This window comes from Leptodactylus fuscus, chromosome 2 (genome assembly GCF_031893055.1).
Source record: "Leptodactylus fuscus isolate aLepFus1 chromosome 2, aLepFus1.hap2, whole genome shotgun sequence".
Lineage (NCBI taxonomy): Eukaryota > Metazoa > Chordata > Amphibia > Anura > Leptodactylidae > Leptodactylus > Leptodactylus fuscus.
The window spans coordinates 171,624,559-171,752,880 of record NC_134266.1 but is presented as its reverse complement, the minus strand read 5'-3'; the positions used below and the strand labels follow the sequence as shown (position 1 = coordinate 171,752,880).

The 128,322-nt window shown below is 41.3% G+C and overlaps 1 protein-coding gene across 1 annotated transcript; it reads left to right on the top strand.

Annotated features, from left to right (window-relative positions):
- Positions 1-34,316: 34,316 nt before the first annotated feature.
- On the top strand, positions 34,317-116,933 carry NPAS2 (neuronal PAS domain protein 2). Its single transcript, XM_075265157.1, has 21 exons — positions 34,317-35,042; positions 73,194-73,247; positions 73,409-73,557; positions 74,860-74,951; positions 79,202-79,291; positions 89,762-89,882; positions 92,311-92,424; positions 95,365-95,483; positions 97,342-97,424; positions 97,933-98,039; positions 98,521-98,668; positions 99,653-99,737; positions 102,242-102,377; positions 103,181-103,284; positions 103,911-103,997; positions 104,768-104,911; positions 105,923-106,144; positions 112,288-112,478; positions 113,290-113,373; positions 116,010-116,187; positions 116,680-116,933. Exons 1-21 carry the CDS (start codon positions 34,798-34,800, stop codon positions 116,812-116,814), a joined length of 2,688 nt encoding a protein of 895 aa, XP_075121258.1. The 5' UTR covers positions 34,317-34,797; the 3' UTR covers positions 116,815-116,933.
- Positions 116,934-128,322: the final 11,389 nt, after the last annotated feature.

Sequence of the window (128,322 nt, the reverse complement as noted above, 5' to 3'; positions counted from 1 at the left end):
ACGTGTATATGTGTCAGCACTCCACTTTCCTCCGTGTGAACTCACCCTAAGGTTGAATGGAATTTGTCCCGACTTCTTGACTGAACTGCAAAGTACATCACTCCGTTCATAATGATTAAAGAGAGTCATACTGAGCCAGGGCCTGGTCTCCCAGCATCAGTAATATATGATGGGAATCCATGCTTCCTTGTGGCTTTGCTGTTTCGTACTGAAAACACAATTCCAGTGTGTGATAGTAGGGCCACGGAAGAGCAGATGAGTACGTCGTTCGAAGTCCTCATCCCGGCTCAGTGTTCCTTCTGGGATTCACTACCAACAACCAGTCTGTATCTCCTGGATCAAATCTATGTGATTCTGGCCTTATCTGGTTCAGCTAATATCAAACAGGGACTTGCCCTTGCCCTTCTAAGTGCTCAACCTCTTATTCATAAGGAAGATGTCAATATTTTGTCAAACAATAATAAAGTGGTTTCATACCTGAACCACTAGAGGGGCACAAAATGAGATACTCCAACTATCTAAGCAGTTTATCAGAAGTACATCTAAGAGATACATGACATCTAAGAGATACATGACATCTAAGAGATACATGACATCTAAGAGATACATGACATCTAAGAGATACATGACATCTAAGAAAGACATGACTCTAGTTTTAAAAACAAATGTACTTTTATTCACATGACCATGAGCAATGTTTCCACCTACCCAGAGAGAGGGCTTTCTGATAAAGCTGGAGCAGTGGTTCCCTTCCCTACTTATCTCTAGATAAGCTATTGATATTTGATCAATGTTTTAACCACTGGACCACTGCTTATTAGCGGAATAAAAGGTTTTCAAGTCAAGTGAATGGAATTGAAATGTACTGAATGAACTTAAGTCCACACATAGGAATTTGGTGTTGATTTTGAGACGGATTCTCTCTCAAAAGCAGGACCAAATTCCACCCTGTAGCAGCTTCCGATTGTTTCCAGTGAGAGGCAGAGATCGCAGAAGCACACTGAGAAAATAAGCATCCTACTCAGTCTTGCCACAGAACCTATGGCATAAGACCCTCAGCTGATCAGCCTCATTCATCTGGAGCTGATTAGTGGGTGAAAAGGGAGGCCAAAGGGATAGAAAATGAAGAGGAATCTGCGGAGAAAGGTTGTCTCAATTCCTAAGCATAAATACTCTTTTAGTAGTAGAATGTTGGGACAAAGCTCCCAGTGCTCTCTTCCCTGGTGGCTGAATCTGGAGTCCCTTGGACCATAAAATATGTTGTTCTCCTGACCACAGGTGCAAAACTGTAGTGTTGGGGGAGGGCCTATTTATGGAAACATTTCTAGTAGGGGAGGTGGGACTTAAAATCAGGAAAAACCTCAACAATCTTCAAGAAACTGATGGGAGTCAGACTTGCCCTTCTAAGGCCGGGCTCACACAATGTAATTTGGCACGTAATGTGGCACATAGACGCCGTGGGAGCTTTTGCGGGCCGTATACGCTCCCATTGTTTTCAATGGGAGCCGGTACTGTAGACGCGGCGCTATTTTGCGTATACAGCCCGCAAAAGCACCCGCGGCGTCTACATACCGCATTACGTGCCATAATACATCATATGAACCCGGCCTAAGTGCTCAACCTCTTATTCATAAGGAAGATGTCAATATTTTGTCAAACAATAATAAAGTGGTTTCATACCTCAACCACCAGAGGGGCACAGAATGAGATACTCCCTAAGCAGTTTATCAGAAGTACATCTAAGAAGAGAAAACAATCAAAAGGTAGATTTCCTCAACAGAACCCAAATAAAACAAGGGGACTGGTGTTTAAACAGGCATATCTTTCTGATTACAGATTTCTGTACGTCAAGACAATCAGCCAGTGCAATTGTTTCATTTCCCCGAACCCCTAAAACCATTCAGTGACAGTAGATGCGCTTAGCCAAGAGTGGAAGAGAGAGGGGCAAATTTTGCATTGTCCCCAAGAGACTTAAAAAAACAAAAAAAACAGAAATTATAATGTTAGCCCCAAACTGGCCCCATCGGCCTGTATTCTTACCTCCAATCAATGTTCATAGCTCCTCCTTGGCCTCTCCCTTTCAGAGTTGATCATCTACATCAGAGTAGACTGCGCATGCCTGAGTGGCCATTGTCCGGTGGTGTGCACATGCGCAAAATTTTACCTATGTACAGGGATAGAAGCCAGAAGTTCTGGTGAAGAGAAGGAGGGCAGTGATCAGAACCATAAAAGGGGTGGTGGAGAGTTATAACGTGGAGGGTACTTGCAGCACTAGGGGAACGCCATCAGTGCTCCGTGATCCTAATTTGCATAAGAGAAGAAAGAAATTTTGAAGAAACAGCGGGGAGAAACAAAGAATGTGCTTTTCTAATGATAGACTCCCTTTAAATTTCCTTCTGGCAGACCTGGACAATAAAAAGCATGTACAAGTGGCCCTTGGCTATTTTTATGATATCTGATTAGCCGAGCATCCCTGGATCTAGAGGTTCTTCATAGCCTCCTCTCGTATCTCTTCTTAACCCTACCTCCATGGGATCTTAATAGGGTTTTAAGGATTCTCACTGGTCCTCCTTGTTTTAGCCATTAGATCAGATATCCATCAAGTATGTAATTCTAAAATTAGTCTTCCTTATGGCCATTACATCTCCTAGGTGGATTTTGGGAATACTGGCTCTTTCCCTTTGCCCTACACTAGGATTCTGGAGGAGACAATTATTCTTAGGCCCCAAGATTAATAATGGAGTTAATTTCTATTGGCATAGAGGAAGGCGGTTAATGTATTATATCTTAATGCATGATCTGAGTATGAAGTCAGTGTTATTCTAGGATCACATCAGCAAAGAAACACAAGGTGGCGCTCCATTCCATTTTTTAATGTAATGTTTATTGTCTTGCAACGTTTTTTGCTTTTCCTAGATTCTTCTCTATTATCCCTTGGTGGTAGGACAAATTCATTGAATATGAAAAAAGGTTCTAAGGTCGGACCTGAATGGAGACTGGTGTGGAGCGATCTTAGACTCCGCCTCCTCCAGCAGAGCCAGCGCTGATTGGCCGAATTCCGTACTCTGGCCAATCAGCACTGGCTAATGCATTGTATTGGCGTGATGAAGCAGTGCTGAATGTGTGTGCTTAGCACACACATTCAGCTCTGCTTCATCGGGCTAATAGAATGCATTGGCCAGCGCTGATTGGCCGAATTCCGTACTCTGGCCAATCAGCACTGGCTAATGCATTGTATTGGCGTGATGAAGCAGTGCTGAATGTGTGTGCTTAGCACACACATTCAGCTCTGCTTCATCGGGCTAATAGAATGCATTGGCCAGCGCTGATTGGCCGAATTCCGTACTCTGGCCAATCAGCACTGGCTAATGCATTGTATTGGCGTGATGAAGCAGTGCTGAATGTGTGTGCTTAGCACACACATTCAGCTCTACTTCATCGGGCTAATAGAATGCATTGGCCAGCGCTGATTGGCCAGAGTACGGAATTTGGCCAATCAGCGCTGGCTCTGCTGGAGGAGGCGGAGTCTAAGATCGCTCCACACCAGTCTCCATTCAGGTCCGACCTTAGACTCCGCCTCCTCCAGCAGAGCCAGCGCTGATTGGCCGAATTCCGTACTCTGGCCAATCAGCACTGGCTAATGCATTGTATTGGCGTGATGAAGCAGTGCTGAATGTGTGTGCTTAGCACACACATTCAGCTCTACTTCATCGGGCTAATAGAATGCATTGGCCAGCGCTGATTGGCCGAATTCCGTACTCTGGCCAATCAGCACTGGCTAATGCATTGTATTGGCGTGATGAAGCAGTGCTGAATGTGTGTGCTTAGCACACACATTCAGCTCTACTTCATCGGGCTAATAGAATGCATTGGCCAGCGCTGATTGGCCGAATTCCGTACTCTGGCCAATCAGCACTGGCTAATGCATTGTATTGGCGTGATGAAGCAGTGCTGAATGTGTGTGCTTAGCACACACATTCAGCTCTACTTCATCGGGCTAATAGAATGCATTGGCCAGCGCTGATTGGCCGAATTCCGTACTCTGGCCAATCAGCACTGGCTAATGCATTGTATTGGCGTGATGAAGCAGTGCTGAATGAGTGTGCTTAGCACACACATTCAGCTCTACTTCATCGGGCTAATAGAATGCATTGGCCAATCAGCGCTGGCCAATGCATTCTATTAGCGTGAACTGAGTTTGCACAGGGGTTCTAGTGCACCCTCGGCTCTGCTACATCAGATTGCTACATCTGATGTAGCAGTGCCGAGTGTGCATCAGATGTGTAGTTGAGCAAAACTGACTCAGCACTGCTAAGTCTCTGCATTCGCATAGGAATGCATTGGCCAGCCTTCGGCCAATCAGCGCTGGCTCTGCCGGAGGAGGCGGAGTCTAAGGTCGGACCTGAATGGAGACTGGTGTGGAGCGATCTTAGACTCCGCCTCCTCCAGCAGAGCCAGCGCTGATTGGTCGAGTTCCGTACTCTGGCCAATCAGCACTGGCCAATGCATTTCTATGGGGAAAAGTTAGCTTGCGAAAATCGCAAACTGACAGGGATTTCCATGAAATAAAGTGACTTTTATGCCCCCAGACATGCTTCCCCTGCTGTCCCAGTGTCATTCCAGGGTGTTGGTATCATTTCCTGGGGTGTCATAGTGGACTTGGTGACCCTCCAGACACGAATTTGGGTTTCCCCCTTAACGAGTTTATGTTCCCCATAGACTATAATGGGGTTCGAAACCCATTCGAACACTCGAACAGTGAGCGGCTGTTCGAATCGAATTTCGAACCTCGAACATTTTAGTGTTCGCTCATCTCTACTCCTTATATCAGTGTTATTTACATGTAGTGAATCTGTGAACATGATTCATCTCCCTGCTCTTACTTTCTGTGCACCCCTCTCTCCTCCACTCTCCCTTGCAATGAAATCACAGGTAATAAATCACTCCCACATCTGAGATCACATGGTGCTGTGATGTTTCGTTTGCATTGCTCTTAGGGAAGGGTAGTGAGCTTGCCAATGGAACGTCACTCAGGTCGGTCACCTGAAAATCAGATACAAAAGTGCCCATATTTTGTAAAAACAGAATAACCCCTTTAACAAGCAGTATGGTTTTAAAAGGTGGACACCAATTGCAGAGACACTGGACAACACGGTGACTCTATGGCTAGCACTTGCAGTGATGGAGTCATTAGGTTTGAGACTTATCAAGGACAACATCTGCAAGAAGTTTGTATGTTGAAGCAGCCAAGCACTGTATTCATAAAAAAGATATTTAAAGGGATGTTAGTTCAGTGATGCTATAACATCATGATAAATGGTATACTTCTGCTGTCATTCCAATCCTGAGAATGATATTTTAGAGATACTCTTAGCATTTCACCTGCACAGCAAAGTTCCATTCCCTACACAGCAGGTGCCAGGGGAACGCTTAAGTGTACCTGTCATTTTATACAATTTTTGACATGAAAGAAATTTTTTCATATTAAAGGGTTATCAGTAAAACATTACTTGCCAATCAGAACTGAAGATATGGAGCAATCAGTTGAGCACTTTTGCCATTTTAGTGATCAGTTTTGTGATCTACAATTTAGTTGTTACACTTAAATCGTACCTAACCTTTCAACAAACTTTGCGTAAATCAATAAAGCAACACTATTTCTGGTCATTTCTCCTTCGCATACTCAATCCGTATGATATCTCCCATAGATAGCACAAACAGAAATGTAGTAAAAAATCTGTTCCCAAACTCACTGTCTCAGCCACAAGGATCAGCAGGACCATTAGAACATTATAGAGAAGTACTGAAACTTCATTTTTAGCTCCAACTGCCCCTGTCTTTGCTGGGTCTCCTCTCTCATTTAATTTCCATTTCCCTTTCCATAGACCTCTATGTAATCTGATACATCTGAGGACTTGCTCTAGCAGAATGGAATCAGCAGAGCTTTTACATTGAGTGTAAGTTATGCCAATGTTTTATTACTATATACTATAATATATATATTACTATATGCTGCACTACATAGGACATTATTACTACAGTATATTCTATACTATATATTACTATATGCTGTACTACATAGGACATTATTACTATATACTCTACTTTATGCAGTACTACAAAGGACATTATTGCTATTTTATTAGAGCAGTGAAAATTGTTAATATACTTATTTTAGGGTGTGTTTCTACATTCAGGTTTTATTACGGTATGTAGTTTGTAAAGCCAAAACCAGATAAGGATCATAAGGTGACAGAACCTATAAAAGATGGATGGTGCTTCTTATTTCAGGCTTTTCCTGATTTTAGCTTCAACATTGCATGAAGTAAACCTGATTCTGTACCATACCCTCAATAAACCTGACGTATCCTGCTCTAACTGAAAAAATCTTTGCATGTAAAACAAACTATACAATTCATATTCGTATCATTATCATCTTATGAGATTGTAAATTTCAATATTCAGCTTATTACTCCATCTGCTCACTGGTATACTTTCCATATAATGTTACTATCATTTCTCCCATTCTCATCTGCTTGGCTGATAACATGATGACTTCCTTCAGCACCATTCACATTAATTGCCATGAGCTGTTTACATCTTTTCCCATCCTCAACAAGCTCCAGACGTCTCATCATTAAGTCACAAATTCTTGGAAGAACATGTCCATTTTTTTGCTTTCAACAGGAATATTTCTTCTAACTTCATCCCTCTAAAATGTCTGAAGTTTTACAACATTGTTTCATTACAATTCTCTCTTCAGATAAATGTATATTCATTAGTTTCTGTTGCTCTATGGGCTGCTTTATATTACTAGTGGTGGGACTGAGGCATTATTGTCCATAGGTCGCCAGTCTCCTCCAGAAACATTACTGTGACGTGGAGATCTTAAACATTAGGCTATGGCCCTTCACTGCGTAAAACATCCGTGTTTTTAGCTGCGGTTCACTACTTGAGGCCTTAGTCTTGGCCACTTTTGATGAAATCACTTACTCATATATAGGGTTTTTCTGGGATTAAGTGAAAGCCCCCTTTAAGAAAGGTACATTATACACTTGTGGTTACAATGGCCTCCTGCTGTGAGCCGATATATAGTAAGGCCTTTTGACATTTCTTTTTTATCCAGTCAGTCAATCGAGTCATCTCCAGACATTGGAAAACCAAAACTTGGAAATACCAAAGCCAAATGAGTAAACATTTTTCTAAAGATTTGCTGTAAGGATAATTTGACGGTCCAAATTATTGCGTTCTTTAGGACATGGTGCCTATAACTTATGTTTAAACACGTAACTCCAGACTACTTTTCTTGGCATTTACTCCTATATGTGACAACCTATAGATTTCACCCACATTTTCTTTTTATTTATCCTTCGCTCCCTCTATACATTTATGATTTTGTATAAACATAAATGTTATTAAGCCATACAGCAGATATTGGGTGACTGTGACTACACAGACCTATATTTGCTTAGATACAGCAATATAATATGAACAGTACCAACACCTTATCCTTGTGTATTATCCTGTTATTAAGTTCTGAATGAACACTATTGTTTCATTATATTTGCAATAGCGCATAAGGTATGTTTCTATTATGCCAAGATAAATATCTTACTAATGTTTACTCCCTGGGGAAAGAGTATTGGATTATAAACTTTATTATCTTATTGCATCCAGCAAATCAGTGTCAATGCGGAATAAGAAAAGGTGTTTTATGTGGTCACATTAGAAGAGATTTACTAGAACTAGTGCAAACAAAAAGAGGAGCCTAATAAGTCCTTTGAAAACTAAAGGAACCCATCTAACTGGTTGCTATGAGAAGGTGCTCTACTTCCTTTTCACTTCTTTCAGTCATTTTGTCTATCATTTAAACAAATATTTTCTCATATTACTCTTTGTCACATTAAGATCTGTGAGAAGGTAATGGTTTTACAAGAGGTTTAGTAAAATATACCTCCTTTCATCATTTTCTTGTCATGCCTTCCTTTCCCTCTTTATTTACAAAGAATAGACTAGTACAATTCAAGGTTCAGGCTCATACAGTATGTAGCCAAAATATGGTACACATACACATTTATTTCTGTATGCCTCTGATTTCATATAGTACCATACAGAGTTTTTTTGGGAATTATAGGGATTCTATAATTAAAATGCTATTTTTTTCTCACTAACACGTAGGAATAGACTTAAGAAAGGCTATTCTTCTCCTACCTTTAGATGTCTTCTCCACGCCACTGTTCGGTAGAAATCCCGGTTTTCCACTGTATGTAAATTAGTTCTCTCGCAGCACTGGGGGAAGGCCCCAGCGCTTAAACAGCCCTGGGGGCGTCCCCAATGCTGTGAGAGAACTCTCCAGCGCCGCCTCTATCTTCTTCTGGAACGGCCTCTCCCTGCGTCTTCTTCCGGCGCTGGCTTCAAATTTCTAGGCATGCAAAATTGGCTCTGCTGTCGGGCCTACTGTGTAAGTGGCCACAAAAAAAGGGCATGTGCAGTTGGCTCTGCCCAAAGCCCGATGGCAGAGCTGACTGTGCATGCGTAGAAGTTTGAACCCAGCGCCCCCAGTGCTAAGAGAGAACTAGTTTCCAAACTGAAGAAAAACTGGATTTCTACCGAATGGCGGCACGGAGAAGACATCTAAATGTAGGAGAAGAATTGCCTTTGTTAAGGCTATTCCTATGTATTAGTGAGAAAAAATAGCATTTTAATGATAGAATCCCTTTAAAGTCCAGAAAATAATGTGTAATTTTTCCATTGGATTTTGTACATACAGCGGTTTTCTCCTCTAAAAACATTGATTGTAGGGGAGAATGTCCCCATTTGTTGAGTAAAAAAAGTACTAGTGGAGAGTTGTGGTCATACCCACTTATAAAGATATACAAAAAGTACTTGTTTTCAACTACTTTTCACAGACCAAATGCCACAGTTTTAAGTGCTTGTGTAGTCACAGTTCTAGGATATCTTCTGAAGGTTTGTTAGTGTTTGTGGTCACAATGTGATCACAAGCTGCTGATGGGTTGTAATGGTAAAGGGGGTTCTATTGAAGGGGTTAACCTATTAGACAGAAGTAGTCTGATACTATTGAGGCTGTCAGAGCCATAAAACACACATAATTATCGTGTATGGTAAAAAAAAATTATATAAAAACAAAGGTGGAGTTTCTCTTTTTTGACCACATTGGCTCCAAAATTTTTTAATAAAAAGTATTCTAAAAGGTGCATATAAGGCACAGTTCACATCTGCTTGTTTTCAGTCTGTTGCTCTGATCCCTCATGTTTGTTTTAGGGGACACCTCCCTTTTCTTACTATTGCTTGAAATTCAGGTGTTCATTTCACCAGTGTTATGATCAGGGCAACGGATAGTAAAACTAATGTAATGACGGATGCAGACAGCACATTTTTTATTCATCCGTCACCATTCACAGTAATGTAAAAAAAAATAATCTTCCATTTGAACAGTAAACAGACTAGATGGGGAAAAAGCTTCAGTCTTGTTTATTAAATTGCAGTGAATGTGAATGGATACGGACAGAATGTGCTCAGTCTGCATCTGTCATTATGTATGAGGGATCTGTAATAAAACATTTGCTAAGATGAAGGATTCATCTAACCCAAAATGGTACCAATAGAAATTCACCTCATCATGATAAAACAAGACCTCACTCTGCTCATTGAACAGAATATAACACTAAAACATGAATATTATTCATGCTGCAGAGTGGAAAATCTGGAGTGTAAAAAATACTGAAATTGCTGTTTTGTCTGCGCAAAAGGAGTTAAGGAAATGTAATAAGCTTTTATGCTACAGACATCACTCACATTATTTTTTTTTGTAAATTCTGATTTTATTAAAGATTTTTACAAATTATAATACAAATTAAGTTCACAGAAATGGTAGTTACAATAAGGTAGTACATATAAGTGATAGAAACAGTGCACCAACAATCAATTCAATTACAACAAGTAAATTGAAAGATCTACTGAAAATAGGTACAAATATACGTATTTAGATAATAATCATAGAGATAAGAAATAAATTGGCATCATATGTAAGATAGGCAAGTATATGAACATTATACAGGGCATTACGGGGAAGGGTCAGGGATTAAAGTACGGTTGATAATACATTACGAAGGTAAAGATTGCAAATGAAGGGGTTAGTTGTAGAACAGATAATTAGGTGAGAGTATCACAGGTGGACCACCAGGTGGACCAGATTTTAAGGTATGAATCTCTGGATCTAAGTTTCCAACTGATTAGCTCCTCATATCTCGCTATTTGATGGACTTTTTCTAGCCATACTGAAATGGGCGGGGATGAGGATTGCAGCCAGTAAAGGGGTATCAATGATTTAGCTGCTTCTAGTAGGTGGGTGGATAGGTCATGTTTGGAAGGAGTGAAGCTTGAGGAAGGTTTTGACAGCAGAACCAATTCGGGTGTGAGCACAATCTTTTTACCGATTATTTTTGAAATTTTTTCACCAATGTCTCTCCAGTAGGGCTCGATTAATTCGCATGTCCACCAAATGTGTAGCATATCTCCTTTATGTTTCTGACATCTCCAGCAAGTGCTGGAATCTGACAAATTAAGGGCATGAAGTCGCTCAGGGGTTCTATACCACCTTGAAATGATTTTGTAATGTGTTTCCTGGAGACGCACACATCTGGAGAATCCATGTGAGTTTCTCAAGATAGAGTTCACCTCCTCATCAGTAAAGGCCATATGAAGGTCCTTTTCCCATGAGGTAACAAAATTCGGTTTATATAGAGGTTGCGAATTAATCATGACCGTCCTCAAATGTGAAATTTTCCGGAAAATCTTGTTACCAGTCTTTAGCTGAGTTTCAAAAGAAGTCAAATGCCTAGAGATAGGGCCTGTTTCCAAAACTGTCGTGAGCCAGTGTTGGAAAGTAGAATAGGACAGAAAGTTCAATTTGGTAGTAGGGATCAGCTGCTGAAGGGCCGAAAAAGAGATCGGTTTCCCATCAGCGACTAAGTCACCGATAGTGAAGGCATCAAGTTTGGACCAGAATTTACCATCAGCTTGGAGTTGTTTTCCCAGCATTTCTGGGATCACCGAAACCGGCATGATAGGAGAAGGTAGGGGTGCCAATAGTCGTCCATACTGTAGCCATACTTCACATGGACCTCGAAGTAATATGTTGAAAGACGGGTGTCGTAGTAATTTGGAATCTGGAGCCCATAACAAAGGGATATGTCTTCCCTCAAAATGAGCATGTTCAAGCGCATTCAGAATTTGATCTCCTGCTGGAAAACTCATACACATCCATCTCGAAAGCTGAACAGCTTTGTAGTAAGTAGGTAAATCCGGTAATGCTATCCCTCCTCTCTCTTTTGGCTTAATAAGAAGCGAATAAGACATCCTAGGAGTTTTATTAAACCAAAGGTATTTGGTGATCAGAGATTTTAAAGAAGCAAAGAAGGATTTGGGGAGGTAAATGGGTAGCATCTGCATAAGGTACAAAATCTTCGGGGTGATATATGTCTGAAAGAGGTTGCGTCTGCCTATCCACGATATCAATGGAATATCATATTTCTTCAGAAGTGTTTTGATGACAGCAAGCAGTGGGGCGTAGTTTTTATCATAAAGGTCCTGTATTTTAGGGGTGATATGAACCCCCAAATATTTTATGCTATCCCTCTTCCATGTATAAGGGGAGTTGGATCTGATTTGCAATGCTAGGTCTTTCGTAAGAGTGATGTTTAAGATCTCTGATTTGCTTTGATTGATCTTAAAGTTTGAAATCTCACCATATCTTTCCAATAGGTGTGTGAGAGTCGGTAGGCCTTCCAATGGGTTGGACAGAAGGAACAAGATGTCATCAGCAAAAGCCAAAGAGTGAATGACATGTTTTGCTACCGAAAAACCGGCAATTTGTGGGTGTTGTCTCACCGCAGTTAAGAGAGGTTCTAAAGATAATATAAATAAAGTTGGGGAAAGGGGGCACCCTTGCCGTGTACCATTTGTTATGGAAAAGTAGTTTGACAGAGAACCATTTATTTTAATACGCGCATGGGGTTGGGAGTAGATAGAAAAAATGGCTTCAATAAATTGAAGGGGAAAACCAAATTCCTGCAACGCTCTCCTCATAAAAGACCAACTAACTCGGTCAAATGCTTTTTCAGCATCAGTGCCAAGCAAAATTAATGGGGAGTTCTCTTTCCTCGCTATAGCTATGGTGTGTAGTAGTCTTATGGCATTGTGTTTCCCCTCCCTCCCTTTGACAAATCCTGCTTGTTCAGAGTCTAGGAGTTCAGGGAGGAAATTGCTAATCCTTAAAGCTATCAATTTTGCCCAAATTTTTATGTCAAGATTGAGTAGCGAAATTGGGCGGTAACTACTACAGAGCGTAGGATTTTTACCTTCTTTGGCTATCAATGTTATGTGAGCCTCTTGTGTCTGCTTTTGCATAGGATCACCCCTGAGGAGAGCATTGCAGAAATCAGTTAGACGCGGGATTAGTTGTGTCTGGAAAGCTCTATAATATAATAAAGGTAGGCCGTCAGGGCCTGGGCTTTTACCCTTCGGGAAGGAAGCAAGGGTGGAAATTACTTCTTCATTTGTAACCGGCTGCAGAAGTTGTGGCTCTGCAGAATCTGGTAATTTTGGGAGCTGTATGGATTGAAAAAAGTCCGTCATGCTTTTTTGGTGAGTCATTATTTCATCTGGAGAGGAGGAAGATGTCAAATTATAAAGTGAAGTATAATACTCTTGGAAGGCTTGGGCGATGTTTACGGTGTCGTGCACCATAGAGCCTGCTGAGTTTTCAATAGCGGCAATGTGTGATCTATCTTTTTCTTTCTTAATAAGGGCTGTCATGACCTTACCGCCCTTATTACCGTGGGCATAAAGTTTGCATCTAGAGTACAATAACTGTTTAGCGGAGGAGAAATTTAATAGGTGCCTGAGTTTCTCCCGCAGGAGTACAAGATCTTTTTGTACAGAGATCAATGTAGATCTCTTATGAATTCTTTCTAAGGAGGAAATTTGGGCCAAGATGGAGTCCATCTCTTTCTGTCTATCTTTTTTAAGCCGGGAGGCTTTGGCGATCAGAAGGCCCCTCATAAAGGATTTGTGGGACTCCCAAATGAGGGTCGGAGACACTTCCGGAGTTTCATTAATTTTGAAGAATGTCTCCAGTTCCGACGCCAAGTCTGACTTGACTTCAGGTTTATCGAGTATAGACTCATTCAGTCTCCAAGTCCAATGTCTTGGAGGTAAATCAGGTAAAGAGAATATGGTGGATACAGGAGCGTGATCTGAAATACAAATATTGCCTATTTGTGATGAAGCTATGTTAGTGACCAAAGACTTAGAGCACAAGACATAATCAAGTCTCTGATAGGTCTGGTGGGGTTTTGAGAAAAAAGTGTAGTCTTTAACAGTTGTGTTCACAACTCTCCAGGAATCTAATAAATGCAATTTCTGTAATGTTGTATGCAACGAGCGCAACATCTTTTGAGAATGTGCTGATTTCCCAGATGAGGTGTCTAATAGCGGATCAAGAGCAACATTAATATCTCCACCCACAATAATTTCCCCCTCTGCGAAGAGAGCGAGGTCATTTAGTGCTTCCTTTAGCCACAAAATTTGGCCATGGTTGGGAGCATAGAAGGTCGCTAGTGTAAGCAGCCTGTTAGATATCCTCCCTTTCAAGAATAAATACCTCCCTTCTGAGTCAATGTGAGTTTGGATACATGTAAAAGGTACATTTGTTCTGACGGCTATGGCAACCCCTTTTGCAGCGGAAGTAGGATGGCATGAGAAATACCATTGATTAAATTGAGATTTAGGCATTTTAGGCAGTTTATCCATTTTAAAATGGGTTTCCTGTAACATTATAATGTCGGTTTTCAACTTTTTCAGCAGTCTCTCCAGCCATTTCCTTTTTTCTGGAGAATTTAGGCCATTTACGTTATAGGATGTAATTACTAATTTGGAGGACATGGTGAAAGGTACAGTTCTGCTAGTCACCCAACAATAAATATCCAGAGAACGGTCCTGTGACCCCTACTTGTATACAACAATTCCCACTGTGGGTCAGAAAGGGATAAAAGGTTTGAGGAGATAGAGGTGGGGGGAGGGAACAGGAATGGAAGGGTGGGAAGGGAAGAAAAGATGATGTGGTTAGAGCAAAAAAGGGGGGTGGGGGGTGGGAAAGGTGCGAAACTAGCCTATCTATACAATTGTCAAAACTAAAGAAGATTGAACAATTAGTGCGCAGTACTTTGCAAGTGCGCCTGTGAATTCAAATTGGAGGTGTATCCAAATAAAGAACTTATATGGGAACGAAATAAATCCTAATCGGTAACAAGCCGACAAGCGGACCGGACTAAAAGGGGGTATGAAAGCTGGTGAGCTTTAACGGTCAAACCCAGAACAGGACATATCTAAGCATAAACTAGTGTTAAGAAACACGGTTCATGTATAAACTGGTACAGGTATAAGGAGAAGGTAACTAAAATAGCTTAAGATACAAACTTAACATTGTAATATGAGATGCGTATATAGCATTTAGCCTGTGGACAGCAAGGAGCAGTTTTCAAACACAATTTAGAACCTTATGTGACTTTATGGGTGAAAAAACTTATCAGAGTGTGAAGCACATCACTCACGGTAGCCGAATGTCCACTTAAAGAAGAGTTCAAATCATGGGGGGATGGGTCGGCTTCTTGAAGCATTCTTCTTAATTTTCGGGGACCGACCTCGGGAAGACCTCACCTCAGTAGATAGGTCTGGTAGATCTTGCAATAGAGGGATGTCTTGCGATGGCAGCCATGAGGGAATCTCAATGGGATCCATATCCAGCATGTTCCACACTGCGTGTAGATCTCTAGGCGTGTGAACAGTAAGTCTCTTCCCGCCACATAAAATAGCCAACCCAAACGGATAAAGCCAAGCATATTGTATGTTGCGTGACCGCAGTTCCTCTAGTAAGGGTCGTAGCATCCTTCTTTTGGCCAAAATGGACGGTGCGACATCTTGATATATTGATAGGTCGCTGCCCTCGTATGCGACTGAATCGGCGGAGCGCGCCGCGCTCAAAATGGCGGCTGTATCTACATAGGAGAGTAGGCCGCATAAAATATCTCTGGGAGGGTCTCCTTGTTTGGGTCTGGGTCTTAGAGCCCTGTGGACCCTCTCAATTACAACTTTTTCCGCTCTTTCGGCGCCCAGTAGATTTGTAAACAGTTTGCTCACAATATTAGTTAGTTCCTCTGGTAGGAATGTCTCTGGTAGACCCTTAATCCTGAGGTTCTTTCTCCTACTTCTGTTTTCTAGGTCTTCCGCCATAGTAAGGGACCTATCTATAAGATCTCTATGGTGTTGTAAAGTATCTGATACGGCTTCTGCATGTGAACGTACTGCAGTGTAGGAGTCTTCTAAGTTTTGGACTCTGTGACCTATCGATTGCATCTCCGACTTTATTTCTGCCAATTCAGCCATTATTGGGTTAACTGCTCTGGTAAGTGCCTTCGTTAATGCCTTCTGTAGGAAGGATTTAGAGATGAGACCCCCCTCAGTTAGCTCACCTTCTGTGATGCTTTCCGTTTCAGAGTCCATTCCCTCCTCCATATCTAGCTTGCGGCCCGGCGCCATCTTGGGAGCCACATGAGGAGAGAGTGAGCTTTTCTTTCTGATGAAACGCTGCAAGTCGCTTTGTGTTTTCTGCATCTTTGGAGTGCCAGGTAAGTCCCCTGTCTTTTCCCTGCTAGGTTTGACCATTTTCGGCTCTGGAAATGTTGTTTTCCCGGTCCCTTGAGAGCTCAATGTGACGGAGCTTTCTAGTGTGCGTCCATCACCTAGCGCGGTTAGGCTCCGCCCCCCAGACATCACTCACATTAGTGACAATCTTTACATAGCTCCATGTTAAGTTTGTCTCTTAGGCTAGGTTAACACCTGCGTTTGGGTTTCAGTTCGGGGAGGAACACTTGGGAACCCCCCAAACGGAAACCTAAAAAGTGTTTACCCATGGAAACCCGCTGACCCCATAGACTATAATGGAGTCCGCCAAGTTTCCACACGGTAATCACCAAGCAGAGAGCAGGCGTAGGTGTGAACTTAGCCTTACTCTAGTCTCTGTTTGCAATATCCATTGTGTTTGTTTTCCTGTCTCTTTCCATGCCCCCCATTTTATTTTTTATCCATGAAGGAGTTCCTCTGTATTTTATAAAGATGTCAATGATTTATCTTGTTCCCAGGTAACTGAACTGATGAATACATTGAATGTTTTTAAATACTGAATATGTATTCCCTGCATGAAACATAGTATATGATATCTGAAAATATCTGTTTTTAAGTAAATGGATATGCTTCCCTGCCTGCTTCACTCTTTAGACAAATCAATATCTCCCCTTTGAATGCTTTGTTATAGGCTTTGAACTTCAGTGTAGAAAATTCACATGCCGCCAATATATCTCTAAGGAGCTTTTGACCTAGTTTACAGCTATCAGCAGTTGCCAGCTAAAATATAGAACCTGCTTGAAGTCCTAGGAATTTATACAATGAACTGTCATGGATTTCTTTTTGGACTGTATAATAGTACAAAAATCCCCGGTGATGTGAATATAGCTAAACATATTTCATTGAGAGTGAATAGCAATATTGGCCACATGCAAATAATTGTCAATGATGATTTTAGTTACCTGCAGGTTGCGTATTTCAGCTTTGTTTTATTTTATTATATATGTCAGGGTTGCTCAGGTTAAAGACACAGGTTCTCTGTTGATTGTTAAGGAAAATTTTCTGTATACAGAATCTTAGAAAATAAAATAAATCAGTAACAGTGAGGAACAGACCACACAGGGCAGTTGAATCTAAAACTGGATTCTAGATCAGTGTAGGCTTCATTTACCCCAGATGTGTCAAAGTCATTTTCACCAAGAGCCACGTCAGTATTACCCCGTCAGCACGCACCTCCACCCAAACTGTAACTGTAACTGGGTAGAGGTGCATGCAGGATTTCAGAATCCAAGATGTTCCTGATCCCTGTGCTGGAGCTACTCCAACAGCCAATGTCTGATGATAGTGGAAAGCTGATCCTTCTGCCACCTCACCTTGCAGACCACATAAAATCCTATGGAGGTCTGGCTTCAGCCAGTGGGCCTTGAATTTGACACATCTGCTTTACACATTGCAGTTTTGATCATTATTTGGCGTTAGTATTTTTAATCCAAAATCAAGACATGATGTAGAAAATGAAAAAGTATGCAAAGTATGAATCTGTCCATTATATTTTCCCTGTTTTTCAAATACTCTCTTGGTTTTGGCTTACAAATGCTAATGTAAAATATGGGACAGAATATGTACATGGGAACTCTAGTAGTCCAACATCTCTGTAATGCTTCTTTTGATCAGCATAGTGTACAGTACAGGAAAACCACAAAGTTACATCTCCTTTCATTCTGCAACATTACTTAGTACGTCTCTATATTTTTCCCTTTAATAAGGAGCTTTGTTTCATATCCCTGAGTGAAGTGCATTGAAAAAACAAACAATTATCAAAATCATGCGGGAGATATTTACAGGTATGGTATGGTATGCCATGCACTGATACATCCCCTTGTTTGCCCCTTGATTTTTTTCCAAACAGGTGGTGATAGAAAACCATCTTTATCCCAGTGCTCAACCCAACGTTACCAAAAATGAACAGGAGCCATTATGTTGGTGCAGTTCCCTCAGGGACAATATTTTTAAAACAAAAAAAAAAAATGCAACATTTTAGATATTACAAAGCTTCACTATAAACAGGAAGCTTTATGCTACACTGGTGGTGATGATGTTTATGAGCTTTTGACACAGAACCCTAATATTCAGTATAAGGCCTGGTTCACATCTGTGTTCCTATTCCATTTGGGGAGTCCACTTGGGGACCCCCCGAACGGAATACCGAATGCATTGACAAGCGGTGAGCAATGAAAGCACACAGACCCCATAGACTGTAATGGGGTCCGTGTGTTCATTATGTGGTGTCTGCACGAGTTATATGGAGAGAAAGGAACTTCAAGAACTACTTTACTTTCCGCATGATTCGTGCGGACACCATGCAGGAAACACACGGACCCAATCATGGTCTATGGGGTCCATGTGCTTGCATTGCTCACCACTTTTTAATGCATTCTGTATTCCGGAATACCAAACGCAGTTGTGAACCAGGCCTCAGGGTCTCTTGAAGTCCTTGCTACGGTGTGTTAAAAAGGATTAATTGTGATAGTTTTGATGCTTCTTCCACTTCAATTCTAGTGTCTTAGCTTTGTAGAAGATCTTGGTACCATTTTGTAGGATGGAATTAGGCCACATGACGTGCGTACAACATAAACACTGCTTTTAACCTCTGGAAGGGTCAACTCTTTCTTTATATTAGAAAGGGAGCTGGAGGGATTTAGAAACCCAGTCAATGCCATAATGGAAAGTATATTTAATATCAGACATCTACGGATTTACTTGTATGTTTCTATTGCCTTTATAGCCTAGGGCATCAGTGCCCACAACAAATGAGTGATATCTGACCTAGAATTCAGTAACTACTTACGGTACATTCTTGCTTATTATCTTTTCTCTTATTAAAATCCTTGAAATGAATGGCATGTGCATTCTTGAAGCTTCCTATCCTTTGAATCTGTCATAAATATATGGCATTATGCACAAAAGGCTTTCTTTTTTGAAGTTTTGTACAGAAATTGATATTGATTTTCCAATAAAAAAAGTACAGTGCAAAAGTTCTAAGTGTAGAAAAATGCTGCAATGTAAGAATGCTTTAAAAATGGAAGTGTTAATTGGAAGTGTTATTGTTGTCATTTAACAAAATGCAAAATGTATGAACAGAAGAGAAATCTAAGTCACATCAATATTTGGTGTGACCACCCTTTGCCTTCAAAGTAGCATCAATGAATCGCTGATGAATATAATGGTGCTATGTAAGTAAGGGCTCGTTCACATCTGCGCCCGGCTGTCCGTTCTGCAGGTTTCCGTTTCCTGCATAAAACAGAGCAGGATACGGAAACCTGCAGGAGTCTCTCACCCATTCATTTGAATGGGTGAGAAAGCTGTCCGGCCGTGAGCAGCGGTGAGCGTTTTATGCTCTCCGCCGCGAACCCGGGTTTAATAATCCAGACACAGAGTCGGACATGCAGTACTCTGTGTCCGGATTAAAAAATCCGGTTTCGCGGCGGAGAGCATAAAACGCTCACCGCCGCTCACGGCCGGACCCGGTCTGTGCTTTCTGTCTTCTGACATGCAGAAGACGGAAACCATAGAACGGAGAGTAGAACACAGGTGTGAACCCAGCGTAAGCTAAATAAATAATATTAACGTATTCTTACTTTGTCTAAAACTTTTACTCACTACTAAAGCTACCCTAAAATAAAGGATACTTTGCATGCAAATATAAAGTTTAATTGTACCAGTTGATGGTTTAATTCAAGAAACATTTTGAAAGCATTTTAAATTTGTAGCATTCCCCCAGGTCTACCTAAAACCTTTGCACAGTGCTGTATATTTTTATGTTATTCCCAGGATGCAAAAGTTTTTGGTTAATCCTCTTTACCGATCACCTTTCCCACTATGTGATTTGGTATTGAGAACTATGTTGAATAACATCCTATACTACTTGATGGGTACCAAGGTGTTTCTTTCTATTTTTTAGGATTTTGGTTGGCAGAATGGTTTCTGGTTTCCTAGCAGAGTCCTCTTCAACCAGTGTCTCCAAGCTCTGTATATGGAGGAATTCCTGGAGCTATTCCAGTAAAGAAGAGGTGGTTACACTTCACCAATGTCTGGGCATGACTGCTCTAGTTACCGTGAGGAAGTAGAGCAGGAGGTTGCCCTTCACCTTAGAGGTTTTTCCAAGAATGACAGAGAGGAAATGAGAAGGTGTGAGAATACGACCTCTATCCTTATTTTAAAGGTCAAATGCAGAGGTCAAAAATGGTCATATCCTTGCGCAGTCCCACCATATATGAAAAAGAGAACCCCTCTCAATGCTACAGTGCCCACAACGATCAGACACGCCAAGATTTATGCAAAGGAGGAGATCTGGACAATGGTACCACCAAAAGTTCTTGTCCTGAGCAGTACACGGCAGGAGTAATTTATGGGCAAACAGAAAGGATCTGGACCAATCACCAGGAGAGAGACCCATCTGCAAGTGGTGCTCCCATAGTCTGGTGTATGAAGGGCACCTGGAGTTGCCCCACCTAGGAGAGTGCCAAAGAGTAAGACTATGACTGGCACAGGAGTGTCAGACTATAGAATCACCTTCTCCAGTGAGGTGGGGTCAGAGGAGAGGACAGATTACAGGGAGAACTAGCAGAGAAACCGTTTAAATTCCAGCTGTGTATTAATCAAGACCTGGAAGTAATGCTGCATTAGAGCGCCGTCCTATTACAACACTGAGCATTACCGATACGCTCAGCTCAATGTAAGGGCACGGTAGGGGAAGGGGTTACATCTTTTTCAATATCAGGTTGCTTTTGTGACCATGCCTGCTTGTAGTATTGCTAAGTTCATAGTTATTAGTAAGCTTGTCTTGTAACTTATGAAGGAACAGCAGACATAATATGCCTTGATTAGAAATGATCAAGAAATGTGTTTTCTCCAGACTCCTAGGGGAGAAAGGACAAGGCGAACAACAGCAGGCCACAGAGTACATCACACAATGTTCTCTAGAGTGAACGCATCTTGCTGTTTCTGCATGAAATTACTGAGTATTAAGTACAGACTGAACTGACTGCAAATGTTCTAGTGATTAAAAGCCTTCTGCTGAGGTGCTGTGAATAGGTCACAATTGAACTGAACTGAAACACTATGTACCTACCTCCAAAATATTAGCAATCGTTCAAAATACTACGTCAACACCATCTTCTTTATTGACTGTGATTCCTCCTGTTTGTTGTGATTGTCATTGTAATGTGATTGTTCAGGTAACCTTGTGGTTAGCAATGTGTTCACTATGTATTACACATGATTTATACTGTATATTACATATCATAAAGGCATTGCAGGCAGGGGTATAATACAAGAAAATAATCACAAAGTTGTATTATAGATTTTACAATGGGCTGTCCTTGCATCACAACTCATGTTCGCACATATGGTATATACTACAGTATAACATAGTAATCACACATACACATGGACAGACTAGAGATCAATGGTGTCATGCGATACCTAGATAGCTATATAATATAGCTTATACAGAGAGATACCTGATAAGTAGTACATACAGTGACTACATAAACAATACACTTTATAATATGTTGCAGACAGGAAAGTCACTGAGCTCAATAGCTAATAGAAATGAGTCATATGACCCTGGAGTGCAGAGAAAAAAAAGAAAATTTTTTTGTGGATAAATGTCACTGTGAATCCACATTAGAATGGGAAAATGGGGGCCACACGGTGGCTCAGTGGTTAGCACTGTAGCCCTGCAGCACTGGGTCCTGGTGTTCAAATCCCGCCAAGGGCAAAAAAACCATCTGCAAGGAGTTTGTATGTTCTCCCTGTGTTTGCATGGATTTCCATCCCATATTCCAAAAAAGACATACTGATAGGGAAAAATGTACATTGTGAGCTCTATGTGGGGCTCACAATCTACATAAAAAAAAAAAAAAGAATGGGAAAATCAAACTATATATGAAGCTTTAAACTATATATGGTCATCGGCGCTAAACTAACCGAGGCCGTTATTTATACAACTGACCCTGATATCCATCGCTGGACATTTGACAGTAGGGTTTGTCTAAGTAGTGTGGCCAACCAAGATCCTCCCTTCATGTCAGCTGTCTAAGCCATGGCAGAAGGACATTTTCAGCAGGACAATACAACATGCCACAAGGTTTGTATAGGCATGGATTGGTTTCCCTGTGTCCTTGGCCTTCACAGTCTCCACATACTTATACTACCAATGTGTGTTTGTAAAAAGTGCTGGGCTACACCAGACAGGTTCTGTCTGGGTCCAATATACTGTTTAAGTTTTCATTTGCGTGTCATGCGGCCAAAATATGAGAGACTCTGTTCCTTATTTTACATGATATAAATTACCTGTGTCATGTTACAATTCACAAACACATGCAAATTTTGGGCATTAGAGGTGCTAAAGGCTAAAGTTCCACATTGCGAAAATGCAGTATTTTTGCTGCTGCTGCTGCTAGATGTCTTGCCTAATTTTAGACCACCTTTTCGTTGGCTTACATTCAGCCAGCATTTTAAAACCCAATTGTAGCACATTTAATCCATGTCTCCTTTGCTGAGAACCACAACCACTTGTCTAGCAACTTGGAAGAATTGTAGCCCAAATATTAGCTGTTCCAAGCAGTGATGGGTGGCTTATGAACTATAAATGAACTAATCTTCATAGTGAACTTATTGTTTCTGACAAAGATTAGTTTATCAGGACCTAAAACAAGTGGAAGGATTAAATGGGAGAAAGGAATAATATATTGCAGAAGTCCTGAAGACTTTGTGATAAAATCACCATCTTGTTACCCTAGATTCACATGACCGAGTTTTACCTATGAAACTTGATCCAGATTTCCCAGCCTGAACAATATATTGGGAGAGGGACTCCTAGTATAATAGATATATGTATGATTCCAGGAGTCCCTGCCTCCCAGCCACATAGTGATCACAGTACGGGGCAGTTTGGAACGGGGATAAAGGAGAAAGTGCACAATTTATTAAAGTGGATTTGTCAGGGCATTAAACCACCTACAGACCTTTATGGACCAGGGACTTAGTGTCCCAAATCGACCTCTTATAAAACCATTCATGTCCACAATAAAGATAAAAAATCTTTATACTCACTGTGCCGCTGTACTCCTTGCACAAGCGTAGTTCTTCACTGAAGCCAGAGGATTACACCTCAACTTCAATGTGCATGCGGTACCTCCAAGACTTGCACAAAGTGTACGTCCTCATCCTGTGCAGGTGCTGGGAGCACCAGAGATGAGTCCGAGCATGGATGGATTTAAAACAGGGTCCTTTGGGTGGTTCAGTGCCCCCAATTGACCGGACAGGTTCACTTTAAGTAATTTCTCCCAAGCACAGAAATCTTCAACATGTAGATGTAAATTGTTGTGTGGGAACACACCAAGGCAGAGAAGGGGAGAGCATCATTCAGTTTTGCAGGGAAGATTTTGCTGGAATCTTTTTCAGATGCCTTGTTGCAGAGTTCCTGATCTGCCAGTACAGTGGAGAATGGTGAAAAATTACCCCGTTATGTAAACTGCACCCCTCATTGATTTCATATAGGGGTGTAGTGAGCTTTTTTATACTACAGGATATTTTTAAAATTTAATGGAGTGGATAATGCGCCATAGAAATAGCTAATTTCAATCATTTTGCCATGTTAGTGCCCAATATGCCGTGTCACAGGAGGAAAACAGCCATTTTATTTGTATGTCAAAATAAAAAGAATCCTGCTGAGACGTTTCTGACATATATTTATATATATATTTTTTTAATTCTTTGAACTATATGATGAACAGGAAACATCACCTAAACTGGATGTATAAGAGCTGTTCACACGCTGTTACATGCATCTGCTTGTAATTTATAAATGTATATATTCCCAATATTAATATATTAGGGAATATATGCTGTATTTAACTGTGTGACAGAGGTAACACAGTCAAGTTAAACTTTGGTAAAAATCTGTATTGGTATATATATATATATATATATATATATATATATATATATATATATATATACAGTCCTATGAAAAAGTTTGGGCACCCCTATTAATCTTAATCATTTTTAGTTCTAAATATTTTGGTGTTTGCAACAGCCATTTCAGTTTGATATATCTAATAACTGATGGACACAGTAATATTTCAGGATTGAAATGAGGTTTATTGTACTAACAGAAAATGCGCAATATGCATTAAACCAAAATTTGACCGGTGCAAAAATATGGGCACCTCAACAGAAAAGTGACATTAATATTTAGTACATCCTCCTTTTGCAAAGATAACAGCCTCTAGTCGCTTCCTGTAGCTTTTAATCAGTTCCTGGATCCTGGATGAAGGTATTTTGGACCATTTCTTTCTACAAAACAATTCAAGTTCAGTTAAGTTTGATGGTCGCCGAACATGGACAGCCCGCTCTCAAATGATCTGAAAACAAAGATTGTTCAACATAGTTGTTCAGAGGAAGGATACAAAACGTTGTCTCAGAGATTTAACCTGTCAGTTTCCACTGTGAGGAACATAGTAAGGAAATGGAAGACCACAGGGACAGTTCTTGTTAAGCCCAGAAGTGGCGGCCAAGAAAAATATCAGAAAGGCAGAGAAGAAGAATGGTGAGAACAGTCAAGGACAATCCACAGACCACCTCCAAAGAGCTGCAGCATCATCTTGCTGCAGATGGTGTCACTGTGCATCGGTCAACTATACAGCGCACTTTGCACAAATAGAAGCTGTATGGGAGAGTGATGAGAAAGAAGCCATTTCTGCACGTACGCCACAAATAGAGTTGCCTGAGGTATGCAAAAGCACATTTGGACAAGCCAGCTTCATTTTGGAAACAAAGATTGAGTTGTTTGGTTATAAAAAAAGGCGTTATGCATGGTGTCCAAAAAGAAACAGCATTCCAAGAAAAACACTTGCTACCCACTGTAAAATTTGGTGGAGGTTCCATCATGCTTTTGGGCTGTGTGGCCAATGCCGGCACCGGGAATCTTGTTAAAGTTGAGGGTCGCATGGATTCCACTCAGTATCAGCAGATTCTTGAGAATAATGTTCAAGAATCAGTGACGAAGTTGAAGTTACGCCGGGGATGGATATTTCAGCAAGACAATGATCCAAAACACTGCTCCAAATCAACTCAGGCATTCATGCAGAGGAACAATTACAATGTTCTGGAATGGCCATCCCAGTCCCCAGACCTGAATATCATTGAACATCTGTGGGATGATTTGAAGCAGGCTGTCCATGCTCGGCGACCATCTAACTTAACTGAACTTGAATTGTTTGTCCAAAATACCTTCATCCAGGATCCAGGAACTGATTAAAAGCTACAGGAAGCGACTAGAGGCTGTTATCTTTGCAAAAGGAGGATCTACTAAATATTAATGTCACTTTTCTGTTGAGGTGCCCATACTTTTGCACCGGTCAAATTTTGGTTTAATGCATATTGCACATTTTCTGTTAGTACAATAAACCTCATTTCAATCCTGAAATATTACTGTGTCCATCAGTTATTAGATATATCAAACTGAAATGGCTGTTGCAAATACCAAAATATTTAGAACTAAAAATGATTAAGATTAATAGGGGTGCCCAAACTTTTTCATAGGACTGTATATATATATATATATATATATATATATATATATATATATATATCACTGAAGGGTCATCACTCTAAAGAATGTGTTCACTGAAAGAGTAACTAGTTTTTGGGGCAAAGTCTATCTATTCTGACATCCATAATGGAAAGAGCATCTAGGAGCCCTTAGCATGCCCGAGCTCCTGGTTAACTTTGCTGCGGTATCAGCAGCCTGAATGGATCATGGGCTTCTGATAATGTGTGTTGCACACACTAGATTATAACTCCTTTAGTAGCATTTAGGGTTTTTTTGTGATGGTGTGATTGTTGGACAGAGGAGCCATAATATGAGAGTGGTTATTATATTACACCACAGACATATCACTAATTGCCCTGTCTACTCATACAATTGTTTTGGACTACTTTTATTTACAAATCATTGCAATTGGATTCATTAAAAGTTATATTTTAGTTACTCCTCCTGTATTGGTATATTCCCCTGAACAACTATGTTGAACAATCTTTGTTTTCAGATCATTTGAGAGCGGGCTGTCCATGTTCGGTGACCATCAAACTTAACTGAACTTGAATTGTTTTGTAAAGAGGACTGGTCCTAAATACCTTCATCCAGGATCCAGGAACTGATTAAAAGCTACAGGAAGCGACTAGAGGCTGTTATCTTTACAAAAGGAGGATCTACTAAATATTAATGTCACTTTTCTGTTGAGGTGCCCATACTTTTGCACCGGTCAAATTTTGGTTTAATGCATATTGCACATTTTCTGTTAGTACAATAAACCTCATTTCAATCCTGAAATATTACTGTGTCCATCAGTTATTAGATATATCAAACTTAAATGGCTGCTGCAAACACCAAAATATTTAGCACTAAAAATGATTAAGATTAATAGGGGTGCCCAAACTTTTTCATAGGACTGTAGTTTTATCCTTCTTCTTTTGTCTTCTGCTTTACTCTGTCTCTGCTTTACTCTGTCTCTGCTTTACAAAAAACACCAGTAAATAAACATGTGAATCTTGCTTGTAAGTAAATGACACACGTAATTTTATAACTACAAAAAAGTTGGGACTTTTTTAGAACACATAACAGATGATCACATATCATCATTATTTCAATCAAAGAATATGTATTCATTTAGACATTGATTGCAGCAACACATCTCAAAAAGTTGCAACAGGGCTATGTCCACCATTGTGTAGCATCCCATCTTCTTTTTATAAGTCTGTAAATATCTGGGAATTGAGGACACTAGTTGCTGGACCCAGTTCCAGGGCCCAGTGTACCCTTTATGTTAATGTTTCTATTGATGAAAGATCTGGACTATAGACAGACCAGTTCAGCCATGATGGATGCAGTATGCGATTTAGTAATTTATTGCTAAAAAATGCAAGGCCTTCCCTAAGGCTAAGGCCCCATGGTGTGTAAATGCAGCTTCTTTTGTTGCAGAATTTGCTGCGTTTTTTTGAGCCAAAGCCAAAAATGACTACAGAGGGAATGGGAAATATATAGGAAGTTCTTATACTCCTCCCTTTTGCTTAGTCCACTCCTGACTTTGGCTCAAAAAACCGCAACAAAATCTGCAACAAAAGAAGCTGCATTTCCACAATGTTATGCCTCAGCCTAAAAGATGTTGTCTGAATGGGAGCATAAGATGATCTAAAACCTCTATATATCGCTCAGCATTTATTATGTCTTTCTAGATGTGTAAGCTGTCCATTCCTTAGGCACTAATGTAGCCCCATACCATCAGAGATGCATGCTTTTCAGTTTTTCACTGATAACAAGCAGCATGGCCCCTCTCCACTTGAGTCCACAGGACATGCTGCCATTAGAGTTGAGCGAGTACTGTTCGGATCAGCCGATCCGAACAGCACGCATGCATTGAAATCAATGCACGCAGCCGGCACGCGGCAGGTTAAGCGGCCGGCTGCCGTCAAACCGGAAGCACCAGGTGCTTCCATTCATTTCAATGCGTGCGTGTTGTTCGGATCGGCTGATCCGAACAGTACTCGCTCAACTCTAGCTGCCATCCATGGTTTCTATAAAGAATTTAAATTTGTTATTAATCTAACCAAAGAACTCTTTTCTATTTTACCTCAGTCCATTTTAAATTAGGTTTGGACCAGAAAAGACAGCAGTGTTTCTGGACTGTGTTGATATATGGCTTTTTCTTTGCAAGATCTAGCTTTAACTTGCATTTGTGGATTGCAAAGGTTTCAGAATGTATTCATGAGCCCATGCCGTTTTTAATATAGTGCCTCCTGAGGGCTTGGCTCTTGTTCATATGGATTTTTCCAGATTCACTGAATCTTTTGATAATTCTATGTACTGTAGACGGTGGCATATTTAAAGTTTTTGCAACTTTACATTGAGGAACAATTCTCTAAAATGTTTAGATACAGTTTATCACAGATTGGTGAACCTCTGGCCATTTTTGCTTCTAAGATACACACTAATATGCTATATTTCTACACTGTCACGTTAAAATGTATTTAGTTATTTATTACTATCACTTACTTTTCCAATACTTTGTTAACCATATCTGAGATTTTTGAGATACGCTGCTGTCATTCATTTTTACAATTTACAAGACGTCCCTTCTTTGGGGTTGTATTTGTAGTAAAGGCTACACTGTTAGGGTCAGTTCACACGTGAAAACCGCCTAGCTTATTTGTGCGAGGTAAAAAACCTCGAGGAGTTTTTTTGACGCTGTTTTTTGCATTCCACGCGGTTTTTGACGAGGTTTTTGACGCGGTTTTCGCTAGCGGTTTTCGCTAGGGTTTTTTTTCCCTATATGTGCTATAGAAACTGCAGGCGAAAACCGCGCGGTTTTTTGCAAAAAAACGCGCGGTTTTGTGTGTAAAAAACCGCGCGGTTTTTTACCGCGCGGTTTTCGCCTCCCATTCACTTCTATGCAATTCTTCAGGCGTTTTCCGCCTGAAGAAAGGTCATGTTGCTTCTTCAGGTGGAAAACGCTAGGAGGAAAAAAAAAGCTAGTGGTCTACATAGACCACCATGTTAAAGGAGAGGTTTTTGAAGCGAATTCCGCTGTCAAAAACCTCCCCTTTGCCCACGTGTGAACTAGCCCTTAGGCAGAACTATGATATTTGCATTATACAGTAACATATATATATATATATATATATATATATATATTATAAATATATCACACTCATGATAGATGACTTCTGACTAGTAATTTATTACTAATTTACAGTAAGTACATTTGGAGCTGGGTGTAAAATAAATAACATATCAGTTTCTCGAATCAGCGATCAAAACTGGGTCACTAGGTCAGGCAGTGAAAGCAAAAAACAGACTGCAAAAGGCATTGTAGAGAATATTAAGAAGAGAAAGCAGAGTCAGCATAGTTTGCTAAATTGCCTTATTTATGGAATTGCTATCATGGCCATGTAGTTATTTTAGTTTTTACCTAAAAGTGCTGTGTTTAACCATATGTTGGAAAAAATTGCTTCAAATGTCAAATTTTAAAAGTTCTACATTCAAAATAGAAAATCTTAAGCCAAAAATGAACATGTTCCAATTATACAAAATGCCACCCCTTGACCACCCTGTTTGTATGAGAGGATATAGCAGATATCTGAGATAGGCTAGCTCCTACCATCCTCAGTCCATTTTTTCTATACCCATCTGTATACTGTCTAGAAGGTATTTTCAACATACAAGGGTATTTTGAGGGGGTGCAGACGGTGCAGTCACACCGGGGCCCAGTAGCCTTAGGGGACCCATAGGCACTGACATCAGTATTGAGATTGCAGCTTCCATCTGGCCAATAAACCAATGAGCCCCACAGATTACCCTAACCACACTAAGGTTGATTAAGTGCCTTAGCGCCTGTAACCATCACTATCAAGAATTTGTTGTAGGGATAAGGTTAGGGGCCCCAGACAAAAGATTGCACCGAGGCCCACAAGACTTTAGTTACGCCACTGCACAAAGGTATGTTTCTACTCCTACTAAAAGCTGACAAATTCCCTTAAAATTATCGGGAGTTCACACTACCATCGGTGTCCGACAGCTAGTGTCCGATGCTAATGTCCGTTCAAAATCTTGCACGGACATTAGCAGTGGACACTAGCTGTGTCCGTGACATTTTTCATTCATTTAAATGGAGATCGGGTGCGTTCTTTTACAGTCCGTGCCTGTCCTTAAGTGTCCGTTCCTAAAGATGTCCGACTTTTCAAGCAGACAGAAAAACCCGACATGTACATTAAGGACAGGCACGGAGTGTAAAACAACGCACCCGATCGCCATTGAAATGAATGAAAAATGTCACGGACACAGCTAGTGTTCGCTACTAATGTCCGTGCAAGATTTTGAACGGACATTAGCAGCAAACACTACCTGTCGGACACCGACGGTAGTGTGAACGCCCCCTTGTTATAAACGCCCTTTTATTTATTAGTACATTATATACAACATTGTAAATAATATATTTTGGAAACAAAATATTGTAAATCTAATTTTATTTTAATAATACATTCTGTTTTGTACAGCAATATGCTGAGTAAATTTTTTATAATAAACTAGTATTACAGAAATGTAATTATTAGGAACGTGCGTGTCAGTAACATTTCTTTAATATTTCTAGATCAGCAATTGAAGCGACTAAATGCACAATAGACACCCTCATTAACGTAAAAATATATCTACCAAATAGTTATTCTCACTTTCTAAACACATGCTCCCAGCCTATATACTCCAGTACAGTGAAAATGACAAGAAGGTTAATTGAAAGAAATGAAAATATGACCCTTTCCGCAAAGCTTGACAACCCGTAAGGCAGTGGAGTTTAATTTTAGTCATTGTGGTCTGGGAAACCATGAGGAGAGTCACAGCAATCACTAGGAGCGATTCTTAACAACTCGGGCTGCACAGAATTGTCCTGGATTTCTTCTGATTAGAATGTGCCCAGAGCTTTCCATTGCCTTAAAGAATGTGTCAGCACTAAAAAACTGTGATTGAATGTATGCAGCAATGGAATATGTAAAACTACCATAGGACTATATTAAGGCATTACTATCCATAGCTTGTAAGCCTTATGAAGCCACATTTCATAGCATGTCAATATAATTTGTAAATTTCAAAGGACTTCATGTGCATGACACTGACTTCTACTTCACATCACTGATTTGTTTGTAACTGAAGGCGCCAATTTCTTGCTATATTAATGTAAGGTTACCACTACCAATGTATTCAGGACATGCAGTACATGTGGCTGAACTTAAACTGGTGCCAATCATCCATTTATATTGTGTATGTTCATTACTAAGGCAATGAAAACCCTGGAACTAGCAAAATATCAATCACATAGTTGTCTTTTAATATTCTTTTGACATATTGGACAAGTAGGAAATAAAACAGATAATCTTCATATTTAATGTTTTGTGACCACTTGGCAAAGTGAACAGCAGCATATCTCCACTATATACAGTATAGTACGTCAGGGCATCTCAAACTGTGAGCTAAAAGATATATAAATACAATATAGACCTATAGCCTATACTTGTACCCTACTAGCCGTTATTACAGTGTATAGACCTAAGCCAGGTCCAGGAGAAGTATTTCTTTACAGTGTAGGTTCCCAACTGGATAAGGTTGCCTTGTTAGGGCAAATGGGCTCTCCTAATTAATCAAATAGTGTGCTATAAACCTCACATATTTATATATACAGGTAAGTACTATAGTAATAATACAGTTTAAACTGCATATACTAATGTTTGCATATGTAGTAGCGCCTTCTATAGTATATATCAGACAGTATAGTATCATACAAAGTGTCTAAGTACTACCCACTGGGTTAGTAGTTGTTCATGTTATAATATCTCCCTGAATATAAGAACCACTGTTAGTGCACAGTGATTTCTCCTCCCGGAGCTTTTCTATTTCTTCAAAATGCTCCCTGTAGCTGTCCGTGGTTTTGAGCTGTGCTCCCTTCAAAAGGCCATTTTCCAGTTTATATGGAAACGTCTTTGCATTCTGTGCTCTGTCTTGTTAGCTGGTAATGCGGAGGGGGGACTTGCAGTACCACATATTCTTCACTATTACTGTGCAGCCCATTTACATTGCATTCTGTTTCTTGCAAAAACCCAGGCTTATATAAAATTGGTTGAAATTGACAAGCTCAGGTTAGCACCAATTCACCCTAATGTCTTTCTGTGATTCCCACCTCTCTCCATTGCCTCCTTTTCCCATTCTAAGACCTATTTGCTTCACTAAAGCTGTCTGGATTTAGTGCTCTAGACGTTTTCTGTTATCTTCCCAGCATTCCTTCAAGGTCTCTTATCTTTATTTTATAATCCTCTCCTGTCGGCTGCTATGGTTCATCCTTGGAGTACGTCGTTGGTCCAAGTTCATTTTGCTTACTTGGTTGATCCAAGGAAAATGTTTGTTTTTGTACCGTGTTAGCCAGTGGTTATGAAATATAAAAAAACAAAAAACTTGCAAGTCTTTAGTAGGTGATACCTACTGAAGAAGAAGCCACAGGAAGCTTCGAAACATCATATTCTGTCATCATTATGAGTTAGCCATTAAAAAAGGTATCACCTACTGAAGACTTGCAAGTTTTTTGTTTTTTTTATATTGGTTGATCCAATGACTTTAGAGCTAAGACATTTTAATTACTTTACCTCTGTCCTGCACTTACCCACTTCAAAATGGTTTCAGAACAAATAGCCTACTTTATGATCACCCTTTTTGGAGCTGAGCGGATTTTCTGTCCCTACCACTTTCGAGAAACTGTGTTGTGCTGGCACCTGCACAAAAGGCCTGATTTCATCTATTTATATGTTCCTTTCATCTCCGGATGGACAGGTTACCCTTCCTCGCAGGTATATGGTTAAGTGATCTAAGGCCCTGGACAGGCAGATGTCATCTGTGTCAGGATCTGAGTTTTATAAAATGGTTGTGTATTTTCTGTTGGAGTTTATCTGGGTATTTGAGCTGGTGTCCTGATGTTCTCTGGTCATTCTCTTTGCCACTGAGCTGTTGGGATAGTGGTTGGGTATCTGCCACAGTATCTACTTGAGCTTACTTTGTGTCTCAGTGGATGCCAGCTTTAGGTGTATGTAATTGTCGTCAACCTATCAGTTCTTTCTGGGGCCTGTAAAAGGCTGACTGCTGGCTTCAGTACTCAATGGTTTTCATGGTTACCAGCTAGGATTCTTGGCCCAGTTTAGTGGGAGTTGTACGGTTTCTGGAGGTGTATTAGAAGTGGTGTGAGTTTTGTTGTGTGAGAGTCTGCTTTTCCCTCATACATTCCTACTCAACCCCTGTCCTGCATTTCTGGCTGCCTGTCACTGTTTGGTTTAGTGTGTTTCTGTTTAGGGTTTCAGGTTTGTTTTGCCCCTGTCCTGTGATACCCTTTCCTCACTACTCCACTCTTCCTCTTTGATAAAGGATAACTGCTAGTGAGTGGAATACTCCTTTAAGATAGAACTATCTGATTTCCCATTTCCTGCCTTACAAACCCCCATAAATAACCTATAACCTAAAGGAACTATGCTCTTGCCACTCAAAGAGTGGATAGGCTGAGGAGTTTGTCATCTACGTCTGGCCAATAAAGAACGTTGAGTCAGCTGTGCCCCGTCCCCCAGAAAAAGCTGTGACACACAGTGAAACATGCTGCAGGACTTGGTCCCTGACTCTTGCTACTGTGTGTCCAGACCGGGCTACAAACAGAGCACAAGCACCAAGCATCTTCCCCTACTGAAGTCAGTGTGTTCTTTAAGACAAAGCAGGCTCATTCTCCTGGCTGCACACGTGGGAGGCAGGGGGGCATCTGTATACAGACGGGCTGGCTCAGCTGCTGGAGCCAATAATGAATATAAGTGCTGGAGCCCTAGTAAAAAGAAACAGAACATATAGAGCATCAAACTGCAGTGAATATAAAATAAGTGCGGACATCTTCTTAACAGCCATAATAGAGGTTGTCATTTTGTACCATTGTGGCCATAACATCTCAGTAGCACAAGTACTTATACTGAGTCTAATACGTATATAGACAACATCAATAAAGACAACTGCTCCCTCACTGTCCTGACTATTCCTATGTACCTACTGTAGTTAGTACTATTAACCATGTGAAGTAATACACAGTAACGAAGGGACGCAGAGTAGATGTTATAGCTGACATATCCATAGGGACTGTAATGAAGTGTAGCTATCCATCTGAATTGCATGTACCCCAACAAAAGGCAACTTGACTAAGCCTAGATTCACAAAACTCACTTTTTCACGGCTGTTTTATACCTAAAGGGTGGCCGTTCTCACAGACACCTCATTCAAAGCAGTGCATGGAGGGATCTGTGAAAACAGAGAAAAGTAGAGCATGACCTATATTCTCATGGTCACTTAGAATGGACCATCAAAATATCAATTGTGAAATGAATGCGTCACCGATTTTCACTGTCGTGAATCTAAACTAAGAGTACAGTAGATTGATCCACATGATGATCTACTGAATCAGTGAAACCTGAACTTGTATCTTTAGCCTGACGTTGGATTATAGTGTTTTTTTATTTACTGAGCCACAGAGATGTAATGACTGTGAGCAGATACGTCACATACATAGTAACATTTGCTAGACATTACTGCAATTAAAAACTACATGCAAAAAAGCGTTGTGTTAACCAAATCTAATAGAAACACCTCCGCCATACGTATAACTGATTTCGCATTCTTAGGGTTAATTGCTTTAACTTTCCTTGTATGTAGAGGAATACACCCAGTTACATAGAGCAGCCATCAGCCAATACTGTTCCTTACACAGTGTGCCAGGAACATCCCTCATGTAGTGTGTACGCCGGCTATCAAGGATAGAGGCTGTGTTGTTGCTGCTGCTCCATAAGCTTCGTCTGAGGAGAGTTTTCCTCTGCTTCCATTTGCTGTGGTGCTGCACTTCTCCTCCAGTCACTGCCTCCTCCTCGCCTTGGATCCTCGCCTGTCTCCTCCTCCTCCCACACAGCAGAAAAAAGGTCACGTATGTTTGGAGAAATATGTAGGTCAGTGGAATATTTCCTGCACTTGTGCTGAAGAGCCGGAGCCTAGCTGACACCACCTACACCAGACTCCCCTCATGCTATTAAATGTATACTTTTATTATTATTCCTGACCCAATTTCGCAGCGAGCAGACACCCACACACTCTGTCTACTACTAGTACCCCTCTCAGCACCCACCTATATTTTCAATGGCAATGGTGCCATATGACAGCTGTAAAGTAATGCTGTCCACCCATTCAGTGGCTGACAGGATTGGGGTAACACTAACATGCCCTTGGCTGGCACAAGGACAATAAGTTTGTGGAAATGCTGTCTGTACCTGAGCTTGGTAATCCTTGTCATGTTGCTACAGTGAGCACAGATCTCATTTTGGGGAGTCCAGGATCGTGCATATCGCTGTCACTGCCTGTGTGCTGTGGAAGCCTCAAGCTGGCACTAAGGCGCCTGGTATGTGGAGTCCCTTCGCATCATGAGATACAGCGGCACAGGAGGCAAAAACAGTAAAACCCAAGGGACCTCCGGCTCCAGTACCACTAAGACTTTATCACCGGACCCTAACAACAGAGAGTGTAATACCCCCGAAGGAGCAAGGAGCTGCTGCTGGTCATCTCTTCCTCAGCTTGCATCTGCGGATAGCAGCACAGTGAGCCGGGAGCAACGTGCAAAGTTTAGCTCCAAAACTGCACAGTGCCAAGAGCACCGCAGTGCTGCCAGGTAAGAGGGCTGGGTCCTATCTGGAACACTGGGATAAAGGAGCTTTAACTATGTCAAACATCAGTGTGTCCCTAACTAAAGAATATCTTCCTCATTCTTTCCATGCTAACGTGTGCTATTCTATTCTGTTCTCTTGTGCTTTTGTATACTTCATTATTTGTGCAGTTACCTGCTGTTGTAGCAGCAGATGATAGAATCCTAGTGCTAATGTAGGTGTAAAATCTATCTATCTATCTATCTATCTATCTATCTATCCATCTATAGCAATCATTTGCAGCATATAAAAAATAAACTTGTTGCATCTTGAAGTTTCTGGGCTTTCCACGTGTCATGTATATTACTGATGTTTTCTTATGTGGGTAAGGGGCATTTGATGCATCTTAGGCATCAGGCCAAGGTTGTGACTGTTTCCTCTGCACCTTCTACTGTTATGTTGCAACATAGACAAACATTTATAATGCACTTTTCTCACCCAGGGACTCAAAGCACAGGGAGTTTTGTAAAGTAAGGCAGTTAAGTGGCTACTGTACAGGACAGGAACTTATCCCTAACACTCACAAGTGTCGGATGGGTTACAGGAAGCCAATTTATTAGTACATTTTTGGCATGTGATAGGAATCCAGAGTTCACATAGGAAACCCATGCAAAAATACAGACTCCATGCATGTTGTCTTTGGTCAGACTCCATGTTGTCTTTGGTCAGTGTCAAACAGTGGACCCAAGTGAGGCAACAGTGCTAACAACTGAGCCACCATGCTGCCATAAGAGAAATAAAGCCTCTGCTCTAAATTTAGTCTTTCCTATTCCACATGCACATGGTAATGGTAGGAACAGGTGGGACATCATGTGTCTGAAAATCCCAGTGACATGCGTCCATTGCAGTTTTTCAGTTGATTGTTAAATGCATGATTTTGCTGGGATACAGCTATTCCATCCACTAATCCATATGGAAGGTGGTGCTGTATTGTGGGTGAAACTACCGTTTTCTGGCAAAATCACTTGGTCACTTTTTCCAGGGTTAACAATTGATGAATTATCTTTAGGGGGTCCCAGGGGATGTGACACCTGGGGTCCTCACCAATATTTAAAGAGGCCACAGAATTCAGGTAAGTACTGCGTCCTCTTCACTACCTACACAATTTAGCCTATATAGCTGCAAACAGGCCATTAATGTGAAATTCAGTGGTAGTGCCACTAAGGAAGCAGCCCTTTCAAACAGTTGATCTGCAGGGTTCCAGGAAATATTTCTTACCCTACCAAACAACAATTACTGTATATACAGTCCTATGAAAAAGTTTGGGCACCCCTATTAATCTTAATCATTTTTAGTTCTAAATATTTTGGTATTTGCAACAGCCATTTCAGTTTGATATATCTAATAACTGATGGACACAGTAATATTTCAGGATTGAAATGAGGTTTATTGTACTAACAGAAAATGCGCAATATGCATTAAACCAAAATTTGACCGGTGCAAAAGTATGGGCACCTCAACAGAAAAGTGACATTAATATTTAGTACATCCTCCTTTTGCAAAGATAACAGCCTCTAGTCGCTTCCTGTAGCTTTTAATCAGTTCCTGGATCCTGGATAAAGGTATTTTGGACAAACAATTCAAGTTCAGTTAAGTTAGATGGTCGCCGAGCATGGACAGCCCGCTTCAAATCATCCCACAGATGTTCAATGATATTCAGGTCTGGGGACTGGGATGGCCATTCCAGAACATTGTAATTGTTCCTCTGCATGAATGCCTGAGGATTTGGAGCGGTGTTTTGGATCATTGTCTTGCTGAAATATCCATCCCCGGCGTAACTTCAACTTCGTCACTGATTCTTGAACATTATTCTCAAGAATCTGCTGATACTGAGTGGAATCCATGCGACCCTCAACTTTAACAAGATTCCCGATGCTGGCATTGGCCACACAGCCCCAAAGCATGATGGAACCTCCACCAAATTTTACAGTGGGTAGCATGTGTTTTTCTTGGAATGCTGTTTCTTTTTGGACGCCATGCATAACGCCTTTTTTTTATAACCAAACAACTCAATTTTTGTTTCCAAAATGAAGCTGCCTTGTCCAAATGTGCTTTTTCATACCTCAGGCAACTCTATTTGTGGCGTACGTGCAGAAACGGCTTCTTTCTCATCACTCTCCCATACAGCTTCTATTTGTGCAAAGTGCGCTGTATAGTTGACCGATGCACAGTGACACCATCTGCAGCAAGATGATGCTGCAGCTCTTTGGAGGTGGTCTGTGGATTGTCCTTGACTGTTCTCACCATTCTTCTTCTCTGCCTTTCTGATATTTTTCTTGGCCTGCCACTTCTGGGCTTAACAAGAACTGTCCCTGTGGTTTTCCATTTCCTTACTATGTTCCTCACAGTGGAAACTGACAGGTTAAATCTCTGAGACAACGTTTTGTATCCTTCCCCTGAACAACTATGTTGAACAATCTTTGTTTTCAGATCATTTGAGAGCGGGCTGTCCATGTTCGGCGACCATCAAACTTAACTGAACTTGAATTGTTTTGTAGAAAGAAATGGTCCAAAATACCTTCATCCAGGATCCAGGAACTGATTAAAAGCTACAGGAAGCGACTAGAGGCTGTTATCTTTGCAAAAGGAGGATGTACTAAATATTAATGTCACTTTTCTGTTGAGGTGCCCATATTTTTGCACCGGTCAAATTTTGGTTTAATGCATATTGCGCATTTTCTGTTAGTACAATAAACCTCATTTCAATCCTGAAATATTACTGTGTCCATCAGTTATTAGATATATCAAACTGAAATGGCTGTTGCAAACACCAAAATATTTAGAACTAAAAATGATTAAGATTAATAGGGGTGCCCAAACTTTTTCATAGGACTGTATACCATACACAGTATTAAACTGAAATCCAAAGATATTCTTACTAATATTATAAATGTGAAAGTTTGTGTGTTTGGAAGTTTGTGTGTTTGAATATTTGGATGTTTGTTCCTCTATCACGCCGCAACGGCCAAACGGGTTTTCATTGAAATTTCACACATACCTAGGCTGTCACCCGGAAAAGAACATAGGTGCCTCGGAATCCACGTATATCGCCGGGTTTGCCGACTGCGGGCACCACATTCGCAGTCCGTGTAAGCTGAAGGACCAGGCCACTGCAGCCACAAGCCAGCCACACACTGACATAAACAACATGGTGTCATGCATGCCGGCAGCCGAGAGCCACACATGCCAGCATCGCTGGAGCCCAGTGTGCAGCGTGGACTGGTGAGTCCGCCGGGGCCACGGGGGTTGGCAGGGGAAGACAGAAGGGTGGGGAGGGTGTGTACATGTAAAAACAGGGTGGCAGAGGTGGTGTGGGAAGAGGGGGGGAAGGGGCATGGAGTTGCAGGTTGTGGGAGGAAGGCGGACGAAAGTGAATGAGATAGTGGGTAGGGAAAAAAGTGGAGAGTCCAGGGGCGAGAGGAGCGGTAGTGGGCAGGCGGGGCACAAGGTCAAGGTGGTGCACGGGCCCGCTGCGCCCACATGGCAAATGCAGGGGTCCGGGGCAGCACTGCAGGTAGGGCACGCAGACAGTCAAGGGCTGTGGACGAAGTCGCAGGTATAGCTAGTATTTATATAAATCACAATATCCTATGTAATTTCCAAACTTGTGTGAGTGAAAAAACTAAATTGTCACATTCTAGATATAATATTATAGAATTATTGTGCCTACCTACTTACGGTGCCAACATTCACAGCATTATAAGGGTTTTCTGGGCAAAACAGTCTTCAACAAGAGTCTGTTAGTGCTATTAATTGGTTAATAAGTGCACCCAAATACCTTTAGCAGTGTTTTGAGTAATTTCTGGGTTTCTCAGTGAGCTCCTGGCATCTTCTGCAATTGATTACACAGGTAGCTTCCTGTTTTGTTTTCCTATATTTACCATGATGTGGCCACTCAGAGCTGACTTACACCACCTTCATCTCTCACTCCCCCTCCCTTACTCATTCCTTCCTCCTCGCTTTTTCACTCACAAGTCCTCCCTGTTTCCCTAGTTAGCCTGCCTACTACTACCCCTTCCTAACTAAATTAACCCCCCTTCCGCATCCCATCACACTTACCTGTCTTCTGGGCAAGACCTTCTGGGCACAAGAAATCACTTCTTCTAGGCAGCTGACACCTCCTCTTCTTGACGTCTGCCTCCACCCACGCCTGCACAATAAAGCCAGAGTGCCAGTAACAGAAAAACGCTGATCACAGACATTAACCATTCAGTTTCCTCAAACAAATGAGACTGAGGCATCTGATCACCTTCATTTACTAAAAACAAACATAATCACATTGGGCATTTATTCCATATTGTTAACACTGTATCACGAAAAAAAAAAATCAAAATTGTGGAACCAACCTTTCTTTTGCCATTTTTTCTCCCCCCAAAAATAGAACAAAAAGTGATCAGAACATTAGACAATCTCCAAAATGCTTTCAATTAGTGATCCTGTTCAGGCTCAGACTGGCCCACTGGAGCACCAGCGAATCCCCCAATAGGCCACGTATCTTTAGGATCCTAGAGTCAGGCTTGGCCATATCGTTAACAGATTCCCCAGAGCCCCTTTCCAATTGAAGCCTACCCAGGGGAGGTCTGTAAAAATAACAGACATTTTTAATCACCTCTCCCGGGAGGCCGGCGATCATGTGTCATCTTCTGGCCATTTCTGGCCTGTAGCTAATGTCATGCGTTCAAGACATCAACGATGAGGCCTGTGATAGGGCCTCTGGAGTTATGTGAGATGCACTGATATCATAATGTCAGTGTGACTCACATGACTGCTGAGGCCCACTCACAGGCCTCAGCAGTGATGTCCGTAACATGTGACGTAAGCCGCATACCTGAAGAAGAAGCTGGTGGGACGAAGTGCAATGTATGGATGGCCAGGAGAGGTAAGGCAAGGTGAGCATAACTGTTTGTTACTGTTACTTATTTCCTCTGGGCCTCCAATTATTATACTCTGGGGTCTGAGGACTTGGCCCCGATACATCTCATTCTGACACTGATCCAGGTTTGTTATGAATTTTCAAAAAAATCAACTGAACCTGATATTTTAACCATCCGTAAATCACTATTCTACTCTGAGGTCTCTTGAGACCTCTTCCTGCCCCATCCACAAACATATGGAGCATCCCCAGGGAACAGTAACATCACAGAATAAGTGGGAAGAAAAGCATGTTGGAGCACTGGAGGCTGCGAGTGAGACCAGAAGAGGTGAGGGAAGGTAAGTAGCAATGTTTATTATTTTACCAAACCTACCCTGGCCCCCCGTTACGTTAGTCTGGGATCTGATAATACGAAACATGACTGTAGCTGAAAGAGGTTAAAACTAAAATTTTTCAATATTTATATTTACAAAATGTTTAACTTTTAATTGTCTACAAACTTAAATCTGATTATTTTATAGGGAAAACCCCTTTAGGCTAAGACTCCACCTTGTGGAAACACAGCTTTTTATGTAGCAGATTTTGTTGTCTTTATTTTGAGTCAAACTCAGGAGTCTATTTAACAGGAGGGAATTGACTTAATACTTCCCTTATATTTTTCTCTCTGCATTATTGAAGTGGAATGGGGAACGGAATCCCCAAATGGCGAGCGAATGCAGATGTGAACCCAGCCTTAGCCTTAGCCACAGCTGAGGTTGCTCTCATTGCCAGATGTAGGGAGGGCATTGTCCCATGCTCAGTAGTACACTGAGTTTTCATGAAAAGTTGAAATATGTGCAGGTTCTTGCAGCCGAGTCTGTTCTATGACTATATAAGCCTTCATACATGGTGTCCTATAATTTTTTTCAACTGCTAATAATCATATTATGGCTGTAACTTATTTTGCACTTGTCTCCCAGATAGTTGGGGTGTACAATAAGGAGCAGCCTGCCCTCTTCCCTATCCATTACTGATACTGTTCTGCCATTCTGCCAGGAGTAACTGTGCAACTGCATACAAATAGCTGAGAAAAGCCCAAAGAGATTTGAGAACACTGGACTGATGTTTGCTTATTGTTTGAAGGATGAAGGATATTTCTTTAAATTAATTACTGTTTGCTTCCTATTATTATATCACGTGGTCACAATAATAGTCTCGGAATCGCGTCACGGATTATTGAATTTTAGTAATGTTTTGTTGATAGTCCCTGTAACAATAAGATTAATATGACATTTTATCTGCGTACCGAATGATATGGCTGGCAGATTTGGGCTGCCAAAGAAGGCTAATTACAGTTGTTTTGTAATCCACCATTGTGTACAATTCTATTGCAAAAAGAGAATTTACTAGTTTTTTTGCTCAATTACAGTACTTAACTAGCTGACAGCTCTGGAGCTGCTACCACTATTCTTTTTCGTGTATGCAATGTGTGCCATGTCTTAGAAGAAGGGCTACAGAAGTAACAATATTATTCCTGTAAAATATATCTACTTAAAAGGGTTGTCCCATCACAAGGATCCTATCTATACGGCTTGTTAATGTGGATGTAAGACTTTTCCTAAATACACTGCTTCAGCAAAACTGCTTTGTTTGTCCACTATATTACTTTATTCATTTCTCTGATGTATCTGCTGCTCTCAGGGGGAGGGGCTAAGTGCACGGGAGCCAGCCTGGAGGGAGGGGGGTAGTTTACACTTTGGGGGGGGAGGGGCCGGCAATACAGACCCGGCATCCGCTGTAATAGAGAGGAGTGTAGACGCCGGCACAGGTGCCTGTGACATCGCTACGCTCCTGCCCTGCATGAAGCCAGAAGCGGCAGGAGCGATGCTGCTATTCCGGAGGGTGGGGACGGAGGAGCGGAATAGCAGCATCCGTGAGTAACTACATATACCCCAAATTAGTAACCGTGAGTAACTACATATACCCCAAATTAGTCACCCGCCAGGAGCCAACCGGTGAAGATCCCTCTTCTGTAGCTATAACCTGGACTGTGTCTCCTCAATACTCTAAACTACCAAATCTGAGGAAAGTTGTGTCAGCATCAGCCATTACCTGTCAGTTTACAAGGGGATCCTGCATCACATCCACCCGCTGTATTGTCCATGGGACTGTATCACTGTGAGGTATGGCGGCACTATATGGTAGTCCTCCTCACATGCACCCGCTGTATTGTACATGGGACTGTATCACTGTGAGGTATGGCGGCACTATATGGTAGTCCTCCTCACATGCACCTGCTGTATTGTACATGAGAGACTGTATCACTGTGAGGTATGGTGAGGTACTTTATCAGAGTCCTCAGTAAAGAAACTTTTGGTTAACAAAGGACTGTGTCTTTTGCTATCCTTCTTTTGAAAATTGACTTGCTGTGTGTACTATGAGAGGTGCCCCACAGTCTGGACCACCACTACAGCTACCGTGACCATTACAACAGCTCATCTATCAGAGGGACTACTACCCCCATTAGGTCCTACTATAACACCTGCTTCCCTTGGGATACCACAATGACTTTTGGGTTTTCCTTGGCTGTAAGCCATAATCATCAACATTAATAGAAATAAACACTTGAAAAAGTTTACTCTATTTGTAAAGACTCAATATAACATGTTTCACTTTTTCAATTGAATTACTAAAAAAATAAAATAACTTTTTGATAATATTCTAATTTATTGAGATGCACCTGTAGATAGACTGAGACAGTTTGACTACAAACGACCTCCTGCCATAAAAAATGAGGTTCTCTCTCTATAACCAAATCGAATGGTTTACATGGGGGAGATTGAGCTGAGCATAGTGAGCCAGAATACCGCTCTGTAGAGCACACACACAGCTTGGATGTTTTGATGCTATCATTGGCTTATCACAATACGGTCCACTAAGTAAATGCCAGGGGTTAGGTTTTCAAGATAAGCTGCTTGTTTTCAGTTTCTAGCTGTAGACCATTATTATCATTCAGCTTGTATAAAAGTAGCAGTGCCACATTACCATTGTGTGCTAGATTCTGGTCGTCATAGTAACATCTATTTTATTGAAATGTGATATAATCAAGTCATTTGGAACGTTCTGTGTTGCTCGTGCTTCCCTTTGTTAATAAGGCACATGTTAAAACTGTAATTTAATATTCTTGCACTGAACACTTTACAATGGGCATTATGGCTTTTAAAAGAACAAATCTATATTTCCCCACTATATTCACATTCATTCAGAAAAAATATACCCAGATGAAAATGTTAGATTGTGGCATGCTGTTAGGTCTCAGACAGGTATGTAAATGATTACTGGTCTGGTCTAATTAGGTACTGGATCTTGCTACACGAGAGCAAAAATATGCTTCCCTTGCTGCCTTATGAAAAAGGGTCTCAGAGGTCTCTTTTGGGTAGTGTACTTCTTGGTGAGAGATCATTGACTGCTAGACATGCCTCTACGACATATTTGAGACATTTTCCCTAGTTGACAGAATTTAGGACTGAGAGAAGCAGGATGGTCATATTAAACTACCGGCCATCCAGGCTGCTCTGACCTATTGGTTAGGAGGTGTTAAGAGCGGTGGTTTCGTTAATGCGCAAATACACAAGGCAAACAGGCTTGGGATGGCTTAGACAGGCCACCAGTAGAGAAGATTATTTATTCTGCCAACAGGCATGAGGAGCTCCTACAGTGTTCTTGTCCACCACCCAGACACAGTTGGCACCTTCATACACACCCCTGTTTCTGCCCAGACTATTTCCAGGCACATAGCAGACAAAAACATTGTCACAGCACCAATTACGTGTCCTGCCATTTATGAAACCATAAATTGACAACCTAAAAGTGCAAGATCTACAGAGCCAGCTGCAAGAAATATGCTGTAGGATAGCTGTGTGCGCTCATGCCCAACCATATCTCATCTTGTATCCATGCTAGAGGGAGCCCAAAAGGGTACTAGAGCCTCCTGTCAATTGTACAGTTACTGTATCCCCAGTAAGCGTATCCTTTCACTCTAGCATTGTAATCACTTGTATATCTCATTATTACATTCACACGTATAAAATTTCATTCCATTCCAGCAACTCCATCTTGGTGCGTTATTTTTTTTGTCAGTGAGTGCATTAGATATTATTATTTATTCCATGGCACTGTGAATATGGAAAAGGATTCAAGTACATAAAAGTTAAAAAAAATATACAAGCACTACTGTGAATAAATAATGGGGTGCATCACCTGTGTACCAAAAATATACAAACAAGAAAAATGTGAATAAATCACTCAGAACCAAGGCGTACAACCAATGTAAAGAATGTATCATATAAATTAAAATACCTATTGAAACATATACAAATGAAAACATAAAACATAAAAACAGTCAAAAGATACAGACAACATTTATTAACCCTTTCCCGATATCTGCCATAATAGTACAGCAGATGCTGGATGTTTAAAGATGGTGGCTGCTCGGGAATCGGGTGACCGCCACAGCCACCAAGCCTCTGCTGTTTGCACTGATCGCGGGCATTAACCCCACTGGCGCCTCGGTTGTATAAATAAAAAACAACACACATGCATGAATACATGAAAGGTCCTCTTTAAGCAATTTATGACCTATCCTCTTGATAGGGTATAAAGGTCCTCTTTAAGCCCTGGTCCCCTGAACAATCCCTTTAATGGCAACCCCCTTTATGAACTGTATGAAGAACTGGAGGGAACTGGAGAAGAGGGAAACAAGTGCCACATTCTGTGTCAGTGAAGAGTGTTCTTCTCATAGTTCTCATTCAAAATAAGAACACTCTTCACAAACGCTCAATGTGGCACTTGTCCCCCTCTTCCACAGGCAGCAAACTTTTTACGATTTTTGGAAATGACTGAACTTGTGGAGAATGCATGGAAGAAATTTTGAATTTTATTGTAAGAGGGGCAGACAAGGGAGAAGCAAAGTAGAATGTCTTGAGTACCAGAGACTAAGCATGGAGGAGTATTAGGAGGTTGGATTAGGATTTCCTTGCAATGGGTAGCCAGGGAAGAAAGAAGGAGCAGACACTGAAGCAGAAGGGGGACATAAATGAACCAGGCAGAAGAATTGAAAGCAGATTAGAGGGGCACAAAAAGTGTTAGATTGGAGCAACAGAGAAGGATATTCTCTAGGGGAGAAATGACAAGGGCAAACATGAATTTCACGTGAGAGAAAAGCAGATTTGAGAATTATTGAATTGGAGGCAACAGAGGATGGTAAAATTATGAATATGTGGTTTGAACAACAGAATATATAAATACCTATATAAATGGCCTAATAAAATGTATTATAGGCATGCAATAGTTGGTTCCCATGGGTAGAATAAACAATGTATGAGGAAGTTTGTTTGAGTTTGTCAGCTTAAATGTTTATGTACTTGGTTATGGTTACTGTGCATGCCTTTCAAACACCAACAACAACGCTATACTGCACAGTGTAAATGCACAGGGGCAATCTAAAAAACAACTACAGATCACATGTCTTTTATCCATAAGGGGTAGGGTCCGGTTGGAAATAATACTTCTGAAATACATTGAGGAATGGACAAATATTGATCATGAACAGCATATATGTCAGTTTTGTACCACTTTTCAACTCATATAGATGCTAATTCCTTGATGAAAGCAGAAGGTGGGAATCCATTCCTAACCTTGTTCTCAAGAACGGAAAGGAGCATTGTCATCCTGGAAGACTGAAACACCCTGAAACACCATCTGAAAGAAACGTCTGGTGTCTGGACCATGAAATGGATTTGGTCATCTAGATACTTCTGGGCTCTTATATTACTTTTGAGGATAGCAACAAAGTGAACCAGCCACACAAAATATATGAATAAAAATTAACTTTTATTGAGTGCTCCTAAAAAGGTGTAGCAACATATATACATACAAAATATATAAACAAACATAAAACAAAATCATATAGGGGTAGACAATGCTACAAATACCAACTTGTCAGCCATGGAATGTACACTGGATGGCAACACTAATATCATAGTACAAAGGGCTCAACCATAGCTAAAACTGAAAGTGTCCAATAATAAAGTGTTGTAAATGAAAACAACAAATAATTAGTGTAATAACCCACAGATAGCTATGAGACTGCCCACATAGGATGATCCAAGATTAGCCTCTATACATACCAACAGTAAAGGGACCCGACGCGCGTTTCACCTGTACTTGACAGGTTTCGTCAGGGGCCCCCTGACGAAACCTGTCAAGTACAGGTGAAACGCGCGTCGGGTCCCTTTACTGTTGGTATGTATGGAGGCTAATCTTGGATCATCCTATGTGGGCAGTCTCATAGCTATCTGTGGGTTATTACACTAATTATTTGTTGTTTTCATTTACAACACTTTATTATTGGACACTTTCAGTTTTAGCTATGGTTGAGCCCTTTGTACTATGATATTAGTGTTGCCATCCAGTGTACATTCCATGGCTGACAAGTTGGTATTTGTAGCATTGTCTACCCCTATATGATTTGTTTTATGTTTGTTTATATATTTTGTATGTATATATGTTGCTACACCTTTTTAGGAGCACTCAATAAAAGTTAATTTTTATTCATATATTTTGTGTGGCTGGTTCACTTTGTTGCTATGGTCATTTACATACACATAATTTGTTATATTTGCCTCTATTGTTTACTATTACTTTTGAGGACTATCGGACCCACAGGATGCCACAATATCACACTACAAACAATTCAAGAAGCTCCTCTATACTGGACAGTACATTTAAACATAGGTGTAACATGAAGCACCTGGGTCCCAATGCAAAATGTGTACCAGGCCCCTCAACTATAATTTATCATTTGTAGTACTCATCTCCTCTTTTTGGGAAGAGACACCTTATGGAACCCCTAAGGGTCTTGGGACTGAGCCCTCAAGTTATGCCAAACCCATGTTTTTATGTGTGCTATATGTTTTTCTCCTTTAAGCATTACAGAAGCAAAATAAAATATCAAGAATGAAAAAAATTCAGCAATGTATCCTTATAAACACAGTTAGAATGGGTTCCTTCCAGATCCGGAATACTCCCTAGTCATCACAGTAATACAAAAAACAGTGTATATTCAGCTCACCCCTATGGGGGCCCCTTTCTCACCATCTGTAGCCAACCTGTTTTAGGTTGGTGGGAGGAAAATAATGTATTTTCTAGTTCAAACCCATTTTTTGATGAGTTGGTGTGGTATGGACGTTATATCGACGATGTCCTGATGATATGGAAGGGGTCGATGACGTCTGTACCGAACCTGATTTCTTATTTTAATTCAAATATAATGGGTTTGAAATTTACATATATGTGTCATTCTACAAGTATATCCTTTTTGGATGTCACTCTGGAAGGTGTCAGTAAAGAGAACAGAATAGAGACAAGTATTTTTCGGAAAAGTTTGGCTGGCAATACCTTATTGTTAGCCAATAGTTGTCACCCAGATCACACTTTAAAGTCGGTCCCTGTTGGGGAACTTATCAGAACCCGTCGTACGTGTTCATCAGATAAAATATATGAAAAACAAAGTGAGATTACATTGGCCAGACTTAGAGACAGGGGGTACCTTGAGTGGTCCCTACAACGAGCAAAGAAAATAGCAGATAATAGGTCACGTAAATCTTTATTGGAAAGTAATAAACAAAAAACAAAACAAAGGGATTTATTAAAAGATAAACAAAAAATAGTTTTCTCTACTTGTTATAGTAGGCAATTTAATAAGATTAAGAAGATTTTTAGACACAATATTCCCATACTATTACAAGATCCCATTACATGTGATTTACTTAGAAACGGAGTCCAATTCACAGCCAGGAAAGGTTGTTCGCTTGGAGACATATTGTCTCCAAGTTTGTTTATAAGTGAAAAACAAAGTCCATCTGGAACATGGCTTAAAGTGAAAGGATTTTTTAGATGTGGCATGCCACGTTGTTACATGTGCCGATACGTTAAAAAAATAAAAAAATTTTTTTGACTCAGAACACAAAAATATGTATAGCGTCAAGGAATTTTTAAACTGCAATAGCAATTACATCATTTATGTTATTGAGTGCACTGAGTGCAAATTATTATATGTCAGATGTTCGATCCGAAAGGTAAAGATCAGAATAGCAGAACATATTTGTGATAGTTCTAAACAAAAAGGTAGTATGTCCAATGTATCTCGTCATTTTTTGGAGGAACATGGAGATAAAACAGAGTCGTTAGTTTTTTACGCCATAGAGCAAGTACCTAAACCCATTAGAGGCGGTAATTGGCGTAAAAAACTGTTAATACGTGAGGCGCATTGGATAATGAAACTCAATACCCGATATCCCTATGATCTAAATATGAGATCTGATCTGTCGTATATCCATTAAATAGTAGTTATATTGATTGGTATATGACAGGTGATATACGTGTTTATGTTAGGTTTCTAAGGTAATTTGAGATGCAGAATATACTATATGACTTCAAAATAATGTTTCATATGTGCAGCTCCTTGTACATTTCATTCATATTCCTATGTATAACTAGGGAAATCTAAAATTTGAACTTACCTGTTTGTTTCTTTTTCTTGTGAGAGAAGTTGGGGTTTATTGGTGTGTGATATCTATGTGGACACATTGTGTATAGCGGTTTTGTCTGTACTTATGTGACTGTGTGATAATGTTACAAGGTAAATAGTTAGAGGTAGGATGAGTTTTGTTGATCATGTGATGGTAGGAGTGATTAGTGCGGTCACATGATCGGAACAAACAGGGAAAATATATGGGTTAATAGGTCGGCGGCTTGGATACATCAGTAAGCCTTATCAGGAAATAGCAATACGGTCATGTGATAGGGGGAGCAGTTAGAGGTGTGTAGAGTCCCTTTGATCACGTGACAGTAGGCGTGGTTAATGAAAACACATGATCAAAATCTAATATGGAGAACTAGTGAACATATTGCGGCCTGAAGTAGGCCGACAATTTCAGGGTAATGTGAATATGGACGTAGAATGGTCTGTGATACAAGATCAGGTAAATAGGTTAACAGGATAAGCAATATGTGATTACACTGATAATATATTTAATACTAGATGTTTGTATATATGAAGAGATTAAAACTAATACTGAGACGAGTGATTATAAAATAAAAGTTTAATACATGACAATGCAAGTTAGAGGTATACTTACCGTATAGAGTTAATATATGTTTTAGGGGAGGGGTTTGTATTACTGATTGTTTTATAAGGAACTTGTGTGTAAGCTAGCAGTAAGCCATGATGAAGGAACCAGCAAGGTTCTGAAACGCGTAGCTAAACAATCTCTGTACGCTAAGTGTACTTACCTGTGATGCTTATATTTTTTAATGCGACAATAAAAGTTAATTTTTACCTACTGGAGACGCTGGATATCCTTTACCTTTTGCTGGCATCACAGTAATACCCTCACTTGGATTTTTTGTTCAGCATGTTAAAGGCATCTACAATACATATTGTGTAGATTCTTTATGCAACGTGAACTTCATAAATCTTCATCTATGATAACTTGTATTATATAAAGTTTTATATAAAGTTCCTCCACAGTGCTGGATTTTTATTGTATAATTCAGCTGATACATTTTTTTTTTTTTTTAATATAAGTAAATTAAAAGTTAGGCGTTTGTTTAATTTAGAGGTTAATATGCATTTTATCTCGGACAACCCCTTTAACTCACATAGACTCCACTGACCAGTTACATTCTGGGCTCCTCTCACTCAGGTTAATCCCCTCTTTCTCCGCTCTTTCTGGAGTGGGCCCCTGGTGAAGGTTGCTCTGCCCTGCTGTCTTTGTCCTCAGCTACAGCAATCACGTGATCTGGACCGTAAATAATATACCCCACTGCCTATTTGAATAACCTATAGTAAGATCAATTCCCCTACTATCTCACTCAGATAGAGGGGGACCGACTGGCCTGTACACAAACACACTTCAGACACAATTACACAAAGTTAACCTTTTAGTCGGGGCAGTATGTAGGGACTTTATATGAAGAGGTTGTGTCTGACTGAAGCACTGAAGGCTGAGGCCAATGGTTAGGCCATTAGGCTGTTTCCCTGACAAGCTGGAAAACAGAGCAGAGTATAGGGGTGTTGCAGCACAGTGTCATGGACATCAGAACAACTCAACAAAAATTTGCAAGCCAAAGGAAACTGTTCCTGGTCTCATAGTAAATGGTCTAACTTAGGCTATATTAAAAGTAGGACCTTAACTGAAAAAATATTGCTGCTACTAAAGTTACTCAATAAATAGAACATGTTTTATTCCACATCTCACGTTTCCTTTTTTGAGACCTAACTTGTTAGAAAATAGCTGCATAATACCCTTTCTTCCTTTACATAATGTGAAAACTGACACATTTACTTTACATGTAATGGCAATACACATGTTGCATTCAACTATATAGCACAATATAATTTCTTTGGGTCACAGCATGATATTTTTGTTTGCCATGTTTACTGAAAAAAACACTTAAAATTGCAAAGATTTCTTAATAGTTGCTTTTGTAAATACTGTGTAAGAGCTCGTAGGCTGTATTAATGTGTCAGCTCTAAAATAAGGCACTTGAAGCCTTTTTACTTCTTTATATACAGTGCCTACAAGTAGTATTCAACCCCCTGCAGATTTAGCAGGTTTACACATTCGGAATTAACTTGGCATTGTGACATTTGGACTGTAGATCAGCCTGGAAGTGTGAAATGCACTGCAGCAAAAAAGAATGTTATTTCTTTGTTTCATCTTTTTTTAAATTGTGAAAAGTTTATTCAGAGGGTCATTTATTATTCAACCCCTCAAACCACCAGAATTCTGTTTGGTTCCCCTAAAGTATTAAGAAGTAGTTCAGGCACAAAGAACAATGAGCTTCACATGTTTGGATTAATTATCTCTTTTTCCAGCCTTTTCTGACTATTTAAGACCCTCCCCAAACTTGTGAACAGCACTCATACATGGTCAACATGGGAAAGACAAAGGAATATTCCAAGGCCATCAGAGACAAGATCGTGGAGGGTCACAAGGCTGGCAACGCGTACAAAACCCTTTCCAAGGAGTTGGGCCTACCTGTCTCCACTGTTGGGAGCATCATCCGGAAGTGGAAGGCTTATGGAACTACTGTTAGCCTTCCACGGCCTGGACAGCCTTTGAAAGTTTCCTCCCGTGCCGAGGCCAGGCTTGTCCAAAGAGTCAAGGCTAACCCAAGGACAACAAGGAAGGAGCTCCGGGAAGATCTCATGGCAGTGGGGACATTGGTTTCAGTCAATACCATAAGTAACGTACTCCACCGCAATGGTCTCCGTTCCAGACGAGCCCGTAAGGTACCTTTACTTTCAAAGCGTCATGTCAAGGCTCGTCTACAGTTTGCTCATGATCACTTGGAGGACTCTGAGACAGACTGGTTCAAGGTTCTCTGGTCTGATGAGACCAAGATCGAGATCTTTGGTGCCAACCACACACGTGACGTTTGGAGACTGGATGGCACTGCATACGACCCCAAGAATACCATCCCTACAGTCAAGCATGGTGGTGGCAGCATCATGCTGTGGGGCTGCTTCTCAGCCAAGGGGCCTGGCCATCTTGTCCGCATCCATGGGAAGACGGATAGCACGGCCTACCTGGAGATTTTGGCCAAGAACCTCCACTCCTCCATCAAGGATCTTAAGATGGGTCGTCATTTGATCTTCCAACAAGACAACGACCCAAAGCACACAGCCAAGAAAACCAAGGCCTGGTTCAAGAGGGAAAAAATCAAGGTGTTGCAGTGGCCTAGTCAGTCTCCTGACCTTAACCCAATTGAAAACTTGTGGAAGGAGCTCAAGATTAAAGACCACATGAGACACCCAAAGAACCTAGATAACTTGGAGAAGATCTGCATGGAGGAGTGGGCCAAGATAACTCCAGAGACCTGTGCCGGCCTGATCAGGTCTTATAAAAGACGATTATTAGCTGTAATTGCAAACAAGGGTTATTCCACAAAATATTAAACCTAGGGGTTGAATAATAATTGACCCACACTTTTATGTTTAAAATTTATTAAAATTTAACTGAGCAACATAACTTTTTGGTTTGTAAGATTTATGCATCTGTTAATAAATCTTGCTCTTGTTTGAAGTTTGAAGGCTCTAACTTATTTGCATCTTATCAAACCTGCTAAATCGGCAGGGGGTTGAATACTACTTGTAGGCACTGTACATTGAAAAGCTAAAACAATAGCAGGTACTCAGCCTTACTTGAAGTCATGTGCTGTTTTGCTCCCTTACCAGACACCTATATATATAGTAAGCCGATGGCTGGTCAGATAATAGAGGGGGTGTACATGTCACCGAGGCAACTCAGGTGGGTGAGATGAGAAAACTCCAGAACGAACATTTCTCAGCAGATAACTATTGTCTGCTGAGGGTTATTTCAGAGTTCCAGTTACTGGGCTGGATTTTTAGGAATATAAGGTAGGTTGGTAGTGGGACCTGCCATTCCACCCTCCTCTAGTCCACACTTTGGGGATGTTCCGGCAGCCACTCAGCTGCAGAGAGTCTCCTCGTCAAGGAGGCTTAAGAAGTCAGCTCCAGCAGCAGACTCTGGGCAGAGCTTGGCTGGAACTGGCTTTTCATTTCTGCTATTATAGGTGAGGTAACTTATTCTATGTTCAGTTAGAGCCTAGCCGGGCAGGTATTTATTTTTGTATTGTTTCCTTTGGTTGCTGCACCGTTTTGTTTTGAGTGAAAATAAACTCTACCTTTGCTTGGACTAAAGAAACTGAACCTCGTGTGTCTATGCCACCCCACCTAGCAACCCCAGACCCTGACAATATATATATATATATATATATATATATATATATTTCCTTGATCCATAGTAGAAGCAGACAGCACTGTGGCACAGGGATCAAGTAAAGTGTCACAGTCTGCTCCTCCCTTGGCTTCTCATATGATGCTAGAGGTAGTGGAAGGAACCACAGAACAAGCATCAATCCAGCCAGCCCAGCCACCCACTGAATGATGCAGACCCATACATAACTGCTACCCACTGGGCTGTAGATGAAACAAAAGCCATGGGCTTGCAGAGGATGAGCACTGAAAAAGAACTCTGGTAGCTCACTTTAATACATGCATGTTAATCTTCTTGCTGCTGACAGTATATATTGTGTCTTCTTGATATATGTATGTTGCACAAAGAGCTATAGGCAAGGATATTCCTGTGCATTATGTATTTGCTAAATCAGTATAAGATTTACAACTTTGTAGCTTTTTTCTATGCTCCTATTTGCGATAAAGTCTCAGTTTTGAATAGTTGTACTCTATCTAGAAGTATACTTGCTGTAGGACAGCCATGCTCTTTTATACAGTCCTATGAAAAAGTTTGGGCACCCCTATTAATCTTAATCATTTTTTGTTCTAAATATTTTGGTGTTTGCAACAGCCATTTCAGTTTGATATATCTAATAACTGATGGACACAGTAATATTTCAGGATTGAAATGAGGTTTATTGTACTAACAGAAAATGTGCAATATGCATTAAACCAAAATTTGACCGGTGCAAAAGTATGGGCACCCTTATCATTTTATTGATTTGAATTCCCCTAACTACTTTTTACTGACTTACTGAAGCACAAAATTGGTTTTGTAACCTCAGTGAGCTTTGAACTTCATAGCCAGATGTATCCAATCATAAGAAAAGGTATTTAAGGTGGCCAATTGCAAGTTGATCTCCTATTTGAATCTCCTCTGAAGAGTGGCATCATGGGCTACTCAAAACAACTCTCAAATGATCTGAAAACAAAGATTGTTCAACATAGTTGTTCAGGGGAAGGATACAAAAAGTTGTCTCAGAGATTTAACCTGTCAGTTTCCACTGTGAGGAACATAGTAAGGAAATGGAAGACCACAGGGACAGTTCTTGTTAAGCCCAGAAGTGGCAGGCCAAGAAAAATATCAGAAAGGCAGAGAAGAAGAATGGTGAGAACAGTCAAGGACAGTCCACAGACCACCTCCAAAGAGCTGCAGCATCATCTTGCTGCAGATGGTGTCACTGTGCATCGGTCAACTATACAGCGCACTTTGCACAAATAGAAGCTGTATGGGAGAGTGATGAGAAAGAAGCCGTTTCTGCACGTACGCCACAAATAGAGTTGCCTGAGGTATGAAAAAGCACATTTGGACAAGGCAGCTTCATTTTGGAAACAAAAATTGAGTTGTTTGGTTATAAAAAAAGGCGTTATGCATGGCGTCCAAAAAGAAACAGCATTCCAAGAAAAACACATGCTACCCACTGTAAAATTTGGTGGAGGTTCCATCATGCTTTGGGGCTGTGTGGCCAATGCCGGCATCGGGAATCTTGTTAAAGTTGAGAGTCGCATGGATTCCACTCAGTATCAGCAGATTCTTGAGAATAATGTTCAAGAATCAGTGACGAAGTTGAAGTTACGCCGGGGATGGATATTTCAGCAAGACAATGATCCAAAACACCGCTCCAAATCAACTCAGGCATTCATGCAGAGGAACAATTACAATGTTCTGGAATGGCCATCCCAGTCCCCAGACCTGAATATCATTGAACATCTGTGGGATGATTTGAAGCGGGCTGTCCATGCTCGGCGACCATCTAACTTAACTGAACTTGAATTGTTTGTCCAAAATACCTTTATCCAGGATCCAGGAACTGATTAAAAGCTACAGGAAGCGACTAGAGGCTGTTATCTTTGCAAAAGGAGGATCTACTAAATATTAATGTCACTTTTCTGTTGAGGTGCCCATACTTTTGCACCGGTCAAATTTTGGTTTAATGCATATTGCACATTTTCTGTTAGTACAATAAACCTCATTTCAATCCTGAAATATTACTGTGTCCATCAGTTATTAGATATATCAAACTGAAATGGCTGTTATAAACACCAAAATATTTAGAACTAAAAATGATTAAGATTAATAGGGGTGCCCAAACTTTTTCATAGGACTGTATACAGTATGCCACCTCCCACAGACTGCTTACCCTGTTAAGGGCTCAGCAATAGTGTTAGTATATACACGTTATCTATATCATCTATATACATGGTAGTAAAGCAGTTTGGCACAGTAGATTACATGTACAGTTATGATGCAGCAGGTAAGTATTGGATAAACCAATAGGGGGAGTAAAACACGCTCACTCGGACAGAATATGAAATGATAGGTATTTATTAAGATGACGCGTTTCGGGGTTTTTTAGCAGTCAACAGGATACTCCACCCCTTCATCAGATCTTCACCTCATGCTTTGGCTAAGATGGCGCCCGACCGCAGGACGGAAATGGAGACCAGAGATGAGTCCGAACCTAGCTGAAATAAAAGCTGAAATGAAGTCTGTAGGACATAGGGTACAGGTCTTAGAGGAAGTATTTATCTTGCATTCATTAGATCGCAGTTTAACTTTTTTCCCTGTACAGTATTTTTGACCAGTCTTTTTGTTATTAGTTTTTTTTGTTTCTGCAATATATGCAATGATCACCTAGTTAATTTGTTTTATTTCCGCTAATAATGGCATTGCTTGCATTTGCACTATTAAACAGCATGGACTTAGGAAGTTGACAGGAGATGGTGACAAGAGGGACTTGGTGATAAGAAGAATATTATATGCAAAATCACATACATCGGGCTTGGTTCTACATGTGCAATTACTATATGTCCATAAATAATTAGCTAAGATCTGATAATATGTATGACCTTAAAGGGGTCGTCCCCTGAAAAGCATCCTATCTATACTGATAGTTTGTGTGGATTTAAGACGTTTCCTAAATACATTGCTTTATCAAAACTGCTTTGTTTGGCTGCTATCTTAATTTATTCACTTCATTGTTAACACTGCGTTTCTATGGCCACTGGGCTTATCTGCTCAGTTCCCAAATGAGGTAGCTGCCTGCTCTCAGGGGGGGGGGGGGGAGGAGCTGAGTGCTGGGAGCAGCCCTGAGCTGTGTATGTCTGACAAGCAACAGAGCTCCTCAAATGGGGGAGGTGAGAGCTCCGGGATTACTGTGCTGTCTATCTTCAGCTTTTCCACTTATAAGCCGGTTTAATTGAATTTGGCTGATAAGGGCTGAGATAAGGAGTCCTTTACCTCTCTATGTAATGCAAGCTGACTCAAATCCAGCTCTGCTGCATCAGTTTCCACATCAGCTTTATACTGTGGTAATGCATTTACAACCAATCCCTCATTACTGACTGCAAACATAGCAGATAGCGGAGCAAGTGAAACCCCGCCAACCAATGTGCCGAGAAATTCAAGAAGTGAAGAGAGCACAGAGCCCTGCAGGCTGCAGAACAAGAATTATGGGAATACCCCTTTAACACAACAGACTTTTTCTAAGTATGTTTCTTGTCTTCTTTTAATTAATTTCCAATGTACTCAATGTAATACCCTAAGTTTGTAGGCATACCAATAAGATGTGTGCTGGACTTAATATACTCAATGCTTCTTCAATGCAGCCACCAAAATAACCTGAGTTAAAAAAAACAACCTTTTTGAATATATAAATATTTAAAATTTTTAAAATGTTTTAAAGATTTTCTCTAACCATCTTAGTGGTGACAGTCTGCTGGCTTCATTGGTTGCCAATATATACGACTATGAATACAGTTATGTGCCATATCTGGGGACTTGTCGGAAACCCATCCATGATTTCTTTATTGTTGAAGGTTGTCTTCTCATATGTGTAGTGTCCCTGTCTGATAACCTGTCTACAATAAAGAAATCAAGGCTGTGTATCTGACACACAGAAAGTTCCTGCATTTGTGGCCATATCCATTGGAAACTGATCAAGACAACAGACTGTCAACACTAAAAGGCTGGATTCACAACTGCACCCGGTTTCCAGTTGAGGATTCCATTCCCCATTGCACTTGAAAATTTCAGAGAGAAAAGACCTGCAAGCAGGACTACTCTCTCCACATTTTTCAGGTGGAAATCTGGTGGCCCCCAGTATAGTCTATGGGGTCCGCAGGTTATTTCAAGTGCCCAAGCAGACTTCAAGAACGGAAACCTGAGTGCGGCTGTTAACTTAGTTTAAGATTAGATTTAAAAAAATCTTTAAAAATTAGCAAAATTAAAGTTTCCAAAATGTTTAACTTTTACTTGTCTTAATTGTTTCCTCCAATATTTAATTTTGAGGAAAAAAATCATTGATGATTTCTTCCTTTTGAACACCTCAAAACAGCGCAGGTTTGTCATGTTTTTTTAGGGCTTCGTGCTGTCGGACAGACTTTTTCTGTTTATGACCTATATGATGCATGTAAACTGCATTGTTGATTCTTCATCAGAAAGCGATGCGGAAATTCCAAAGACTAATCGGTCGCAATAGAAGGAAAAAGGAAATGTTAGTTTGAAAACCAAACATAAAAAAAAAATCAAAAGTATATGTTCAGTATATACAGCATAGATAGACAATAGACATCAGATGTATCCTAAATTGTGATGTGCCTGTTGACAATTTACTGTCTACTGTATAGTAGCCAGTCAATGTTATTTTTTCCAATAGATAGCAGCAGAAAACAACTAAAGTTAGCAGCCAGCAGCAAATTTCTAGCTGCCTTTCATTTCTACGTCCTGTGAATTCTCCAACTCTGTACAAAAGGTTTTATTTTTTATGAACATCTGTTATCAGACAAGGTGATAGATATAATAATGACCTCTATTTATTTGGTGCCAACATTTTCCCCAGCACTTTATAGTCAGAAGAACCAGAAAGCATAAACTGAAAATCCAAAAACAAAAGGGTGCGAAAAAAAGAATACGAGTCTGTAAATGTGATAACATGTTGCACGTGTTGGAAAAACCTCCGTCATATCTTGTGAATATATCCATTGGGCCAAATGTACCTGTTGTATGCCAAAAGTGTGCTTTTGACTCATGGCAGGTCAGTATGCATTAGCATGACCTTTTTATCTACTGCATAGAAAAAGCATAGACTGCTGCATTGTCCTATATAGAGAGAAACAGTAAAAAATATAAACTGTGTGGTATATGTCTGTATGGGTGACTTATGCTACTATAGTGTATACCTGCAAAGTGGTATAGCGCACATCACTGCCTTCCACTGAAGATATACAGTCCTATGAAAAAGTTTGGGCACCCCTATTAATCTTAATCATTTTTTGTTCTAAATATTTTGGTGTTTGCAACAGCCATTTCAGTTTGATATATCTAATAACTGATGGACACAGTAATATTTCAGGATTGAAATGAGCTTTATTGTACTAACAGAAAATGTGCAATATGCATTAAACCAAAATTTGACTGGTGCAAAAGTATGGGCACCCTTATCATTTTATTGATTTGAATTCCCCTAACTACTTTTTACTGACTTACTGAAGCACAAAATTGGTTTTGTAACCTCAGTGAGCTTTGAACTTCATAGCCAGATGTATCCAATCATAAGAAAAGGTATTTAAGGTGGCCAATTGCAAGTTGATCTCCTATTTGAATCTCCTCTGAAGAGTGGCATCATGGGCTACTCAAAACAACTCTCAAATGATCTGAAAACAAAGATTGTTCAACATAGTTGTTCAGGGGAAGGATACAAAAAGTTGTCTCAGAGATTTAACCTGTCAGTTTCCACTGTGAGGAACATAGTAAGGAAATGGAAGACCACAGGGACAGTTCTTGTTAAGTCCAGAAGTGGCAGGCCAAGAAAAATATCAGAAAGGCAGAGAAGAAGAATGGTGAGAACAGTCAAGGACAATCCACAGACCACCTCCAAAGAGCTGCAGCATCATCTTGCTGCAGATGGTGTCACTGTGCATCGGTCAACTATACAGCGCACTTTGCACAAATAGAAGCTGTATGGGAGAGTGATGAGAAAGAAGCCGTTTCTGCACGTACGCCACAAATAGAGTTGCCTGAGGTATGAAAAAGCACATTTGGACAAGGCAGCTTCATTTTGGAAACAAAAATTGAGTTGTTTGGTTATAAAAAAAGGTGTTATGCATGGCGTCCAAAAAGAAACAGCATTCCAAGAAAAACACATGCGACCCACTGTAAAATTTGGTGGAGGTTCCATCATGCTTTGGGGCTGTGTGGCCAATGCCGGCATCGGGAATCTTGTTAAAGTTGAGAGTCGCATGGATTCCACTCAGTATCAGCAGATTCTTGAGAATAATGTTCAAGAATCAGTGACGAAGTTGAAGTTACGCCGGGGATGGATATTTCAGCAAGAAAATGATCCAAAACACCGCTCCAAATCCTCAGGCATTCATGCAGAGGAACAATTACAATGTTCTGGAATGGCCATCCCAGTCCCCAGACCTGAATATCATTGAACATCTGTGGGATGATTTGAAGCGGGCTGTCCATGCTCGGCGACCATCTAACTTAACTGAACTTGAATTGTTTGTCCAAAATACCTTTATCCAGGATCCAGGAACTGATTAAAAGCTACAGGAAGCGACTAGAGGCTGTTATCTTTGCAAAAGGAGGATCTACTAAATATTAATGTCACTTTTCTGTTGAGGTGCCCATACTTTTGCACCGGTCAAATTTTGGTTTAATGCATATTGCACATTTTCTGTTAGTACAATAAACCTCATTTCAATCCTGAAATATTACTGTGTCCATCAGTTATTAGATATATCAAACTGAAATGGCTGTTATAAACACCAAAATATTTAGAACTAAAAATGATTAAGATTAATAGGGGTGCCCAAACTTTTTCATAGGACTGTAGGTCTGGGAATACTCCTGATGTATACCTTAGGCAGAAGCTATAAACAGTAAGTGAAGCCAGCCAAAGACAAAAGAGAAAGAGATTACATACTTAACCCTTTAAGGACACACGGTAGTTTGTAAGTTAATGCTCGAAGACTTTTTCATATTTTCCCTCACTGTCTTCCTAAAATCATAACTTTTTTTTATTATTCTGTCAACATAGTTATGTGAGGCCTTATTCTTTGTGTGATGAGATGTACTTTCATTTGCCATCATTTTGGGGTACACATGTTTTGATAAGCTTTTATTTACCTTTTTGAGGGGTCCAGGTGAAATAAAACACAAATCTGTCATCATTTTTTGCATTTTCTATTTGCGGCATTCATTATGCATTAAAAATGACATGGCAGCTTTGCCCAGCAGGTCATTCCGATTATGGAAACACTATATTTATATTGGTTTTATTACATATTACCGCTTTTTACAAATAAAATGTCACTTTTTGAAAATTAAGGATTTTCCTGGGGTCACTGTATTATGATGATTATAACTTTTTATTTTTACTGTACTATTAAAGGAAATATGTCAGGGCTCTTTATTTGCGGCGCAACTTGTACTTTCTATTGGTGCTAATGTTTGGTATATATGATGTTTTGATCACTTTTTGTTATTTTTCGAGGAAAGCAAAGTGACCAAAATATGTTAATGTGCACATTGTGATATATGTATATATATATATATATATATATATATATATATATATATATATTTATATTTATTAATTTTTACGGCGTTCACCGTATGGGATAAATAACACTATTTTTGGATACTGGGAACTTATACACACTTACCTAACATGTTTGTTTAGTTATTTTTGTTTTCACTATGTATTTTTTAAATGTAAAGTTTTAAAAAAAAAAACTTTTTATTGTTTTGCTTATTTATTAGGGTAAGTTCACAATGAGTAAACGCTAGCTTATTTTGTAGAGTAAAATTACACTTGCAAATTTTGCTATCCCATTGACTTCAATGATATTTTTTTACATGTGTAAAAATACGCCTGTAAAAATAAGCTTGTAAAAATACGCCTGTAAAAATACGTCCGTAAAATGTCATTGAAGTAAATGGGAGTCTTATTTTTACACGTGTATTTTTGCACGTGTATTTTGCAAAAATACACACGCGTTTGTGTGTATTTTACATTATGTGAGATATTTTTTAAAAATTTTTTTTCCATTTTCCACAAGGATACTTGAAGCTGCAATCACAGATCCCCTGTGCAATGTCCTGCAGTACATAGTATTGCAGAACATTGTTGATTAGTTCCTATGGGAATTGAACATAGGCAGTCAGGAGGCTGTTGCCTGGCCCCCTGGCTACCATGGCATCCCCTCAGAACCCACAATCTTATTGTAGGGGTCCAGTGATGAGAGGGACGAACTTTCCCCTGCACCCCCTGGATGTCGTGTTCGTTATTAACAGCATTCAGGTGGTAAATCTGCCAAAGTCGGAAGATATAGCCAAGTACTGGAAGTAATGCTGCAGACACAGCTTCTGTGCCCGTGGCATTACATCGATGTACTACTACAGTGCTGATCATTAAATATATGGGGTTAAATAGGGTTAAAATGATTTCCCTGTTTATCATGGCTTATCACAAATGTAGCACGTTAAAGGGGCTTTTCCATAGTATAAAGTCATGATATATTGCTAGGATATGGCATCAATTGGAGTTAATCCTACAGTGACCCTGGCATTGAAGGGTAGTAATAGTAATACTGTATGCCACTGTGCTGTACAGAATTAGAACAAGTTCCAGCGCTTCTTAGGATCGTATGTGTCCCTGAGGTCATAAAGTAATGGTGTGTCCTAGCAATATCTCTTTTCTTCTTGCAATGGAAAAGTCTCTTTCAAATAGTGTAATATGCCGATCTCATATTTTGTCATCATTTTCAAGGTCTTATAATGCATGAACTTGAAATGAGAATGTTTCCTACTTTGCTCTATACTTTACTTTCACAGCATCTAATATGTCCACATAACGTATGTTGCAGGAAAGTTCACAATGCCTACATCAAATGGACTTATAGACCCACTTAAGTGTTATAGGATGAAGAAGAGTATTTTAACCAGTCTCTGCTTTGTTGCTGCACAGTATCAGACTGCCTTATTCTATGTAGTTGTCTTGTGTCCAAAACAAAGAAAAAACTAAGAGAAAAATCATTTTAAATAATGCTGACATATCATGATGACTGTAGGTGAAGACTCTGAATGTGCATCATGTGTGCCTAGTTGATGTCTTTCTAATGACATTTACCAAGAAAACTAGGGCAGTGTAGCAAGTGTGATGACACTCCAAGGTACAGAACACAAACTCATTTGTCTAGGCGTCTTACTTGATCCTGCTGGAGGAAAAACAAACTCTTTCCCACAGGTCTGAATGAGCGTCACATGCTTGAAACAAAGTTATTTACCCACAACTTGAAAAAGGTGCAAACAATTTTTTTCTGGCCCATTTTTGGAGTTTTGTGTGAAATGATGTCCAATTTGCTTTTTTTCTTAGTTTTTTTGTGTTGTTCCAATACATACAAAGCAAATAAACATGTGTAAAGCAAAACATCTGTAATTGCATTAATTTTCTGGGATAAATACTTAATTTTTTGGAAAAATTTCAGGCTTGCCAACAGTTACGGCCATGACTGTATAAATATGCTTTAACGTGGCATTCAGACTAAATGTGAAAGAGACATAATAATCTTGAATAACCCATGTTCTTTTGTCTTCATTAAGGAGACAATAGACCCTGAAGGTGTTACAGGATTTGTATGTAGATGATCTTAAACCTATTCACTTTTATGGAAAATTGTGTGCTTTGAAACATTATGAGAGTCTCATCTGTTGTGGTGATTTTGTAACAGATCCATTTTCTGCAGCTTCATCAAATGCTAGTTGTGGCCTTCACTAACAGTGTTTGAGTTGCAAAGGGATACACAACCAAGCTCACATACACCCCAATGTGAGGCTGTTGTAATAGCTTGCTTTGCTAGCTTTTGGAATGGATTTGGTCCTTCCAATGGACACTCAGCAAAGAACAAAACTCTGGAACTGGACTCCATGGAAAGGCGTGGGAAAACTCCAAATATAGTGAATTTTTTTTCCAAACAGCATTGCAAAAAAGGACCTTCCACTTTCACTTCAAACGACTATCCCTTACATATGGAGGAAATGTAATTGTACCCTTAGAGGCAAATCCTATTAGACCTTCACCCATCATCACAACACACACAGAATGTATCGTAATGAACAATCTCCTGTATTTACTGGATTTGTTCATTGTGCGTAGTTGGAATACAATATTTTACTAGCTTAGTTAGACCTTGAAAGCTTTAACACCCTTTAAATTGTCAAATAAAATGTAACTTAAAATGTAACGTTTAATAGTCTCATTGTAAAGTATACACATATATAGTAAAGATATATAGTGCCTGAATGCTATGGTTCCTCTGCCACTAAAGTGATAAGATAGGACGTTATCTAGGAGAAATTGGCCCACAAAACGATCACTTGTACTAAATCCAGGGACTACACTACTGTGTAAATATAAGAATGTGTCTCCTGGTTAGACTATGTGATCTGTCATCTTCTGTGGCCAATTTTCAACTTGTGAAAGCTCCACCCCAAATGGAGATTTCGGCAGCTGGTCTGGAGCCAGTCAATGGTCCAGTACCCTGGGGAAGATGTGAACCTATTTTGATGCAATGCTGTTGCCACACATCTAGAAACTTTCACAAGTTGAGAATTGACACCACAGGTGACAACAGTTCACATACACTAAGATATCTTAGAGTTCTCTCTTCAGAGTTCTCCATAACATGGACTTCCTGGGTCATTTACTTCAATTCTTATAAATGTAATACTCCTATTATTTAGCTTATATAAAACTCCTGACTGACCCCACTAACCCATTTATATCCAGCAGGAAGCCTCCTGTCCCCAACATTATTTGTTCATGAAGAAGTTCTGATCAGGAACAACACTGATATTGCAGGGGTTGAAATAAGGTCTAATAAAGTTTTTTCCCTGTGACTTGCTTGTTACCCTAATTTACCTTCTCATCTTATTATCCAAATAATTTCACATTTGTATCAGGTTTTAATATTAACAGTACAAAGTTAGAAGTACTTTATTTTAAAATAATAAGTCTCACTAGACCGATCTCTGGTGCTCCTGGCACCTCTGCAGCTCTTCACTTAATTCAGCTTCACGTTGCAGGTACCTGAGATATGGCACGGTGCAGGTGCCTGAGATATGGCATGGTGCAAGTTCCTGAGATATGGCACGGTGCAGGTGCCTGAGATATGGCACGGTGCAAGTTCCTGAGATATGGCACGGTGCAGGTACCTGAGATATGGCACGGTGCAGGTGCCTGAGATATGGCACATTGCAGGTGCCTGAGATATGGCACGGTGCAGGTGCCTGAGATATGGCACAGTACAGGTGACTGAGATATGGCACGGTGCAGGTTCCTGAGATATGGCACGGTGCAGGTGCCTGAGATAGGCATGGTGCAGGTGCCTGAGATATGGCACGGTGCAGGTACCTGAGATATGGCACGGTGCAGGTACCTGAGATATAGCACAGAGCAGGTGCCTGAGATATGGCACAGTGCAGGTGCCTGAGATATGGCACGGTGCAAGTACCTGAGATATGGCACGGTGCAGGTACCTGAGATATGGCACAGAGCAGGTGCCTGAGATATGGCACAGTGCAGGTGCCTGAGATATGGCACGGAGCAGGTGCCTGAGATATGGCACAGTGCAGGTGACTGAGATATGGCACAGTGCAGGTTCCTGAGATATGGCACGGTGCAGGTGCCTGAGATAGGCATGGTGCAGGTGCCTGAGATATGGCACGGTGCAGGTACCTGAGATATGGCATGGTGCAAGTACCTGAGATATGGCACGGTGCAGGTACCTGAGATATGTCATGGTGCAGGTGCCTGAGATATGGCACGGTGCAAGTACCTGAGATATGGCACGGTGCAGGTACCTGAGATATGTCACATGCTCAGTGGACTCGGGGTGTACTACTCTGGCTTCAGTAAAGAATTGTAGAGGCACAATTGGAATACCAAGATCTGAGTATATATTTGAAATACAACCAAGTACAGCATAAGGATAAGGGAAAAACCCAAATACTAAACTGCTTGCTCATAAGGATCTGTGGGTGGTTTTGTGTCAAAAAGTCTGTGACAGGTTCCCTTGAGCTCTGCTTTACATCCTTTGTTTAGCCTTAAAGGCCCATTAGGCCTTAAGGGTATAGTTAAGGATCTCCTGGAATGCAGTTGACAATTATGTTGATAATCAGAGTTGTAGAAAATCCCTTTGAGGCTAAGGCCCCAAGTAGCGGGCCGCTACTTATACCTCTGCCTTTTGCTCAATCCACTCCTGTCTTTGGCTCATTAAGCTGCAACAAAATTTGCAACAAAAAAAACTGTGTTTCCGCAACGTGGGTCCTTAGCCTTACAAAGTATTGTGATGCAGGGATTTAGCAGTCATCACATCAATAGTTATACATGTCAGCTCATATAAAATATGATTGGAAGCAGACTTCAGCAATCACATTGTCACCGTATAATAATGTTCTTAAACTGACCTACTTTTTAGTGTTTGCAGAGAGCAGGCTAATCCAGTTTAGCGTGGCTAAAAGAGGATGGGCACACAGGAAATATTTCTCATGAAAGGAACTGAAAACATGCTATAAGGTGACATGCAGTGCTCTGCTCACTGGGATGATAAGGGAAAGCACTGAAACATGGTGGCTTTTTTCTTTTGGCCAGGGCATCAGAGGTGCGTGAATTTGTTGGCTGTGTATATTTTCCAGCAGTAAATGTCCTTATAAGTATATAGAATTTGTTTCCTATGTATTAGTTGCATCTCAGGGTTACATATACAGTTAGATTGGTCGTATGTAGAGATGAGCGAACACTGTTCGGATCAGCCGATCCGAACAGCACGCTCCCATAGAAATGAATGGAAGCACCTGTGACGCTGACTTTGACGGCGGCCGGCCGGCGTCACAGGTGCTTCCATTCATTCCTATGGGAGCGTGCTGTTCGGATCGGCTGATCCGAACAGGGTTCACTCATCTCTAGTCGTATGGATAAGAAAGGCTTATGATGGTTTTAAAACCCAATATAAGATTTCATTAAAGTATAACTGTGGAAATATAAAATATGAAGGAATTAAAACTTATGTCCATACTTTTTTTTCTTTAAATTCTCTTTTAAGCATTGCATGTATTTAGTTTTATGTCTGGAAGTAAACCAGTTCTGCCACATCAGAATTGATGTAGAAAATAGCAAGGAAAACATCATTCCCCCTACGCCAAACAGCGGCACAACATGGGGTATTCCTGCCCCTGTGTACTGTTTAGGACAGGTGGAAATAAGTTTAATCAACTAACAAGTCTGACCTCCCCCTCCCCTATATTAGGTCAGAGAGACCTCTCCCCCCCTGTGTTTTTTTCTGTCCTGTGGACAGAGACAGGTGGATGGGGGGGGAGAGATCTCTCTCCTCCCCCTTAGAGTTACTTAGCTTTGGGGGGGATCTTCGGAGCCTCCGTCCTGTGCCTGCGGCCGCGGGTCCCGCTGTGTCGGCTGCAGCGCGCGGCAGCCTTCAGTAGCGTAGGACCCTTGCTTCCAGGGAACCTTTCTCCTGGATTGGGTTCCCGGCGGCCGGAATTAGCTGCGCACTCGGGCGGGCCGCCGCGCATGCGAAGAGGTTCCTGGCGCCGCGGCCCGGCCTATTGTGCCGATAGAGTGTCAGTTATGACTCTATCTGGCTGTGGCTTTCGGGGGTCCCCTCTCCCGCTTCAGGCTACCCCCCGCCCCCCCCTTGAGAGGGGGGGGGTCTTTTAGGGGGGGGTTTTCCTTTGATGGGGTGGGACTTGTAGAAGTTCCCACCCTGGCTCCTCCCTCCGTCCTCCTCTCCTCCTCCTTTCCTCCGCCGGCCTTTATAAGGCCCTTGCTCCTGCTACTGAGTGCTTGACTGCATGCACTCAAGCTGGAACACTGGTATCCTTGTGGTATTAGGATTCTGTTCCCTATTTGCTTAAAGTTAAGGAGTTCTTTGGCGGAGGGGGAGGGGGAGTGAGGTTCCTATACAGGGTTTAACCCTTGCCTTTTTGCCTTCTAGATGTCGTCTTCTTCCTCCACACGGGACATCCCACCAAGGAAGTCCGCCGCTAAGCGCCGGCACCTGGCATGTGTTAAGTGCAACATCCCGCTACCTGATGGGTATGCCTACCAGTGCTGCCGTGGCTGCAGAGGTTCTCCTCCAGAAGAAACCTCTCTGCGCGATGTCGTGGGATGGGTGAAGGAGTTCGTAGGGGACTCTATGAGGAAACTGGAGACCTCCATTGCCCAGTTAGGCAAGAGACCTCGATTGGAGTCTCCACAGCTGTCCCTCCCGTCTTTGGAAGGCCTACAGATAGTTGATCAGGTTTCCTCTGAGGAGGAACCGGAAGAACCGGTAAAGGCTTCCTTCCTAGGCTGCTAAAGATCGTCAGGGCCAGGGAACCAGAGGCTGAGTCCGGTGAGGGCCCTGCTGGATCTCTCAGGTCCTTCAGAGCAAGCCCTGAGGTAATGAAGAGGATGGAGGCGGAGTGGAAGAAGCCAGAGAGGGCGTTTAATACGTCCAGGAGATTCAAGACCCTCTTTCCCATTACCGAAAGCCAGCTGAGTTCCTGGGGACCGCCTCCGAAAGTAGACATGGCGGTTGCTAAACTGTCTAGACGCACAGTTCTTCCAGCAGAGGACGGTTCCAATCTCCAGGACCCCATGGACCGGAGGTCGGAGGGATCCCTAAGGAGAATATATGCCGCCTCTTCAGCTCAGGCCTCCGTAAGCATTGCTGCAGGGGAAGTGGTGACCAAGCTACGGTCTGACCTAGCCACCCTGCACAAGGACACAGACGCAGGAACCCACAGGGACGAGTTACTAGAGTCCATATCGGACATTAGTCTCATGGTGGATTACCTTGCCGAGGCCGTTTTTTATCAATCTAAACTAGCCTCTAGAGCCATGGCATTATCTACGGCCGCAAGACGGCCTCTATGGCTTAAACCTTGGCGGGCGGACAACGCCTCTAAGTTTACCTTGTGCAGTCTCCCCTTTGAGGCCGGAAGATTGTTTGGGAAGGAGCTTGATAGAATAATGGAGGGGTTGGCAGACTCTAAAGGCAAATGCCTTCCGCAGTCATTCGGAAGAGGCCAGCGCTCCTTTCGGTCTTACCGCCCTTCAAGAGGAACAGCAAGAGGTCGCTTCCAGAGGCGCTCGGGAGGTCAATCCAGAGGCGGCGGTCGGGGCTCCTCCCAGGAGGCAAAAAGAGGCATATGACTATCACGCCACCATGCACCGCGCGCTCGCGGTTGTAGGGGGTCGCCTTTCCGCTTTCGCCTCAGAGTGGTCCCGACATATCAAAGACCCATGGGTCCTCGACATCATTCACAGCGGCTACAAGATCAGCTTCGCTACACCACCTCCAGACAGATACATCAGGACCCGCCCTCTTCAGGGCACCAAACAACTTCATTTGGAGGAGTCCATACAGGAGTATGTGGACAAGGCTGCATTGGAACCGGTACCTATAGAGGAACAGGGTCTAGGAGTCTACTCCCCCGTGTTCCTGGTCCCAAAGGCGTCCGGAGGTTGGCGCATGATCATAGATCTCAGGTACCTCAATCAGTATATCTGCAAAGTACGGTTCCGTATGGAGACCATCAAGTTGGTCCTCCCCTTTCTGCAGCCAGGAGATTTTTTCGTCACCCTGGATCTAAGGGACGCTTATCTCCATGTACCTATTTTTGCCCTTCACAGGAGGTACCTAAGAATTGCTGTCCGCTTAGGCGGAAAACTTTGCCATTTTCAGTTCAGAGCTCTCCCATTCGGTATATCATCGGCCCCCCACACCTTCACCAAGGTGGTGGCCCCGGTCGTAGCCGCCCTGCGTCTCCAAGGGATATTTATTGTCCCTTATCTGGACGACTGGCTCCTAAAAGCCCAGTCAAGAGAGACCCTCGCCACACAGTTGAGTATCACAGTGGCTTTCATAACCGAGCTGGGCTGGCTAGTAAACTGGCAGAAGTCAGTATTGGTTCCTTCCACCCGGATTCAATTCCTGGGATTCAAACTAGATTCTCTCAGCATGATGATCTCCCTGCCCTCTCCGCGCAAGGAGAAGATTGGTCGAGCGGCACGACACCTTTCCCGAACCCGGAAGGTTACGATAAGGTCAGCAATGAAGGTCCTAGGGCTAATGTCCGCGACCATCGAGGCAGTTCCCTGGGCGTTATGGCACATGCGCCCTCTTCAAGCCGAGATCCTGAGAGAATGGAACCACAGTCCCAGAGGACTGCAGAAGCCTATCCAGTTAACCATCAGGGCCCGTCGATCACTGAGTTGGTGGTCTCATCTCAAGGACGGGAGGTCCACGGTCCAGACTTCCTGGACCCTGTTGACCACGGATGCCTCCCTTTCGGGCTGGGGAGCGCATCTGGGGGAGACCCTAGCCCAAGGTACCTGGAGTCAACTGGAGAGAACCCGTTCCTCCAACTGGCGCGAGCTGATGGCGATATACCACGCCCTCCTAGCCTTTGCCCCTTACCTAGAGGGAAGGGCGGTGAGAGTAAGATCAGACAACCTGACGGCGGTTCACTATGTCAACAAACAGGGGGGAACCAGGTCCCCCTCACTCATGGAGGTGACAGACCGCATTTTCACCTGGGCTGAAGACAACTTATCCCAATTGTCAGCGGTGCACATCAGAGGGCAGCTCAACATCCTAGCGGATCAACTGAGCAGAGGCCTAGCGACAAGAGGCGAATGGTCGCTGGATCCAGCTATATTTCATCATCTCACGGAGAGATGGGGTCTCCCCGAGGTGGACCTGATGGCCACCCAATACAATGCCAAGGTAGAGGTATTTTGCTCCCTCTACCGGGAGGACAATCCCTTGGCAATAGATGCCCTGTCAATACCATGGAGGTTCAAACTAGTTTATGTTTTTCCTCCAATTCCAATGATTCCGAAGGTATTGGCGAAACTCAGGCAGGACCAGACATCGGCAATTGTGATCATGCCATTCTGGCCAAAAAGGGCATGGTTTACCCACCTCATGTTGATGAGTCGAGGGACCTACTGGGGGCTTCCACGAGTCCACAACCTGGTAACTCTAAACGGTCAGCTCTGCCAGGACCTGGACAGGTTCAACCTCACTGCCTGGAGGTTAACCGCACCATATGTGGAGACAGAGGATTATCCCAGGCCGTCCTGAGGACATTGGCCAGCTCAAGAGCAGACTCTACCAACCGCAGTTACCAAAGGATTGCTCGGATTTATCAAGAGTGGTGCATAGACAGGCAGGCCGACAATTCGTCCATCAAAACAGTTCTGGAATTTCTGCAGGGTGGCCTGGACAAGGGGTTAACCGCGGCCACTTTGAGGGTGCATGTGTCAGCACTGTCTGCTCATCTAGGTACGCGGTTGTCTCAGAATCCTCTGGTTAAACAATTTTTGAAAGGGGCCTCTAGGCTCCGCCCTCCTATGCAACAGCCGGTCCCGCAGTGGGACTTAGCCTCTGTGCTTCAGGGTCTCTGTGTACCACCCTTTGAACCCTTGTCTGAGGTGGACCTAAGATACCTCACACTTAAGGTAACATTTTTATTGGCTATAACATCTGCCAAAAGGGTTGGAGAACTACAGGCTCTATCAGCTTCAGAGCCTTATATTCAATTTTTTCCCGACAGGGTTCAATTGCGGTTTGTCCGCGGGTTCCTACCCAAGGTTCCCACCCCGGATAACATTAACCAGGTAATATCCCTACCCTCCTTCTTTCCTTCCCCTACCTCAGAACAGGAGGAGAAGTTGCATAGCTTGGACCTGGTGAGGGCTTTGCGGATATATTTGGAGCGGACAAGCCCCTTTTGGAAGTTGGAGAACTTACTCATAAATATATTTGGTCACAACAAAGGTAACAAGGCATCCAAAGTTACCCTGTCCAGATGGATAAAGGAGGCCATCATTGGCTCCTTACAAACTCAGGACTTGCCTGTTCCTGAGTGCCTAAGGGCCCATACTACCAGGGCCGTATCTGCTTCCTGCGCAGAAAAGCATTCCCTCTCAGTGGACCAAATATGTAGTGCAGCTTCCTGGAGCTCTCACCTCACGTTCGCTAAGCATTATAGACTTGGCTGGCGCACCTCCGATGCAGTAGCCTTTGGTCAGACCGTCTTAGCTGTGGCCTGCCAGGGTCTCCCTCCCTAGTGGGGTACCTTCTTGCTAGATCCCCATTTTGTGCCGCTGTTTGGCGTAGGGGGAACGAAAGATTATGAAGATAATCTGTTTTCCCTTAGCCCAAACAGCGGCACAAGGCTCCCTCCCTTTATTTTCAGATTTACTGTCTGTAAGGTAGATGGATCATTCTTGTGACTAACACAGGGGGGGAGAGGTCTCTCTGACCTAATATAGGGGAGGGGGAGGTCAGACTTGTTAGTTGATTAAACTTATTTCCACCTGTCCTAAACAGTACACAGGGGCAGGAATACCCCATGTTGTGCCGCTGTTTGGGCTAAGGGAAAACAGATTATCTTCATAATCTTTCGTTATTATTCCATTGTTCTTGAAGGGATTTATGTTGGTTTGTGTTTTTAATACTTTGAAGGTCCATTCACATGCAGGAAAATGGCGCTTTATTTGGCGCTGAATTTTCCACGCTAAAAAAAATGCCTCCCATTGTTTTCAATGAGTTCCGCTACCTTTTTTTCCCACTAGCGCAACTGTTTTTTATGCGGATTAGGTTTCCGTTTAAGGAGTCCCCAAGCAGACCCCCTGAACGGAAACCTGAACGCAGATGTGAACCTAGCCTAAGAATGCAGTCTGGTATTACAGTGCTGCAGAATATGTTGGCACTATAGAAATAAAATGTATTATTGAACATTGTTAAAGTTTTCCCTTTTACCCTGACTGCTTAACGAAAAAAATGTACATGTAAAAGAAAACAAACATGGAGCCCCATTTTAAAGTGAAAAGCTATGGAAATATTTGGTCTCATGGAAATGATTGTATCAAGACCTCTATTGTATAAACAATAAATGGGTTGTCTGTGAGTCTAAAAAATTTGGCCATAGGCAGGGAAGGACACCAAATAATGAACCAAGCAGAACATACTGTTGCAGCCCCATCTACAAACACTGTTGAGAAGGAACGAAGACAAAGTGCAAGAATGCCATAGGGATGCAGAGACAAGGATAAAAAATGTGGTGCAAACAGGATTATTTGAAAAAATAGCAAAAATAAATAACCCTTTTCTTGAGGTACAAAAACATATAAAAAAAAACCTGCTTGTCTGAGCAATAACTAAACTGATAAAGGCTAACTATACATATGGCTTATTACCAGCCACACAAACAAACAAAACAACACACTTAGGTCTCACCGGACTCTCAGTATTTCAGGACAGACCCAGGTGCCTCCTCTCGCTCCCAGGATCTGCCCTGAAGTGCAAAGCCTAGGACCCACACTTGGGGCTGAGGCCTATTCAAGACCCAAACTGGACCACACATATGTCAGAAAACTGGGGAAGATATACCATGATTCCAGCACCCTGCCTGTCACCTTCTCACATGATGCAAATATAATAATCTTTCTATTTTTGTGCAAATCAGCCTGAAAATGCATTTGGGATTGGCCTGGTTTGCCAGATTAGCCTATAATGCCAACAGAGAATGGAAAAATGACATTCAAAGGTAAAGGGAAGGTGTTGGGTGGCTATTCCTCAGGAGAACTCGAGTAGCTGTAGCTTTCTGTACACAAATCTGGCAATTCAGGTACACCCCTTAATGTACTTTCATGATGATTTGCATATTCCAAAAATTTCTTCTTCTGTTTTTGGCCACAAGGGTATGATTTTTTTTCCTATTAACAAATAGCGTAAATATATAGTACTGTTACTCTAACTTTTAAAATGGCTGACCCTTTCCAAAAGCTACTTTCTACACTAAAGTATTAAAGAGGACCTTTCATCAGATTGGGCACAGGCAGTTTTATATACTGCTGGAAAGCTGACAGGCGCTGCTGGGCAGAAGGACGTTCCTGGCTAAGTGTCAGAAACGCCCTTCTGACTGTAAAGCGCTACGGTACCGGGACTGATAGCGCTTTACCCGGGCACAGATCGGGAAAGCTGATAGTGCGCTGAATTCAGCGCACTGTCAGCTTTCCAGCAGTATATAAAACTGCCTGTGTCCAATATGATGAAAGGTCCTCTTTAAATAAAAATAAAATACCTCCTAACAAAATGATGTCTGTATTAGTAGTCTGAGTTTCTTTGAGTTTTGCCTGTTAATATTTATGTCCAAGGTGACATTTTGATGCATTGCCAATGAATCATGTTCCTGTAAACCAAAACATGACTCACTTGAATTTACAGAAAAAGAAATACGATTTGTCCATGTTTTTCCGATTTGTCTATGTAAGCAGCAACTCCTTTCTCTGTTCCCAGGAATAGCTGTGTAGAGAAGCTAATGGATGGAGATGAGAAAGATAGAGCAAAGAGGTAAGAATCACAACGTGCAAAATGCTTCATACATCTAGTCACACAATTTATTGTAGTGACCTGCGCAAATCTAAAACACGGATATAGTTTCAAAATGTTATGCCTTTTCCATAATCCCATAATTCCATGAATTATTTTTTACTTATCGCTTTGTTCCCCAGGGCTTTACGTAATAGGTCTGAGAAAAAGAGACGTGATCAGTTCAATGTACTTATCAAAGAACTCAGCTCCATGCTTCCCGGGAATGCCCGCAAGATGGACAAAACCACTGTACTAGAAAAAGTTATTGGCTTCCTACAAAAACACAATGGTAAAGTCCCATCTGTTCTTGATGAACAGATTTTTTTTATTTTTTATTTTGGATGAGTTTTTGTAGTTTTCTATTACATGATTTCATTACATATTTCAATCTAATTACAAAAAACTATGAGAAATCTGCCTACTAAATGATTCCATATCCACTGCTGGCTGCCACTTTCCTCTGCCAGGGAGCTAGTACTGGTAGTATTGGTACTGTCACGTATGAATACTCATCTCCACCTTTCCTTGGAAAATTAATTAAGCAAAATAGCAATTTATACTTCCATCTGCAAGTTTAAAAACAAAATTGTTCAGTTTATGCACGCATTGGCTGTTACTTTGGTTTTGAATTATAACTACTTAAAGGGGTTGTCCATAATTTTTTATGGCCCATTGTTAGGATAGGCCATAAATATTTGATCAGTGTGGGGGGGCTGATAGCCACTGCCTGCATGTATCCGCTGTTCATGGTTGCATCCAGTCCCTTTACTAGACAGTCCCTATAGTCAGAAGCAGATACACTGCATTGTGGCCTAGTGGCAGGAGACTTCAACGAGAGCAGAGCTGCAGTAACACTGGATCCACAATAAAGTAAAAGCGCCAGCTACTGTCGGAAGATCGATGTAAATAGAAGTCCGCGGTATTAAAATTTAACTTTTATTTTCTTGTCATATAAAAAAAGTTACATTGTAACTAAAGTCTGGCCTGTAAGTGATAAGGCAACGCGTTTCGGGACAATATGTCCCTTCTTCTCGGCCGAGAGGTTCACCTGCATGCCATGCTCTTCAGGAATCGGTGGAATTAATGTTAAACTGCACAGGGTGAGCTGATACATTTCTCATTTTTTGACCTGCAGTAACACTGCCTGACCACTATACAGGGTATAGAGCTTCCGGTTCTGTGCACTGTATAGCACAGGGATGAAACACACCACTGAACAGCTTATCTGTGCAGATATTTATGGCCTATCCGTTACCACACCTTCCAGTGATCCCAGATTCAACACCACAGTCACAGATTTCGAATCCTGTACTCCATCTTATATGTGCCCACATAGACAACAATAATCAGCATAAAAAATGTGACAGAACTCGGACAACCCCTATAAGTTTTGCATCATCATTGTTGCTTAAGACGCCCACAGCAGTTACTTAAATTGGTGTTCCAAATTACATTTCTGTTGTATAAATTTTACAAAAATAAATATTAGCTCTCATTTTCACAATCTATCGCTCTAGCTTTCTGTCTTTTCATTCTAGTTTATATAAGTTGCACAACCTAAGAGGTTTTTATATTTTGTTTTTGTGTGCAGAAATGACAGCGGAGACCGAGGGTAGTGATATCCATCCAGACTGGAAGCCATCCTTCCTCAGTAATGAAGAGTTTACCCAACTGATGCTGGAGGTAAGAAGTCTGAATTTTCACAATATTACAAAGGACAATATGCATCTTAAGCAGGAGCCTCACGTAGCGTAAACGTAAACGAAAAAACGGCAGCATTTTAAAGCCACAGCAAAGTGGATGATTCTAGCGAATCTGATCTGCACTTTGAGGGAAAATACGTGGTGTATGTCAATTATATCTATGGCGGTTTCCCTATAGGTAGAATTGAAGCAGAAAGTCTGCAGAGTAAACCTGCCAAGGCCACGTGGGGCCTTAGCCTAATGGTCATTGAATACCTTAGGTTTAGACAGGTGGCCAGCAGGTCTATAAAGTGTTGGGGACATTAAAGTGTCCTCATAAGAGTATGTTGCAGAGTTCCAAATTAAATAATTAATTAACAGGCCTAGATGGACTGCAGCCATTTTCTTTAAGCCTGCAGAACTGATTAAAGACACAAGATGATAGTGTATCAAAAGAGTTCTGATTTTATTATAAGAAAAAGGTAGTTTAAATACATTACAGACAAAGAGCTGGCTTGGCTATTCTAATCAGTATACAACATGATTGGTTATAGAGATATAAGACAAGCCTGGCACATGGCTATTGGCTGAGGCCTGATATGATCTGCATCTCATTATAGCTTTCCACATTGGGATGGACTTTCCCATGAAACAAAGAAGGATTCAAAATACTTATGTGAGCTAACATCCCAGACTGTCTATATGTATACAGTCCTATGAAAAAGTTTGGGCACCCCTATTAATCTTAATCATTTTTTGTTCTAAATATTTTGGTGTTTGCAACAGCCATTTCAGTTTGATATATCTAATAACTGATGGACACAGTAATATTTCAGGATTGAAATGAGGTTTATTGTACTAACAGAAAATGTGCAATATGCATTAAACCAAAATTTGACCGGTGCAAAAGTATGGGCACCCTTATCATTTTATTGATTTGAATTCCCCTAACTACTTTTTACTGACTTACTGAAGCACAAAATTGGTTTTGTAACCTCAGTGAGCTTTGAACTTCATAGCCAGATGTATCCAATCATAAGAAAAGGTATTTAAGGTGGCCAATTGCAAGTTGATCTCCTATTTGAATCTCCTCTGAAGAGTGGCATCATGGGCTACTCAAAACAACTCTCAAATGATCTGAAAACAAAGATTGTTCAACATAGTTGTTCAGGGGAAGGATACAAAAAGTTGTCTCAGAGATTTAACCTGTCAGTTTCCACTGTGAGGAACATAGTAAGGAAATGGAAGACCACAGGGACAGTTCTTGTTAAGCCCAGAAGTGGCAGGCCAAGAAAAATATCAGAAAGGCAGAGAAGAAGAATGGTGAGAACAGTCAAGGACAATCCACAGACCACCTCCAAAGAGCTGCAGCATCATCTTGCTGCAGATGGTGTCACTGTGCATCGGTCAACTATACAGCGCACTTTGCATAAATAGAAGCTGTATGGGAGAGTGATGAGAAAGAAGCCGTTTCTGCACGTACGCCACAAATAGAGTTGCCTGAGGTATGAAAAAGCACATTTGGACAAGGCAGCTTCATTTTGGAAACAAAAATTGAGTTGTTTGGTTATAAAAAAAGGCGTTATGCATGGCGTCCAAAAAGAAACAGCATTCCAAGAAAAACACATGCTACCCACTGTAAAATTTGGTGGAGGTTCCATCATGCTTTCGGGCTGTGTGGCCAATGCCGGCATCGGGAATCTTGTTAAAGTTGAGAGTTGCATGGATTCCACTCAGTATCAGCAGATTCTTGAGAATAATGTTCAAGAATCAGTGACGAAGTTGAAGTTACGCCGGGGATGGATATTTCAGCAAGAAAATGATCCAAAACACCGCTCCAAATCCTCAGGCATTCATGCAGAGGAACAATTACAATGTTCTGGAATGGCCATCCCAGTCCCCAGACCTGAATATCATTGAACATCTGTGGGATGATTTGAAGCGGGCTGTCCATGCTCGGCGACCATCTAACTTAACTGAACTTGAATTGTTTGTCCAAAATACCTTTATCCAGGATCCAGGAACTGATTAAAAGCTACAGGAAGCGACTAGAGGCTGTTATCTTTGCAAAAGGAGGATCTACTAAATATTAATGTCACTTTTCTGTTGAGGTGCCCATACTTTTGCACCGGTCAAATTTTGGTTTAATGCATATTGCACATTTTCTGTTAGTACAATAAACCTCATTTCAATCCTGAAATATTACTGTGTCCATCAGTTATTAGATATATCAAACTGAAATGGCTGTTATAAACACCAAAATATTTAGAACTAAAAATGATTAAGATTAATAGGGGTGCCCAAACTTTTTCATAGGACTGTATATCATGGCAAAAGAGATAAGATGACATGTTCCATAGACCCTGTGTCTATACACTCTAAGTGACCTTCATATACCATAAAATATGACAGAGTGCCCAGATACCATAAGATTAATACTTTTGTTGGTTATGTGTCCATACATCATGTAAAGGAGGTAAGAGATATACAAAGTCAGCTGCATCTTCTCAAAATGAGACCCTTGAGAGATAAGGATTAGCAACCTATGCATTAACGTTCATTATCACATTCCTTAAAGTCTAACAAAGGGCCTCCTTGACTTAAGCAGAAAAATACATACTTATACAGTTTATATGTGAAAGATTACAAGATGGCTGCCAAAATACAAAGATGGAGGACTTAACTCTAACAAAAGTCACAAATGCTGCCTAATGTTTTTTGTTCTTTCACACTGATGCTTATTATAGTTGTTACTATCAGGCCACTTACTGGAAGAAGATAAAGTGATGAGTAAAGTCCTAAATGGAATATGGTTTTGTTCATTGTATTTGAAATAGGACATATAAAGAAGATGATTTGCTGTGAGACTGCCCAAGCCTGACACTAAATGTACTGTATCTACACGACTGTATTATTTATATGTACTGGCAATGTACTAACCCTTCAGATAAAAGGCTGATTTCTATGTAAACAGAATTTGTTTTATGCATTTGGTCAGAATTAACATTTTAGGCTAAGGCCCCATATTACGGAAACGCTGCTTTTTTTTGTTGAAGATTTTGCTGCATTTTTTTTTTAGCTGCTCTCCGCTTTCACGCTGCGGCGCAGGAGGCGTATTCAGTTTGATTCTTTGCTTAGTATATTTGGTTGAGCAGTGTTCACACTGTGCAATCTCTGTAATTGATTTTACAACACACCTGTATGCCTTTCACCTTCTTTCTCTCCGCATATTTCATGCAGATAGGGGAACGGAATGGCCCAAATGCAGATGTGCATCAGGCCTTACTTTTTTTTTTTACATTAGGCTGAATGGAACTGTGCTGCAATTACCTGCAAAGCCACCATGCAAGCGAAAGCAGATTTTGCTAAATGAGTACTGCAGACCCTCTATTCTCTGCATCACTGGGGGATCTAGTGATATGCTATTGTTTTTTTTATATGGAAATAAACCTTTACAGCAACCCTCTGGATCACCATTACAATTTCACAACCAAAGCACAATGTATGAATACATTAGATATCCCATTTTTAATCTCTTTCTACTATGATTTCTCTAATTCCCATTCCCCTCTTCATTGTGTAAAATTGCCATCAGTTTTGGAGACCACTCTATAGCTACAGTGCTTTGGTAGTCTACGACATTCTCACCTGCTCAAGTATGGACCAGTCAAGAGCAATGTCTCAGATAACCAAATGACAATATGCATCCTGAGAAGTCAGTAGCCATTAGAAAACATAAAAGAGACTAAGAATTGGAGGACTACATCAGGAAAAATAAAAAGGAGGGCACCAGGCACTTAAAGGGGTTTGTAGACAATTAAACATTAAACATTTTTGCAGTTGTAAATAATTAAAAATTTTGCATCACTTTAAAGATTTTCTCCAATAACCTAATCATGGTTTCCTTATTGTGGTTGAGTTATCTTCCCATACATGTAGTGTCTCTGTCTGATATCACAATCTAAGAAATTATGAAATTTTTAATTATTTATATAAGCAAAATGTTTCACTTTCAATTGTCTACAAATTTAATAATGTTTTGTTCATAGGAAAAACCCTTTAAACTATGCACTGAAACTGTTAATGTGAACGAGAGGGTTGCTTTAAGAGTGCATTTACCATACTTAGTCACTACACTCTTTGTTATTGTTACAGATGGTTCTCATTTACACCCGTAGACTCTATAATAAGTTATTGTACAAGATTTTCATTCTTAGAAGTTAACAAGCTGTTGTTTACTTGTTTCTGTAGGCACTTGATGGCTTTATTATAGTGGTTACAACAGATGGGAGTATCATCTATGTCTCTGATAGTGTCACGCCATTACTTGGGCATTTACCAGTAAGTGGTTTCAGTTTTTTTCCTAAAATAGTACTAGAGCAGCGACATACAGTATAATAAAAACTATTGCTGTGCTCTTATAAAATGAATGGTTCTTTTGTAAATGAATTGTGCATGGTGAAAAGATAGGATTTGTCTGTACTTATATAATTATTACAAGAAAAGATACTTTTTTAGAACCTAAAATAAATCAGATATACTGCATAGTATCATAATTAAAAGCTAGCCATTGAGGGAATGTGGCTTAACACAATGGCAAGTGGAACATTTGAGCAGAGCGCTGTCCTAGGCCCTTGCAAATAGAAATAAATAAATGCAGGTCCAAGAGGGCCCCTAAGGGTTCCTCAACATCCACACAGGTGGGCAGTTCCATCTCCAACTTTTTTCACCTGCTGCAAGATAGTGCACCATCATCTGATGAGTTGGAATCTTACATATCCCCACTGCCGAATGGCCAGACACACTTTCTCACTGAGATGAGGACTATCCGCCCTCCATACCAAAGCCCTCCTTAACAGACTATGTGCCTCCTGCTGGGTCACCAACAGGTAGCCAGATATTTCCTCCTCCATTGAATCACCCACTGCATAGGCCTCCTCTTCGCCCGCATTCTTGGATTGTTCCTCTCCAGGCTTTTCCAAAATGGCACCAGCCCAGAGAAGCCTGCAGTCAGAAACTTCAGCATCAGACGCGTTCTCGAATCCAGTGATTCACCTCCCTAAACCAGCCCTGCCCTTGCTTCAAAGGCTAACACCAGAGACTCTTATTGAGGCACTAGCTCTCCCGTCCAAGAAGTGGCTGTTCCACTCACTGGGTCCCAACTCTCCTTCACCAGATAGTTGTGTTGGAGGGTCTTCATCCTCTGAAAGTGAGAACAGAACAAGGATGTTGGATTTCAATAACTAGAAATCTAGGCCACTACTGACACCTCAACCCTCGACCTCTAAGGAGGCTGTCCACACCTTACAGAACTTTTCACAGTTTAGAACCCTATTATTAGCCCTTTTAACAAAGTCTGACCTGGAAAAATTGACCTCTGATCTTGCAAAGGAATTGTGGCAAGTCCTTAAATTGGTGAAAAGACATTTCCAGCATTCAAATCCAAATAAATGATCTCGAGACCTTCAAAGGTGCAGCGACTACATCCACCCAAGAATTTCAGCAAACCTCCATCATTCACTCTACCCAACATACATATATATTAATGTAAGAAACAAGAAAAAAACGTGGGCGGGCACTCACCAGTCGATAATCAATGATTCTTCATAAAATCAGTTCCTTTATTAGGTATTCTTTAAAAAACATCCTTGGGAGGGAGAAGAGGCATTCTCAGGTGAAAAAGGGGGCTTTTCTGGTCTACTTTATACATATATATATTATCCCATCTTAATGACCTTGAAAATAGAAATAGGAGGAATAACATCAAGATCAGAGGCCTCCCCAAAGCTACCCAGACCCCTGACCTAGTGCCAACGATTACAAGTATTTTCAACACTCTTAGAATGCCCGGTAAATATCTCCATTGCATTTGATAGAGCACACAGAGTAAGAGCTAGAAGCTGAGATCCAATTAAACCCCAAAACGTAATATGCAGGGTGCACTACTACACCATCAAGGAAGAAATCATGGCAGAGGCCAGAGAGAAGGAATTTTGATAGTGCTACACTGACCCTCTTTTTTTATCTCTCAAAAAACACCCATTAGACAAACAGCTACTGGAGATCTTGCAGAACAGAGGTATCCTCTATCTCTGGGGGTTCCCCTTCTCTCTACAGGTCGAGGCTCTTCTCACAGACTCAAGTTCTTTAGATCATATGTTGACAACTCTCACCGTCACTCTCCTCAGCCTCAATGCGAACGACAAAGGAAGCGGCTTCCTCTGAGTTGCTAACGTAATGCTTGATCCACTACAAGTTGTCCAATTCCTGGAACACCAAATATATGCTAGCTTCTTTGTGGACTATTGATAGACTCTTCATTATCCAGCTTTTTGAATGTATGCTATTGGTCCACTTCTCACTGTCCCAACCTTCTTACTACCTTGCCTCTACAATCCACTGATTTAAGAGATTTACAAGTTTTCTTTGTTGTATAGCAGCTATATCTCTGTTGTTATATCTATACTATATCGGCCTTTCAACGTTTTGCCAATATATTTGGTTGTGCTACTAACACTTTCTCCCAAATTATTATTATTATTGTTTATTTATATAGCACCATTATTTCCATGGTGCTTTACATTTGGGGGTTACATACAGTAGACAAAATATACAGGCAGATATAAAACTAACAGTGACCGACTGGCACAGTGGGGTAGAGGGCCCTGCCTGCAAGGGCTTACAATCTATGGGGGAAGGGGGGTAGAGACAGAAGGAGAGGGGGAGACAGTTCAGATGGTGGTATGGTGATAGTGTTATTGGAGGTTGTAGGCCTTCCTGAATAGGTGAGTCTTCAGGGCCTTTTTGAAGCCTGTGATTGTGGGGGTCAATCTTATGTGTCTTGGTAAGGAGTTCCAGAGTATGGGGGATGCACGGGAGAAATCATGGAGACGGTTGTGTGAGGAGCGGATGAAAGCAAAGCGGAGTAGGAGGTCATTGGAGGATCTAAGGTTACGTGTGGGCAGGTAGCTGGAGATTAGGTTGGAGATATATGGAGGGGACAGGTTGTGGATGGCTTTGTATGTTAACGTTAGTAACTTGAACTCAATTCGCTTGGCTATGGGTAGCCAGTGGAGGGACTGGCAGAGGGGAGCAGCTGATGAAGATCGGAGGGAGAGGTGAATTAAGCGAGCAGCGCAGTTTAATGTGGACTGGAGGGGGGTGAGGGTATTAGCTGGGAGTCCATGGAGAAGGGTGTTGCAGTAATCTAGGCGGGAGATTATGAGGGCCTGGACGAGCATCTTAGTCGTTTCAGGGGTGAGGAAGGAGCGGATTCAGTGGATGTTCTTGAGTTGGAGGCGGCAGGAAGTATTGAGGATTTGAACGTGTGACTTGAAGGATAGGTCGGGGTCCAGTGTTATCCCAAGGCATTGGGCCTGTGGGACAGGGGTAATTGACATGGTAATTCCATTGACTTTGATAGATGGGTCACGTGGAGGTGCCATACTGGGTGGGGCAAAGATGATGAACTCCGTTTTCTCCATATTGAGTTTGAGAAAGTGGGAGAAGAGAAAGGAGGCTACAGCCGTTAAACAATCTGGAACTCCGGCCAGGGTTAGGGCCAGAGTAATGACTTCAGTGAGTTTGGGGATGAGATCTGACTGGATCGGATCAAGTGCGCAGGAGGTGAGGTGGGATTTGGAGATTAGAGAGGAGAGTTTTTCATCAGTGATGGTGGAGAAACAGGTCAGGCATGAGGAGCAGCAAGTATTTGGGTAGAGGGGTTGTCGGGGGAGTAGGGTGAGACTGTCTCTGATGGTGTCGATTTTAGTTTTGAAGCAAGAGGCAAAGTCGTCAGCTGAGATGAGTGATGTCGGAGGGGGCACAGTAGGACAGAGGAGGGAGTTGAAGGTGGTGAATAGCTGTTTGGGATTGCGAGAGAGTTCAGATATGAGTGTGGTGAAGTAGATCTGCTTTGTGGAAAATGATTTTCCACAGCCCCCCTATTTGACCTCAGTGGAGTTTTCATGTGAGTGACACTGATATCTGAAATCTTCCACTTACTAGTTTTGGAAATTCTCATTGCCTTTTTTTGGTTTACAATCACCACCCAATCTTCCCCAACTCAGACCCACTTCTATTTACTTAACCGACTGACCCACATCAGTTCTTTGCCTTAACTTTATCCTATACCTATTTTTCAGTATTGAATATATCATCTTTTAATGTTCTGAGACTTAAACACAAAAGATGGTCCTAGATTTTTATTCGTCTCACAAGCTCAGAATTCATATGCTATGTACCAAGAAAACGCACTTATATGAGAGTCACATCCCAGCCTTTAAGAACCAGTACAATTCCTCTTGGTTTCACAGTAGTGATCCCGTGAAGAAGACAAAAGAGATGACTATTTTAATCCACAAAAACCTTCTCCACACTATTATAGATTTGCAAGTTGATGCTGGCAGTAAATATTTCTTGTATGTAAACATTTACGACCCCATCAACCATTCTTTCTCCTCCACAAACTTAGGTAACTTGACACTTTCTCCCAGGGATACTCCCAGGGACTCTTGGCTCTAAATTCCACCTTAGACTCTTTCACTGGTAAGTCTGTTATCCTTTACAGTGCACTCAAGAGGTTGGCGATATTGGCAATATATATCAGATAATGCATCAGTCTCCTGTGCATTGCACATTGCTCCTGAAGTTCCAACCTCATTTACCTGGAAACTAAACACATCTCTTTTATGAGATCAACAGTACCTAGTGGAACTGAAAGAGTCCATCCTCTATTTCATCTAAGACCATTCACAGTATACCACCTCCCTCCCGAAATCAGTGGGAAACAGTTAAATATGTACTGAGGAATATTAATTAAGAATGTTTCTAGATTTAAAAGGAAGCCATTGCCAGATTGTACACGTTAATGACTAAGCTAGCTACCCTTGAGTCACACAAATAATCCGACCAAGTGACGACCCTCCAGAAGCTGATCTCTACATGCTACAAAATCATATTTTTACAAGTTGGGGCTACTACTAGCAGACCTTTTCCTATATCCTGACAAAAAGGCTTGCGGGTTAAGGCCACATATGCTACTGAGTTGATAGCTGAAGTATTAAGAACCTACTATCAATGGCCCCCTCCCTGCAGATCTCCCTTATGCAATACATAAGAGATGCTGTGCTTCCCGCACTCTAGGAGGTGGCACAACTTGAGGACCCCTTCTGCTATAGGGACACTTCCCACAGGCAAGCGCCTGGGGCCAGATGGTTAGATGGATAGATTCTATAAAGCACTAATTTAGGAGATCACTCCCCTGCTTCTTAAAACTTTTAACTCCATTTTTGACAGAATGCACATTCCTCTCTCCTTTCTATGGGCCCATATAACTGTGATCCCTAAGGATCCTCATTTATGATCTAACTACAGACTAATATTCCTCATTAACACTGGTGCAAAACTATATGTGAAAATAATAGCAAAGAGATAGTCTCCTGGGGGATTTGGGTGACCACAACCAGACAGACTTTATCCCACACTGAGAGATGCATGATAATACCTTGAAAGCCTATTCCATTCTACTTCATGCCTGCTTGCATCAGAAGCCTCTCATGCTCTTGTCACTCAATGCAGAGAAGGATTTCCATTGGTTGGATTGGAGTTTTCTGGAGGCTGGTCTCTCTCAAATTGGTCTGAGCCCCGTTATACTTTCCTGCATAAATGCTCTTTAGGATCAACCTCAGGCCCAAATTAGAGCCAAAGGTACCTTATTACGATAGGAAACGGCATGTGCCAGGGATGCCTTCTCTCCCTCACGTTATACATTATTTATAGAACATGTCTTAGTCACCATTAGGAAAAATCCTATGATACAGGGACTTAGAGTAAGCAATCTCCACCTGAAGTGCTCAGCATTTGCAGATGACGTATTGTTATATATTTCACAACCAGTGGTATCCATCCATGCTCTCCTCTCTAAAATTGTGACCTATGGTCACTTTAGTAATTATAAAATAATCCTCTCTAAGAGCAGAGCGTTCAATGTTTCCTTTGCTCCACATCTAGATGGGCAATTACTAGCCTCATACTCATTCTCCCGATCCCCACATGCAATGAAGTGCCTAAGGGTCCACATCTTTGCCTTCTCATCGGAGGCTTATACTTCAGGTCAAGCAACATGACCTGAATAAGTGGGAATGTAAGCACTTCTCTTGGTTTGTCAGGATCAACAACATAAAAATGAATATCCTCCCAAGACTGGTATATTTATTTCAAACTATTCCCATCTCTCTGCTGCAGCAGTTTTTAATGACATTCTGGAAATTATTCTTCAAATTTGCTTGGTCCTCTAAGCTCCCTAGAGTGGCCAGGGTCATGTTGATTAGGGCCAAATCCCAGGGAGCTAGATCATTTCTTCTGTTTTTAATAGGTAATGCCATACCAACCAAATGTCCAGAAATTCAGTGGGACAGTCTTACATTTCTGGTCCTGTCCCACTGTCCTGGGAGAGGGGTGGTATGTCCTGACATAGCAGGGAGCTTTTGTTTAGAATTTTACTGTGAGTGGGTTAGGTGGGGCATTATACTGTGTGTGGGCACTAAAAGGGGCATTGTTTAATATAGAGGTGTTTAGGGGACTTTATACTCTAGTTTAGTACTAAGGGGGCATTATACTGTTGATAGGGCTCTTAGTAGGGGCTCTGGGTAGGCATCGTCACTGTGTATTATACATTAGAGAACACTATTACTATATGGGAACAGGGATAGGATTGGATGGGATTCAGGGACTGGGCCAAGTCAAAGGAAGCAGAGGCAGGACTGGGCAGGGTGGGAGGAATGGTTTATCATATTTGCAATGTCACACTGAGCATTCTGCAGGTTTTGTCCATCGTTCTGTCCTATGCCAAGGTAGGATATAATGGCATGGACAAGATGTATATAAAATTATGTAATCAATTGCTATCAGTTAAAGGGGGTTTTCAGATGATAGATATTAATGACCTATCCTGAAAGTAGGTCATTAATATCAGAATGATAGGGTTCCCAGTTGGGTTACTGCAGCTTAGTTCCCATTCACCTGAATCAGAGCCGAGCTATAGTATTCTAGTTGTAGTTGTAGTTGCTTCTACAGGGCTGCTACCACTTCAGTACCGGCCCAATTTGTGGTCCAGGACCAGACACATTTTAGGTTTATTTTGTATGTGCAGTTTAGAGGGCTGTAACATTTTTCTCATACGTCTCATTCAACTAATTTTTGCGTCTTTTTTTGGGGACACATAGGGCTTTATTGTTATGTTGTTTTTATTTTTAAATGTGTTTTAAATTTTTTTTATATCTGGGAAAATATAAACAAAGTAGGAGGGAAATTGTCTGGTTTTCACTTCTCTTTTTTTTAAATTTAATAACACAATGTGCAACTGAAAAATGTTGTAAAATAGTTTTTCCTCTCCGTTATGATAATTTTTATTTTGTATGGTGGGGGGGGGGGCCTATAACCGTTAATAACGGCATTTTAATGGCCTATTATTTTACTTATTTTTTAATTACTTTATTTACATTTTTTAAAAACATTTTTTATAAAATTTTTTATATTTTTTTTTCAGATTGTCTCCCCATAAGGTCATAAGAGACCTTTGGGGACATCTGATCACTTTTTTCTGTGTTAGGGAGGCTGATTTCCCCTGCAACTGGGGCTGGTACATTTACTCCCAGTTGCAGGAGGAATACAGCTTCCTGCACGCTGTATACACACCTTACTAGAGCTGATCTGGGTCCTGTAGGACCCAGCAGCTCTTGCAAGATGCTGAGCCCAGCAGATCACGTGACTTCCGGGTCAGAGGGCAGCCACATTATGGCGGCGCCCATAGCTGTGTATACAGCGCTCATTGAATAAGGGACCCCATCCTTGTTCCCAAAACACGTAAGCTTATCTGTTTTTTGTACGTGCCTGGATCCATGTCTGTACTATGATTTTAAATTTTTGAAGTAAAAGTTACATTTTAGACATAATTGGGCATGCTGGAGTAATTTTCTGTTTTTTTGACTATTGTCTACCCCGTGAAACAGTCCGGGGGTTTCTCTGTGCAGCCCATTTGCTCGTTCAACAGATCTAGTGAAAACATATACAGGTCATTCTGCTTTATACTTATTCAAACAATATTGAGGCAATTTACATACTAAAGATAGATGTGGAATAGCCTTTCTAAAGGCCATGCAAGGATGTGATTAGTTAGAAATGACTTTTGCCAAAGATAGAGCCAATTTAAGAGTCCCGGTGGGCCACTGCTTTTTCTTTTTTAGAAGGTCACTACCGTCTGGAGTAATCCTGGTGTAAATGGCAAGGGACCCAAAGGCTAGGGAACCACCAGTGTGAAGCACCAGAAATTCAAGCAAAGGATGGTTGAGTCTGGTTTAAAGGTCAGGTCCAAAAAACAGGTATGCAGAGTTTTCAGTAACAAAAGGTCATACACAGAAGGGTAATAAAAACCTCACTAGAAGTGGCTAGCAAAAAACCTAAGTTACTCAAGCCCTGAGCAGAGGACTGAGCAAATACAAAAAGACCAGAGAATTCTGGAATTGGCTGGGAGGAACACAGGTCTTCACGTTAATCCTTAGGGAGCCTGCACATGGAGTTTACGCTCGCTCATTCTGAATGTAAAACTCGTTCAGGGTGAGCGGCATGAAAAACAGATCCCATTGACTTGAATGGGTGTCGGCATATGTGCGCTCCCCATTGAAATCAATGGGAGGCTTTTTTACCTATTACTTTCAATGTAATACATGCGTAATACATTGAAAGCATAGGTAAAAAAGCCTATCAAAAAATAAAAAAAGTGATATAAAGGATGGTCTAGAGCAGCCAGCCGTCTGAACAGTTTCCAAGCAACAATGTTCGGTTGTTCTGCACAAAGAAAAAAACAAAACTAAGAGAAAACAAAAACTGTGCCGAATGCAAGGTCAATTTGTGTTTTGCAGGTAAATTTATTAATATGACCTTCTCTTAGTAAACTAACATTATTATTTATTACTCCTGCAGAGTAGCCGTGTGTGCTGCTTTGTTTCATTACCTTTCTAATGTTAGTTTCACAATATTAGTTTATTTAATTAATATTACTATTATTTAGTATTAATATAATTAAATACAGTATAAATATCTACAGTAGCTCCTAGAATTTGGCACCATGTAGAGTCATTCATCTGCCAAATGAGAAAAGAACAGGAAGTAAAAATTTGTCACCTTGGTGTTCGGGTTTTGTTAAGCCCTGATATATTGTATATATACAGTATATATTGTATGTTAAATAGTAGCGTGACTATTTCACTGCCATTGTGTTGGCCAGAGTAGACAGTTGCTATAGAGAGGGATTCCCTGATAAACTCAGTAAGACTGTGTGATGATCACCTATTCATTTTAATGGATTCCTTGCAAAATAAATGTTTCCCTGCTCGAGTATTCTCCAGCATCATTGCTGGGGTGTAGAGCGGTAGAACTTGCAGCAGTCATCCCAGCGGCATGAGACAGTCTCTGTATGCCTGCTCAGTCTTTGTCAGAATTTTGTATTCCTGTAATATTGTTGTCATATTCGGACACCTGTAAATTTTTTATAGTTCCGTATACAGGGCTGCCTAAGGCGCCTCTTTTTTATACATACCCTTTTGAATGTCTGATTTTTTGATGCTTTTTAAATCGCATGTAGCAAGCCGCAGATGAGAAATGCTGTGGAAAAGACCATGGCAGAAACTAATTGGGTTTTTTTCACAGCACTTTTCACAGAAAGTCCGCAGAGTTTTTCTGTGCGGACTTTCTGTCCCTATTACACCTATACAGAATAAAGCATTTCCATAGGTATAATTGACTTTCTGTGATTTACAAAAATGCGCCATTTTTGAATTTTCAACATTTCCACTGCAGATATGTTTCTACTACCGTACGTGTGACTGGGATTAGTCAGAATCCCATCCACTTTGCAGATACTGTAAAATGTCAGGGATTTTGCCACAGCGTTTCCACCGCAGTCAGTTTGTAACTTTTTTATAGGGTTTGGATCAAATTCTAATTTTATGGAAAGTGAAAATGGTGAAAAAATGGTGGTTGAGCTCTCTTCAATTTTTTTTCCCTGCTTCAGCATTCACCATATGGGAAAAATATTTTTATAAGTTTGTAGTTCAGGCATAAATAAACATGGGGTGGGGATGCCTAATATGTATATATTTTGCTGTGTTTATTTTTATATGTCTGAAAGGGGATGGCCAGGATTAGTCATAATTCCATCCACTTTAATGGTAATATAAAACGCAACGTTTTTTTTTTTTCTGCAGCATTTATGCCACAGCCAAAATGCTGCATTTTTGTAACGTGGGCCCAAGACCTCAATCTCTCTAATATTAGCAATTTACAAGGGTGGGAGACCCTTAATAATGGTGAATACTGGTTACCCTGAAGACTGTTTAGAATCTGAAAAAGTCCTGGGGCTGTCTCCAGTAAGCACCTATAAGAGCATACATGTCCAAATAGTCAACTGTACATATTTTTCCAAATACATAGCATCTGATTTTACATAGCAAGTGCACAGTACCCACATTTACAATTTATTCTTATAGAAATAATTATTACTACAGTTTATGTAAACATAATTTTGTCTGACAAGTTATAGCACAAAATGTTATTTCATTTTATTTCAGAAAATTTCAGTTCCCTGTTTCTTCCCTACAGACTCCACTTCTAGGACACTATGCTTTGATGTTTAGAATGTTCCTTGTGAATTGCTCATTGTACATAAATGACCTGTTTCTTTTTAACGTCAAGCTCCTTGCCATATACATTAAATGATGTTCTTTACCATCTATTTCCTTTTCACTTCAACAGTCAGATATCTTGGATCAAAATCTGTTGAATTTCTTACCAGAACAGGAGCATTCTGATATCTATAAAATTCTGTCTTCACACATGCTTGTAACAGATTCTGCATCTCTTAGCTATCTGAACGGTGAGTTTCATTGTACTCCCTGCAGATGCTTTCTATTCTGAGTCACATAGGTATATATGTGCATGCCCAAATGAATGGTGTACTTCCTTGTTATTTAATATGAAGGAATTGATTGTTCTTTTGTCCACATTGACATGTCAAAATGGCTCTCCGACACAGGTATACCAATACTATCACTATAAGGTGTCCATATAGTGGTACAGGGCCCTGCACAGGGCTCTGTAGACAAATTAGGTGAATACAACATAGGAAATATTTTGTGACTTACAGGTCACATCTCTGACTGTAATTGTTCGTATTTTCACTTCTTCCAGCTGTGACTTGTCTCTATAAAGTGTGCTACACAGACATCTTTAGCTCCTTTTCCAATAAAAAAAAAATTGTGAAATTCCAATATGTGGGTCCTCATCATTAGAAAAACACATCTTTAACTAATGGCACGTGGTCTCTCCCCAAGGAGTGACGATACCCCCTTGATGGAACGTTGGCATAGCCTGTAAAAAGGCTATTCTACTCCTACCTTTGACTCTCCCCACCATTTCTTCAAAATTCAGTTTCTTCTGGTATACTAATGAGGATCATGGACTACTGGGGATGTTCCCCCAGCTCTCCGAGCAGCCCCCGCTTCATACAGGTCCACCACCTCTTTCATGTTTGTGCTCTGTCCTCTCCTCCTCTTTTCTGGAACTTGTGCCTTGCAAAGTCTTCTGATGCCTTTGTACGCTCATGTAGCAGACCACTACAAAATGGTCACTTGGGCATGTGAAGTCGCCTCTGTCCGAACCTGAAGTGGCAGAGCCGATTGCGAATACCCGCCATTTTGGATAGGTACAGTGTGGTGTCAGAGGCCTGTGCAAGGCAGAAGTTTTGGAGAAAAGGAAGAAGGGACAGAGCACAAGCATGAAAGGGGCGGTAGCAATGTATGATGCGTGGGGTGCTCGGAGTGCTGGGGTCCCCATTAACATACCAGAATAAGCCAAATTTTTTATGAAACGGGGAGAATCAAAGAAGTAAAGGTAGGAGTAGAATAGCTTATTTAAAGGCTATTCCAATGTATCTTTAGTTCAAAATGAGTTTTTCAAATGATAGACTCTAGAGATGAGTGAGTACTATTCGAAATTGCCGTTTCGAATAGCACGCTCCCATTAGAATGAATGGACGCAGCCATTCATTCCTATGGGAGCATGCTATTCGCTAACGGTTAAGTTTTGAATAGTACTCACTCATCTCTAATAGACTCCCTTTAAATTCTTTAAACCCCCTTATATAAATGATCTCTCCTTTATAGTTCTAATGATCCTTTACATTCTTTATCCCCCGTTACATAAATTATCTCCTGTATGGCCTTAATACACCTTAGCATGAACTTTATGCCACATATAATAAGAACTGCTCCTAAAAAGAACGTTATACACTCCTGCCTGTGATCCCTTGCTGTGCAGAGATGCCGCTGCCATCTTTCCTCTCTACTTGTTGACAAGACCCTGAGCACAGACAGGACTTCTGCGTCTCAGTTATGACATTATTAGGCCTGTCTGTGTTGGGAAGCAGACATCTTGTCTGTAGTCCCAACATCCTGTAGACCAGTTGCCCTAAAGTGGCTTGTGGCTTACAGAATAGCAGAGCAAGAAACCAAAAGCTTCCTGCTCTAGCTTGTTGTTCAGACACAGATATAGTTGAAAGAATTACATGTGTTTATGGCAGTGATGGGGTGGTCCCTCTCATAGTCATTGGACCTGGGTCTATGGCCCCCCTGCCTCCCCCCCCCCCCACACACACACACCTGCAGTTGTTGCTACGTTTTCACTTTGGGCAAATATTCCGTTTGTTGCTGAGATATAGAGCTGTCTTGTTACATTATTATACCTAGTCGTAGATACAAGTGCCTCATTCTGGAGTTTTATTCACCTAGCAGCAATACTTTCCTAAGTCTACACACACCCAGACACTGATACACACACCCACATAGGTAACATCAAGCTTTCTGTGCCAATAGGTTTTAACACATTCACACCCACTGGATTTGATTCATTCATTTATTTGAGATGGTATGTTCTCCAATGACCTAAAACCTCTCCTAGGTCTTATTAGAAATACGGGACCTTAGTATTTCCATGGAACAAGTGGTAATACAGTGATGGGTGTGATAAAGTTAATTGTAAAGCACTGAAACTAAAGCAGCCGATGTATACTTATATATTATATGATGACTTCAGATGACAGAAGACAACGCTGTTCATCTCCACCTGCGGTTATTCATACTTAAACTATAATTATCAATTGTCAGGTTATATAATGGAGTCCAATACGTGATCAGACTGTTGAAACAATAAATTATCACCTAGTTTAACATCACTTCTTTGTATGTCTTTTAAAAAAAATTTCATGCCATAATTTTTGTTTTTTTCTAATGTTCTTTTTTCCCAAGCTGACAACGATTTGGAATTTTGCTGTCATCTTTTGAGAGGAACTCTAAATCCGAAAGAATTTCCAACATATGAATATATAAAGTTTATAGGAAACTTTCGCTCCTGTAGTAATTGTAAGTACTCCTTTTTTCAGGTTGTCTTTTACTAATCTGTGTATGAACACTTTTTTAAAAATTAAATACTGAAAAGTATACCTTTTGTCAGGGGCGTAACTTGAGGAGGGGGGCAGAGGGTGAAGTCGCACTGGGGCCCAGAAGACTTAGGGGGCACTGGCATCAGTATTGAGATTGAAGCTTCCATCTGGCCTATAAGCCAAGGAGATTACCCTAAGGGCCCCTTCACATGGAGGATACTCTGGCTGATTACGTGTAAACGTTCCAAATCAGCAGCGTTTAAAGCAGGTCCCATTGCTTTCTATGGGAGCCGGCATACGTGCACTCCCCATAGAAATTAATGGGCTGCTTGTTCCCATTCATTTCTATGGGGAGCGCGCGTATGCCGGCTCCCATAGAAAGCAATGGGACCTGCTTTAAACGCTGCTGATTCGGAACGTTTAGATGTTCCGAATCAGCCAGACTATCCTCCGTGTGAAGGGGCCCTAACCACACTAAGGTTGATTAAACCTTAGCAGCTGTAACCATCACTATCAAGAATTCACTATAGGGATGAGGTAGATTGGAAAACAACTTAAGAATACTGGATCTGATGGAGTTTCTACACCTGGTTTTTTTTCTGTCGGATTCATGTAGAATGTAAAATACCCCCTTATGCCTCCATATTAAATCAGAGGCATGTGTAGGTAAACTAAAGCCCCATTGACTACAATTCTGTACAATGGAGAGGTTGTCCAGAGTTGTAGTACACTAGTGTACATGATCCCTAATGGTCATAGCTGTGAATATTCTGCACTTACATAAGATGTGCTACAGCAATGTATCTGTCTTACAGCCGCTGCAAAGAATTATTGTTGCAGGAGTTGGGCCTGTGCCTGCATTTTACTTAAATTCTCTGCCAATTGTCAAAGACAATATTGCACTACTACATTGTAAGTGATAACTAGTTTCTTATGGGAAATCTCTGTATAGTGTTCCAATGGTTGATACAGTTTTATGCTTTTAATCTCTTTGTCCATCATCGCCCTTTCAGTTTATAAAGTAGTAGAAGTCCGGATAGCAAGCTGTGTTGCAGTAAGCTAGTTATATGGTCTTGTCCTCATAAACATTCTTTTCCTATGAACACATCAACAAAAAGCTAGTGAGTAATCCCAGTATAATTCTCTGGACTTTGTTTGCCTTGCTTTATTCTATCTACCAGCAATTGTAATGCCACTGGTGTCTTTCCAAATAGGTCATCCTCTGCAGAAATTCCTCAGTGTGCCTTCCAGAAACCACACTGCATTTCCTTCACATCCCTCTCAGGCAGTGATATTCATTGCCCTCATTTCACCTCTGAGGCCTAAAGCATGCTTATCTCATGTGAAGAAACAGTTATGGGGGGGAGAGGGGGCTGCCTAATCTATTTGTGGTATATACAATTCAGAAAATCTGAACTTAGTCCTGTGTTTAGGATTCTGCTATTTATTTGGTTTATGTTGTATTATTTTTAACATGGTTCATTGTTCTAGGCAACTAAGGGGGTGTTCACACTTGCGCCACTGTCCATCTTCTGTGTTTCCGTCCTAATCTCCAGAGAAACTGGATAGGGGACGGCTTTCCGGCGGTCAGTTTTGAAACACATTCATTTGAATGCGTTTTTAAAGCAAACTGCTGGTGTCTGTATGTGGCCTTTCCGCGTGGAAACCGTTCTTTTTTAGCACGGACACAGCTGGACATGCAGGACTTTGTGTCCGTTCAAAAAAAAAATGGTTTACCTGCAGAGCGGCAGCATACGGACACCAGGGATTTGCTTTAAAAACCAATTGAAATGAATGGGTTTTAAAATTGACCCCCAGCAAACCGTCCCCTATCCAGTTTCTAAAGGGATTAGATGGAAACACGGCAGACCGACAGTGGAGCAAGTGTGAACGCTCCCTTAGGGCTCGTTCCCACGATGTAACGCGCTGTGCATTCAGACACGTATACACATGTCAGAGTGTGAGTGCTCAAATCAGATGTTAAAAAGCCTCCCATTGATTTCAATGTGTAGCACGCGTGAGCCGGCACACATTGAAATGAATGGCGCTCACACTCTGACACGTGTATACGTGTCTGAATGCACGGCGCGTTACATCGTGGGAACGAGACCTTAATCTTATTCTACACATAAGATACGACTTTTTTCTTATATAATACTGTAACAGGTCTCTTCCATAACAAAAATTAATTGAAATAATGTATGTATTATGGATCACTTATGCTCTAGGTTATAATATGATAGTGTAGTGGTTGGATGATAGAGGAGCCTAGGAGACATAATGATAGTAACACATCTTCAGACTTTGTTGTAACTTTTCTTGTGTTTTAAAAGTTATTAGTTATTAGTATACCTAGGCTATATGGTTAACTTAGTTTCAACACCTTTTGAATGACAAAAAAATCGCTGTGTTGCCCCATGGCATAACAACTAATGTAAGTGAATGGGGTAACAATGTATTGCAACTCCATAGTTAAGGCAACACCAAATTATGGTGTTTAGTCCTTGATCGTCTGGCCAGTATGAGTAGTGGTTACTGCAAACCTGGGTTTACAATGTGGCCTCACTGTAGTTGTGAGTCATAAATCAACAGAGCGATCTTTGGTTTTCATGGCCATGGTCACTGTGCAGTTCCAGACTAAGTAGTTAAGCCAGTAAGTGCTATCAATGAATGTATTACGCAAGGGAGGAGTACCAGCACCCACCAGCGTGTATTTATAGGTGAGCTTGTTGGGAAATGAGCAAAACTGTTAAAATTTAGTTGCACAATTTAATAAAACAGTAAGATATTGGAGAAGGTCTTTTCTTTGGAAGGTTGGTTGGTTGGTTGGCTTCTGTATCACATCCGTGCATGTGACCTGCATAATATATATACAGTACTGTATTTTTGTATTTGTTATCATGTAATGTTGTCATTTTAGTGCCTCTTTCTTCATGTAATGGCTTTGAAGGAGCTGTTTCAAGAACATACAGAGCACAGCTTGCTAAACAGGTGTGCTTCATTGCTACGGTCCGACTTGCAACACCACAGTTCTTAAAGGCAAGTGATAACATGTTTTTAACTTACCCATTATTATGATGTTAAGTACATTGAGATATGATGGCTAAAAAGGAATATTAAAATGTTTATACAATTACTCAAAGAAAATTGTATCCATGTTGTGGATTACAACTCAAGTGCATTTCCGTGTAAGCAAGTAAAAGTTATACACACTAATGTAAACAATCATTAGGTTCATTAAAACACATATAATACCTTGTCCAGGGTAAAAACAGTTAATTAATATACAAAAATATATTATTATTAGTAGTAGTATTGAGTCGGGGGGGGGCTGTTCATCTTTTCATCTTTTGATCGTCTGCCTCAGACAGCAGGGAGGGGACTGTTGGGGGGTCTAGCGTTAACATTAAAATATAATAAAATGCAGAAATATTTTGTGCTGTAATACTCACAGGAGATGTATTCCCACATTTCCCGTCTCTTCCCTTTGAACTGCCACAACCGCTTCTTCCAGCTGTGACTTGACTTTGTAAAGTTTGAACCACAGACATCTTTGACTCCTCACTTCCCCAACCCCCTACACACATATATATATATATCCTACAGAGGCCCCTGCAGCCTATATTATGCCCCACAGTGGCACAATAGATTATGGGGCATAATAGAAATTGTAGGGGGCCACTGTGGGACATAATATATGTTACAGAGGCCACAGTGGACCCTTCAAGCTCTATTATGCCCCACAGTTGCCCACCCAACTATTATGTCCCACGGTTGCACACCCATGAACTATTATTATACTCAGGGGTCTTTTCAGACCCCCAAGTATAATAATTGGAGCCCCAGGGGAGGTGAGGAAACAAAATAAACAATGTTACTTACCTCTCCGTAATCCTAGGATGCTTCGGGCCTATATGGTAATGTCCCAGATGTCACGAGGTCTGGGATATTACCATATAGGCCCAAAGCCTGTGCTAGCAGTAACAGCCTGTTTTCATACAGGCCCAAAGCCTGTGCTAGCAGTAACAGGCTATTACTAATAGCACAGGCTTCGGGCCTGTATGGTACTGCTAGCACAGGATTTGGCCTATATGGTAATATCCCAGACCCCGTGACATCTGGGACATTACCAAATAGGCCCAAAGCTTCCTAGGATTAACATCGAATCCCGGGGAGGTAAGTAACATTGTTTATTATGTTCCCTCACCTTCCCTGGGGCTCCGATTATTATACTCTTTTCAGACCCCCAAGTATAATAATAGGGGCAGTGGGATCGCGGCCTGGCCCGGGCCTACTCACTACCGCCCTCCGCGGCCTATATTACAAGGGGAAGCGGGGGCGGCAGTGAACAGGTCCAGGGAGGTTGGTAAATAGGCCACTACCTGCTGGAGATACTCCAGCAGGTAGCGGCCTATTTTAAAACAAACAAACATAAAGTTCTTATACTTACCGACCTTGGGTTGCTTCCGCTGCCGCCGCCGTCTCCTCTTCTCCTAACTGTACGCTGTATCTCAGCATCAGGGGCATGATGATGCCGCTTACGCTAATACGTAGACGTCTGAACCAGCTCAAGGAGAGCGGCAGCTCTCCTTGCGCTGGATCAGAGAAAAAAAGTAAAAAATTAAAAAAAGTCGCCCGTGCTGCCGCCACCCGTGGCGGGCGCCACACCTCGCCTCTGTGGTGACCTTCACCTAAGACCCTGACTTACTTTTCGGTCCTGTGCTGTGTCACCTTGGCTCCATTTCTAGCTGACATGACTAAACTTGCATCGTGCACATTTGGGTGTTAGACTGGTATGAGGGCTTTCAATGCCACAGCGTAATACAGTAAGTATTCTAACAACTGTTTTATGTATCAAAAGAAACAATCTCACCATTTTTTTTTCTTTAATATTTAGGAAATGTGTACTGTCGAGGAATCATTTGAGGAATTTACATCAAGGCATAGTCTTGAATGGAAATTTCTATCTCTTGATCACAGGCAAGTATACAGATGTGTCCACCCTTGTCTTAACTCAAATTTGGTTATGGATTCACAATTTGAATTAAACCCAATTAAATACTGGGTAGCTGCGCATAGACCAATATAGCATATCACATCATGATACAAGATCACAAAATTATGTTGTATTGAAAACTACAGATGCTGAATATCAGTTTTCTAAAAGTTGTAAAATAGTACAAATTTTCTCTTACACTTGTATTTTATGGTAATAAGTACAAAATTCATATGAAAATAATATTTTCTAAGAATTGAAAATGCAAGTGGGAGAGAAAAGGAGGGGTGGGGGATGTGATCTGCCATCATGTATTCAGTATGCAGGACAGGTTGCATCTAAGGATTATATCATTATGCAGTGCAAAGACTGGGTGTGCAATAAAAGTAGGTCTGTGGGTACAATTTTTCACAAAATTCTATAATAATCTTTTACATTATTAAAAAAAATATATATTTTTAAGTTTTTTTGTTTTTTTTTTGTTTTATTCAGAGCTCCGCCCATCATAGGATACTTACCGTTTGAAGTTCTTGGCACATCAGGATACGATTACTATCATGTTGATGACCTAGAGATACTAGCCAAATGTCATGAACATTGTAAGTGCTCTTATTATAGAAAACAGGAATATATGTCTTCCCTCCTCTCCACTATGATCTAAGGAAAGTATAAGCCATGAGCAAGGCAGCTTGTTTCTCAAAAGTGCTATAGCGTTTAGCATACCTACTTTTAGCTAACACTACAGCTTAACCATACCACTCAAAAATGACATAGGGCACCATTAATGTTAGAGGAAAATATCAATTTCTCAGGGTTCCATATATCTCTGAATTCTTTAAAGAACAACTCTGATTTTGAGCTACAACGTGCAATGTTCCATAATTCGAATCTACATACGTTGTTGAATAACTTTGGAAAAACTTGAATTTGCTAAAAAAATAAATAAATTGAAAAATCGTTAAAGGGGTTCAAGGAATCAACATTTCTAGTTTATATTGTGTAACTGTGTTGTTAACTAAAATAATTGTTTTTCATTAAAGTGATATCTTTTTGTTAAATATATTTCCTTTCTTTCAACAGTAATGCAGTTTGGAAAAGGAAAGTCTTGCTGCTATCGGTTTCTTACCAAAGGTCAACAGTGGATCTGGCTTCAGACTCATTACTATATTACTTACCATCAGTGGAATTCTAAACCTGAGTTTATTGTATGCACCCATTCTGTTGTGAGGTACAGCTGTCATAGTCCCATGTAGAATGTTCTCTTAAAGTAAATCTATAATTTTTTATCACCATGTCAATGAGAGCTCTAATATTTTGTACTGTATGGACACTGGGACTGGTTTACTAATGAAAATGTGCTAGGATTATGGTTCAGTATGTGCAAAAATAAGACGCCATATCCTGTCCATCAAGGCAGTGTAACCTACAAAAAAAAGTGTGTAATCTATTGATAGAGAGCCTGAAGATGCAACACTGTTTACCAAAAAATTATTTTGCCATATTTGGTGTCATAAATTAATCCAACTAAGGTGATGTAAACTTAGAATAAACAGTGCAAAGATATAGCACATTTATCACAGCAATTTGGGCAGTCTATTGGGCAGTAGTATTAAATCTGGCCCATACGGTTAAAAGATGAAATTCTGTGTGCCTCCACATGCCCATAGAGGGAGCCTAAGAGTCTATAGTTTTGTTTATTGTTTTTAGAATATCACAGTAAGCAATAGACTCCTATGCTCCCTCTAGTGGTGGCTATAGACAAAGAGTATTTTATCTTTTCACTCTTATTGAAAGTGAGACAGAATTCTGATGCAATTTGCACCAAAAACTGGCAAACATATTGATAAATTCCTATTAAATATTAATACATCTTCCCCAGTGTCTATGGAGAGGATTTAATTATGCATCACAAAAACAAAGATTTGACTACTATCAGGATATATTGAGGACATATTAAAACATTTCCTGAAGCCTTTTGCTTTTCGGGTTCCTGGATGTATTCAACCTTCATCCTATATAGATAAGTAATTACAGTACATTATGATGTTCATTTTGTCTGGGACATCTGGGTGAAGTGCAGTATATTTAAAACTTGTAGTAACATGTTGTGTAAAAAAAACTTTGTTCAATGTGTATTATGCCTATAGGAACTGTGTAGTATAATGTACAGTTACTGAAATAATACAAATAGAATTATGTTTTTTACAAGCAGTTACGCAGATGTTCGAGTAGAAAGGAGACAAAAAATGAACAAGGATAATACCTCTTCAGAAGCCATTGTCACATCCGCACTAAAGGTTCGAATTTCATTTTTATGATTCACACAAACTTTCCTAAAAATGCACCATGTTCATGTTACCTGTGAAATCACTGCACTTTCCCCATAAACATATATGGGCGGAGGTGGAAATGCAGTAAGGCATTAAAAGTGCAAGTATTTTTGAGATTGTGTTTTCGCTGCAGTTTTTCTCTCAGTGTTTAGTTTCATTTCACTAGGTGTAGTCTTAGACAATTGTGCACCTGTTATGCTTGTAATACACAGTATATTTACTCTCCAATTGAAAGAATGGCCGGCAGTTGTCGGCCAAATATATGTAAAGAGGAGGAGAGAAATATGTTTGTTAGAAACATCCGGTATCAGCCCTGAGAACAAAACGATCAGGCCAAATGAAAATCTCTGGCATCAGTAGGTATAGCACAAGATCGCTAAGGCTTGTGACTGGCTGCAGTACTGATGTGTGCTATTACACTGGTCTTCCTCACTTAAAGGGGTTTTCCCAACTCACCTGTTCACCACCTTGCAGGCTGTATGCTCTGTACACTTCCTGTTTTTTGGGGTTTTGTTTTTTTTTGGTAAATTGGTGGGCGGGGTTTCACTGCTCTGCCAGCTCTCTTCATAGGAATACATGTTTGCAGTCAGTAATGAGGGATGGTTGTAAATAAATTAGCACAATATCACTGGAAGATGCACAATATAAAGCTGATGTAGCAGAGCTGGATTTGATAGGTGATGAGAAATCCATTTTACATGCTACAGGACCAAGACTCAGCTTGCAATAAACTCAGTTTTAGGTCTGTGTTACATACAGAGGTAACAGACTCCCTGTCTCAGCCCTTATCAGCAAAACTCAATTAGCAGACTGATAATTGGAAGAGGGAGATAAACAGCTCAGAAACACAAGCTCCGAGCACTCAGCTCCCCCTCCCGTCCCTGTGAGCAGGGAGCTACATCTCTTGTTCTGGAGAGATAAGACCATCAGGTCTTACCAGCAGGTCCGTGGTTATGGAAACACAGTGTAAACAATGAAGTGAATAATCTCAGATAGCAGCCAAACAAAGAAGTTTTGCTTAAGCAATATATTTAGTAAAAGTCTTAACTCCACATAAACAAACAGTATAGATAGGATCCTTCAGATGGAACAACCCATTTAAGATTCAATACAAAACCAAACAATTGTAAGGCTACATTCACATTAACATTGTAAAAAGAGGCTGTTAACCCTTTCCCGACATCCGCCATACTAGTACGGCGCATGCCGAGTGTGTAACTGTGGCGACCACCTGGGAGCTGGGCGAGTACCATAGCCGCCAGGTGTCTACTGCTCTTCTGGCACCTTGGTCAAAGCTGACCGAGGCGCCATTTTCCCGGGGGTGCGTGGGCGCCGCCATTTTCTTGGTGATCGCCGGCACCCGGAGTAAGCTCCGGGCCGACGTCACGTTACTATGACAGCCGGGAGCTTTGTGAAGGCTCCCCGGCTTGTCATTACATTGCTTCTATTCCAGGTTATGCTACATAGCCTGAAATAGAAGTGCTGGTATTTTGCAATGCATTGCAATGCATTAGCATTGTAATGCATTGCATTAGTGATCAGACCCCACTGGGGTTCAAGACCCCTAGGGGGTCTAATAAATGCAAAAAAAAAATAATTTTTTTTTTTAAAGAAGTATTCAAAATTCAAATCACCACCCTTTCCCTAGAACACATATAAAAGTAGTTAAATACTGTGAAACACATACAATGTTAGGTATCCCTGTGTCCGAAATCGCCCGCTTCACAAATCTATAAAAATATATTTCACTGTTTTGATTCTGATAAAAATTTGAATAAAAAGTGATCAAAGCAATAGCATTTCCCAAAAATGGTAGAACTAAAAAGTACACTCGGCCCCGCAAAAAAAGACGCCCTATTTATCCCTGTGCACAGACGTATAAAAAAAGTTACGGCTGTCGGAATATGGCGACTTTTAGAAAAAAAAATTTTTTAATACAGTTTTGGATTTTTTTGAAGGGGTTGAAATGTAAATAAAACCATATGAATTTGGTATCCCCGGAATCGTAACGAAACACAGAATATAGGTGACATGTCATTTTGGCTGCACAGTGAACGCTGTAAAACCGAAGCCCATAAGAATGTCGCAGAAATGCATTTTTTCTTTAAATCCACCCCATTCTGAATTTTTTTCCAGCTTCCCAGTACATTATACAGAATAATTAATGGTGGCATCATGAAGAAAAATTTATCCCGCAAAGATTAAGACCTCAAATGGCTCTGGGAGCGGAGAAATTATGTTATGGGGTTTAGAAGGAGGGGAGTCAAAAACGAAAACCGAAAATCAAAAAATACCATCGGCAGGAATGGGTTAAAAAAAAGGATCAAACAATCTTTTCTTTTACAGTCATTTGATATCTGATAAAGCTAGATCCATTTGATGTTGTAAGAACCATATCTAAAACTATAAAGTGACTGTACACCATTGAGAAAAATGTATTCTGTCTTCTTCTTTTTTCAACAAACTCTCAGGATAAAGACCTAGGTGTGGGCAGTGAAAAGCATTTTAATATGCTTGAAGTTAGTGCCTCACAACTCAGTCGCAGTTGTTCTCCCTCTGTTTCCTCAAGAAGCTCACATAAATCTTCTCGAACTGCTGAACCTGCATGTGAGTAATGAAGTGTTCTATAGTCTAGGGTAAAGGAAAAGTCTGTATAGCTAAGCAATTCTATCACCACATCAGCAAGAGATCATCTCCAAAATAAGCAGGTCTATCCAAAATTGTACTATATGATATGAGTTGTTATGGGCAATTACAAAAATATTCATATCCAAGGAAAACGACAGCACTCCGTAGCTTTCAAGAAAACAATAGTGAAATTTATTCCATGTGTAGGCAACGTTTTAGCTCTAGTGAGCCATTGTCAAGTGCATGTCCACATAGGCTAGTATATATATCAAGCGAGTAGTGAGCATACAATTACAATTTACATTCAAGTATAAAAAGTGATATAATCAATATAAAACATCATTGTGTGTTCATGAACAGAGATATAAAGTGACAGTGCATATAATTCATAGTTTATATAGATCAAAAGTGAATATGCATAATATTAAACAGTAAAACAAGAACAGTATCAATAATCCAATGTCTATACAACATGTGCAACAAATCAATAAATAAAAGTTACAGAAAAATACAAAAGTTACAACCTTGTGCGTTTTATTGTGTAACATTTGATAAATTTGGTGCAAATTCTGCCTCATAATAAATACCCCCCCCCCCATTGTGCACAGTGAAGTACACCACAATAATCTCTAACCTAAAGCACACATGCATTATCTATTGTAGAGGGATCAACCTTGATGTCACCTAAAACCATTAACCTCATATCACATTTAATGAAAATAATTGTAAAATGCGAGTTAAGAATGAACAGAAAAATTAGCCTTAAATTCCTATTTTAACAGCTACACCTTCAAAGCAAACCTCAGATGTTAAGTCATTTGAAAGAGTTCCTGGCATGCAGCATGATGTTCCACTTCAGAGAATGAATCAGCCCACCCCAGTCCAGGTATGGGTCTTTATAATGAAATGAAGATAAGAGCCAGCGTTGCATAAAGTAAGAGAATAATGTATCTTTTTATTACTGAGGTTTCAATAGAATGTGTCCTAGAGATTATTATTGCTTTGTATGTTTCCTTAGAGAAGCAAAGAAACACTTGTCCCAGGAACTCAGTCATACCCCTCTCTTCTTCACAGCCCTGTGATGTGCTGCAAGGTAACTGGCTGGAGCAGCTGTCTCCCCTTTTGACATGTGTACAGTAGGACAAAGTCAGAGAGTCTATCATTGCCTAAATAAACATATCTTGACATAGCCTTTAGAAAGGCTATTCTAGACATACCTGTCATTAATTGATCCTTGCAGCCGTTTTTTAATTAACCCAGTTTTCTTAATATGCAAATTACTCTTAATACTCTTCAGGGACCACTGGAAGTGTTATCCCTGTTCCCTGAGCACCATTACATGTTGATGGACTTTCAATGATTGTTATAAAAGGTGTAGAAGGAGGGATTGTCTGTAAAGAAGGAGGCGAGAGATGTTATTATATTCTCGGCTTGATGGCAGACATACAAGCTCACTTAACACCATGTTTGTTCATGAAGATGCAGTTTCTAATGTTTTTAATATTGTTCTAGGTCTCAGTACCAGCTCAGCAATGCGATGTTCAACAACAACTGGTAGAAGAAAATCCGCTGCAGAATGAGCCGCCTAATATTTCGCAGGTAAGTAAGTTATTGCGATAGGAATTGTGTCATGCATAGTTTCTTGGTTGAACACTCACTACCATGTTCCCAAACAGAACATAACAGATTGGGGTCCCAGAACTTGGTGATCAGTTTATTGTTAAAATAATTCTTATTCTGTATTCTGAGTAATTCTTATTGTGTATTTTCCTGGAGACACAGATTTTATTTCCTCGCCACCTTGGTTAGAACAATGTAAATAATGAATTCAGGGATCAGGGCTTGGTCTCTGTAGCATTTGCTGGGATGTAATAGAAAAATCTGACAACTGCAATTCACCAAAACTAAACTCTGCTTTTAAGCTGAATACCAAGTATTTTAGTGTCGCCTAAATGGGCGCAACTACAGTAGAGACAACATATGGAATATTTTATGCGCCCTTATACTCTCTTTGGCTACATGCAGACAGTACATATTATGTGCAGATTTTTTGTGAAAATTTCCTAATGGAAATCTGCAGAATATTACAGTACCAACAAAGTAGATGAGATTCGGATGAATGTAGTTTACATGCTGCAGAAATTTTCAAGTGTAAATTGACATGATGCAGATGTTGACACAAAATGTCAACTTATGTAGCAGATTTTCACAGCAGATTTTAGTAAAAAAAAGGTAATTTGCTAATCCATTGTGGGCATCTGCCCCATGTGCATACACCTTTTGAGTCTACAATATCTCTAGGTAATGACATGTTATAGACTTGCTCTTATTATAGCTAACTCCACAATAAATTTGCTTTATATCATTAGTTTTCTGCACATGGCATGTTCCAAACCATCAAAAACCAGTTGGAACAGAGAAGACTGAACATCCAGGCCAACATACGGTGGCAGCAGGAAGAGCTACAAAAGATCCAGGAGCAGCTCAGTATGGTCCAGGATCCTAATCTACAAGTATGTCTTACCAATCCACCTTTCTAAAGGCATGACAACATTTTCATTTTAGTTGCAGAAATTAAGACAGTTTTATTATAACCTCTTCCCCAGTATTTGATCTATAGTTTACATCAGTATTTTAAGTCAAAATCAGCAGTCAAACCTACACGGAGAAAAATTATAATACCTCTTCTGTCTTTAGGTTTACAAATACTGATACAAAATCCTGCCGAAAATAATACAGTGTAAGGCTGGGTTCACACTACTGCTGGATGTCTGTTGTGATAGTGTCTGAAAAAAACCCCCCAAAAAACGGACACCTATCATAACAGATATTAATGGACACTAACTAAAAAAGTTAGTGTCAGTTAGGCCCGGATCACAACATCGGTGTTCGCGTTCCCGTTCGGGGAGTCCAGGAGTCTGCTTGGGGATCCCCCAAATGGAAACCTATACTCATTAAAAACTGGTTAGCTGGGAAAGCACATGGGCCCCATAGACTATAATGGGGTCCGTGTGGTTTCCGTTCGGTTTCCGCATGAAATATGTAGAGAGAAAAGTGCTGCTTGAAGGACTTTTTTGTTACTGTTTACTGAGCATGCGCAGAAAAAAATGGACAGTATAACAGGCACCCGTCTGTGATGGTCTGTTACCCATAGACTTTAATGTTAAAAAATCATCATGAAACCATTATTTTTCACAGACACAAAAGTCCTACATGCAGGATTTTTGTCCATGAAAAATAACGGACATGTGACGGATTTGGTGTAAACGGACAATAACGGTCACTAACAGACAAGGGATAAAATCCCATTGAAATCAATGGAATTTTTACTGGTTTTGTGATGGTTCTGCTAGTGTCTGTTGCTAAAATCTTGTAATGGACAATAGCAACAGACAATATTCACGGTCACTAGTGGTAATGTGAACGCCCCTAAAAGTGAAATGCAATAAATGTATTATTATAATATAGTCACCATTTTTTCTAATTAAAACACTAATAACAATCTTTGATTTTTTTTCTTCCAGATGTTTTACCAACCTCAGATTGTTTCTGTAAGCCTAAGCAATGTACAGCAGAGTGATTCCCTACAGCAACAAATGCACCTGAGGTCTGGCATGATACCACAGCATCAACAAATGTTGTCTACATCTTCAGCTGCAGGGCAAATGCCAACCTCCCAAATTGCGAACCAGCACCTGATACCACCGACTTCGGTGATGAGGGACGGCAATGTCATATCTTGCAAGGTAGCACATCACTTCTATTCAATCTTATCAGGCATTTCAAGGAACAACGTTCAGTAACTTTCTGTACCCAGTTAGCTAGAAAGCAGAAGAGCAGGAAAAAAAAATGCAGAGTTTTACAGTCACAGCAAAGTGAAAGAGATTCTAGCAAATCCCATCCCCACTTTGTGTTACAATACGCCCTGTGGACATGTGGCGATATGCAAAACCGTCGTGGTTTTGGAAATCACAGCATGTCAATCATACTGTACCTACGGAAACGCCGGCAGTTTCCCTAGAGGTATAATTGAAGTAGAAGTTTTAGAGAGGAAAACTCTGCGAACTTTCTGTTAAAAGTGCTGAAGGAGGAGCGATGCGTTGCCGACACGGTCTTTTCTACCAGTACTTTTTGCTGTGGGATGTCATGTGGGTCTTAGCCTTAAATACTTTTCCCCCTACGCCCAACAGCAGCACAACTGGGGTATTCCTGCCCCTATGAGCTGTTAGGACAGGTGGAATTTTTAATTACCTAACAGCTTTTGACCTCTATAAGAGGCCGGAAGACCTGCTCCTCCCTTGTGTTTTTTTCTGTCCTGTGGGACAGGACAGGTGGTCAGGGGGGGAGCAGATGTTCTGACCTCCTATAGGGGTCCACTACTCTCCCCCACCGGTACCTGACAGCAGAAGATCTTTTTTCTGGACATCCTCTTTTTTCAGCAGAGGTCCCATTCTCCCGGCGGGGACCCTGCCGGCTCGTGCACGCCCCTGTCCGGCTGGCGCGCCGGGTCGGGGCTTTCCCCTAGGAACGCTAGACCTAGGAACCTTTCTCAGGTTCCTCCGGTCCGCCGTCTAATAGGGTCCGCCGCACATGCCAGTGCGCGGGTCTCGCGGCGGACGGGAAGAGAACAACCCCTAGACACGAGCATTGCACGGTAGTTCGGGAGGGGGGTCCCCCGGTCCTGGGGACCATACCTGGGTCAGATCCCCCTCCCCCTGTCTTCTCCCCTCCCCTTTTTTTTTTTTTCATGAGATTCTGGCTCCGTTGTAGCCCCTACCCCTTGGGCGGGGCTCTGGGCAAAACCCCGCCCCCTGGCCTATTTAAGTCCCCTTAGAGCTTCAGTTAGTGCTTGTCGCTCCGGTTGCAAGCACATCAGTTGGTGAAGCTCCCTGGTCAATTTCTGTGCTGGAGAACTGTCTTCATTGACTAAGGTTTGGTGGACATGGCCGGGGGGGGGGAGGGAGGTTGGAGAGTTGCATCTCTGAGTGCAGTAAGTAGTTAGTGTATCCTTTTTCTTCCTCCTCAGAATGTCTTCTTCTTCCTCCACTGTTCCGCCTAGAAGGAAGACTACTTCCAAAAGGAAGCATCTGGCGTGTGCTTCTTGTAGAGTGCCGCTGCCTGATGACTCCCAATATCGCTTCTGTCAGGGGTGCAGGGCCCCCTCTGTTGAAACAACTCCCATGCGAGAGATGGTGTCCTGGGTGAAGGGGTACGTCCAGGACTCCATGAAAAGAATGGAAGCCGTCTCCCTGGCCAAGAGGCCACGGCTGGATTGCGAATTGTCCCTGCCGCCTCTGGAAAAGCTGCGCCTCAGGGATGTGGAGTCGTCTTCTAGTACGGAGGAGGAGAAGGAGATTTTTCCCCTGGACAAAATGTCCAGAGTATTCAAGACCCTAAGAATCAGAGACCGGGAAGGCGGGGAAGGCTCTAGCCGTAGGTCTCGTACCTTCAGGCCCTCTTCGGAGATGCTCCGCCTGATGGAGGGCGAATGGAGGCACCCGGAGAGATCCTTTGCGCCATCCACACGCTTCAAGGCACTTTTTCCCGTCTCTGAGAGTCAACTAAAGGCGTGGGGTCCCCCGCCAAAGGTGGACGTCGCCGTGGCCAAGTTATCAAGGCGCTCCATCCTTCCATCAGAGGACGGCTCGGGCCTCAGGGACCCCATGGATCGCCGAGTCGAAGGATCTTTGAGGCGTGTATATTCGTCCGCCTCTGCCCAGGCCTCTTTAGGCATGGTCGCGAATGAGGTAGCAACTGGCTTACGCGCAGAACTGTCATCCCTGGCCAAGGACATCGATTCCGGCGTGGATCGTGATGATCTCCTCGCGGCAGTGTCCGACATCACGCTGTTGGTGGATCACCTGACAGAAGCTACCCATTTTCAGACCCGTCTGGCGGCTAGATCCATGGCACTGGCTACTGTGGCTCGCCGACCCCTATGGCTGAAGCCCTGGAAGGCTGACCTTACTTCCAAAAATAGCCTCTGTGGTCTCCCCTTTGAGCCCGGACGGCTGTTCGGAAGGGAGCTCGACCATATCATGGAAGGCTGGGCCGACTCTAAGAGCAAGAACCTGCCACAGCCCCTTGAAGGTCGGAGTACCTCCTTTCGAGGAAGAGGCACTCGAAGAGGCACCAGAGGCCAGCGGCGATCCGGGAAAGGAAGAGGTCGGGGCTCATCTCGTGGCCGTAAGAATGCCCCCTTCTAATTCCCTCTCAGTACACCCCCCCCTTCCTACTACCCCTTCCTGGGTGGTCGTCTTTCCCACTATGTGGAGGCCTGGCGGCAGAATATTCGGGACCCCTGGGTCATCCAGATGATCCAGGAAGGTTATAAAATTAATTTTGTTTCCCAGCCGCCAGAGAAGATGGTAAGAACCCGCCCTCTTCAGGGCCCCAAACAACTTCATCTGGAGAGATTGATTCAGGAGTACGTGGACAAGGCCGCGCTAGAGATGGTTCCTCGCGCAGAACAAGGCACAGGCGTCTACTCTCCAGTCTTCTTGGTCCCCAAGCCATCAGGCGAGTGGCGTATGATCATCGATCTCAGGTATCTGAATCACTTCATCCGCAGGCTGCGGTTTCGCATGGAAACTATAAGGTCAGTACTACCTTTCATGCACCCTGGAGATCACTTCGTCACTCTGGACCTGAAGGACGCCTACCTCCACGTACCCATCTTTCTGGCACACCGAAAGTTCCTAAGGATTGCCGTAGACATACAGGGGAAAGAGGCGCACTTCCAGTTCGCAGCCCTCCCGTTCGGCATATCCTCCGCCCCCCACACCTTCACAAAGGTCATAGCTCCGGTCGCTGCCGCCCTGCGCCTTCAAGGCATATTCATAGTCCCGTACCTGGACGACTGGCTTCTGAAGGCTCATTCAAAGGAGGTTCTTACCACGCAGGTGCAGACCGTCGTAGCTCTACTAGACAAGCTGGGGTGGCTGGTAAACTGGCACAAGTCAGTGATGGTGCCATCAACACGAGTTCAGTTCCTGGGACTTATTCTAGACTCTCTCAACATGACGGTCTCTCTACCCTCTCCTCGCAAAAGGAAAATTGCTCGGGCGGCACATCATTTGTCTTCCACACGGAAGGTCACCATCAGGACGGCGATGAAGGTCCTCGGATTGATGTCCGCTGCCCTAGATGCAGTTCCTTGGGCCCTATGGCATATGCGCCCTCTACAGAACGAGATCTTGAGAGTCTGGAATCACAGTCCTTCAGGTTTACAGAAGCCAATCCAGTTAACCATCAGCACCCGGCAAACCTTGCCCTGGTGGACCCATCTGCGAGATGGGAAGTCCTCGGTCCAGCCCGCCTGGACCCTGTTGACTACAGATGCCTCCCTCACAGGCTGGGGAGCTCATCTGGGGGAGACCCCGGTTCAAGGTACATGGAATCAGCGGGAGAGGACGCACTCATCCAACTGGCGCGAGCTTACCGCAGTTCATCGAGCCCTTCTGTCATTTGCACCACTTCTACGAGGGAAAGCGGTCAAAGTAAGATCAGACAATCTGACGACAGTCCACTACATCAACAAGCAGGGAGGAACCAGGTCCCCCTCACTCCTGCAAGTCACCAACCTGATCTTCTCCTGGGCAGAACGAAACCTCTCCCAGCTGGCCGCGGTACATATCCAGGGCCGCCTGAACATCCTAGCGGATCAACTCAGCAGAGGCCGGCCGACCGCAGGCGAATGGTCCCTGAACCAGGACATCTTCCACTACCTGACCAGGAGGTGGGGTCTCCCCGAGGTGGATCTGATGGCCACCCAACACAATGCCAAAGTAGAAAGGTTTTGCTCCCTGTACCGGGAAGACAACCCTTTGGCTGTGGATGCCCTGTTAATACCATGGAGGTTCGAACTGGCATACGTGTTCCCTCCCATCCCGATGATACCGAAGGTATTGGCGAAACTCAGGCAGGACCAGACTTCGGCAATAGTGATCATGCCGTTCTGGCCAAAAAGGGCATGGTTCACCGACCTTATCCTTATGAGTCGGGGGAACTACTGGAGGCTTCCACCAGTCAGGAACCTGGTGTCACTGAACAGTCGGCCGTGCCTGGGCCTAGACAAATTCAACCTCACTGCCTGGAGGCTAACCGCGCCATACGCGCAGACAGAGGATTGTCCCAGGGAGTGCTAAGTACCTTAGCCCATTCAAGAGCAGAGGCAACCAATCAGAGCTACCAAAGGATCGCCCGGATATTCCGAGATTGGTGTACAGGCAGCCACCGCGATCCAGACAGAGATGCAGTCCTAGAGTTCTTACAGAACGGCTTGGAGAGAGGACTAGCACCTACCATCCTCAAGGTTCAAGTGTCAGCTCTATCTGCTCTCCTGGAGACACGGTTATCACAAGATCCTCTTGTCAAACAGTTCCTTAGGGGGGCTGCCAGGCTCCGCCCCCAGGTACGGCCCCCTGTCCCCAGGTGGGACCTGGCCGCTGTTCTACAAGGGCTATGTGCGCCCCCCTTCGAACCATTATCTGAAGTGGACTGGAAGTACCTGTCATTTAAAGTGACCTTTCTGTTGGCAATAACCTCCGCCAAGAGGGTTGGCGAATTGCAGGCTCTAGCAGCCTCCGAACCTTTCATAACTTTCTTTCCTGACAGAGTACAGCTAAGGTTCGTCCCAGGATTCTTGCCGAAGGTACCCACACTTCAGAACACCAATCAAGTGATCACCCTACCGGGGTTCTTTCCCTCCCCTGCCACTGAGCAGGAGGAGAAGCTACACACCCTGGATCTGGTAAGAGCACTACGTATCTACCTGGATCGTACAGCACCGTTCCGAAGATCAGAGAATCTTCTGGTTAATGTGTTTGGCCACAATAGAGGCGCTAAAGCATCAAAGGTAACCCTGTCTAGATGGATCAGAGAAGCTATCAGCTGTTCCCTATGGGCCCAGAATCTTCCTGTTCCAGATTTCCTACGAGGCCACGCCACCCGAGCAGTGGCGACATCATGGGCAGAGACACGGTTCCTCTCTCTAGAGCAGATATGTGCTGCAGCCTCTTGGAGCTCACAGCTGACTTTTGCCAAATACTACAGATTGGACTGGCGTACGGCCGATGCTACAGCATTTGGGCATACCGTCTTGGCATCAGCCTGCCAGGAGGTCCCGCCCTAGGGGAGATAATACTTGCTAAATCCCCAGTTGTGCTGCTGTTGGGCGTAGGGGGAAAGAAAGATTATGAATGATAATCTGTTTTTCCTTAGCCCAAACAGCAGCACAAGGCTCCCTCCCTAAGAGGTGCTATTGTACAGATTTTGTGTATGTGTGTAGCTCTTGGCATAGATTGCTCTGTATATCATACTTGTTACTAACACAAGGGAGGAGCAGGTCTTCCGGCCTCTTATAGAGGTCAAAAGCTGTTAGGTAATTAAAAATTCCACCTGTCCTAACAGCTCATAGGGGCAGGAATACCCCAGTTGTGCTGCTGTTTGGGCTAAGGGAAAACAGATTATCATTCATAATCTTTCTTTGTGTCAAGAAAGACTAACAGTTTGTAAACTTCCTTAATGAAAAGGCCTTTTTGTGCTGAAAATATTATATTTCTGTTTGGCTAAACATGCCTCACTTTGTCTTTTTTGACAAAAGGTATTTAAATGGTCACTGTCAATGGTCAGACACTAGTACAAGTAATGTTACTGTTTTCATGATGGAGCTTGTCTCCCAAAACAGTCCTGAAATACCATATATGTAACGTGTACAGAGGGCACCAAGGGGAATGAATACATGTTGCCAGGTTACCCCACCAATGCCATTACTAGAAGGGTCTTCTTATAAAGAGGGCCTGGTCTTGTAACTGGCAAACTTCAAACACCATGCATTGTCTATTTGTAATCTGCTATTATGATTTTGCAATATTGGACTATATTTTAGGGGCAGAAACCATTGAGAAGCATGTCAGGAATATCAAGCAGTGGCCAGTCAGCCACTATAATCCCTACCTCTCAACTGAATTCTCCCACAGCATTGTCACAGAGCATAAATACAGCACCCTCTACTGGTGTGCAGCAGGATAACAGCCAGCATCACAGAGCTCCAGATTTCAGTCATGATAGACAACTAAGGTAAGAATATTCATATAGAAAATGAATGTTAAAAAATACAGAATTTATATATTTAGTAAAATACTTTATTTCTTGTTATGGCCCGGTTCACATGTGTGTTCAGATCATTCCGTTCCCCTCTCCACATGAAAAATGTGGAGAAAAAAGTGCATTAAGCAGCACCTTTATCTCTGGATTTTCCATGCAGAAACCGAGCGGACACCACACAGACCTCATTATATTCTATGGGGTCCACAGATTTGCTAAGGTATCCATTTTTTTATGCGGATTAGGTTTCTGTTTAGGGGGTCCCCAAGTGGACTCCTCAAACAGAAAACCATGTGCAGATGTGAATCGGACCTAAGAATGCATTCCCAATGTAATGTACAATATTTTAGCAACCTTGGATAAGATACTGAACCTCACTTAGAACGCAGTGCAGCTCGCAGCTTATTGATTCTGCAGCCATGGTTTTATCAATTACAATTATATCTATAAAATATAGCAAAATTATAGACATACCTGTTGGTTTTATAATCCCTATCACCGACCTCCATTCATGTCTATCCAGGGATAACATCTATAGTACCTGATTGTGGGTGACTAGTATATTCTGGAGATGCATCCCAAGGAACCTATGTTTTCTGTATAATATACAGGACATTATGACAGATCTCCTTTAACTACTATGAAAATAACTGCAGAATCAATGAAGAATAACAAAAAGCCACAAAAGAACTGACTTATTTGATATTTATATTGAACAACATTACCTAGATTTTGGGGGTTGTTCATTTTCCTAATTTTTATCCTTTTTTTTCTTTATATTTAGGCTACTTCTCAGTCAACCTATACAACCAATGACTCCAAGCTCATGTAGCACAAGAAGACCATCAGATAGTGGACATCAATCAAAGTATGTGACAAATTGGTCACTATAAGAAAATATATTCTATTTTTTACTGTTAAGTATCATAATAGTATCTGTTTTTAACCATATTACAAGAACTCTTGTTTCAAAACTTTTTAATTATTTTATTTAATTCGAAAGTATCAAAGATAAATTGTATATTTTTTTCTGTACATACTAGAAGCACATTAGGCCCTGTTCATGCGGGGAGCAGATTGGCGGATTTTGGTCCCAAAAGTGACACAATAGGCTCAAAATGTGCCTGCCACGACTGTCGCGGCTCACGACAGTCGCGGCTTCCCCCTCCGGAGTAGGCTCAAATGAATGGGCCTAGCGCGGAGGGTGCTGCCGCGAGGTGGACACCAGGGCTGAATCAGCCGCGGAATCCGCCTGAAGAAAGGGCAGCCCATTTCTTTTTTGCTCACGGAAAAAAGTAAGCTGGCGGTCTACATAGACCATGTAGACCATAGACCATCTCCATTGTGAGGGGGTGGATTATGACGTGGATTCAGTGCCATAATCCGCCCCCTCTTGCCCCATGTGAACGTGGCCTAAGAGATAAAGCTGTGCTGGCTAAATGCCATGTCTTCAGGGCCTGTTTTTGCTTATTCATTAAAAATAGTGGTGCCCATTATATACTTACAGTAGGTTCTAAAAAGATACTAATGTGGATACATTGTGGTAAATTTATTAGGAATGGTGTGCAGAAGGACCAAGAGACTTAAGAGGCTGCGACCTCTTCATAAGTCTGTCCTAGCACCAGGCGAGGCAGGAATTTGCGCTTGAAGAACATGTTTGGCTCAAGAAAGGTCCTTGCACCAAACGTGAGCCAGAAAACTGGCATAGAGGGAATGATAAATTCCCCCCAATTTGTATTATCAATGTATATACAACATACATTGTAAAATACAATACAATGTAATGTAAAAATATTCTTCTTCAAGGAATTCCACAAAAATTATTTTCCCCCTTCTTCATTGGATATACAATAAATTGACCGCTGAGAACTCGACTGATGCCGAGAACGAGGATGTTTTATTCCTTTGTCTATGAATCAGTGGACGCAGAATGCAAATCCCCACTCTACTCCTTTTAATGGGAGCACAAGAAATAGCTAAAGTACAGTGCCTGGCTATCTCCCATTGGAATCAATGTAGCAAGGGCATGTATACTGGCTCCACCACTACATTCTGAACAACAATAAAGCACCCGTTCTCAGGATTGGTGGGTTTCTTAGTGGTTGGATCCACCAATCAGCAATGTATCCTCATTCCTATGGATAGAGGATAAATCTTTTTCATAGCATAACCCCTTTATGTTGAGGAGTACTGGGTATAAAAACAAACTTTTATTTCAGATATTTGGTGCATTATTTTAATTTACTTTTATTATAGTATTAGGGTAAGTTCACACAGCAGATTTTGCAGAGGGACCTGCCATTGAAAAATCACAGTGGAAATCTTCCTTCCATTCAGGCAGAATCAGCCCAAAGGTAGAGCAGGGATGTTCTTTTGTCTGATGATTTTGTAAGCTAGTGGAAATTAATGAGAGGCAGAATTGCCACAAATATTCTTACCCATAGTGTGTTTATTTAGAAAATGTACAAAGTACAGTAAATAAAGTTACCAGTTTTTAGGCTTCTAAGTTTTTCTAGATTTTCGTGAAGTGGTCTATGGGGTACAAAGAAGACAACCCTGTTCTCTATGTAGTAGCTGAACTGAGTCAAGTGAATGGAGCTAATAGGCAGGAGTTTAGTCTGGCTACAACACAGAGAACAGAGCTGTCTGCTTTCTACTCTATTGTGTGTGACAGCTGCTGTGAAACTGATCAGATATTGATTTACTATCCTTAGGATAAGTCATCAATAATTTTACCCTAGTAAAAATCCCTTTAAGGATTGTATATGGTAAAATCCTTTTAAGGCATGTATACTGTATGTTATCCAAGACATGGATCTTTTCAGACCCCAGAGTATAATAATCAGAGACCCGGGGGAATAAAAACATAAAAAAAACACTGTTACTTACCTGTCCCCTGGCTCCTACGCTGTCTTCTCCGCTGCCTTCTCCTCTGCCGTCCTTGTTCAATGACGTCGGACGTCACATGACCCGGGACTCAGGCCAGGTTCATGTGACGTCAGAGACGTCAGGAAGGAGGCCTGGCAGGATCGTGGAGAGGTAAGTAACATGTTTTTTTTTGTCTCTTACCTCTCCCGGTCCGCCAATCATTATACTCGAGGGTCTGAAAAGACCCCCGAGTATAATGATAGCAGCGGTAGCGGCTGTCACCGGGCCCCTAATGTCCCGGGCCCTGTGGCAGCTGCCTCCGCTGCTATGGCGGTAGTTATGCCACTGCATAGGGGCTGTGCTTGGTACCCTAGCTCAGTCTCATTTACTTGAATGGTACTGAGCTACAAACAGGCCACATGACGAATGCTGCTGCTGCTTTGAGCAGCTTATCTGTGAGGGTCCTGGATAATGATCTCTCACCAATCAGATACTTATGACCTGTCCTAAGGAAAGGTCCTCAATATTTAACTCCTGAAAACCCCCCTTAACTTGAGAAATGAGGGAGAATATTCATCTGAGACAGAATTTATTTGTAGAAACAAAACAGTTGACGTTTTTTCCACTTTTTTGCAGCAGATATTCACAAAGCCCACATATATTTAGAAGTTTGGAGGTGCAGACATCTGTCAACAATGGCCCTATTGTGCTAATGGGCCAAGCCATCTTACACCCCGGCTTTACCACACCACATTCTACCCAACAGCAGAATGTCCACCCTATGCAAGTTCAGCAGCAACAGCAATTTGTCCAGGTATGTTCCAGTGTAGTTTAGGCAGAATCGCCCATTTTATTGCATAGCTTATTTGTTATAGCTTGACTAATGCTGGTTACATTATCTTGGGATGAGCTAGAATAATTTTAGGTTTCTTTATACATGCTGTAAATAAGGGTTTGGTTGTTATATCAATGATCTAGTTCAGGTTTTAGGGATGAATAAGAGAAAAGCTGAATGCTTAGGTGATATGAGACAGAAAACAGTCCAACCTCTTAGAGTGTTTGAGGACTGGGAAATAACGTAAGCAGATGATAATATATGAGTTGTCAAGGAAACAGGTTATTCTTAGGTTGGAATCAAAGCGTAACATTTAAGCTTTCTGATTCACATAATATGTACCAATCTTTGCATGTATAGAAAAGCTGTACAATCTTTCACCAGTGACCTATTCCTCTTATTTCATTACCCCATGTGTATCAAAGAAAGTAAATGTACACAATTCAGTTTTACATTTATTTTATTCACTAGGTGGCAGCAACAAGCACTTTACGCAAAGATCAGCCCGATCCTTTGATTCTGCCTACTTACTCCCAGCATCAAGGGGCTTTAGGATTACAGCAGCACATTACACCGAGAAGAACTAACAGCCTGGCAGAGACATAGCATGTAGGATTACAGGTAGCAAGCCTGCTCATCATCTGCAGAATGAGAAAATCCTGCAGAATCTGTGCCATGTTACATTTCATAATGAGTCTACGCAACGGGTAGCACAACGCAATTCACAGTGATTAGTGCTAATAGGACCTGCAGGTTGATGCTTCTTCTTCTGATCTCTTTTAAGACAAATATCTCCTTTGTGTCAATGTTTGAGCATTAAAGCTCAATGTTCAGTACATTTATCACTTGTAGAAGTGCTCTGACGAAGAGCTGAAAGCATATACGGACTGCATAGTCTGACCAAATAAGGTTGGTGGTACTTGGCAATCCCACTATCTGACATCCTGCAATTTTAAAATGTGTTTACACTGGAATATTTGTACCCTTGGTCTCCTGATATTACCTCATCATAGTAGCTGAAGGTACATTGACCCGCTGGTTTGTATGTTGATGTGTATTTCATAGTGGAACACTAGAATGAGTTACGGTGCAAGGCAGATACCGTTTCCCCAAAAATAAGACACCCCCCCCTTCACCTTCTGGACCATCTACAACCGGCAGTCATGACGGCGCTCCACTAAGGAAGAGCTGGCATGACTGCCGATTGTCCCCCGCTCCAGCCGCTGCATAAGACATCCCCCGAAAATAAGACAGGTCATATATTTCGGAAGAGAATTTAAAATAAGACACTGTCTTATTTTCGGGGGTTGGTATTTCCAAATATTGTGTCTCCGTATATAGGAATGAGCAGCAAACACATAACCTCAGAAAGCAAGAAATACATGGTCCTATTTGCAAACATAAATTATTATTATATTGATTAGTTCATTATATAATAATAATACTACAACATCAGTAGTAGCATCAGAGGAATCGGAGGAAAGAAAAGTCCTGCCAGTTTCAGTATATTAACAGCTGACACCCAACGGGCCCCATTATAGTCTATGGGGTCTGATGGAATTTGTGGGTAGCCAATATTTTATTGATCTGTCATTCGGGTCCCCCGGCAGACCCGAATGACGGAGCAGATGTGATCCTATCCTAAACTAGATAGAAATATTTGAAGCTATCTAGGTTTTATTCTTTTTCAGTTTGGTATGAGCACAGGAACATTCTCACTTGTCTCACTTTTTATAATATCACATTTTGTAGGACTTTGAATAAAATGTAGAATGAAAGTTTTAAAGGGATCCTATCATTCAGGTGGAATTTTTTGTAACTAACACGTCAGAATAGCCTTAAGAAAGGCTATTCGTCTCCTACCTTTAGTTGTCTTCTCCACGCCGCCGCTCCGTAGAAATCCCGTTTTTCGACGGTATGCAAATGAGTTCTCTCACAGCAGTGTGGGCGGTCCCCAATGCTCAAACAGCACTGGGGACGTCCCCAATGCTGCGAGAGAACTCTCTCCAGCGACGCTTCTATCTTCTTCAGGTACGTCTTCTTTCTGTGTCTTCTTCTGGCACTTTTGGTGAAACTTGTAGGCCTCGGGCAGAGCCTACTGCGCTTGCCCGTGGCCACAAGAAAAATGGCCACTTATACAGTAAGTAAGCGGACATTTTTCTTGTGGCTGCGGGAATGCGCAGTAAGTTCTGCCCGAGGCCTACAAGTTTCACCGCCTGTGCTGGAAGAAGACACAGGAAGAGGACGTTCTTGAAGAAGATGGAGGTGGCGCTGGAGAGTTCTCTCACAGCATTGGGAACGCCCCCCAGTGCTGTTTGAGCACTGGGGACCGCCCCCAGCGCTGCGAGATAACTCATTTGCATACCGGCGAAAACCGGGATTTCTACGGAACGGCAGCGCGGAGAAAACATCTAAAGGTAGAAGACGAATAGCCTTTCTTAAAGTTATTCTGACGTGTTAGTTACAAAAAAATTCCATCTGAATGATAGGATCCCTTTAATGCTTTCAATTCCGATGCTACACTTTGGCTGGATAGGATAATGTATAATAAATCACAGATTCAGTAATTTACAAATAATATTTAATATTGCTCTGCTGGTCAAAAATGGTGGTTATGTTACCCTGTCAACTTCTAAAGCTATGTTCACATCTGCGCCAGAGTCACAGTTGCAGTGTCTGCCTGAAACCTGAGGACTTTTTTCTTCACCGGTTTCAGTTTTAAAATAACGTACACCTGACGGTCCCCATTATAGTCAATCTATAGCAGGATCTTAAAGGAGTATCGCCATCTCAGTATTTATGGCTGTATCCAGAGGCTATACCAGAAATACGTAACTATCTATCTCGAGAATGGGCCCATGAGTTTGTCTCTTAATTCACGTGTAATGGATCTATGGAAATAGCAAAAGCTATAAAAAATTATCTTAATTTATTTTACAATTTATATTCTGATCTCAGTAAAATAATAAACTAAGCACAAGAGGAGTCAGTTCTGTTGCTAGACCAGAGATGGCTTCATCAATACAAATACCTGTACAGCTGAAAACTTGTACTTCTACATAAAGTGCCACCGCAGCTGCGCCTTACCAGCCGTGCTCTCTGTAAGCTGGGCGCTCTGGGAAGGGTGCAGGTAGAATAAAATACCAATCAGGTTAGCAGATCCAAAAGTGGCTTTATCTGTTTGCAAGGAACCTTGAACTCTACGAGTCCCAGAACACATAGTTTAGAGGGAACAGTGCTTGCCAATGAGGCCTGGCTAACAGTTTAGGCCGGACCAGTATAGATACAGTACTGTAACACACTGAGATGATTGATCCCTGGACCACAGTAAATGAGGAAGTTTATTTGATGGACCAACTACAAAAAGTCACTTTTTATCAGCAGAGACATTTCTCATCAGCAGCCACTGTTTACAATCCATTCTAGCCGCCAATGTATACTCATTGCTCGTGTAGCTAGATGCTGACTTTTTATGTTACTATGGCGCCATCTAGTGCTGGAATATATAAAAGCAATGTCCATCAATGATTCTAAATCACGGCAAATACTTTAATAGTAAAATGCTAACTAATACTTTAGCACTATGTCTTTTAGTGATGTTTTGCCATCATGTTTATTTGTGTCCCTACATAGATAAATGCATTATGCATTGAGTCTTTATTATAAATTTCATATTATTTTCACATTGTAGTTCTTCTTGTTTGATAACGTAAACCTATGTGCATCAAGAACTCCTTAAGGCTAAGGCCCCATATTGCAGAAATACAGCATTTTTTGGTGAATATTTTGCAGTATTTGACAACCCAAATCGTGTTGTTTGTTTTTTGTTTTTTTTTTGTTTTTTTACAAAATTGTTGAATAAAATAGAATATATACAGTATATATATTGACTAGAGATGAGCGAGTACTGTTCGGATCAGCCGATCCGAACAGCACGCTCCATAGAAATGAAGAGATGCACCTGGTACTTCCGCTTTGACGGCGGCCGGCCGCTTAACCCCCCGCGTGCCGGCTACGTCCATTCATTTCTATGCGAGCGTGCTGTTCGGATCAGCTGATCCGAACAGTACTCGCTCATCTCTATTATTGACCAATTTTGTCAAGGCGCAAGTTATAAATGTTGAGTGAAAAGGATCTCCATTAAAGCCATGCAGCCTTTTCGCACCAATGAGCAAAAGTGGCAGGAGTAGCAGAACTTGTGGAAAAAATGCATAGGACAGAAAAAGACCTCAAAAAGACGCAATTTATGTCAAAAAAGGCACAAGTTGTTCAACAAATGACCCAGACCCTTCACTCTAATTATAGTGAAATACTTTGTACCCTGCTGCATGTTCTGTTGATGAACACAAAGGATACCTCTAATTCCTTGCTAGAAGTTGTCATAGATGGGCATCAGCTGGTCTGACCAAAATTGCCAAGTTTAGATGTGGTTTCTGCAATCAGGTCTTAGGGTAAGTTCACAGGGGGTTTTTTGGTCAGGATTTTGAGGCCGAATCCGCCTCAAAATCCTGACCAAAAAGACGGCTCCCATTGAAAACAATGAGAGCCAGTCACTTCTTTTTTCCAGGAACCGTTTGTTTCGGCTGCCAGAAAAAGAAGCTACTGTAGATGCTCATTCTTTCAGGCGGATTCGCCTTGCGACATCCACCTAGAGACACTCCCTCCCGACTGGATGCCGGTCGCAGCTACCCTGTGTGAACTTACCCTTATTTAGGTTTTTTGAAGTTGTTATACTTTGAAGTTGTTTTTGAATTATAAGGGACAGCTGCTACTCCTTTTTATTTAATCCACACCTTGTTTTGGCTGCAAAACAACAACCAAGAACCTAAATAAAGCATGAACATGAACTGATTTTGGAAATCCTACCGTGAAAACGCTGTGGAAAAATGCTTTGAAAACACATTGCAATTTTTTTTACAGCATTTTTCATTTTATGCTGTTTTTTTCAGTTTTTGCTGCATTTTCCTCTGCATTTTTTCTTCTCCTATAAAATTTATAACAAAATTAACATGCTTCATTTTTTGCAACTTTTTTCTGCAGTGCTGGATAATCCGAAACAAAGTCTGATTAAAAATTGCATTCCAGCAGTCATAAAATGTTGTGGAGCCTTAGACAACTTTTGTATTACCCTTGGTTGACATCTGCGTTGGTAACTGATCGGGGGAGTCCACATGGGGACCCCCCCAAGTGGACTACTGATAGCATTTGCAAGCGGTGTGCAGTGAAAGTACATGGACCCCATATACTATAATTGCCGCGAGATCTCCACACGAATCATGCAGACAGGAAAGTAGATTGAGAAGTACCCCATTGTAGTCTATGCTTTCACTGCACACCGCTTGCAAATGCGTTTGGTAGGCCGTTGGGGGGGGTCACCATGCAGACTCCCCCGAACAGATTACAGGTGTAGATGCGAACGTGGCCTTATACGTATGACCATATTCTCCTTTTAGGTGGCTATAAGTGGATTATCTGGTCCTCCTGCAACACTGAAACTGATTTAGATCAGCAGATTGTCCAGTGGTGAGCTAGATCTGGTTCAGTAGTAGTGCAATAAGTCGGGTGTAGTAGGCAAAATCTGAACATTAAAATGTACATATAGTGCGGTTATCTTAAAACAGCTTTACAGATGGGACAAAAATAAAGCTATCTTAGGGAAGTATGTTACAAATTTATTCAGGTTTTTTCTGTTTTGGACATTAGTGTATTTCAAAAATCAAAATGCTCGTTGAAAAAAAATTTAATCCCCATATTTGCCTCTTGCCTCAAAGTCAGCTATTAACACTTTATATGAGACTCACAAACCAGTAAATTTATTTCAAGGCTGTTGATCTGAATCTACATATCTGCACCTATCAATCTCTGAAATCTGCTGAAATCTATTCCTTAAATGTCTTCAAAGAGCATTTCACACAGAATTAAATTATCCAAAAAAGGCATGCTTGGTTTTTACTACACTACGATTACGTCTGTTGTACTTGATCCTAGATATTCTTTAATAGACAATATTATATTTGTATACAAGAGCATATATTATATTAAAAGCCCAATTGTGAGTCATGCTGCAAATGATTCATGTCGCCTGTTTTGTGGGAAAAAGGACTAAAGATTTAATTAAACATGCACTTTTTGATTTCTATATTTTGTATACTTTGTTATGTTGAGGTTTCTATGAATATGATAATTGTATGTAATATTGAATAAAGGTAGTGTATTGTACAGGTATTGTAATAATGAGATATTTCTATATTAAAAAATACAAAATAAATAAATGTGTTGACTACTTTTTTTATTAGTTTATTTTCAGTCCTGATCTAGTTCTTTTCCATACCTTTAAGGCTGAGTTCCCACAGAGTTTATTTTGGACCGGATTTTGACGCAGAATCCGCCTTCACAAAAAGCCTCCCATTGACTTCAATGGGAGCCGTTCACTTTTTTTTTCCACTAGCGTTTTTTACCACTCGTGGAAAAAAAGAAGCAAACTGCCCTATCTTGATGCAGATTCCGCGGCTGAGTCCGCCGCGGCGTCCGCAGCTCGAGACTCCCTCCTCACTAGACCCATTCATATGGGCCTAATCCGGAGCAGAATGCTGCAACTGGATGCCGGTGCACTGAAACCTGTGCCATGCATTCACACGGCAGAAAATGAAGGGGAATTACTTTTCATTTTCCATCACCGTTTGCCATGGTCTACCCAGGCGGCATCAGCCTTCTGTTGCGGCTTTCCACTGCTGATTAGATGCAGATGAATGGGGAGTTTCGAGTCGCGTTTCCATGGCTGAATCAGGCAGAGCAAGATCCTTATTTTTTAAATTGTCCTGCTACGATCTCTGCCTCCTATTGAAAACAATGGGAGGCAGAATCTGCTGCTTATTCAGGGGCAGAATCCACCCCTAGATCTGTGTCAAATTCTTCTATGTGGTTATAGCAATGCTGAGTAAACAATGGGAAGAATAAGTTCACATAGCAGGCAAACAAAGCAGCATTTCTAAAGCAATATGTTTAGGAAAAGTCTTCAATTTAAATAAGCTACCAGTATAGATAGGATCCTTAAGATGGGGCAATGCCTTTAATACACAAAGTAAAATAAGAAGGTTATATGAACAGCATGTTGATGCATAGAGTAAAATGACTATTGCTTAGAATAGACATGATTATACATAAAACAGAAATTGTTTTACATCAGATAAACATGATGATATACAGAAAAAGAGGATTAATACATATTGGAAGCATGGTTTTGCATAGCATAAAGTTATACCATAGAAAAAAAAACATTTCAATACACGGAATATGTACAGTATACTATATGTAAAAAAAAAAAAAAAAAAAAAAAAAAGAGTATTGCGTCACAGCTTTTAATCCTTGAATTCAGGCCTTTATTTCAGTCCTACTGTCACAGATAAATAAAATCCTACAACCAGCCATGCAGTCTGTCTTTGCAAACATGTGAAAAAGTGGTTTGTTCTAAAGAGCTCCATGAATTCCAGTGTGATACTGTAATAAGTTGCCATTGTTGCAACTAGCCAGGTTGTGAAACTTCTCTCCTCCTAAAATTCCATCATCAATTGTGAGTGATATTATTGAAAAGTGGTAGCATGTAAGAAAAGCAGCACCTCAGCAATGAACGGTCAGACCATATAAAGTTACGCAGCACACTTGGTGATTGCTAAGACACATAGGGTATAAAAGTTACCATCGTTCGACTGAATCAGTAACTGCAGATTTCCAAACCGCTTCTGCCATTAAAATCAGTGGGAATGGGATGTCATAAATGCTGTAAGTGTAATTTGTAGATATTCTAATACTTTGTCCATATAGTGCATGTTGTCATTTATTACAGTGGATAAGCACATGTTGCATTGAATAAATAGGTCAAATACACAGAAAATTAATGGTGTTCTAGCATGTTGATGCACAGTAAAAAAGGATGTTGGGTATAATGTTACAAGATAATCAATGCTATTGACTTTATCTACAGCTGATCATTTTATACACCTATGTAGTAGACATGATTGTTTCTATTTACAGTTTAGGGGCTTTTACATTATTGTTGTTAATGTCTGTTGCTGTCTTCCAACACAGGATGACAGCAAGAGACATTAAACTGCTGCAGAGATCAGATACAGATTATGTGTCTGTTCCCATTGAGACTAATGTAAACAACATAAAGGTCAATATCTTCCAAGATAAAGTCCTGGAATTAGTTGCTATGACTTCTGCATACACGAAAACAACCCTGACACAGCAATTGAGGTCAATACATAATGGAGTCAACCAGTTCACATACCACTTGCTGAATACTCATAATACCATTCAGATACAGCATGTATACCATCTATAACGGTAATTTAGCCAATTCACATCTAGTTCCTAGTTAGTGGTTGGAATACCTCTGTGACAGTTCGAACACCGTCTAGATAGCAACACTATGACACCATGCATATGTACTACAAATAGCAGCAATTAGCCCGTGCATATCCCTGTTTAGAGATGGGCATGTATGTCCTCTATTACAATAATTTAGACAATTCTCATCTACTTCCTATTCAGTGGTCAGAAGAGCATTGTAACAGCTCGAACATGGACTAGATAGTGACACCATGTAAATGTACTACAGATACCAGAATTTAGCCCCCACATAACCAAGTTACTGTTTAAGGATGGGATAGTACAAAAGCCACTCCTAACCAGCAATTATTCTCTAGATAGCCTAATGACTGGTTTTCTATATGTTATCTTAGTATATATACAGTTAGGGCCAGAAATATTTGGACAGTGACACAATTTTCGCGAGTTGGGCTCTGCATGCCACCACATTGGTTTTGAAATGAAACCTCTACAACAGAATTCAAGTGCAGATTGTAACGTTTAATTTGAAGGGTTGAACAAAAATATCTGATAGAAAATGTAGGAATTGTACACATTTCTTTACAAACACTCCACATTTTAGGAGCTCAAAAGTAATTGGACAAACATAACCCAAACAAAATATTTTTATTTTCAATATTTTGTTGCGAATCCTTTGGAGGCAATCACTGCCTTAAGTCTGGAACCCATGGACATCACCAAACGCTGGGTTTCCTCCTTCTTAATGCTTTGCCAGGCCTTTACAGCTGCAGCCTTCAGGTCTTGCTTGTTTGTGGGTCTTTCCGCCTTAAGTCTGGATTTGAGCAAGTGAAATGCATGCTCAATTGGGTTAAGATCTGGTGATTGACTTGGCCATTGCAGAATGTTCCACTTTTTTGCACTCATGAACTCCTGGGTAGCTTTGGCTGTATGCTTGGGGTGATTCTCCATCTGTACTATGAAGCGCCGTCTGATCAACTTGGCAGCATTTGGCTGAATCTGGGCTGAAAGTATATCCCGGTACACTTCAGAATTCATCCGGCTACTCTTGTCTGCTGTTATGTCATCAATAAACACAAGTGACCCAGTGCCATTGAAAGCCATGCATGCCCATGCCATCACGTTGCCTCCACCATGTTTTACAGAGGATGTGGTGTGCCTTGGATCATGTGCCGTTCCCTTTCTTCTCCAAACTTTTTTCTTCCCATCATTCTGGTACAGGTTGATCTTTGTCTCATCTGTCCATAGAATACTTTTCCAGAACTGAGCTGGCTTCTTGAGGTGTTTTTCAGCAAATTTAACTCTGGCCTGTCTATTTTTGGAATTGATGAATGGTTTGCATCTAGATGTGAACCCTTTGTATTTACTTTTATGGAGTCTTCTCTTTACTGTTGACTTAGAGACAGATACACCTACTTCACTGAGAGTGTTCTGGACTTCAGTTGATGTTGTGAACGGGTTCTTCTTGACCAAAGAAAGTATGCGGCGATCATCCACCACTGTTGTCATCCGTGGACGCCCAGGACTTTTTGAGTTCCCAAGCTCACCAGTCAATTCCTTTTTTCTTAGAATGTACCCAACTGTTGATTTTGCTACTCCAAGCATGTCTGCTATCTCTCTGATGGATTTTTTCTTTTTTTTTCAGCCTCAGGATGTTCTGCTTCACCTCAATTGAGAGTTCCTTTGACCGCATGTTGTCTGGTCACAGCAACAGCTTCCAAATGCAAAACCACACACCTGGAATCAACCCCAGACCTTTTAACTACTTCATTGATTACAGGTTTACGAGGGAGACGCCTTCAGAGTTAATTGCAGCCCTTAGAGTCCATTGTCCAATTACTTTTGGTCCCTTGAAAAAGAGGAGGCTATGCATTACAGAGCTATGATTCCTAAACCCTTTCTCTGATTTGGATGTGGAAACTCTCATATTGCAGCTGGGAGTGTGCACTTTCAGCCCATATTATATATATAATTGTATTTCTGAACATGTTTTAGTAAACAGCTAAAATAACAAAACGTGTGTCACTGTCCAAATATTTCTGGCCCTAACTGTAAATCATATCCACCATTGAAATACATGCAGATGGTCCTAACAGAGTCTGAACTCAGTAATAGATAATCTAATGTGCAACCAAGGGTTGGATGATAATGTATGACTCTACCTAGGGTAGTTTTCTCATGTGCAGAGTCTCTGAGGCATATCCCAGAGTCAAGACCTGAGAGAAAATATACCAACAAGCTGGTATACCTGGAGTCCTTACACAATGGACACATGCCCGAATTAAATAATATTTGTTCAACTCAAACACAATTGTTGGACCAATATGACCCTGGTAGCAGGTCAGAGATACACGGACCTCTTGGATAACTGATGAGGGCAAATCATTGGTGCCTAAATGAAAAAAGTCTCATCAAAGACTGTATATACACGGGATGGCCAGTAGTGAATACATATGGCAGTGATCTACCATATGCCTACTATATGACTTGAATATAAAGGAGGATTATCAGGTCATCCAAGGATGGATCCAAACACTACCTTGATGTAACTAAATGAAGCTTGTGTATGAAATGCTGTTGTTGAGGTCTAGGGGTTTCAGGCTTTTCAACCTGAAAATACACTGGGCCTCTTTTTGGAGGATTTTCTTGTGCAGATCACCCTATCTCCATGATGGTATGATGTGTTCAATGCCCTGAAAGACTAGTGATTTGGGGTTGCCCCCATGACATTCCTAGATATGTCTACTTAGTGGATGCTCTTCCTATCAGTTGATTGTTACCTGTATGTTCAAGAATGCATTGACTGAATTCTCAACTTACAATTGATGTATTCTTGTATGTCTTATGTTTTCCTGGTAGACTTGCTGGTGAATGTAGGGCCCTTTAAGATATATTTGTGGGCTTTACACGAGCCACACTTAAAGGTGCCTTTCTGCTTATCTCTAGGGAGCTAAATGGTGAAAGGAGCTTTGGTGATCACAAAAGCTTTGGTTGACCTTAACCCAGGAAAGAAACGGTGTTGTGTTCTTCATTGTCTCTGTGACTTATTGCTGGTGGATATGTAGTTAAGAGAGTCACTACACGGGTCCATGATCTAGCTTTATTCTGCCTACCTGCAGTCAGGAAAAAGTGCTCTATATGGTCTCTTCTTGTAGAAAAAGTGGTTATTATAAGGCATTGCAGGATTCAATGGAAACTTCCATATAATCCCTGGTGTAATGATTTCTTGCCGTTGTTTTTCGAATGATGCATTCAGTGACCAAAAAAATCTATTTTTCAGCAAATAGCAAGGTAGTCAGACACTGATAAAATCTACACTATTGATTTTTTACTGGACCCATTTGGGATTATTCAATTGCAGAAGGAATTTCTCTGACTGTCCCATTTGTTAGATGTCCATAGACAGGTTGCAGAAACAACCTACTATTGAAATGGATGGAAGGGGTTTTTAATTTCAGAATTTTCTACAACAACTCTGGCACATATGAATACAGCCTTAAACAGCTGAACAATAAAAATAAAATAACTAAATGCATTTTTTATCTAACTAAAAGTTTTTAATGTCTTCGATTTTCCTAGAATAGAATTACGTTTCTGAGATACTTCACAGCCATGTAACAACATTTTGCCTCATTCTTCTGTACTACAATTACATACAAGAACATAGACATTCTCATCTGAGGTATATATATTTTTTTCTCATTTAAGGCACTAAAAGGGGTACTCCCACCTCCAAACTTTGGGGCTCTCAATGATCTTGAGAAT

What these genes read in the sequence shown, in the direction of transcription:
- NPAS2 (XM_075265157.1), top strand. Translation starts at nt 34,798, where the DNA reads ATGAGATACAGCGGCACAGGAGGCAAAAACAGTAAAACCCAAGGGACC. An exon ending in GCAATGTCATATCTTGCAAG is followed by an intron (nt 106,145 to 112,287) that starts GTAGCACATCAC and finishes ACTATATTTTAG; the next exon opens with GGGCAGAAACCATTGAGAAG. An exon ending in GATAGTGGACATCAATCAAA is followed by an intron (nt 113,374 to 116,009) that starts GTATGTGACAAA and finishes ACTTTTTTGCAG; the next exon opens with CAGATATTCACAAAGCCCAC.